The sequence below is a fragment of the Megascapheus bottae genome, chromosome 28, assembly GCF_031878675.1.
Source record: "Megascapheus bottae isolate mThoBot1 chromosome 28, mThoBot2.hap1, whole genome shotgun sequence".
In the NCBI taxonomy this organism is placed as follows: domain Eukaryota; kingdom Metazoa; phylum Chordata; class Mammalia; order Rodentia; family Geomyidae; genus Megascapheus; species Megascapheus bottae.
The window spans coordinates 10,392,906-10,529,213 of NC_143536.1; the positions used below are offsets into that span (position 1 = coordinate 10,392,906).

Sequence of the window (136,308 nt, forward strand, 5' to 3'; positions counted from 1 at the left end):
AGGTTAGCGAGACCCCCATCTCCACCGATAACCTGTAATCCCGGCTACACAGGAGGCCGTACCTAGAGGAAGTACAGTCAGAGCCCGGCCTTGTCTGAGGGGCTGGAGGGTGGTGGCTCACACCTGTAATGTAACCGACTCAGGAGGCTGAGATCTGGAGAATGGACCTTCAGAAGTCTGCCAGGCTTCATCTCTAACTGACCACCAAAAATCTGGAGGTGGAGGTGTGGTTCAGATGGTAAAGCGCCGGCTAAGCAAGCCCAAGACCAGCAACGCCGGTTCCTGCCACCAAAGATAAGGCAGAGTTCATCATCAGACCTTATAGGTCAGGAAACGGCAGCCCCGAGAGGTTGGGCCACTTCCTCTCCTTTGGTTAACTCGGCTCCTGACATGCAAACCGGGCCTGCACCCGCAGGTCTCCCTCACCCGGGCTGTGTGCTGGGTGTGCAGGGCCTGCACCGCCCTCCGCTGGCCGAGCCCGGGCCTGCACCGCCCTCCGCTGGCCACAGGAAGAATTGCTCCGTGGTATGAGGAGACTATACCAGTCACTTTGTGTCACCTGTTGGAAGAGATAAACACGTGCACTGATGGGAACCCCATAAAACCCAAGCCTTTGGACAGCAGAACCCCTCTCCAGGCCCTCCTGTCGCTTCCCCGAGTCTCTAAGCCTTGTGAGAAATCGCTGGTCTAGCTGAGCCAATCCACCAGAGCAGCCCGGGAAGACATGACACGACACAACTCCACCACTCGGCATGGGGAGACATGGCGAGGGTCACGAGGGGCGGGGCTGGAAATCACGGGTTTAACCTGCGGTCCTGAGAACGCGTGGGGTGGCAGCCCTCGGGAGACCTGTGGGCCCACCCGGCAGGTGCCATCCGTGACTCTGTTCCTACTTCTCCAGGCCTGCCACAGGATTATGTCAGGCTGTGGCGAGGACCAGGGAGGTGGAGGCCCATCTGGTTCTTGTGTGGGTTTGGGCCTCTCCTGGGAGATGGAGATGACTGAGGGCCTTTAAATGCTTCCTCCATTGTCAGTCAGCAGTGCCATTACACTGGGTCTCCTGTGCTAAGGCCCTGGGGCAGGGAGGGAGGGATGGAGGGCGGGGGTGTTGGATGTAGGGGTAGTGGTTTGCTCTGCGCCCTGCTAGCTCCGGTGACCTCTCCCCCGTCTCCCCTTCCCCCAGCCTGAACCTGAGCCACAGTGACATCCTCACCGTGTATGATGGCGACAGCGTCACCCCGCACATCCTGGGTCAGTACCTGGGCAGCAGTGGCCCACAGAGGCTCTACTCCTCCACGCCCGATCTCACCATCCAGTTCCATGCCGACCCCGCGGGCCTCGTGTTCGGAAAGGGCCAGGGCTTCATCATAAACTACGTGGGTAGGTGTCACTGGAGGCCCGGCGCCCCCATTTCCTGTAGAAGCCACTGGAAGATTCAGGAGGGAACGTGAGAGCCTCCAAACGCATGGTCTTGGTCCAGGCCTGCCAGGGCCGGGCCCTTGAGTTTGGGTTCAGGTGCTGGGACGCGTGGCTGCAGGGTTGAGGGTGTGTCGAGGATCTGATCTGGGCCCCTGGCATGTCGTCTATAAAAGAGCGGGACTGCAGGGCCCTGCTCCACCAGGCGGGTGTGGGGACTGAGTGGACAATGCTGCATAATGTGTGCGCGCTGGTCCTGGGGTCCTAGGGCCTGAACTCAGGGCCTGGACGCCGTCCCTGAGCCTCTCTCTGCTCAAGGCTAGCGCCACAGAGCCGCTTCCACTTGCTTGTTTTGTGTTGGCACTTCTGGTGGCTCACTGGAGATAAGAGGCTCCCCTCCTCTGGGGCCCCAGCTGGCTTCAAGCCACAGGCCCCAGGGCACAGCCTCCTGGGTAGCTAGGATGACAGGCGCCTCCTGACTAAGAGATGTGGGTCTGGTGGTCAGCTGGATGGCTGTCCTACCCCGCTCCTCACCGCAGTGGGAGCCTGGACCAGCGCCTGCAGCTGTGTCCTCAATCCAGAGCATCAGGGATTTGGGGGTCTTTTTTTTCCAAAGTCCTAAAAACAGAGGCCTGTGTCTCCTGCTCCACATAAACCACGGGGCGGTGGCAGGGAAGCCAGGCCAGGCTGGACCCAGAGGCCGGCCACCCGGGCCCCTACCCCGGCTCCCAGCTCCTGCATCCCTGCCCCGGCCAGCGCCTCGCCAGGTCACGGTCTCAGGCGCCGCTCCCCCCCCCCCAGAGGTGTCCCGGAACGACTCGTGCTCCGACCTGCCCGAGATCCAGAACGGCTGGAAGACCACATCCCACACCGAGCTGGTGCGAGGCGCCCGTGTCACCTACCAGTGCGACCCGGGCTATGACATCGTGGGCAGCGACACCCTGGCCTGCCAGTGGGACCTCAGCTGGAGTGGGGACCCCCCATTCTGCGAGAAGAGTGAGCGCGCTGGGACCAAGGTCGGCCCGGGGGGGGGGGGCCTCTCAGGGTCCAGGCCTTCAGGAGCAGCCAAGAACAAGAGAAATGGGGGAGAGGACAGAGTGAGGACTGGAAGGGAGAGCCAGGGGCCTGCGTGGAAACCGCCTTCATTTTGTGTGGCCCGCAGGTACTGGAAACCCTGCCAAGGGTGACCACAAGGCCCTGGGTTCAAGCCCCAGGACCAGCACAAACATAAAAGCAAACAAAGCCATAGAAGTCCATCCACAGTTACACACAGTGAGATGTGAAGAAACCCATGAGTCCAAACTGGCCAGGCCAGCTTTTCTTTTTCTTTTGGTGCTGAGAATCGAACCCAGGATGACCTTGCTCTTTCTGGGCAAGCACTTTGCCACTAAGCTACATCCCTCCCAGCCCAAATGCCAGGTTTCAAACTCAGGGCCTCCCTCTCCCCTACTCCCCTCCCCTCCCCTGCAATCCAGCTGATTTGCCTGGCACTCTGCCAACTGAGCTTCACCTCCCATTCCAGCTTTTCATTGGTTAGTGGGCGGGCTTCAAACGTTGATCCTCAGACCTCGGCCTCCTGAGCTGCTTGGGCTACAGGCCTGAGCCACAGGAATCTTCCTTATGGGTTTGTTTTCCTTCTTTTAGGGAGATGGCTATCTCTAGGAATCACAGTGTTGTTTACTTAATTGCTTTTTGACTGGCTTGTTTCTGGCCCCTCTCTGTGGGTGTCCTCCCAGAAGCAGTAACTGAGGCCTTCAGGCCTGAGCCTGCGTGGGACCTGTCTGCCCCTCACCCCACACTATGGGTGGCAGTTGGGAGGATTCTCCCCTAGCCAAGCTCTCCACAGTTTCCTTCTCATTCCAAACACGGGGACGATTCACCCACTTTGGTCCTTGATGTGAAGTCTTTGGGAAAATCCCTTTAAAAGAATAATAAAATGGGGCCTGGAGTTTGGCCTAGTGGTAGAGTGCTTGCCAGCACGGACAAAGATCCGAGTTTGATTCCTCGGTGCCACATACATAGAGAAAGCCTGAAGTGGTGCTGTGACTCAAGTGGTAGAGCTCTAGCCTTGAGAAAGTCCAAGGACAGTGCTCAGGCCCTGAGCTCAAGCCCAGGACTGGCAAAACAATAACAATATTATTAATCATAAAATCAACTAGATCTGGGTCCCTTTCCTCCTGCTCCCGGGCGACGCCCTGACGCCCCGCGGCCTGGTTCTGTCTCCCCCAGTCATGTACTGCACGGACCCAGGGGACGTAGAACACTCCACCCGCCTGATCTCCGACCCGGTGCTGCTGGTGGGAGCCACCATCCAGTACGCCTGCAATCCGGGCTTCGTGCTGGAGGGCAGCTCCCTGCTCACCTGCTACAGCCGCGAAACCGGGACCCCCATCTGGACGTCTCGGCTGCCCCGCTGTGTCTGTGAGTCCCTATTCACGGGGTCTGGCTTTGAGGCAGATCTTACCACCCTCCGCCAATGGCTGACCAGGGCTGAGGCTCTCGTACTACAGGATTGAAGGTAAAGGCAATCAGCCTGGTATGACGTCCTCTACTGGATTTCCCAGAAGCTCTGGGAGCCTGGGGTTACTGCCCCAGTAAGAAGAAAGTGATGGGCCAGGAGTTTGGCCTAGTGGTAGAGTGCTTGCCTGGCACGCACGAAGACCCAGGCTCAATTCCTCGGTACCACATACATAGGAAAAGCCAGAAGCGGTGCTGTGGCTCAAGTGACAGAACTTCTAGCTTTGAGAAAGCACAGGACAGTGCTCAGGCACTGAGTTCAAGGCCCAGGACTGGCACAGAGAGAGAGAGCGAGAGAAAGAAAGAGAGGAGAAAGAAAGAAAGGAAAAAGAAGAAGAAGAAGAAGAAGAAGAAGAAGAAGAAGAAGAAGAAGAAGAAGAAGAAGAAGAAGAAAAAGAAGAAGAAAGAGGAGGCTAGTGGCTAGAGAATTCTAGGCCAGCCTGCATGACACAAGGAGACTCTGTCTAAAAGAGAGAAGGAAAGAAAGAAAGAGAGAGAGAGAGAGACAGAGAGAGAGAGAGAGAGAGAGAGAGAGAGGGAGGGAGGGAGGGAGGGAGGGAGGGAGGAAGAAAGGAAGGAAGGAAGGAAGGAAGGAAGGAAGGAAGGAAGGAAGGAAGGAAGGAAGGAAGAAAGATTACAATTAGAGCTGTTAAGATTAAAGCTGCCCAGAGTGGAGGGCAGCTCTGGACCCAGAGCTTTGTATGGGGTCCAGGGGTCTTGACGGGCAGTCAGCACTCACATGGTGGCCTAAAGAACCTGTGGGGCCACAGAGAGGGACAGAGCCTTATGGGAAAGGAAAGCAGTGCAGTGGCTGGCACACGAGGCCCCCACTAGTAAAGGGCTTGAAGTCGGAGGATCTCAGTCCCGGGAGTTCAAGATCAGCTCAGGCAACATAGCAAGACCCCATCTGGAAAGAGGGAGAGAGAGGAATCTGAACAGGAATCCCTGGTCCTGGAACAAACCACGAGCTGACAGCAGAGATAGGCGGGCACAGGCTCAGCAGGTAGAAGTCCGCAGGGACCAGGCCTAGCCAGCCTCCACTAGAACCAGGAGGAACCAAAACTCCCCTCTGTCATGGGATCACCGTGTGGGTGAACCTCCCCCCCAAAGGCACAATGGGGTCTGCAGTCCCACACCTATTCGCAGGGAGACCTGCCTTCTGGCCAGGATATTCCACCAGAGACCAAACCCAACTGCAGCCATTCTGTCCCCTCTGAGGCCACGCCCCCTGCAATCCCCTGAGGCCACGCCACCCACCTTTTAGCTTTAGTGATTTTTCAGATAGGGTCTTATTCTTTTTCTGTTCTACCTATGACTCTCATGGAGCTGGGATTACAAGTGTGCATCACAGGCCCAGCCCCCTCTTTAACTCTCCTCCATTTCTGTATACTGCAACACCACAATTTCACAGACCAGCGTCTCTCCACAGAGGGACTTTTATTTCGGTTTTAAAGAACAAAAAGGAAGTTTGAAATCATGAAGCCGGCTGGCTCCAGTGTCAAACAATGACAATCACAGCTATTCAAGAGGCCTAGATCCAGAGACCAAGAGACTTTATCTCCAAAATAAGCAATGTCATCCTTTCCACCCATGTCTTTTTACCTGTCTGCTTACTTTCCATCACCAGGCCTCCTGGGCCAGCACTGGCAGAGACTGGACAGTTGGCCTAGGAGTGAGCTGTGTCTAGGTTATGTGACCGAGACCAACAAGGTCCCCAGAAGGGAGAATGGTCCTTGCTTGGTTGCAGGAAGGAAAGGCTGATGGCAGCTGGCAGCAAGGAAGGCTTCCTAGAAGAGGAAGAAGGAGATGATGGGGAGGAAGAGGAGGAGGAGGAGGAGGAGGAGGAGGAGGAGGAGGAGGGAGGCCTGGGTATTGAAAGACATTACCTGGCTGCAATCTGAGAAGTGAGATTTCCCTTTCTTCATTTCACATGGAGCACCTGGAACGCGCAATCCTCTGGATTCCTATGAATTCCTGCTAGTATTCCCAAACGGTGATCCCAGAAGTTCCCACCCTTGCCAGCCAATAGACGGGGGAACCTAGGTTTGCAAAGATGCCCAGGCCCCTTCACTCCACCTCAGCTGTGTGTGTTGCGGTGACCTGGGCTGGTGGATGTCAGTGGGGCTGGAGGACGGCGTGCAGTTGGTGAGGGGATGGGGGAAGGCTGGGTCCCATGGTCCCTGGTTGTTCACCAGAGCTCCTGTGGCTTGTGTTGTTCTAGCGGAGGAGTCACTAGCATGCGACAACCCTGGGCTGCCTGAGAACGGGTACCAGATCCTGTACAAGCGGCTCTACCTGCCCGGCGAGTTTCTCACCTTCATGTGCTATGAGGGCTTCGAACTCATGGGCGAGGTGACCATTCGCTGCGTCCTGGGGCAGCCGTCTCACTGGAACGGGCCCCTGCCCGTCTGCAAAGGTAAAGAGCCCACAGGAGTGATGGGTGGGACAGAGACTGCCACCCCAACCTGCTCGCTCCCCATGCTGCATGAGACTGGAGGCCTTGCTCTGTGGCCAGCTAGTGTCCAGAGCTTCGAGTTCACAGTTTTCACAGGCCTGGAGCTGGGAAGCTGAGGGGCCACGCTGGGTTGACCTCTCAGGTCTCTCTTCCCCCCTGGTATAAAGCCACTAATGGCATGCTGAGGGCCTCCTCCAGCCTCTCACCCAAACACCCCCAAAGACTCAACCTCCAGATGCCTGCCACCACATATGAATGTGGGCTGGGACTAATTGGATCAAGGCCCCGATTCCTCACACCCAGGTGGGGAAGCCTCTAAAGGCCCAGCGTTTCCGGTCCAGCTCTCTCGAGCACTTTGAGGCCCAGACAGGAGGAACCCACAGCCATGCTCTTCAATTGTCCAGATCAGGAAAAACAATCTAACAGTCGGCGCACACTCCAAACCGTCAATCTGGAGTGAAAATGAAGTGAAGCCAGCCACAATGGTTCACACTGGTAACCCCAGCTATTTGGGAGCCTCCGATCAAGGGGCTTGCAGTTCAAGGTCAGCCCAGGGCAAAAAGTTTTCTTGACACCCCCCTCCCCATCATCTCAATAAGTAAGCCAAGTGTGGTGACACATTCATGTCATCCCAGGTACAGCAGGAAGCGTAAATAGGTCTCTGGCCCCAGCCAACTCAGGCAAAAAAAGCTTCAGTATCTATCCCCAAAATGACCAGAGCAAAAACAGGCTAGGTGCAGGCTTGGCTCAGCAGTAGAAGCAGGACTCTGGTAAGACCAGGCTCAGGATGGTGGGTGTGGTTTGTACGTGGGGGTGTGGCTTTTTTCGTGGGCGTGGTTTTAAAGGGGCGTGGCTTTGCATTGCCATGCGGCTTTGTTGGTGGACAGGGCTTTGTGGTGGGGCGTGGCTCTGCTGGTGGGCGTGGCTCTGCTGGTGGGCGTGGTTCCGCGCGAGGGGCGTGGTTTGTGTGGGGCGTGGCTCCGTGGTGGAGCACTTGCCTAGCAAACCTGAGGCCCTGACTTCAAGCCCCAAGACCTCAAAAACTGAAACTAGGTTTATGTAAATGTGGATTCAAAACAGGAAAACACTTTCCCTTGGGCTTGGTTCGGGGTGAGGGTCTTGTGCCTGCTCAGCGGTCAATGCTTGGACCTGCACGAAGCCATGGAAAGCCCTAAAGACAAGGTCCACAGCCCCCCAACACACACACACAGCCCCATTCTCGTAGAGCAAGGCCTTAGACGTTCTGATCAGCGTGGCTTTGTGCGAATGGTGAACCCCCTCCACGCTGACCAGTCCTTCTGCTTCCATTTCAGTGAACCAAGACAGCTTTGAACACGCTTTAGAAGGTGAGTCCCAATCCATAATGATAATAATAACTTTTAAAGCAATACATTGAACTAGAAAAACAAAACAAAACCAAATGCTTCCATGTCTTTATCCAGTGAAAAGCACAATAATTTCCCCCTTCACACTGACCAAAAATAACTGCGAAGCTCCTTCCCCTCCCCCTACTCTTCCCTTTCCCCTCCTCCCTCTCCTCCCCCTCCCTCCCAGCATGAGCGCCCCTGTGCCCGCCCCTCCTCCCCAGGCTCGCACCCCGCGGGCCGTTCTCTCCAGTGGGATGCTGTGTGTTAGCTGTGGAGCGGGACCGGCTCTGGGCGGGGAAGCGGGCGCGCGCGGGACGGGCGCTGGGCCCCGGGAGCCGCGTGGGCCTCCTGGGGAGGGCAGGCCGGCCCCGCGTCGCGGGTGGGCGAGTGGCGCGGCCTTGCTGGGGTTTCCCCAGCAGAGCGCCCTAGATCCGGGGTGCGCCCGGAAGAGGGGCCGGCGCCGGGCTCTGCGGGGTCCAGCCAGGCGCCCGCAGGGTCAGCACCGCGGACAGCGCGCGCCGGCCGCGGAGGGCCGCGGGGGCGGGGCAGCGGGGACTCCGGGGCGGAGTGAGCGGCCTGGCGGGACCGGGGCAGCGGGGCCCTGGACGGGGCCGGCGCCCCTGGTCGGCCTTCGCCCGTCCTGGAGCTGGAGTTGGCGGATTTCAGCCGCGCCCGAAGGGCTGGGGTGACCCCGGTCTGGGTCCCGCGGACCTGAGCGGAGGCGGCCGGGCTGGCTGGGGTCGCCGGGTCTCGCGCAGAGCAGGGGTCATGGTCCTGCTCCCGCTCGGGGACTCAGGGGTCGCTGTGTTCAGTAGCAGAAGCCGCGGCCGAGTCGTCGCTGGAAGGCGGGAACATGGCCCTGGCCATCTTCATCCCAGTCCTGGTCATCTCCTTGCTGCTGGGCGGGGCCTACATTTACGTCACGCGGTAAGTCCGCCCCTGGTTACGTCGCACCGTAGGACCGCCCCCTGCATTCCATCACACGGTAGGACCGCCCCCTGCATACCGTCACACGGTAGGACCACCCTGCATTCCGTCACACCGTAGGACCGCCCCTGCATTCCGTCACACGGTAGGACCACCCTGCATTCCGTCACACGGTAGGACCGCCCCCTGCATTCTGTCACATGGTAGGACCGCCCCCTGCATACTGTCACACCGTAGGACCACCCTGCATTCCGTAGGACGTCCCTGCATGCCATCATAGGGTAGATCCGCCCCTGCATTCTGTCACACAGCAGGCCTGCCCACCATCAGCAGCTCAGGTACAGGGAAGCAGTACTCTTGGGGGTGGAGGAGACAGATGCACCTTGGCTCTGGAGAACCAGTGCCACAGGCAGCACTGAGGCCTCTGGCAGGAGTTAGGCTCCTGGGACTTGTGGACGTTAGACACCACCAGCTGGGCAGCCACATTCACTGACCCAACCCGTTATTGCTGGGCGAAGCCGGATGCCAGCCTGAGGCCCAGGCTCAGAGACCTGACGCTGTGAAGCTGTGTGTGGACCGTCTCCAGCACTGCTAGGCTAGGCCACAGCCTCCCACGTGTCCCAGGGTCTTCTGGACTCTCAAAACCATCACAGGGAATGAGAAGAGAGGGATGTGTTCCCGCGTGGGGGCCAGCATGGCCAATCTCAAAGTATCTAAGGGGGGCCTGCAGTTGAGCAGAAGGGGATCATGTCATGCAGGGACGGAAAGGAAAATGGGAAAGAAGAAAACCCTGGAATGGCGGTGGTCGCCACTGTGGCTGAGTAGAGTAAGAAGAGAAGGCCCAGTAGGAGATGGCGGCTGAACAGTCTTGGAAATGATCTGAGTGACCATACAAAAGGGTGGGAGAGACAGGCATCAGGCAGAGAAAGGTGTATACAAAGGGCCTGAGGCAGGTCAGGGTCCCCTAAACATCGCCCCAGAGCTGGAGGGAAGTGAGAGTGGGCAGACAATTGGGAAAAACTGTAGGACACTGAACACGCCATGACAGATGGGGGGGGCGGGTGATGAGCACCCGAAGAGCCAGCGCTGACCAGATTGCCAGAAAGTGTTCTCGAACACTGTCATGCAGCCTGTCATGCAATAGATGCTCAGTACCCAGTAAAGAGAGCCTCGAGTCACCTGACGGTAGAAACCAATCAAATTCCACGTGCCCTCCCCCCCTGCCCCCACCAGGTGCCGCTACTACTCCAGCCTCCGCCTGCCGCTCATGTACGCGCACCCGTACAGCCAGATCACCGTGGAGACCGAGTTCGACAACCCCATCTATGAGACCGGGGTGAGTGACACCTGTGTCCTCATAGGACACGGGGAGGGAGGGCAGGGAACCCCACCACCTAACCACGCTGGCTGCTAGGAGAAGCCGAGAGCTGGTGGTGACCTGGTCAGGGCCAGCCCAGCACCATGGTGGCCGTGGGCAGCTGAGCCCACACCCCTGCCTGCCACCCCCCACCCTCCCCCAGCACCCCTGCCCACCCCTGCGGCAGGGGCCAAGCTGCAGGCCCATACGTCTGCTCAGTTTACCCCCTTCCACTGACTATGTCCCTTTATTTGTTTTCCATCTCAGCCAGCCTCAGGCCCTCCTTAGAGCCCGGCTGGCGGCTTTGCATAGGACCCTCTGCCTAGAGTGGCCGGCACACGATGCCAGACACTGGGGCTACGCCTGCAGTCCTAGCAACTCAGCTCCAGTTCACTGCAGGGAGAGAGCTGCAAGTGGTAGAGCTCCAGCCTTGAGCAAATAAGCTGAGCAAGAGGGGAAGGCCCTGAGGGCCGGGGGTGTGGTCTAGTGGTGGAGTGCTTGCCTAGCATGCACGAAGACCTGGGTTCAATTCCTCCACACCACATGCATAGAAAAAGCCAGAAATGGTGCTGTGGCTCAAGTGGTAGAGCTCTAGCCTTGAGAAAGCCCAAGGACAGTGCTCAGGCCCTGAGTTCAAGCCCAGGACTGTGCCCAGGCCCTGAGTTTATCAAGCCTCAGGACTGGCACAGGAAAAAAAAAAAGTCAAAGGCCCTGGGTTCAAGCCCAGAACACACACACACACACACACACACACACACACACACACACACACCCCACAGCTCTGCATCACATAAAAGCAGCGAGCGTGTGGGCACACTCGTTCTCTTGCCTAGAATGGAGTCTTGGAGCCAGGTGAGGTGGCTCACACCTGTAATCCTAGCTACTCAGGAGGCTGAGATCTCCGGGCACTAAAGAACGTGAGACTCTTATCTCCAATTAACCACCAGAAAACCGGAAGTGGCACTGTGGCTCCAGGGATAGGACGGTAGCCTTGAGCTGAAGAGCTCAGGGACAGTGCCCAGGCCCAGAGTTCAAGCCCCACAACTGACCAAAAAAAAAAAGAAGAAGAAGAAGAATGGAGTGTCAGGTCTCTAAAAGGAGAAATGGAGGCCACAGAGGAGGTGGCCACCTTAGAACCAGCCATCACAGACCCCACCTCCCAGGAGGCACTGGGGTGGCCCCCTATCTGTGCTGGCCACGCAGGACTAGACTCCCACAGAACATGGGTCAAGGCTGAGTCTGCGTCTCCCCCACACTGGGCCTGGGAGACAAGCCCCACTACCCACAGGGCCACCCAGCCACTGCCCACTGGCTGCCACAGGCAGAGCTGGCAGAGCAATGTCACATGCTCTCTACCCCATAGACATGCACCCACATACCCTGATGAACCCCAGCTCGGGCCTGGCTCCATCTCACAAGTGGGCTGGGGACCCACTCGGGACGGCTGTGCAGGTGTGCCCATCTCTCCCCTGCAGGAAACCAGGGAGTACGAGGTTTCTATCTAACGAGCCGCGCCTCAGCGGGAGGGAGGGAGCCGCCGTCATCGCAGCCTCCTGGCACGGCCACACCAGACCGTGCCCTCCGACCGAAACCCAGAGTGTCTGCCGTCTTCGCTTGAGACTCTTGCTGAAGAGCCACCATTTTCTTCACTGTATTTATTCTATTTCACACTGAACCAGGACTGTCCTCCAGAGACAGTCAGGAGACGGACAACAGACTTACAGGAAACCATAAAACAGCAGCCAAGATATACCAACCACTGACCAGCACAGAAGCCACCTGGCAGGCCGGGCCAGGGAGCCCGAGCCGCTTCAGCCTCTGCACCCATCGCCAACTTCCGTGCCAACCTCTGCTCGTGCCAGGATTCTGGCAGAGGCTTCTTGGGTTGGAATGCAGCCTGGGTTTGGTTTTGCTCCAGAATAAATCGCGTGCCCTCCTGTCCTACTCTACCAACTTGTAGCGGGGCCTCACCATTGCCCAGGCACCCATGGGCTTTGGGACGCAGGGCCTGGGCACTGTCCCTTAGCTTGTTGTGCTCAAGGCTAGAACTCTACCATGTGAGCCATAGCGCCACTTGGGGCTTCTTTTGAGTAGTTTACTGGAGCTAAGAATCTCACCACAGACTTTCCTGCCCCAGCTGGCTTCGAACTGCAACCCTCAGATCGCAGCCTCCTGAGAAGCTAGAGTGACGTGTGAGCCACCAGTGCTGAGTGAAGATGGGAAATTTGAGAGTGGCAGTGGAGGAGGACCTGTGAGGGGGCTGGGTTGAAAATGAAGTTTGTCACCCTCCAAAGATGAGATCGAAGAGGAGGCAGGCAGGCCGGGCCAGGCAGGGTCGATGGATCTGCACGCGTGGGGGTGCCTGGGGCTGGGAGGGAGGGGACGGCAGGCTCTCTTTCCTTGCTGGTATTCTGGGGTGTATGACCTCTGAACCCCAGGGTCTTCCTGTTCTCTGAGGCTGGGGAGAAGGGGTTCCAGGTGGACCTGGAGGGTACAGTCTCCCACTGAACCCCACCATGCCTGAGCATCCTGCCATCTTATAGGGACCCCGCAAATGGCTCTTTGGAGACTCTTCTCTAAGCTCGAGCATACCAAGAAATGGCACCAGGAGATGGGGCCAGGAAGGCGTGTGGGGGTGCTGGGCGGGTGGCTCGCTGGCCCTCAGGGGAGTCCCCTGCGGAGGACACATGCCACAGGACCAGTGGCACCAGACACCCTCTGCACGCCCTCTGTGCTTCAGACAGCACACGACCTCACTGCCCACCGGGGTGGGGGGGGGAGGGGGGGGCAGGTGGGAGTTTTTGTTTTGACACTGACTGTGGAAACTTCTAGAAGAAGATGGCTTGCCTCAGGTCAGAGGAACTCCGGGGAATCGGACCTGAACTTGCGTGTGGCCTAGAAGATCAGAGCCAGGATGCAGGCATGAGAGAGGCGACCCTTCCTGAGCACCGGGAAAGCCCCTCCCACCTGCCCCCCCACCCCGGGACACCCCAGCTTGTGCAAAAACATCTGTCCCCCAGCCCCGCCCGCTGGCCAGCGCCTGGCCCAGCTCTTCTTGGCTTTCGGTGGATCGGAAGGGCGTTGCTTTGCGGTTGGTTTTGCCGTGTGTGGGGTGGGGGGGCAGCAGTTTCTCTTGGCCCTCCGGAAGTGTTCAGGGTGATTGAGGAGACACGTTGCTGTGTTAATTCTTTTGTGTTTTTCTTTTCTCTTTCGAGATGTCTGATCGTGGAAGTATAATGTGTCAAGGTTCAAGGAACACACTCACAGTGCCCAAAACAAAAAATGTCCGCGCTCTCTCACCTCGGAGATCGAGGTCAAAAGCCAGCAAGCATCACTATTTTTGAACCAGAACCACTGGAGGCTTTCCTAGGCCTTCCTGGGGCCTTGGCTGGCGTAGACCACAGCACGACACACGTCCCCAGAATGTGGGATACCTGACTCACTGGGCCATGCCTACAGAGGCCGTCCACTGCTCACACTCTGCCCGCCACAGCTTGGAGTACAGATGGCCTTTTGCATTCTCTCCCCCCCCTCTCTCTCCATATATATATATATATATATATATATATATATATATATTTCTTTAGCTGACCTAACAGCTCCCCAGTGGCCCCGGCTGCTAAATTCTGAGCACGGCCTCTCCCCCTGGGGCCCAGCTCCTGGGACAGTGGACAGGAGCTCAGGCTAGGCTCTGTGAACTCAACGCTGCCTGAAGGACTTAGGCTGCAGGGTTTGGATGGTGAGGTGGAGGGAGGCAGATGACTGGGAAGCTTCAGGTGGAGCCCAGATCGGATGCCAGGGGGTGGTTCAGGACCCCAAAAGTGCGATTTCTCCCAGGACATTTCATTTTTCAATCACTGAACAGAATTTAGAAGAAAAACAACCCAACTTTCTAAGCTAGAGGAAGTCATTTCCACTTTGTGTACATTGATGCTAATAAAAGACATGAAAACCAGACCCGTGGACAGACTCCTTTCCCGTCCCCTGTGACACGGGGGTCCTGTCCCTAGGGGGGCGGAGACCCCACCGTCCCTGTCGCTGTCAGAATGGGGACATCAAGGGCCACAGGGTGCAGGTGGTAGCTCAAGGCACCAGTCCACCCTCCATCAGCTCTGAGCTGACACCCTCACGGCTGTGCCTTGGGCCTGCTGTCCCCTGGGCCTGCTGTCCCCGCCCAGGAATCACCCCCCACCAAGAAGTACAGCTAGATAATCTGGAGGGGGGATAAATAAATCCCCACAATGAGAAAACCTGAAGTCAATGTGTCCAAGTCCCGTGGGCCCCTCAGTAACAAACAGGGTAAAGAAGTAGACACCCGCCCCTTGGGACTGGGTCCTTCCTGGTGTGGCTGTGCTGTGGGGGTGAGGGCCACAGCTCTGCCAGCTTCTTCACCGATGGGGTGGGGGGGGGCTCAGCTGCAGGTCCACAGGTTTCACAGCTAAGTGCTTCCCAGAGCTGGGGGCATCTGGGGGGCTCTGGGGGAGACCCTCGAGTGGGGGGAGGCCCAATCTGGCCCCTGAGGACACATCAATGTGCAGACCAAGCAAGGCAAAAGCAGAGAGGAAAGGGCAAACACGGTGCATGCTAGGCTGGGGGTAGGAGCCGCTGACCGCTGGCACAGTGCACAAGCATCCTGGGCTGAAAGGACGCTGTGCCTGGCTCCAGCTCACCTTGACCTGACACCAGGTCCAATATGCCATTCTTTCTGTTACATTGGGGTTTCTTTAGGGGGGAGAGACTGGTTGGCAGTACTGGAGTTTGAACTCAGGACCTTGCCCTTGCTAGGCTGTGCCTCTGCCATGTGAGCCACACCCCCAGCCCTTTTTGCTTGAGGTAATTTCTTTTTGCCTGGGTCTACCTAGGGCCCTGATCCTCCAACCTACACCTCCCTGGTAGCTAAGATTATAGATTGCATCACGATGCCTGGTTTATTTGCTGAGATGGGGTCTTGCTGAGGTTTTACCTGGTTGGGCCTGAAGCTGCAGTCCTCAGGGTCTGGGGCTCCTGAGTAACTGGGTTGGCCAGCGTGAGCCCCTGTGGGGGGCTCTGTGACCCTGCTTTGACTTGATCAGTTGGGCCCCAGAGAAACGGATTGTGGTCTGGCTGCTAAATGTGGGGTTTGGTGACACAGATGTGTCCTTTTGCACCCCCATAAACAAAGGATGGGTCATTCCAGGAAAGCAAAGAATGACGCTAATACAGGATTTGCCCCCTGACTCCGTGGAGTCCCTGAGCCCCTGCCTCAGGTCCCCCATCCCTCCTCACCTCACAGTTCCAACACATACGTTTAAGCACCCTGAGCTAACACACCACCACCCTGGCGGTGAGCCTATCACAGTGCAGTGGCACAATCCTGGCTTAGCTTGGAAGAGGAGGCCCTAGGTCAGTTCCCAGTGTCCTCCCTCCAGAAAAAAAATGGTAATGAGGGTCTCACACTTGGCCATTGATGCTGTTGTGTAGGGGGCTGCTGGGGGACGTGGGGGGCTCTCTCAGCAGGCTTTTAAAATATGGATGGAAGAAATGAATGGCAGGAAGCAGATGGCCAGAGGAGGGAGACGCCACCAGCAGTGCTGCTTCTGGCCAGCAGGGGGCACTCCAAGTACCACAGGGCCTGCAAACCTGCAGGGCCTGGCCAAAGCCACCAAAGCCTCAGGCCTCCTCTCTTTTCCTGGGTTCTGGTCACCTCCCATCCCTGGCATCTGCTGCTGAACCTGGACAGTCCCTGCCAGAGCTGCCCACTGCACACTCAGGGCCCCTGTTTCCAGAACTCCCTTACCCCAGCCGTGCTGATGGAAATAAAGGTAGAAAGACAAGCCTGGCATCAACAGCGCACACCTACAATCCTAGCTACTCAGGAAGCTGACAGCTGAGGATCGGGGTGTGAGGCCAGCCTGGGAATAAATGCTTCAAGAGACTCGTATCTCCAGTGAGCTAGCAAAAGCCTGCACTGGAGTTATAGCTCAAATGCTACAACGTCAGCCATGAGCAAATAATAAAATAAAAGCAGAACAGGTATAAAACTCTGAGTTTAGAGCCCAGGGGAGGTGGGGGAGGGAGAGAAATACACAACAATCTATCCCAGAGTGCACCCACAGGGAAATGAGGCAGGAAGGGGTGCAGGGATGGGCAGTGGGCCTCTGCAGAGCCAATGCTCCAGGCAGGAGCTGCAAGAGACCTCAGCTTCCAGATCCTCCACCCTCCCTGATCACTGGGTCACTACACCCGCTCCTCCAGTGGCTTCTGCATTGTGTGTATGTGGGCGGGGAGGAAGGTGGTGATGATGATGTCTTGGGGAATTATTTTCAATGTGGCCCCAAATCCCAGAGCAGGGCTGGGGTGGGAGAGAAGAGATGGAGGAGAGCCAGGCTACCTCTTCTTCTTGAGGTCAAGTTGACCCCTGTCGGAGAAAGGTGCAGAAGGAGGTGATGTTACCATCTGCTGACATGTGGGAGGGAGGGGCAGGACGGGGGAAGGGCCACCCCCCTCCCCATCCTCCAGACACTGAAGCTGTCACCGCCTCTTCAAAACCGCAGGCTGGTTTCCATGGAAACCCCAAAGCCCTGGGCTGGAGGAGCTGCAGGAGACTGCAAACCCAGAAGTCCAGCCTCCCCACAGAGTCCACGGGACCCGATCTGACAGAGCACAGGCCAGCATCTGGAAGTGGGACCCCAGGTTCCATCCCCCCTCCCCATCCCCTGGGGGGATCTGGGGAACAGACCTTGAGGGGCTGCAGGGTCTTCTTGGCTTCTGAATGATTGGGGTTCAGATACAAGGCCAGCTGCTGCTCTTAAACCCCCACACCGTGCTGAAGCCCTCACCCCACGAACCCCAAGGCACTTGCCTGTCAATCTGCCTCCTACTCTCTGGACTAAAAAAAAATCTCTGCACATGTGATTTTATATCTATTTTTTTGATCTGCTCTGCAAGGCAGGAATGCGACAGGGAGAATAATCGCCTCATAGCTGCCAGAAACAAGAGCGTCGGGAGAGGAATTTTAAATGACGGTAAAGAGGACACTTGGGGGTAAAGGAAAAGAAAAGATTCAAAAAGTAGATGATCTGCCAGGTGCCATGGCTTACGCCTGCCATCCACACTACGTCAGGAAGCAGAGATCTGGAAATCAGAATCGCAGGCCAACCCCACAGGACAGGAACGTTTGCAAGACTCCATCCTACTGCATGATCCACGTGCCGTGGTGCACGCCTGCCACCCAGCCACTCCAGGAAACACCAGGAAGAGGATCAGAGTCCAGGCTAGCCCAGGCACCCACTGAGATCCCATGTACCCCAGAAATAGCCAAGGCAAAGGTGACGGGTGGTGTGGCTCGCGTGGGTAGAGCCCAACTCTGACATGCCAGCTTCTCTAACCCAAGGCAGACGCCCTCCCGGTGGGGTGCTGCCAGCTGCGGAAACCAAGCAGCTTCGGCTTCACTGCACTGTGTGGGATGAACCGGGATGAAGTGCAAGCTGAAGAAGCTACAGAGCTGAGCGTGGTGGTACATGTCTGTAATCCCAGCTTATGCCATCTCCCAAGCCACCGCCATCACCATCATCGTCACACGTATGGCTGGGCTTTACCCACGGATGCTTCTCACGTGTCTGTGCTGACACGGCAAACCACATCACCCCGAGTAAGCCCTCCCCTCGAGTTGAGGAGGGCCTGCACACGTATCTCCCAGAAATTTGGACCCAAGCTTACCTGGGTCTCTCAAACTTGAAGATTTTGAGGTGGGCCGTGCTAGGGTTTGAACTCAAGGCCTCACGAGTGCAAGGCAGGGGCACTCGGCCCTTTTTCTTTGGTTATTTTTGAGAGAAGGATTTCATTATTTCTGTTCCAGACTGGCAGGACTGCCACCCCCCTGTTGACATTCCCCACGTGGCTGGGGTGACAGGCTTGCACCTCACACTCAGGGCTTTTCTCATTGTTGAGATGGAGTCTCACTAATTATGATTCTCCTGACGCTCTGGGATTGCAGGTATGAGCTACTGCCCGGCTGAGCTAGCCGCGTCTAGGTGGGCTAGCCCAGGACAGTGAGCTCATGGCTGATTTTTAGCCCCTCATCCCAATTCAGAAAGTGAATGAACTCTAGCAGAGGAGCGTGAGTTACTTGTGGGGAAAGAGCTGGAACCCCTGCTCATGCTTGTCTCCCCACTTTCTCCGCCTGACTTGTACCCCCGCCATTCAGGGCTACCTGCAGCCCCAAAGCTGAAACGCTGACATCCTTGTGTCCCTCAAGCAGCTCAATGGTGTGGAAGACTCACCACGAGAGCTTTACAAGATGACAGTGATTTTACCCATTCCTGCTTCTGTCTCATTACTCCTGCTTGCTTACCGCTTCCATCACTGAGGGAGAAACTGGGGTGAATACTGATGTACCTGTGCCCCACTTTATCACAGCTTAACATTTAGCTTTATTGCCTTTGTGATGTATTGTCAGAACTGGAGTTTTGAACTTGGGCCGGACTGCAGCTTGAACTTGCTAGGCAGGCACTCTGTCACTTGAGCCATGGCCCCAGCCTTTTCTGTGTGTGTGTGTGTGTGTGTGTGTGTGTGTGTGTGTGTGTGTGCATGCCATGGCTCTGTCCCTGAGCTCCTTTGGCTCAAGGCTGGCGCTCTACCACCTGAGCCACAGTGCCACCTCTGATGTTTGGAGTAGCTCATTGGAATTAAGAGTCTCAATCCTAGGGCTGGCTTCAATCCGTGATCCTCAGATCTCAGCCTCCCTTAATGGCTAGGCTTACAGGTGTGAACCACTGGTGCCCTGTGAGTACGTTCTTCTTGCTGGGTGGAATATTCCTGAACTGGTATTCCAATCAGTTTCCAGACTTGCCTGACAACACCTACGGCCACCAGAAAGCGCTCCATCTTCCTACAATGACTTAAAAGACATTTTCTTTTAATTAATGGGAAAAAGCACTTCTCGATTGACCTAAGGAGAGGCAACACACTCAACACACTTAAATCACAAACCTGCAAGCGTGACACAGAAAGTGCATGTGTGTGCATGCATTTGACTGCACCCAGAAACACCCTGGTACACACCGTAGCACAAACACATTCACACACCTGCACATATGTCCACCGTCATGCACACTCACACGCACTCACACCTTTGCACACACAGTTTCACACACTTATGCACATGCTATCGGAAGCACTCTTGTGTTTCTATCCTAATTCTCTGCAGCAGGCTGGCATATTTCCTACATTCCCGAGAATTCTTAATCAGGAGGGAAGCCAAATTAGCTTTTTTTTTTCCTTGCATATTTAAGACGGCCTGTTAAAAATGCTACCAATAAGCTGAATTACAACTGATTTTCCTTCCCCCCCCACCCGTTGTCCCTCGTGGGGTTTGAACTCTGGGCCTGGGCGCCCTCCCTGAGCTCCTCAGCGCAGGGCTAGTGCCTTACCACTGCTTGCAGTTTTCTAGCGGGTGGTTGGAGGTGAACGTCTCAAGGGGACTTTCCTGCCCGGGCTGGCTGTGAACCACGATCCCCAGATCTCAGCCTCCTGAGAAGCTGGGATGGCAGCTCGGAGAATCTGGCTTTGACCCTGTGCTCCGGCTGCCTCCACTGTCATCCTGCAGGGGTGACAGGCGAGCGCCACCATGCCCAGCCCGATCCTCGGTCCCGGAGCAGGCCTGCATCTCCGCGGCTGTTTTCACCGTTATTCCCCGACGCTTGGCGGGCCCGCCCGGCTGGTCCTGGGCTGCGCAGTCCCTGTGGAGGCCCGTGACCTTGGGAGAGGCTGTGACCTTGGGAGAGGCCTGCTGTCCAGCAGGCTCGGGGCCGCATGTGCGGGAGGAGGAGCTGGGTGGCCCGTGGCGCCCAGGCGGTGGGCGGGCAGCGCAGCCCCCAGTGGGGCGGGATGACAGCGGGGGAGCAGATGGGGAGAGACGGGGAAGGCGGGCGGCCAGCCGGCCGGGACCCCTCACCCCCGGATCCCCGGGCACGGCCCGGGCCGGGCCTGCGCGGGGATCCGTGGCCCCCTGCACGACGGGCGGCTCCCGAGTGCCGGCCCCAGGTCCCCAGTCCCCACGGCGCGGGACGACCAACTGATTCCTGCCGAGCGGTCAGCGGGGGCCCCCCCCGGCCTGGGCTGACTCAACCCCGCGGAGGGAGAAAGGGAGGACCCGCCCGGAGGGAGAGATTCCCAGCGCCCAGGTGGGGAGATGGAAACCAGGCGCGCGCGCGGGGCCGTCTGCAGACCGGCCCTGCGCCCTCGGGGCCCGGAGGAGCAGGTGTCCGCTCGGGGGTCCCGCCCCGCCCTTCCCGGGCCCCGCCCTTCCCGGGCCCCGCCCTCCCAGACCCCGCCCCTCACACCGGAGGCCCCGCCCCCGCATGCCCCGCCCTCCTCCCGGCGCGCGCCGCACTGTGGGACTTGTAGTCCTCGCGGCCCCGCGGAGCGCGGCGCGGCGTCGGCACCGGGCGCGGGCACCGGCTCGGCAGGGCTCCGGCAACGCAGGCCTGGCAGTGGCGTGGGCAGGAGGCGTCCGCGTATCCGGGCCCCCGAGGCCGGCGCCGCCTGGTTTCCCCTCGGCCTCCCCGCCGCCCGCGTGCCCCTGCGCAGGTAAGGCAGCGGCTTCGCCGGGACGGGAGGGCGGCGCGGCCCCGGCCGGGGCGAGGCGCGCGCGGGCGAGGCCTGCGGGGCTCCGACGGCCGTTCGGGTCCCCGCGCCTGCGCTCCGCGGCCCGGCTTGGCCCGGGGTCCCCGCCGCAGCCAGCGCGGGCTGCGGGCTGAGCACGGCCGCGGGGCGGGCTGCGGCCTCGGCACGGCCGCCGCCGCCACCACCACCGCCATCAGCATCACCACGCTCCCCCCTCTCCTCCCCCTCCTCCTCCTCCTCCTCCTCTCCTCCCCCCCACCATCACCCACTTCCCACACGTCCCGTGCGTTATCCTCTGCCATGCACTCCCCCCCCCCCCACATCTTTACGTGCCCGCCCACTTCCCCGGGAACCCTCACCTGCCCAGGCCCCATCCTAATGCACCCCAACCTTTCCCCCTCCAGGGACCCCATCAGGGGCCACCATCTGCGCCCAGCTTCCCACTTCCCCGGGGAGGAGAGGAGGGCCGGCTCCCCAGTACAGAGGGTGGCCTGTATTACGCTGGGCTGGTCCTTGGGGTGTTGCCCCGGGACCTGGCATCTCAGCTTTGGAGGTGAGCAGGCTCCCTGGCCCTGGGCAGCTCTGAGCTGTTCATGGGAGCTGAGTGAAGTGGACCGCTGAGACACCTCCCCCCCAATCCCGTGGGGAAGTGACACTGGATTGGCCTTGAATTGAACCCTCTTTCCCAGGGCCAGCCTCCCTTTAAAATTTGAGGTTGCATGCTCTTAAAAGTGTAGCCTCCTTTAAAGGAAAAATAGTGTGTGTCCTTCAGAGTTGGGGGCAAGAATAAAAGCTGCAAATGAGCCAGGTGATGAAGGAAGCCAGAAGTTGCTGTGTCCCTCTCCCCCAGAACAGAGCTGGGGTCCAGTGGTCTCCCTGTTTTCTTCTCCTCTTCCCCCCTTTCTGGGCTGGGTGCTGGGGACCGTGCAGGAGGGGCTGGGAGAGTTACATGTTTGAAATTGCCCTGATGCTGTAACTGCTCCATCAGTGTAAATTTTTGTAAATCCACCCCCCTGGGTGGAGAGCTTGCAACAAGGGACTGCACTGGAAAGTGCGCTTGGAATAACCAAAGTATAGCTTACACTAAAGTGTCTCACTTAACTCACAAGATTTCAAATGGGCAGGCAGAGATCCTGGCGTAGCCCTGGGTGATGTTTCTGACCTTCTGGTTGTGTTTGTTTCTGGCTGGGTCTTGGAGGAGGCAGCTGGTAATGGGGTTGGGGGACAGATAGGCCCCTCCTCCTCCTTCTCCTCACCCCTCCCACTGCTTTCTGTGCCTGTGTTTTCTTAAACTTAAACTTGCATGGTAAGGGAGGCTGGCGGGAACTCCATTCCTCTCCCTGTGAAGCTGGAAGCTGGAGCCACACTGCAGCAGGAAAAACCCTTTTCCTAAAAGTGCCTGTGATCACGGCTGGGTTTCACACCGAGTTCCAGGAATCCTGGAGCTCTGTGCAAAGAAGGCACCTGGCGAGAGGAATCTCTTCCCTTTCCTAAAGAGGAAAGAGCCTGGTTGATGTGGCCGGGAGAGGCCAAGGGGCAGAGCCTTGGTAGCCCTGGCTCCCTCTACTCCCGCCTCTGAGAGAGTTGAAACCATAGGAGGAAAAATGGGGTCACACTCCCCAATCTTGTGTGTTTTTTCCTAGAAGCAGGAGAACCCCATGAATATTCAGTGCGTGTGGTGTTGACTTAGTAAATGTTGTAGTCAAGCGATTGTTCCTCTGACACAGGGAAGGATGCAGAGGCAGTGGGTGAACAGGACAGGTTCTCTTTCCTTGGGAGCTTAGCAAGTCTGTGCAATCAATTGCTTGGGGTTCATGCCATGGGATTTGCCTCATGTGCGGTCACCAGCACCCACCACCCACCTGCTCCCTGCTTATTGTTGTGTCACTGGTGGCAGCAGCCGAGCCCCCCAGGGCATGGAGACCAGGAGTGCCCTTCTCAAGGCTGGCGTCATGCATGGCCCAGCCCTTCTCCACTTTGTCCCTAACTTGCCTGCCATGCTGTGGAAGTCCTCACGGTCCCTGGGAAGAAGAGAGGGGGAGGATTTGCCAGCACTCATGCTCAAGGCAGAAAGGGAGGGCTCTAGGGTGGCACTGCCCCAGCCAAGGGGGTGCACAGACTGACGGGAAGGGAGAGCTGTGTGCCGGCACGGGCCCGAGAAGAGGAAGATGCCAGAGCTGGGGGATGCTGGGCTTGGGGCTGGCCTGGGATTGCTGAGCGTCTGGGTAACTGGAGTGCCCGAGCCAGGAAGGCAACTGGCAAAGCACTCCTGGTGGTTTGGGAGGGCAGGGTCATGGTCACACATGGGAAACTGAGGCGGGGCCTGGGAAGGCTTCTGTTTTCCCTTCACCCTCATAATTTCACCTCACTCCATGGCACCCAGGCTCCAACTGTCCTGGCAAAAGCAAGTTGAATAAGAACCAGTAGGGACCTGAGGAGAGAAAGGAGAAGTCAAAAACAGGATGTTTGGAGCTGGGAGTTTGGCCTAGTGGTAGAGGGCTTGCCTACCATGCACGAAGACTCTGGTTCAATTTCTCTGTACCAAATACATAGAAAAGCCGGAAGTGGTGCTGTGGCTCAGGCCCAAGGACCGTGCTTAGGCCCTGAGTTCAAGCCCCAGGCCAGGACTGGCAAAAAAATAAAAATAAAAAAGAACATGTGTTTGAAGCCCTTTGCCATTTGGGGTGTGTGTTTGTGCTGGTGCTGAGTCGTGAGCTCAGGACCTGGGTACTGTCTCTAAGCCTTTTTTGTTAAGGCTGGAGCTCTGCCACTGGAGCCACAGCCCCACTTCCAGCTCTTAGGTAGTTGTAGATGAGAGTCTCATGGACTTTCCTGCCCAGGCTGGCTTTGAGTCGCTATCCTCAGATCTCAGCCTCGTGAGCTGCTAGGATGACAGGTGCCTCTGGCTCCATTCTTCATACTGTGTAGAACTCAGGTCCCAGCACTTGCTGAGCAGGCCTCCATGGTCTCACCTGTGACACGAGCCACGGTGGGTAGGCCACTGCCCACCCTCATGGGTGGGGTGTCATCTGAGCATTGGAGTGTTGGGGGAGGGTGCTAGAGAGAGAAAAAGAGGGGGGAGGGCCTGAGACTACAAGAGGACAGTGTATCCCCTGATGCCTTGGCCTCACAAGACAGCCAGCCGGAGGCTTTTCCAGGTTACACACTGACCCCGTTCTCCTCCTCCTCCTTTCCATGCCAGCTCTTCACTTCCTGCGTGTCTGCCCTCGACTGAGCCCCACGTGCATGGGCCTCCCCTCCACGGTGACCCCACCACAGTGACCCCTCCACAGTACCCAGCTGGACGTGGAGCAGCGGCGCGGGTCTGCCTTGTCCCGGGTGGGGCTGCCGGCAGGCACCAGGGCCCGTGGCCGCCATGCCCCCCGCCGTCGCCCACGGTGCCCAGTGCCCTCCACACTAACCCGCGTGCAGCCGGCCTGCGTGGAGCTCGCCCGGGGACCCCCCACCCGCGTGCGCCCCCCCCCCCCCCCCCGCGCCGCCATGTCCCCCGAGTGGCTGGTGGCGTGGACCTGGTCCCTGGACGGCCTGCGAGACTGCGTGGCCACCGGCATCCAGGCGGTGCGGGACTGGGACGCCACGGCCGTGGGCGCCGTGGCCGGCCTGCTGGTGCTGTTCGTGTGGTACTGCTACCAGGTGGGCCGCGAGCAGCCCCGGGCCTACGCGTCGGTGAGCGCGCTGCTGCCGGGCGCGGGCGCGGGCGCGGGGCTGCGGAGCGGGCCGGGGGCCTGCCGGTCCCCCGAGTGCGCCCGCTGCGCGCACGGCGGCGGTGGTGGCGTTGGAGGCGGCGGCGGCGGCGAGGGCCTCGACCAGAAGCTCTACCACAACCTGCAGGAGTACGCCAAGCGCTACTCGTGGGCCGGCATGGGCCGCATCTACAAGGGCGTCCGCGAGCAGGGCCGCTACCGCGCCGGCCGGCCCTCCATCCAGAGGCCCGAGGTCTTCTTCCTGCCCGACCTCCCCACCGCGCCCTATTTCGCGCGGGACGCGCAGAAGCACGACGTGGAGCTGCTGGAGCGCAACTTCCAGACGATCCTGTGCGAGTTCGAGGCCCTGTACAAGGCCTTCTCCAACTGCAGCCTGCCGCAGGGCTGGAAGGTGAACGGCGCGGCGGGCGGCGGCGAGTGGCTCACCTTCTACCTGGTCAACCAGGGCGTGTGCGTCCCCAGGAACTGCAGGCGGTGCCCACGGACGTCGCGCTTGCTCGGCAGCCTGCGCACCTGCATTGGGAACAATGTGTTTGGGAACGCGTGCATCTCCGTGCTGAGCCCCGGGACCGTCATCGCGGAGCATTATGGGCCCACCAACATCCGGGTCCGGTGCCACCTAGGTATGTCGCTCCTCGGGGCGGGGATAGAGAGCCGGGCCAAGGCCCAAGGGCTTCCAGGTGACCTGGGCAAAACTGGGTGGGTGTGAGTGAGTCCCTATAATCCTGGCAGCTTCTCAGGAGGCTGAGATCCGAGGATCCCGGTTCAAAGCTACCCTAGGCGGGAAGGTCCCAGTAAGACTCTTATCCCCGATTGGTGCTGTGGCTCAACGTGGTAGAACACTAGCCTTGAGCAAAAGAGCTCACAGGGACAGCGCCCCAGGCCCTAAGGTTCCTCAGTACAGGAGGGAGAGAGAGAGAGAACTGGGGGGCAGGGGGAGGGTAGGGAGGAAAAGAAGGAAGGAAGGAAGGGAGGAAGGAAGGAAGGGAGGAAGGAAGGAAGGAAGGAAGGAAGGAAGGAAGGACGGACGGACGGACGGACAGTGGGTATGTAAGCAGTGGTGACTCAGGCATTGGGCCTCAAAGGGAACTGCTCCCCATGAACCTAAACCTTTCCACCCTCACTGCCAGAAATCCAGCCTGGGGCCTCTGGTATGCTCAGCCTTTGCTGTCCACGGAGCCACACCCTAGCCCCAAACCTGATTTTTGATAATGGTTAAGGGCCAGGTGCTGTAACTCACATCTGTAATCCTAACTGCTGGGCAGACAGAGATGGGAGAGAATCATGGTTTGAAACCAGCCTGGGCAAAACAAAGTTAGCGAGACTCCATCTCAGCAAATAAACCAGGTTTCTGAGCACATGCCTGTGATCCCAGCCAGGATTGCAGTCCACGCCAGGCTCCTGTCAAAACCACAACACCCTGTCTGAAAAATGTCCTAACACCAACCCACAAACAATTAGAGTACCTGCCTAGCAAGCACCGGATTGCCAAAAATCCCCACGAAACCCTCACAGGGATGGAAGCTGAGAACATTTTCCATCATCTGTGACGGTAGCCGCCTTGCACAATGCGGTGAGCGCTTGCTGGCTTGTAATGCGCCCAAGGAACTCAGGCCCCACCGCTGCCTCTGGCTGCTGGCTACAGTGTGGCCAGTGGCATGCAGGTTCAAGGCCTGCCACCTTCCAGCTCCACCCATGGAAGCTGGGCGCTGCATTGTGCACCTGTAACCCCAGCCACTACGTGAAACCTAACAGGGATAAATGGTGGCTGGGCCTGGGCTGGAGATGAGATCTTATCTCAGAAAAATAACCAGCAGAAAACAGGACTAGAGGCATGGCCCAGCGGGTAGAGCTCCAGCCTAGTAAGTGTGAAGCCTTGAAATCAGATTCCAGGACTGCCAAAAGACAAGGAAAAACTCAGCACTATGAGACAGTCCCATCAGATAGTGCACACACATAATGGCCGAGGGCCAGGACCTCACAGTTTGGTGACAGCCCCAGGGCACCGTCACCCAGTGACAGAGCAGTGTCACTGGTGCACACCTGGCCACACTTGGTCAGAGCCAGCACTGTCTGGCTGTAGGAAGAGAAGAGGAGAGGTAGGGCCTCCAGCCTGGATTCCCCTCGGGCTGCCTGGGGGATCTGGAGCTTTCCCCGTTCCACAAGGGATTGGACAGGGCTGGGCTACCAGGTGTCCTCACAGCAGAGTGGAGGGGTCGGTGATAGGCCCAGTGCCTGGCCAGGGTCAGCATGGGCAAGCAGCGTGGGATCCGCCACCCTGGTGGACGGGGTGAGAGAAGGTCCAGGCATATATGGTCTCTGCACCCGGAGATGGTGGGGCACTGGACTCACACCACGTCCACCCCACGCGGAGCCTTCCCCGTAACTAGAGAAGCAACAGATGTGGCAGGCAGGGCAGAAGTTGGCATCCTCTCTCAGTCAGTGAGCCCCAGGGAAGCCCCAAGGGCCAGGACACACCTGAGGAGGGTGGTGGGGAGCAGCAGGACGGGGCCCCCTGGGGGCTGTGGTTTTCGGGAGACTTCAGGGGAAGTGGTTTCCTTTGCCGATGCTTTGGCTTGGGACCCTGGCCTCGTGCACGCTGGACTACTGTCTCCAGAAACTTCCTGATGGCAGACAGGGAGGGCTTGGGGTTGCACATGAAGAACGATTCTTGCTGGCAGCGAGACGGGTCAGTCTTCCCCCACCCGGCATGGTGGTCTCGTGTGGCCTGCTCCCTGCGTATGTGCGCATGCATGTTTGGCGTACCTGCAGGTTCTCATCTCAGCCCGTCACTCCCCTTCTTGACCCAGTCAGTTATTGTCAAAACAGCGGGCCCTCTGAGTCCCTGGGAACCTTCTGGAAGAGGCCCAGCTGGGTGTGGCCAGTGCTGCTAGCCTGTGACTGGGGAGTCTTAGCAGTTACGTGCTCACATGCGCACATGCACGGGGGATTGAATTTACGGCCAGGTGCTTGCTAGGCCCCCTCCCCCCCCCCCGGTCCCTTTTGCTGGGTCTTGCTCTGTGCCTGGATGGTGACCCTCCCAGCAACACAGCCACTGCACCCAGCTCCTGGTTTACTTGGAGGCCTGGGAACTTTTACATCTAAGCCGGCCTCGAACCACCATCCTCTTACAGGTGTGAGCCCCTGTGCCCAGCTGGCACTCGCTTATCTACATTGGCAAGTCCCCAGGAAGGAAGCAGTCCTGTCCAGCTCCCTGCCCTTGTCTCTTCTCAGAGGCATCTGCTGGTATGCTGAGTGTTTGGGTTGGCTTGCACCTGGCTGGCTGAGGCAAAGGAGATGCCCCGAGGTGCCCCCCTGTAGTCTGCACCTGCCTCTGGCAGGCAGCCCCAGCTATGGCCGCCCAGCCATGCCCTCTGCCTGAGCTCAGCGCCAGTGCCTGGAGACCCCAGGACTGTCTGCTGCCCAGCAGGGTGCACTCACACAGACTCCCAGAAAACCACCACAGCCCCCAAACTTGCTGACCAAAGGTTCGCGCGTACGTGCGGCAGCTTCCACTCCAGCTAAGTAAGTGTAGTGTGCCGGTGGGTACCTCTGACACGGAGTCCTAATCCCTCCCACCGCTCAAGGGGCCAGCGGGGGGTGGGGAGGACACAGCTTTCTCCTGCTTCCTGAAGGGGTCACAGGCAACGGGACCCATCCAAGGCCATGTGTAGGGTCTGTTTCTAGTCCCAGGAGCCCCCAAGTGCTATGTTTAGGGAGCAGCAATCCTGTGTGCCCCCTATGCTGTTGGTGGTCATAGCAGGCCCAGGGCAGGTATGGGGTGCCATGGTGAGGCCGGCAAGACAGGAAGCGGGGCCAAGCTCTTCCCCGTGGTGCAGGGCAGGGCACCGGCCTAAAGGAAGGGGGCATGCCCTGCCTCATAGGGGGCACCCTGGCCCCCACGGCCCTCTCCCTCACACAGAGCCCAGCCAGGCCCACACAGGAGCAGCTGCCTGGCCAGCGTGGCTGCTCCAGAGGCCGTGGATGGACACACAGACTCAGGTTACTTCAGGAAGAGCCTGTGCCCAGACCCGCGGGGTGAGCCGAGTGTGGCCCCTGTGAGGGACCCCGAGTCCAGCCTGCTCATTGCTCTGTCAGTCTGCAAAGTGCGTTTTGTTGGTCTGTGATTGTTCTGGAAGTCCTGGGCTTTGAACCCAGGACCTCTGTGGTCATTTTGTTAGGGTCTCGTGCTTTTGCCCAGGCCTCTAATCCTAAGTAGCTGGGGCCACAGACACGTACCACGATACACCTCCCTTGAACAATGTTCATGTAGCATGAGAGGCTCATCCTTGGCAGGTGGGCGTGATTGTCCCCCTTCACCGCTGGGTAGGGCCCAGAGAGGCCGAGTGATGTCCCCAAAGGCACACAGCATATAAGGTCAGAGCCATCAGCCGCGTCCTCTGTCCTCCACGTCCCAGTCCCTGGAGCCACTGGAGGCTCGCAGAGTACACTGCAGTACTGTGGCTGCTGGTCAGGACTGTACGGTTCTTGTAAGGGTCTTCAGGTCAGAATGGGGGCCGCGGGTTACTCAGGGTCACTGAGGAGCTGAGGACGGACGAGGCCAGCGCCTGCGCACCTCCCGGCAGGGCTCCCCCGGGCTTGCGTGGAGGTGGGTGGGCTGGGTTGCTGTGGGCTGTTGGGGTGGAGGTGGGACTGCAGGGTGCACACAGGGCCTCAGCACTTGCATTTTGAGCGCGTGGATTTCTACACAGGTGCCAGGCTGTTCTGCAGGTTCCCGTCATGAGGCCGGGGAGGCCTGGCCCCAGTGCTCCATGCTCAGCCTTCAAGGATGGAGGATGAAGGGTCACCAGCCTCTGACTTCAGAGACAGCCGGGCTGCAGGGAGCACCACCTAGGTCTGACCCTGGCCTCCCCAAGTCCAAGGCTCCGCCATGCACCAGGCTGAGACTGGAACAGTGGGAGCCCAAGGGTCTCCACTGCCTACTCTGCTGAGGCCCACTCTGGGCCTCCTCTCAGCGCCCTGGGCCCAGGCTTTGAAGCCACGAAGTGCATTTCTCACACCCCGAGACAAGGCATCGCAGGTCAGGGCTGCGGGGGATTCCGGCCTCTCTCCACGGCCTCCACTCCCGAAGGCCCTGTCCTCTAGCTCCATCATCTTCCAATCTGCGAATCCTAGGGGACACGGGCAGAGGCCCACCCGAGGGCCCCAGTGGGGAGCCGAGGCCAGGGGCTCTGAGTGGTACCCCACAAAGCAGCTGCCCCTTGTCCTCCAGCCTCCGTCCTCTAACCTCCAGCCTCCTTCCCTCTCCCTCTTTTCTGCGCAAGGTCTGAAGACACCAAGCGGCTGTGAGCTGGTGGTGGGGGGTGAGCCGCAGTGCTGGGCACAAGGCCGCTGCCTCCTCTTCGATGACTCCTTCCTGCACACTGCCTTCCACCAAGGTGGGCGATGCTGGCCCCTCCCCTCTTCCCTCCCTCCCCACCCTGCCACGGCTTTATATAAGAAAAGTTCCAGGATTACCAAGCCCTAAGCGATAAGTACCAAGGGTGTCCCCGCTTCCTACCACCTCCCGTGTGCACCCGTGTGCGCATGCACATGTGCTCCATGTCCCATGAGCCAGTCTGAACTCAGCAGCGGCCATTAGCGGTCACTGAGTGTCCTGGGCCTGACCCCTGCGCTCCTCTGCCTCCCCACAGGCTCGGCAGAGGATGGTCCACGTGTGGTTTTCATGGTCGACTTGTGGCACCCTAACGTGGCAGCCGCCGAGAGGCAGGCCCTGGACTTCATCTTCGCCCCCGGACGATGAGAACATTGCCCTTGCCAGATCCAGTGAGATGGGCTGGCTGAGCCCAGCCAGGAGCGCGGGACAGCCACGCCACGCGGTGCCAGGTGCCACACGTGCAGGAACTGCCTCCGCCTCCTTGGAGCCTTCCTGGGACGTCCCCACGCCTCGGGCCATGCCCTGAGGCCACCATCACACCACGTCTCCGCTTGTACCTCCTCAGATTTGTTTCTCCTCCCGGTCATCTGCTCTGAGATCCCTTCCTGGATGACCTTTGGCCACCAGCGGCTCGGACCCCATCCGTCAGCGCGCCCCAGCCACTCAGCTTCCTCCGTGTCCTGAAATAGAGTCGCCACATGGTTGTTTGTCCGAACGTGATCCTGTGCAACTTCCTGTGGTCATCTGTAACACAAAACCAAAACAAACCGGCTGACCGCCGGGGAGCCCAACCCGGTGCTGGCCCGCGGGGTCCACCGCCATCTCCAGTCCATGCGCCCCTGGCTTCTCGTGCAGGGTGAGAGCTGTCACCACTGTACCCACACCTCAGAGCCTGCCAGGGATGCCCTGGTGGCAGGAATATTCCTCACCCATGAGGCTGAGACCCACAAGGGGGCCGTGGTTGAGCCTACCAGGCCCCGGCCCCACTGCACTGGCCCCAGGTGTGTGATGGCGAGTGCCTAGACAGCCAGGTTGGTGGGCAGAGCCGCTGTGGGCCCTGCCTGTGTGCAGCCTTGCTCCAGGAAGCCTTTCCCCACCCAGAGAGCCCTGGATCTGCCCTCAGTCTCTTCCTTTAGAGCTCTGTTGCTAATAACTTTCCACCTTCAAGTGCGAGGTTCAGACAAGGCTCAGCCCACGAGTCACCACACATTGGTGTGTGCTTAGTGGCAGGCAAGTGTGTGCACATGCGTGTATGAGCAGGGAGGCTGACCGTCCCCAAGGACCCAGGTGGACTCTAGTGAAGGTCACATGGTTCTCTTCCCAAAGGGAAGGCTGTGGATGGCCACTGGGGGGGCCCCGCTCCTGGGAGCGGCATCAGCGGGCCCCACTGCACACGGATGCTGTTTTGGGTCGTGTGCAGAGCTCAGGAACAGGAACAGGTGCAGCTGCCCTGGGTCACACGCCAGCCATCATGAGCTGGGCCTCCATGGCTAGCAGGCAGGAGACAGCCACGTCCACCACCCGCCGTCTCGCACTCAGTGCTGTGTCAGAGCCCCGACGTGCATGGTCCACGCACACTGCCCTACGTTTACAACCTGCAGCCCATGGGGCCCCTGCCTGCCCTCGGGGGACGTGCCAGGGCACAGAGTAAATAAAGATCTGAAACCAGACCGACTGCTCAGTGGTGTTGGTGGGAAGGGGTGGGCCAGAGCTGTGAGGGAGGAACATGGCTCTCTGGGGCCCATGTTGGGCCATGGGCTGAGGCTGCACGCATGCATGGGGCCCCTGCCACTACATCCACATAGCAAGAGAGAAAGCAACGGGGGCCGGGAGTTTGGCCTAGTGGTGGAGTGCTTGCCTAGCAGGCACGAAGACCTGGCTTCAATTCTTCGGTACCATATACATAGAAAAGCTGGAAGTAGTGCTGTGGCTTAAGTGGCCGAGCGCTAGCCTTGAGGAAAGCCCAAGGACAGTGCTCAGGCCCTGAGTTCAAGCCCCAGGACTGGCAAAGAAAAGAAAAAAGAAAGAAACGGGGTGGGGCAGCGAACAGCCCGTGGAACACCAATGGCATAAAACCCAGGCTTCAGGTGTCAGGAAAGCTTTGGTCAGCACAGCTCAGCTCCAGCCCTGTCCCTGGGACACAGCCCTCAACTTGTTACCCAGCTGCAAATGGAAGACCCGTCTCCTGCCCAGGCTGCCTGTGTCACATGCCTCTTGCTATGTGCGGCAGGCCCTGGCCCCGCCTGCTGCAGCACAGCCACCCCCATCTCCTGCCCACGGGCCCCTGGCCAGCTTATTTTGTACACATTGATCTCTGCACTGCTGGGAGCCTCACACCAGCTGCTGCACCCCTCAGCGCCGCCGGACCCTGGTTCTGAGCTCCTGCTCAGTACTTGAGTTTGGGGATGGGATTGGTCAGCCCCTCCTCGGCTCCTGGCTGCCTGACTGGGCCAGAGGTGGACATAACACCTATCCAGGCTCTTGAGTGGGGACCACTTCGGAAAAAGTGGGGGTCCACGCTGCAGGAGTGGGAATCTAGAAGAATAAGGTTTAGGGGTACAGGTGTGTTCTCTGGAGTGCTCTTGGTCCCTTTATTCTTAGCCCTTGGCAACTTGTTTCAGGAAAGCCACCAGCCATGAGAGACCATCACTACAGATGCATCATGGGCCGGAGGCCTGGCTACACGCCATACAGAGGCTGGGGATCTCCCCCCCAGGCTCCAAAACATGAGGCATGACAAATGGGCTGTCCGTCCACTGAGGGCCACCCATGCAAGCAGGGCCTGGGGTCCCCCACAGGCAGGGTGCCGGCTGTGGGGCAGGAGCTGCCCAGCACAGCCCTTATCCAAAGCAGCACATCCTCCACTCAGGCCCTGCCCCCACCTCCCGGGCACTGGGAGCCCAAACCAGGGAGGCAGGGGTGCGATCAGAGATTGTGCTGCCCGTGGTGTGGTCGGAACAAACACAGACAAGTAGGCTCCAGGGCAGTGGCACCCCGTGGGCTCGCAGGATCGGCCGCACCTGCAGGGGTGCAGGTGTCCTCATGTGCTGTCAGAGTAGGAAACGCTGCAAGGACACCGACAGCAGTGCAAAGGCGGTGCCTCTGGACCAGGCCATCCAGTGGGGAGCAGGGCGTGGTCACAGCAGGTTCACCCCATGCTTCAGCAGCTTCTGCCTGGCTTTGCCTGCGAGGCCAAAGGCGCCGTCCTGTGGACTGGGGAAGCCGGAGCTGCGGGTCGGTGGTGCCAGCTGTTGGAAGTAGGTCTCCTGGGCAGGGCTGCAGCAGGCGTACACAGCCGTGGTGGAGCTCCTGCGGGGTGGGCAGCAGAGCCAGTACACATACCGTGTGCTGCACTGGCAGGGCTCTGGCTCTGCCGCTGTACTGGGGGTTTCAGGACAACTGTCTTCCTTCAATGCCTGGGTAGCTTGTGGTGGGACCTGAAGCTGTCAGGGCTGGGCGGGCAAGGGGTGAACCACCACAGTCCTGCCCCGCCTCGCCACACCCTGGCTCCATGGGGTCAGGCACAGGCACCCCTACTTCTGGAGGGCACTTCCGGTCTGCATCTGTACTAAAGTAGGAATCCTGGAGCTGCTCAGCAGCTGGGCCTGCGCAGAGGAGGCGCCCACTTGTGGAGCCACAAGGCCCCGTGTGTCACAAAAAGGTCACAGCCCGGCTTCAGGGTGGTCTATAGCAGGGGACGGGGCTCACCTGGTGGTCACCTCGTACAGTGTGGGCAGCCGAGCGAAGTCAGAGTGCATCAGGCTGGCAGCCTGCAGGAAGCGGCGGTCCACAGGGCCAGGCCACAGTGGCAGGTTTGCTGACAGGAGGGAACACAGGTGATGAGAGGTGGGGCCCTGCGCCCCTCCCTCCATTCCTAAGCCCAAAGACTAGTATGGTCGGAGCTCAGCCCAGGAGCCCATGGTGCTCTGCAGACATCTCAGAGCTCTGGGTTAGACCTTGCAGACATCTGAGCATGCGTGAAAGCCTCTCAACACCGAGGAGACAGCAACAAGTACAGGCTGGTCTGCCTGACCTGGAGGCCAGAACCCTGGGCTCCCTCCATCTGTTTCTAGGTGTCCACTCCTCACCCATCAGCACGCTCTGCACGCGGTCGTAGTACACAAAGCTGTGTGTGCGGCCAGCAGGGCCGGTGTCCTCTCTGGGCAGCGTCTCCTGCAGATGGACTTCCAGCCCGTTCAGGGATGCCAGGCTGCCATGGTACTGTGGAGAGCACAGGATCAAGTCAGCAGCTCCAGCTGCCTTCTGCTTGCCCAAGGCTAGTTCATACGTGGGCACCCAGAAAACACTTTAGCACAACTGGGCTTGGTGACAGGCTCTGCACAGTTCCGCCTGTGTGGACAGCACTAGCTCATGCCCTAAACACCACGTGGCAGAAAAGCAAAAGGAAGTGGAGACCTCCATTCAAGACCAAGAAGCCAGGGGCCAGAGTTTGGCCTAGTGGTAGAGTGCTTGCCTAGCATGCACGAAGACCTGGGTTTGATTCCTTGGTACCACATACACAGAAAAAAGCCAAAAGTGGTGCTGTAGCTCAAGTGGTAGAGCTCTAGCCTTGAGAAAAACCCAAGGACAGTGCTCAGGCTCTGAGTCTAAGCCCACGACTGGCAAAACAAAAACAAAACCCAAAAAAGACCAAGAAGCCGCCCATGGCGAGTGCACAGATATAGGACAGCCAGCTCCCACCACGCAAATCAGGGAAGCAGCTCTGGGGAAGGCAGGCCAATAAGGGGGCATACCTAGGCTTCCAGAACCTTCTCAGAGACCAGCACTGTGCAGACACAGCTGAAAGCACAGCACCATCCTGCTTGTGTAACTCCGGGGCGCCAGAGGTAGGAGGCAAGCCACCAGCAGCAGACTGAGCTGCTCAGCAGTCTCTGGGATGAATGTGCATATGAGCTCGTGTGTGCTTGCACAGCACAGCCTCAAGGGAAGTCTGCAGGCAGCCCGTCCCGTCCCATGGGGCTGCCCTGAGGGACAGTGGGTGCAGAGTGGGTCAGGATGAACCCGTGCTCCCTGGGGACTCTGAGCTCCACCTCCAGAATCTCCTGCCTAACTTGTACTCAAGACAAAACTGCTGAGCCACGAACCTGGACAACCAGTGGGGCACTCAGTACGGACAAGCAGGCGCTTTCAGGCGCGGGCCTGGCCAGGCAGGGCCAGTGCCAGCCTGCATCAGCTACCAGGCAGCCAAGAAAGGCGAATGAATAACGCTGTGCCTCAGAGAGCCTGTGAGGCTCTCCTGTACTTGTGGATGCTCTGGGCCCCAGCCACAGCTTGCCCAGCATAGTGGGCCTGCTGGTCCACACCTACCCAGCGTCCACCACAGCAAGGCTGGGTTTATACTGGGCACAGGTGTGGAGCTCCTCCCACAGCTACCCTGGGTGGGGCCCAGGTAGCAGGTGCACAGCTGGACTTACTTAATGCAGATAGATATCAGCTTCAGTGCATTCTATGCACAACATGCCAAGGAAACTGAGGCCACGGGCAGAACCCCAGAACCCTGCTGTCACCAGGTGGACACCATCCCTTCTGACAGTGGGTGAGTTCATGGGGAGCTTGGGGCCTGAGGGAAGGGGACAGAGACCAGCCCCATCTCCCCTCCCCTCCACTCCAAGGTGACTTGCTCAATGATGGAGGGCCACAGCCCTGCATGCCAATACGATCAGCTTCAAATAACATGGATTAAGGAGAAAAACAAGCCAGCCTCAGGACAGTCTCTGCCCTGCAGCAATTGCAACCCACGGTTCGGCCTCTCCTGCCAGCAAAGGCAGGCCTGTCACCATAGCAACTCCATCTTCAGCAGTGCCGCCTGGCCTGGAGAAGGTCAGGAAGGGCTAGAAAGGCTTAAGAGTCATCCAGAGCCCACGAGGATGGCAGATGGTGACGGGCCACAGCCCTGCAAGGCTGGTCACAGAGAGGACAGGCACTGCTGCAGGGCTGTGGCACTCTGCCACAGAGCACGCTCCAGCAGGGACAGCACCCAGCACGTCCCTGGTGGGGAATGAGGCCGATTCCAGGTGGCCATGGGGCATCTGGAATGGGAGCCCAGCCCCACCCCACACTACTGACAGGTAAGCTGAGGCTCAGGCATGCTGTGGGCCAGGCCACTCAGATGGGGAATGCAGCAAAACTGTCCCAGCTCTGCTCTCCTGCCAGTCCACACCCGCACCTGCAGAGGCAAGAGAGTGGAGCCGGCACCGCCCTGCACCGAGCATGGCTGACTCTACAATCAGCACATGCCCACACAAAAAGGAGGCTCTAGCCAGGGCCACATATGGAGGGATGAGCCAGGCTGTCCCCACACCTAGAGGCCAGGTGAGGCCTGGACACTCACCACCTCCTCAATGGCCGCACCATCTCTGAGCAGTGGCTCCTCGGCCAGCAGGGCCAGCGCCAGCCCCTTAACACTGTGAGTGTACAGGGTCATGGGCACAAGCCCCACGGGGGACTCCGCCGAGGCCAGGCTAAAGTCACTTGTGTCTGCAGAGTCTGAGCTGCCTGGGGGACCAGGGGCTGCATGGACCCCCGAAAGTCCAAATTCCATCTGCTTTCCCCTGGGGAGAGGGTCTTGGCCATGAGTCCCAGGAGGGTATTGCTCCAGGGCTCCATTCTGGGTGGGATGCAGGCAGGAGCTGCCAGCGGTGTCCTGGAGGGGTGTGGGGCTGCCACAGGGCCGGACACAGTCCTCGCTGCACGGCCCTCTGCCTGGGCTGCCCTCAGGCTGGGGGGCACTGGGGCACGAGGAGCCCACGGCCCCCTGCAGGGGGCCACCCCCAGGGCCCCGGAGGCAGGTAGTGCTGTGCGGCCCACGGTCCTCCGCCTCCCTGCCTTCTGGCCACGCTCCATCGGGGGATGCAGGCCCGGGGGCTGTGGACACCATGGGCCGGCTGGCCAGTTCTCCGGAGGCAGAGGTGCTCCAGGGCGGATGTGGCTCGAAGCCATCCTGGAGTCCGGCTGGAGAAGCAGGAGAGCTGGCAAACGGACGAGGGAGGAAGGTCAGTGCAGGGAGGGCACAGTGTGAGTGTGGGGGTGGGGGAGCAGGGAGGGCAGCTCGGGGAGGAGAGGGCAGCGCAACCGCCCTGCTGGAGTGAAGGCCCAGGGCTTTGCCTCGAGTGGCAGCACCACTCCCAGCACGTGCACACTACTGCCAATTAGCACGGGAACCCATGTGCTGTGAGAACCAAGGCCTGTGGCTCGAGGGCCTGCTGGCAGCCTCTCTTCAGATCGGGAGGCCTGCCCACTCTCAGCCCCAATCCAGACCCTGAGCGCTGATAACCCCACGAGCTGTAGTACTGCCTCATGGACAGCACACGAGGAGGGACTGAGGTCCAGTACTGAGGATCCTGTGGGCACAGCACTCGCGTGCTCACCCACCCACCTACCTGGCTACTCGCTGCACTGCGAACTCACGGAGGCTGGCGGCCTCCTCGTCAGTCAGGAATACAGGGGTGATCCGGACGCCAGGGGGCAATGCCACTCCTGAATTGCAAAGCAACACAGGCAGGGTTTGCCACTAGGCCCCAGATACCAGAGGGGTGCTCTGGGGTGAGGCTGGGCAGGCCAGGCTCAGCCAGCGCTGGGGAGGACAAGGGAGACATAGTGCCAGAACCTTAAATGGCACCCAGTACAAAAGCAAGACCTGAGCCAGGAAAGATGGGTCTTGCCCACTCAGCCCCACCTGCAGACCCGCCACACCCTGAGCACGTGGCTTTCACAGATCCTTCCCAGCCCAGCCGGGCCCCTGGGACTGCCCTGCACAACACAGCCCTGCATCAGGGATCTGAACGCAGGGGGTCAGGGGCTGACAATTAGGACTCCAATAGGCAATGTTCTCCTAAGCAGGGGGAACACACACGAGCCCTGCCAGCTTTTGCCCGGACAGTCCTCACCAGGCAGTGTGCCATTCCCAAGGCCATCCACATCACACACTCACCGGCCTCCTGCAGGGCAGCTCCTGCTGCTGGTGGGCTCTGCAAACAAGCACACACACAGAGCAGCACTGAACACTGTGCCTGCTCTCAATTTGACCAACAAGACGCATGGCTCTGCTCATGGGACAGACCACAACCAGGGAGCTTGAACCCACTCTAGGGCTCCTTGTGGCATGAGAGGCAGCACCCACCCATCTCCTGGCCTGCCCAGGGCTTGGGTCAATACCCAGTACCTTGCTCTGGGGGTAAAGTGTAGATCTGTGCTACCCTCCTCCCTGTGGGAGGCTCCAGTGCTCACAGAGCCACACCTGCCCCAGGACCCCGGGCTGGGGCACCGCGTGGACTCCCACAGGACCAGGCCCCATTTCCCACTCGCTCTGCTTCAGAGCCAAGGGAATGAAACTGTCTGTAGGCTCCCAAGGGACCCACTAAAACCAACCAAAACCCACAAAACCCTTCTCCCACTCCCAAGCCTTTCCACCATCCAAGAAGCCACTTTTTACTACTATACATATACACCATGCAAAAGTTTCGTTTTGTGTGTGTGTACACACTGGTCTTACACCTTGAATTCTGGGCCTGGGTGCTGTTCCTGTGCTTCTTCTGTGCTCAAGGCTAACTCCACAACTGGAGACGCAGCTCCACTCGCAGCTCTCTGGTGATTCATTGCAGATTGGAGCTCATGGACTCTGCAGCGTGGGCTGGACCTGAGCCAGTATCCTCAGATCTCAGCCTGAGTAGCTACGATGCTAGGTGTGAGCGGCCAGCACTTAACCCTTGCCTTTTTCCCTAGGCTATCCTGCAATTTACACTTTCTGCCCTAGCTGGGAAGAAGTGTGAGCATCACCTTGCCCAGCCTTTTTGTTGAGAAGGGGCCTTGCACACTTGCTTCCTAGGCTGGGTGTGAACGCATCCTCCACATCCCTGCCTCCCCAGTAGGTAAGATGGTAGTGTGTAGTCTCAGTCTTCCTAGCCCCCGCCCTTGGCCCCACATACTCCGTGGCTGTGTCGTGGCTCAACAGCAGGTCCGTGAAGTTTTCCCTGTAGGCTGCTGGCAATCAGCCAGCGATTGCCAAATGAGCACGGCACGGCCGTTCATCTGACTTAGCAGGTTGGAAGCTACATCTTTTCCAGCAGCCAGTCTTGTCTTAGAGATTTCCAATGACAGGAAAGGGGACCAGGGAAGGCTGTCCTGCCAGACCCCACCAGCAGGGGGCAAAGAGCCTGCACTGTGCTAAAGCAGGCGCCTGACTTCACCTGCAGGAGACGCATCTGTGCACTGTGCAGCACAGGAATAGAACTGCACTTCACCACCACGACGCACAGATGTAGGAGACCTGCAGGCAGCAGGGGCAGGCTCATCCCTCTGCTCACTGCCCACGCAGGACTTTCACTCAGTAAACACGGCAAAGCAGGGCTCTTTCCTACATCTTCCTTACCAGCACCTCTGCGACCGGCGCACTGGGTACCTGCTTCCCAGGTGGGGGCTGGTAGAGCAGGACCTTGGCAGTGATGGAGGGCGGAAGCTGGGTGCTCACAGTCCTAGGGATCAGAAACAAGAATGACAATGCCGTGAGCAGCAGCACAGGGGACCTCCCATTCCCACTGCCTGAGCCTCGGAGCCCGGGCTGCTTCCAGTTCCCATTGGCACAGGCCTAGGCGGCCCTCAGCAGTCCCTGTGGGCAGCTCCTAGGGCCAAACCCCTTAGCCAGGCTAAACCAAAACAGGGCCTGTGAATATCTTTCCAGGGACAATGCTGAGAGCCTGCATACACACGACAGGATTCTCAGCAAGCCCACAGGCTTCCCAGGCCTCCAGAGACACTCACTCTCACAGGGCACAGGGAGGCTGCTTCAGGCACTCCATGCAGGCTTGCTCACCCTCTGCTCACAAGCTGCTGCTGGCATTCATATATGGCTGCTCTGGGAATGACAAGGTCCTGCCTCTACCCTGGCCCTCTCTACATGACAACTTTCAGCACTAACATAGGGACATGCACTCGCTAAGTCCTGACTGCCCAAGCCGACGGCAACACAAGTAGCTCGACACGGAGCCCCAGCTTCACCCCGCCCCTCCCCCTCAGTTACTCACAGCCCCTTGTAAAGGACACAGCCTGCCAGAATGTGAGGTGCACGTTGGCAGGTCTGTAGAATGAGTGCGGCCTTCAGCAACAGCAGGGGCTCCACCTGTTCAGGGAAAGCGCAAAGCCCTATGGGCTCACTCAGAAAAGGGGAGCTCACCACCCCAAACCTGGAGTGAGGAGACGGCTTCCCACAGCAAGACCCATCAAGTGCCAGATTCTTGGCACAAAGCCCTGTAAACGTAGCACCCAGCTACTCTTAGGGGGCAAAGCAGATGGCCTGGAGCACTGGCTGTCAGTGCTGACAGGCGTGGGGAGCAGAGGGAGGAGAGCACCCTCAACCACAGCTCTGGGGTAGGGAACCACCCGGGTCTGCAGCCCCGTCCTCAGGGGCACAGCTGGCAGCACCAGCGTCTACGCAGGCCCCCTCACCCAGTAATGCCAGCCTGCTCAGCCTTCTACCGGATCTGCTTGGCCCAGCTCTCATCTGTGTAAGGAATCACATGCCCAGAAGTCCCTAAAGCTGAACACAAGCACCTGGACCAATGGAGCTCAGTGACACCCCAGCGAGGCCCAACCGCCAGCACTCAGCATTTTAGAACAGAGCTCAGGAGCGCCTGCCTGGGCAAAGCTGAGTTTACTCTCTTCTGGCCTCGACAGGGCCCAGCAGCCACCCTGCAAGGCCTCAGCCACCATCACCAAATCCTCTTGACAAGAAAGGAATGGAGACTCCTTGGCCAGGTCGGACACACCTGTTACACACACTGCTTGCGATGGAGTAAGACACGAGGAGGACATGCATAGGACACACATCAAGGGCCGGTGGGGGCCCTTCCCGGCCTCTCAGAAGCTGCCAACCTGAGAGCCAGCTAGTCAGATGGCAACCAGAAGGGAGGAGGACAGGACTATCGGCGTTCAACCCTGCAGAGGTTCAGCCAGGAGACCCCTTTGCTGCCACTTTGCTGGGCGGCGGGGCTGTGCCTCTGGAGGCCAAGCCTGCCTCATCCCCACTCCCCTAGCTGCTTGGGAAGCTGTGCTTGTGTGCAGCTCTGGCCAGGAGGTGGGAGTCACCTTGGTCTGGTCGAGGTTCCAGAGTGAATCAAATATCTTATGCAGCTCCGTGGTGTTTCTCAGGACTCGCTCGATGCAGGTGTCCCACTGCGCACCCAGCTCCTCCCTCGATCGCTTCTGCAACACCAACAGCCCAGGGTGGACACCTGACATCTGCAGGCACAGACTCTGGCAAAGGGGCTCCTGACAGGTGCTCCTCACTGGTCATGCCAGGGCTCCCCCAGTGTCCCGCCTTTGCTGGGGAAGGCCTGCTCTTCTAACAGGCCCCGGTGGGTGGCGCTGCATCCTGGCCGTGCTGGTTGCTAACCAGGCCCACAGGACCCTGCCACAGGGCACACACACCTTATAAGCCAGGGCCACCGGGCCAGCATAGAAATGAAAGAAGCCAATGAGCTGATCCAGAAACCGCCTGCAGCTGCTGTCAGGGAGCTCCACGGCACAGCCCAGAGCCTGTGATGAGGGAAAACAGGAAGACAGGGTTCTCTCTCTGAGGCCAGGCCGGGAGCCCCAGCCTCCCACAGACCCATCAAAACCCACCTTGTACACAGTAACCCGGGCTTCCTGCAGTCACACTGCTGTCCCCAGAGAACAGGCTCTGTCCATCCCTCTACCCATCCAAACCTGTTTATTCCCCAGGTCACCCTCACCCGCAGGGCCCCCTCCATGATGCCTGGGCCATTGACCACAGCCAACGCTGGCCTCTGCATACCATGTGGGCTGGACACCATTTGTGTACATGAGGCTTCATCAAATACTCCACAGCTGGAGAAAGCACTGTGGCCAGATGTAACTGCCCAGGGTGGACTGCAGGGCCCACACTGAGCTACACATGGCAAATACTCACAGAGACAGAAAGTGAGCTTGCCACGTGCGAAGACTCTGCCAAACCCTCAGAGCTGCTCACCTAGGAACCTGCCCTAAGGGAACCAGCAGACGGCACAAGCACACAACCCTGCTGCGTGAGGACGGGGCAGAAGCTCCCACCCTGCCCACTGAAGCCAGCCACACAGGAAGTGACCCTCCCTCCAGCCGGCCTGTGGCCAGAGGCACCTCCAATCATGAAGCCACCAGCTTGCAGGGGTGGGAAGCCTTTTCTCTGCCATTTGGATATTTATAACATCATCAGCGACCATACAAAATTATCAGTACAGGCAGATGGCTGTGGGCAGAGAAGCAAACGGTCTGTCCTTGTCCCATTCTGTACAAATGATTTCCAAAGCAGCCTCACCCCTGGCAGAAACTCACAGCCTCCTAAAGGTTAAGATTACAAGCGTGAGCCACCGAGGCCTGGCCCTAGGACCTAAAACAAAACCTACACAAATGATGAAAGGGATGACACTGCTTTGCTCCATAGCAACTCCTTAAAGATAATAAAAATGGTTTTGTTTTGTTTTTTAATTTTTAAAACTCTTACTGAAACAACCAGAAAAAAAGGAGAGTCAAGTGGTAGGCATGGTTCCCGAGGCGATGGGGAACACTGACACAAAGCACCAACTACGGGACACCTCAATTAAAAAGCAATAGGGATGCTCCAGACAGAGCGCAGCCTGCTGACATGCCTGCTGACACGCTCAAGGCCCCAGCACCACATAGAGAGATGCACACAGGTTGGGGTAGGGGGTACTCCACAACACCCACACCCCGACAGTGTCAGCAGTGTCACAGCATGTGGACAACAGGGCCTACTGTGGTTCCCCAGGCTGCCTCAGTACCTGGCACCTGCCCTGCCCTGCCTGCTCACTCACCCACAGGTGATCTCCGTGAACCCGGATAGCGAACTTGAGCTTGCGTAGACGGATGAGGGTCGGGGGGGAGCCGGAAATGTGGGAGACACAGCGCACCACGCCAGCGATCTGACCGCACAGCAGCTCCTGTTGTTCCAGCAGTGTCTGTGGGGAGCAGGGCAGGTTCCAGACACAGGTCATGAGCAAGCAGGAGCCACAGGCCAACTCCAGCCTGCTGCTTGCTCTTCTAAGGCCCCGAGAGCTAGGATAAAAAGTAAATAATCCCAAGAACCTGTGGTGGAGCCCACGGGTGGCAGGTTAACACCTCAACTGCCTACCTCAGGCCTTCTGCACGCTTGCCAACCTTTCGGGGACCCCACAATGAGCACCCGAGATGACAGCACGTGGCTCTGTGTAGCTAGGGTCAGAGGCACACACCTGGGCATCACAGGAGCCCTGCACAGAGGGACCAAAGCTAATCCCAGCCATCCACATGGGCGGTACCCAGAATCCTAACCAATCCTAGCCTTCGTACAGCCACTGGACTGCCAGCTGCGATGTGATGTGATGCCACGGCAAGGCCACAGGCCACCTTCCTGAGAGACTGCAGCTGCAACCCCCACCACAGCACAGGCCCATAGCTAACTGCAAGGACATAGGGACAGAAGACAGGAAATGACGCCACCGTGAGGACACAACCAGCCACATCGGAGGATGCCTCCCTACCTCTTCCCCAGGAACTCCATGGAACTCGGGACAGGGGGTGAGGGGAGATGGTAGGGACTGTTATAAAGGACACATACATATGAAATAACCAAACAGAAAACTTGGATACTATTTAGACTCAGATTAGAAAAGACGAAAAGCAAGTCGGGGAAAGAAGTGAGGGAGGGACACCACGATGGAAGGAAGGCCGGCCAACAGACCCGATGCATCTAAGAGAACAGCAAAATCACAACAGTCTGAAGATCAAATGCTATTAATGTTACTGTTACTAACCACTGTAACTTTCGTTAGGTGTGGTGATATTTAGGTTCTTTTCTGTGACTGGACACTAATTAGATACCCCAAAGTCCTGAGTTTGCTCCAAAAGACAGCACAGGTGGGGGTGTGTGTGGGGGGGTCCTGTCAAGTTGGTGACGTGCTGATGCTAGGTACTGCTTAGCGATACTCTCCTCACTACTTTAGTGCATGTTTCAAACAAAGCTTTTTAAAATGAGCTGATCAGGGCCGGGAGTTTGGCCTAGTGGTTAAAGTGCTTCCCTAGCATGCACGAAGACCCGGGTTCGATTCCTTGTTACTACATACATAGAAAAAAGCTGGAAGTGGTGCTGAGGCTCAGGTGGTAGAGCTCTAGCCTTGAGAAAGCCCAAGGACAGTGCTCAGGCCCTGAGCCAAGCCCAGGACTGGCATAAAAATAAAAATAAAAATATAAAATGAGCTGATCAAAACCTCATGAGACAGAAGAGCTGGAGAAGTGGGGGGGGGGGGTTAAGAGGAAGCCAAGAAGCAACGCTGGCCTCAGCACCCCAAAGCAGGGTGGAACCCTGGTGCAGCCAAGCCCAGCTGCCCAGTGTAAACCCCAGCCTGCTGCGGCTTACCTGTGATGGATAAAAATAGCAAATGCCAGCTCTGGTTGGGTCACCTTCCTCCTTTACCTTGGAGCCATCGTAAAGAAGAAAATAATTCCACCTGGCAAGAGAGCAGAATGGAGCCATGATCCCTTAGCTGGGACAGCAGCTCAGCCCAGGAGGGCTCAGGGTCAGCTAGGAGAGAATCTAGGAGCCACCCCTAGACAACAGGGCTCCTCCAGAGTGCAAGAGAAGCAGACCGAAAGCCGGCCTCCCTGCAGCTGCAGGAGAAATGTCGGAAATGTCAACCTTCACCTGAAACCACAGGGCCTGGCATATACCCCTCAGCTCCGACAAGGAAGGCAGTTACCAGAGCCAGCTGTGCTCTGCACAGCTGCCTGGCACCATGAGTGTTGCACTTGGCAAACCCAGCAGGAACTGCCTCTGTCACGTAGCCCTTCATGGAGGGTGATGGGCTCTGTGCCGTCTGCCCAGATGTACTGGGGTTCAAACACAGGGCCCCCAAACAGGCTCTACCACTGGAGCCCCACCACCGGCCACACATGCAATATCTATGCAGGGTACTGAGTCTTTAAGGGGAGGGGGAGTTTCTTGGAGTTTACAGGAAAACACCAAACTTTTCTCTGAACATCTAAACCTTTCCAGGCTCTAAGCATCACTCACACATGCTTCCTAAACAAGCTCTCGCTTCCCTCAGAGCTCTAGATCCTAGAGGGATCTTCCAATACTCTGGTTTCTCTTCAAATCATATAAATCTTTCACCTTTTATCACAGGGATCTTCCTGCTACTTCCCCTCTTTGTTTCTCAAGATCCTTTTCATTTTATTGTTTGATGCCGGGCCTCATTATATATCCCTGCTGCCTCAGACTCTCCACCCTGCCACCTCCACCTCCTGGGAGCTGGGACTACAGGCACCCACTACCTCTACCTACCTTCCTAGACTCTTAAGGGCCACTCTCTGGTACAATGGTAATCACTAATACTCCATTTCCAATTACAGTTTCTGAAAGCACACGGGTCAGGCAGCAGTACACAGCGGGGGCAATGGGGGCGGGGGCAGCGCTGGAACCGCTCTGTCGCTGGCTCTATGTCCACGTGGATCTGTGCCCTGCCCATGACTCCCACCTCAGCTTCCTAATGACAAGCTCTATCTCTGCCTCCAGCAGGATCCACTTCCTCAATATCTAAGGCTAGAGGCACGCCTCACTGCAGGGCCTGGCAGATGCAAAGGGCTCCCCTCCCTTCCCAGTTCACAGGGGAAGCCTTGGTGCCCTTCTAGACAGGCTAAAGAAGCTTGGCTGACTTACACCTATAAAATGATATCCTGCCAAGTCTAGTCTAGGCTCCTCCCACGGAGATGCTGAAGTTAACCAGGAGGAAGGACTGGCCCACATGAGACTGCCCAGGGAGCAGTCTCAGGAAGCTCAGGCAAATATTGCACAATCTCTCCCCCACCAAAGCCAGACTGGTCTCCCTTCTTCCTGCAGTGTAATGGTCCCCTGAAAGGAGTCTGGGCGAAGGGGACCAGGCCAAGGCTTGCAACACTGCCATACTGGCTTTGGAGCAGTGTGGTTCCCATACTCCCTGGACTGCTCCAAGAAAATGGCCTCCTTCCTTCCTTCCTTTCTTTTCTCTCTGTCCTTCCCACCCTCTATTTACTTTTTTGCCAGTCTTGGGGCTTGAACTCAAGGCCTGAGCACTGTCCTTGGGCTTTCTCAAGGTTAGAGCTCCACTACTTGAGCCACAGCATCATTTCCGGCTTTTTTCTATATATGTGGTACTGAGGAATCGAACCCTGGTCTTTGTGCATGCTAAGCAAGCACTCTTACCACTAGGCCAAACTCCAAGCCCCCTCTCTATCACTTTTTTTTTTCCCCCTTTTTAACTGAGTTATTTTATTCTCCCATTTCTTTTTTTTTAAATATTTTTATTGTGATTAATAGAAGGGTTACATTATATTCACCAGATAGAAGGTGCATAACTTCACAAACATTGATACCCTTTCTCATGATATGGTCCCCATTTCCCTCCCCCCACCCCTCTATCATTCTTATTTAGTACCAGTACTGGGGCTTGAACTCAGGGCCTATGCATGGCCCCTGAGCTTCAGTACTCTATTTGAGCCACAGGTACATTTCTAACTATTTAGTAGTTAGAGGCATTCTCAGGTTGGCTTTGCACTGAGATCTTTAAATCTAAGCCTCCTGAGTAGCTAGGATTACTGGCGTGAACCACCAGCACCTGGCACTTTGTTTTCTTCATAAAATCAAGACAACTTGCCTGAAGTTTACTCTTATTTCCCAGTTAAGTTTTGTTCTGAAACAAACTGGCCTCAAACTTGAGACCCTCCCGCCTCAGCCTCAGTGCAGAGATGCGACTGATCCACCAGCCACCCAGAGAAAGCTGTCCCACAGGGGCCCTAATACTCACCAAGAGGCCGACTGCGTCTCTGCAGAGGTGGAGGTGGCCATCTACTCTCAGGCCAGCTTCATCCTCTTCACCTCTTCTGCTTTCTCTTCCACCCAGCTGGATCCCGAAACCAGAGAATGTGGGCGTGGTAGCTTGGTTGTTTTCTGTTAACTACTGACACTGGCAGGCTTTCCATTCAGCATGAAAGTGCCATTTCCCTTCTGTGCGAGCATAAGACATCAAGGAGGGAATGGACTAGAACCACTGGAGAAGTCAAGTGCACCAGTCAAGACTCAGGAGTTTCAGCATGGCTGCCCACACACTGATCTTAAGCTCCTCTCCAGGAAAACCCCACAGGAGAAAGGCAGACTGGGCGGAAGCAGCTTTCTGATAGGAGTCTGAATTGGTCTAGTTCAAAGCCATCTCAAAGGTTCTTTCAAAGGTTCTGACGTTTCCAGTTCAAATATCAGTGCCTTGGCTCTGAAGTAAACACAAGGAACAGATTATTTCAGAAACCCACAAAACATCATGTGATCCTGGCAGGATTAAGTAAATGCTATGTCTCAAAAGAGCTTTCCATAACGGTGAACACTGTACTAAAAATTTTTTTTAAAGGGCAGCAAAACTTCACATTATGTACTTTTGTTCCTTCAACAGTCACGGTAAGTGAGCAAAAAATAAAATTATGTGTGAAAAAGCACAGGTGAAAAGGGCAGCTATACAGTAAAGTGGCCATTCTAGTAAAAAGGGGACCAAATTAAACTGTCACCTTGATGGCTCCAAAATAATCTGAACATCCAGAATTTTCAAAAAGTGAAAACTTGGGTGCTAGTAGATCACATTTGTAATCTTAACTACTGAATTGGCTGAGACCCGGGGGGGATCACAATTCAAGGCCAACCAGTTGGCAAATCTCCATGTCCAATTAATCAGCAACAAAATCCAGGCTAGCGATGTAGCTCTAGAGTGCCAGCAGAATGAGTACAACATGTAAAGGATTCTAGTAATTTTTTACTACTACTACTACTACTATTTTGCCAGGCCTGGGCTCGGGCTCAGGGCCTGAGCACTGCCCTTGGACTTTCTCAAGGCTAGAGCTTTACCACCTGAACCACAACACCACTTCTGGCTTTTTTCTACATATGTGGTACTGAGGAATCCCCAGTCTTTGTGCCTGTTAGGCAAGCACTCTACCACTAGGCCAAACTCCCAGCCCTAATTTATTATTTTTATTTATTTTGTTCTGGGACTGAGGCTTGAACCCAGGGCCTGGGCACTGTCCCTGAACTTTTTTTGCTCATGACTGGCGCTCTACCATTTAAGCCTCAGCTCTACTTCTGGCTTTTTTTTTTAGTGATTAATTGAAAATAAGACTCTCATGAACTTTCCTGCCCAACATGGCTCTGTGAACCTCGATCCTCTTGAGTAGCTAGAATCGCAGGCAGAAAGAAGGAGCCACAGGTGCCCGCCCTCAAGCAGCTTTCAAACACCTCAAGAGGACAACTCAAGTGTTAGCATTAAATTCTGTGTCCATAGGGACTCTACTCCTCCTCTGGAATTTTCCAGAAAACAAAGACAGCTACCTAGACAGTTCTGGAAGGAAACTGCTGAGACAGAATGGCAGTTCCTGGCAGTAATGCCATCCAACCCACCTAAAACCTGCCTCCCCGGGGCTTCCACTCATTGATCTGGATAAATCTGCAGGGGAAACGAGGCTTAATCCTCTCATGTGACAGCCCTTCCGGCTCTTCAGACCTGCCACTCACTCCACATCATTCTGGAACACAGCGTCCTGCTGTCCGAGGGACAGCACAATAGTCTGAAGCCTGTTAGGGATGGGGGTCTGGGTGCCTTCTCAACTCCCGCTCCCCGGCCACACTCACTGCCTGCACGCCAGGGAACTCGTCTGGGCACCTGTGGGGGAGGGAGGTGTTCCGGTTCCTGGAAGCCAGGCCTGCGGCCGCCTGCAGCCATCGGCCCTCACTTCTAGCCTGAGAGGATCGGGAGCCCGGCGGAGGCTCCGGGGATGGGATCCGGGCGCGACCAGGGAAGGCTCTGAGAGGCACGAACCCGAGCGGCCAAGACGAAGGGGACCGCGAAGGCCGGGGGGTACCGGGGCGGCGGCGGCGGTGCGGGAAGTGGGGCTGGGGTCGGGGGAGGCGGGAAAGTGGTGGGCGCTGCTCCCGGGGCCTCCGTGACTAGCTAGGCCTGGGTCAGGCGGCTCCCGCCCGCGGCCAGCTCAAGCCCCTCCCCGAGCTCCACCCGCCTCTGGAACCACCGGGCAGCGACCACCGCGGGGCTCTGGACCTGGAACTCGGGCAGCAACGCAGCACCCGGGACTCCCGCGCGGTCCCCTGAGCGATCTGCCGAAGCCGGGGGTCGGAGGTCAGGCGCCGCCACGCCCCCGGGGCCGCGGTGCGTCGGCGCGCGGAGATGATGTCACCAGCGCGCCGCCCCCCGCCCCCGTGCGTGGACCGCGGCCGCGCGGGCTGGTGACGTCAGAGGCCGATGGCGGCGGCCGAGGCTGAGGCCTGGCTGACGGTGGCCCCGCGGAGGAGGCCTCGCTCGGCGGCGCGGCGGCGGAGCACCTCGGAAGCTCGAGGCGGGCCGGCGGAGGTCGAGGCGGACTGCGGAGGCGTGCTTCTTCGCCTCCGGGAGGCCGAGTGAGTGCTGACGGCGTGGGGGGCCGCCGTCGCGGGCTGGGATTCGCGCCCGGCCGAGGTGGCAGTGGCGGCGGCTGCGTGGGAGCTGGGCGGCCCCGAGAGACTCGTAGTGTCTCTTTGGAGGGGACGGGTGGAAATGTGACCTCGAGGACCCCGCGGCTTATGGTCGTACAGCGAGCCCCTTGCACGAGCCGCGATCCGGGCCGGTGTGAGCAGCATCTGATGCCCGAGGGCCGTTCATTGGCATTGCCCACCCGGAAGAGCCCGGTGAGGACGCGATCACCGGCATCCGCCGGTGCCTAACGCTGCTTAACGTAGCCCTCGGGTGCCACCAGTGTAATGTGTGGAACCAGATCTCAGACCCAGGCTTTAGTGGCTTCACAACTCGCCTTTCCATTAGTCTGGACTCTTCTGCCCCCTCCCTCTTTACCTCCAATAGCTTTCCCTGCACGATCCATTCTCAGCACAGGAAGCCCTCATTAATGTTCTCCACTGTTGTTATTATGTATTCTCACCTTTATTTACTTGTAGTTCTAGTCAGGTTCGTTAAATAACAGCTTTAGCTGGGCACCGGTAGGTCACGCTTGTGATCCGAGCTATGGAGAAGGCTCAGATCTGAGGATCGTGATCGGAAGCCAGCTGCGACCAGAAAGTATGTGAGACTGTTACCGTCACTAAATTACCAAATAAACCGGAAGTGAAGCTGTGGCCCAAGTGGTTGAGTGCTAGCCTTGAGCAAAAACAGCCCAGAGACCACATTCAGACCCTGAAAATTCCAGGATCGACACTAGGTAAACAACAGCCTTAGCACTGCTCCACATCAGATCAGTGTATGAAGGGCCATCACAAGGGGGAAGGAATTAGGCTAGATTTGTTGGTTCCTCACCTCTGGAGTCAGGGTTACCCAAAGGTCACCTGTGACTAGAAATTCCTGGCTGATCCAGAAAAAGCAATTTTCTACATCCCTTGACATTATTTCCCACTTGACTCCAAATCTCCAGGAGCTCCTGTGGGCTGTGATCACCACTGGATGGGCAAGTGCCTGGCACTTTGCTTGCAGACTCCAGTTTCCAAAGCCCTCTCATAGACATTGGACTCCTTTACCCCCTTAAGAATGTGGGCAGTCTCTGGACTGTCTCTCCCTTCCTCTCTGAGCCTCCTGAAAGCTGTCTCAAACTTATGGCTTATTGATTCCAATTCACTGTTGAGTTTGTTTTGCTCTGGACTTGTGGAGATCAATTGACTTGAATAAAGAAAGTCCAAACCCTTCGTTTTGTCTCGTTTTGCTTTTCTCTAGAATTATTATTTTGTCCCAGGCCAGGATTCAAACTCTTGATCTGATTCTTTCACTCATTGGCTGACGCTCTACCACCTGAGCCATGCCTCCAGCCCCTCAGGGGAAGCCATTTTCGAGTACCTGTTAAGTGTGCGTGTTAATCTACTTACTCTGCCCTGTCACTGCATGGTAGGTACAGTTCTTCCCTCATTCTGATGAGGAAGCTGAGGCTAGAAAGACTGGATCAAAGTCCTAAGCCACCCTTCAGTCTGCAGGTTTTGTGTACCTGTGAGGCCATGTTAAATCAGATCCCTCCCTGGGAACCTGGGGGTGCCCACGGGAAGCCCTTTTTGACCTCCACAAGTGTACCCATCCTCATCCATTCCCTCCCATCCCTCAAGGAGGGCGGGCCCTGTGTCAGGTGGCACATCATGTCATTCTCAGGCTCTCAGCTGTAAATTTATTGGGAGATCTTACTATGTTTTTCTCCACAGGAATGACCTGCTTATCTCTGATTTCTGGAGTTCAGCACTAGGTGGGTGCCCCCTGGCTGAGGGCATGGGAGGGAGGAGGGCCTGAATATGGACTGAGAAGGGAATGCTGTTTTCATCTGAGGACATGGTGCTTCATACCGCTTGCTTTGTGCTGGGTTCTGAGGCTGACTTACTCCTGATACTGAACTAAAGCTGACCCTGTAGCTCCATCGCAGGCATCATGGCACGCATCACTGTGGTGTAATTTTATCAGTGACAGGTAGTTAAGTGCTTATAGCAGTATTTGCCTACTGCAGAGGCAAGAAATGCCCCATTCCTGCTGAAACTTTGCCCCAGCTGTTTTTCCCTGAGTGAACTTCCATATGTTTGTATTTAGCACACAGAGAACACACCTTCATCAACCTTTTTATTGCATAGGCATTTCCCTTTGTGTTTTAGTTATGCATAATTGCAGTGAATCACTTTTTGCACAAAGCTTTTGCCAAGCTTAGTATGATCTATCCGAATGTATTGCCAGTGGTGAAAGGGTTAAGTGAACCATGTTGGTGATTGGTGACTTAAGTTTTCATCCATCCAATGGCTGTCTTCCAAAAAGATTCTCTGATCAGCAAGGAGCTGTTTTTTGTTTTGCTGCTTTTGTGAACGTGTCAGTCATTCTAGGAGGAAACTTTCCTAACCTAGGTTCTTATGAGAAAATAGACTGGCTACTTAGACAAAGTCCAAACCTTACCATTGAAGTGTATGGTTTTTGGCTTCTTTTATACAGGTTTGTCCACCTACAGTCAGTATCAGTACAGTGAAAAGAGGGACAAATAAACCTACATGTGCATGAGATGATTTGTTTTCATTGCACACATTTCCTGTGTGTTTTTAGTTCTCTATTAAAGACATTTCAGAGCCTAGCCTGCATGTACTAGGAGTGTTGCTAAACTACTTAACATCTAAAAGGTTGGCTTTAAATAACTTTTGTCTGGGGCCCACTTTGCTGGGTGATTGGCTCCTGGGGTTGGAGTGTACCTTCTGAATGCATCTGGGGGCCTGCTCTTTCAGAACCCATCAGCCAGTGCCTTGCAAAGCAGCTGCAACAACTGAAGGCCCCAATAGAGAACCTCTCAGAAGCCCTTGGAAACCTGTGTCTTCGCTCACCACCAGCCGAGTCAGCCAGGGCTGCTGGCGGTGGTTCCAGAGGGAGCCTGGCCTCAGGTGCCTGCGGGGTGCGGTGTGTTTGCTATGGGCTGGGGAACTTCGCCTCCTGCATCACAGCCCGCACTCAGCTGGCGTTTCTGCTCCTCCTGCTGAAACAGTGCCAGGTAAACCTGGTGTCCCCTTTCCCCTTCCTCCCCTGGACTTGCACACCATGTGCTTCAGTGGAAGTAACTCTTTCTCGCCCCCCTCCCTCCAGATCCCCAGAAACCACTGCTGGGTCTATGATCCTCTGTTTAGCCAGCTTGAAACTGCGGTTCTGAGCGCTCTGGGACTGGCTGTTCTCAGTGAGAACGAGGTGTGTGGTTCTAGAAAGGAAGGGAGGGGGCTGTGGAAGAGCAGATTGATCCTAGGTCTACAGTCACAGGCTGGCCTTGAGCTGGGGCCGCTCCTCTGTCCTGGGCAGACCTGTCCCAATCACCTGTGACTGCACATGCTAGGAAGACATGCACACAGCTTGAAGTTGAGTGTGTGGAATGTGCAATCCATGGCTGCTGCTGGGGCAGCCTGGAGACCCCAAGCCAGGTCTTTGGTGCTGGAATGGAGCCTGGCCCAGGGCCCAGGCATAGCCAGTCTGAGCAGACACCTGGGAGCAGGGACTCTAATCCTGGTCTCCTGAAGCAAAGGTCTCTAACTTGTTTTTTGATGTGACAATGACCACTCCTCACCAGTCTCTTAGCTTGTCCTCTAATCCACTAAGCTGCCACTCCTCACCAGTGGCCAGCTTCTGGGTGTTTTGAGATAGTGTTTAGCTCAAACTTGTGGCCATCCCAGCCTCAGCCTCCCCAGTGCTGGGATTACAGGCAGGACCTCCACGCCCAGCCACCATTAGATTCCTGTCGCCTGTGCACTGAGCCCTCCGAGAAGAAATGAATCGAGCACTGACATTAGGGAACAGTCACCACAGGATGCAGGGCCAGCCAGTGAGCCACACGAAGCGTGACAGTGCCCCTCAGGGATCCCAGAGGTGACCAGGCTATGCTAGGATTCAGCAGGATGTGACTGACTGCAAAGGACCGAAACCATTGCCCCCTGCCCAAAAATCCCCTTGGTTAGTGGGGAACATGGTGCCCAGGGACACACACACACACACAGTCTTGTGTAATTGCACAGATGTATAGGCATCTTTTAGCTTTCTGTCCCACCTGACATCCCCTGGTATCAGCCCCGCCGCTGCTTCCTACAACTGTGAGGAGTCAGGGGTGGGGCTCACAGTTGTGCCTGCCGCACACAGGAAGGGAAGCGGAGTGTGTGTGACCAGCCCACCATCTTCTACATGCCACACTGCGGGACAGCCCTGTACAACAACCTTTTATGGAGCAACTGGTCAGTGGCCGCCCTTTCCAAGATGGTGGTCATTGGGAACAGCTTCACGGGCCTCAGGGACAGGTGAGCTGAGTGGGTCCCCCAGAGGCTGAGCTGCTGCACACCAGAAATGTGAAGGGCTCACAGATGTGGGTCCCAGTCAGGCTGGCACAGGTTGTGCAATCTGTTCACCAGTCCTTTCTCCCTGCTCTTTGGACAGGCAGAAGTTTGCACAGCTGTGGCATTTCTAGACACAGGGCTTCGGTGCCTGTGTCACATCATCTACCTTTTAGCCACCCCACGTCCCTGTCTCCCCAAGCCCTTGCTAGGTCAGGTCATGTGGCTTTCACGTTGACTCCTCCTGATGGTATTTATTTCTAGGACGCTGACAAGGGTTCTGCACAAGAATTACCCGTATGTCGCAAAGGTAGGCACTGAGGGAAGGCTGGGAGGCATGGTGGCGGGAAGAACTCTCCCACAGCTGGGCAGTCCCTGTGTTCCCGAAGCCAGGACCTCTCCGTGCCTTCTCAGTTGGTGTGCGCCATGCCCACAGTCCTTAGGGCCTCCATGTCACGTCGGGAGACCCTTGTCCTCACTGCTGCAAAGGCCAGCAGGCTGACGAGTGGGCCAGGACCACCAGCTCAAGGGTGCGCTGGGGACTCACAAGTGCTTCACTTGGACTTGTGCACGCAGATCCTGGGGGGCCTGGAGGAGCTGCAGCTTCCACACACCCCGCGGTATGCAGACACCTTCAATGACACCTCCGTGCACTGGTTCCCAGTGCTGAGGCTGGAGCAACTCCCCGGGGACCTGTGGGACTTTCTGGAGGAGCCAGATTACCAGGACTGTGAAGACCTCGAGATCATTAGGAAGAAGCCCGCCCAGCTGGCCACTGCCAGCCCAAGCCCCGGTGCCACAGCACAGGGGCCATGCTGAGAAAGGCTGCTCACACAGGGCCACACATGTGGCCTGTGGGTAGCTGTCTTGTTTGGGGACAGTGAGGTCTTCCAATGCCATCTTGCTGCTGAAACTCATCCCATGTCCGTCTCGAGAGTGTGTGTCCTGAACAGAGAAGAGCTACCTCCAAAGACGAGTTTGGACAGTTTATTCACAAGTTATCCTCTCTTGGCACTGGCCCGGTGCCTTGGCAGCCTACTTGGCCATGTCAATGAGGCTCTGCAGGGAGGTGGGCACCCAGGTCTTCTCTCCCTGCACGAACACCACACCCCGGTCGATGTAGATGACGATCCGGCCAAAAGTGTACAGCTGTTTGCCCTCGTGCCGCTTGCCGATGACTGGCATGAAGACGATGTTGTGCTCCTCCGCCTTGGTCTCAATGAGGTCCTTGAAGTTCATGGGCACAGAGCTGGCGGCTACGCCGATGCCCCTCTGGGCCATGTTCTCGGCTTCCCTCCGCTCCTGCATGGCCTCGTACTGGAAGTCCTTCCTGCGCTCTGTGTGCGTGAGGTATGCAATGTTCTCCCGAGCTCCTGGCTGCATGTAGGCCCCTGCATCACGGGAGATGGGACAAGGCAGTGGGTGAGGAAAGGCCTCGGGGGAGGGACCTGGCCCAAGGCTGGATAGGCTTGTACAGCTCAGCCTCAAGGCTGTCAGGTGCTAACACAGATCTACAAGGATGGGTGTGGGCCTCTGGCTAAAGTAGAGGAATCAGAACTGCAGCCCTTGGCCTTCAGTTACTCCCCCACCCCACCCTCCTAGGGTCACAGGCAGCTCTGAGTACTTGTTTTTCTGCCCAGGTAGAAAGAGGACCTACTGCTTAAAGGAGCAAGAGGGAAGGCACAGCTGGGGACCCAACTGGGTGGCTGAGGAAGTCTGGTAGGGAGCAGCACAGATGTTCTCCTGCCTCATTAAACAGTCTGTCACGGACCAGGAGCATGGCCTAGAGGTAGAGTGCTTGCCTAGCATGCACAAAGCCCTGTTTTCCATTCCTTGGTACCACATACACACAAAAAAGCTGGAAGTGGTTGCTATGGCTCAAGGGTAGAATGATAGCCTTGAGAAAGCTCAAGTACAGTACCCAGGAATTGAGTTCAAGCTCCAGGACCGGCAAAATAAAAATTAAAATTAAAAACAGAGGTCTGCGGTGATGGTGCCCTCAGGTTGTGTTCATAGGGTAAGGGGGGGAAGGGAAGCTGTCCCTGAGCTTGGACATGGTTAGTAGTGTCAACGTTGTGACTTGGCAGTGAGAGCCTAAGGGTTAGCACCCTAGCATGGGGCCAGGGACACATCACATGTCACTCAGAACCTAGGTGGGATGACTTAACAGTGGGTGATTGAGTAGAGGGAAGGGTGAACTGTCTGCTGGCGGCCACCTAGAGCCAGAGTCCATCCTATCGCCAGGGCCAGGCACTGCGCTGTGCACACGCAGGTGAAGCTGTTCTGTGAGTAGTTGGCCACTCTGAGCCACATGGCATGGTGTGTGAAAAGGGAACGCAGAGCTAGAGGGTCATCAGAACCCAGCTCCCATTGGGAACAAAGCCCCCCAGTCACACTGGATCTGGGAGCAGGGTGAGCTGACAAGCTGCCACAGGTAAGAGAGGAGACATCAGACAGCCTACAGGGACCAGCGTCTACTCACCGACATTGGAGGACACGGCCCTGTTCATGATGTCCAGGGCTTCGTTGAACTTGTCCTTGACTGCGGGGTGAGCCAGAACCTGGTCTGAGAACACGGACTTCCAGCCCAGGTACCACTTGGTAATCTCTTCGTAATTGGGGCTGTTACTGAGCCAGGAGCACAGCACCTGGCAGACAGCAAAGGGGAGGCAACAGTTAACCCTGGTCGATGGCGATGCCTCTGCGAGCTCACAGGAGCACAGTGCCTGGCTCTGAAGAGAGGGAGGTGGAGGCAGCTCGGCAATGGCGACCTTGCTCCCTTCCAAACTCACCAAAGCTAGCCTCAGCACTGGGCTGGGAGGACTGGACGGCCCGGCCATTGGCACATGACACATGTCTAGCACACAGCCATTGTCAGGCCTGAGCAAGACCACTGAACATTATCAGGCCCACTCTGTCACCCCACACAGCAATGTGGACCATGAGGCTTACCTGAAGCCACTTGGGGAAGAAGTGCTTCTCCAGGAGCCCCACCAGGCTGGAGACGGAGATGACCCCTTCCCAGTCCATAACCCAGTAGAAGGCGTCCATGTGCTGTTGGTGGGGGTTGATGACCAGCTCCCCGAGACACATTCCTGCAACACAGTGCCTGGGCTCAGCCACACAGGCAGAGCAATCGCCAGAACCCTGCAGGCTCTGACCTTTCTTAAAAGTCAAGAGACGCAGGTTCTCTCCTACCCAGAAATGACTTGTTAGTCATTTAGAATCAAATACCACTGCCATTTCAAGATACAAATGGCCATCCTGGCACCAGAAGGCCCAAAGGGCCCCATCAGGAAACCATGGGCAGTGAGTAAGCCCTCACTGGAGATTCTAGTGGCTGCTATAGAGCACAGCACTAAGTGCAGAGCACCTCGGGAAATCCTGCTTTGTGAGCCGCAGCTTCCATCCACTGGCGTACTGGCGGGCGGGCGTGCGTGCATGCATGCGTGCGTGCTCCTCCTTCCTTACCCAGCTTGGGCACGATGTTCTTCACCATGAAGGCCTCCCAGGAGCCCGGGGTGAAAACGTCCTTCCAGGGCTGCAGGATGAGCTTGGCGGAGGCATCACTGGGGTGCCACTTCTGCAGGGCACTGGACAGCTTGCTGCGGATGGGCGCGTAGAGCGGTTCCAGCCGCGCCTGCATGAGAGGCAGCCACGGATGGATCCACGAGTGGATGGGTACTGTGTCTGTCAGTGGGTTCCAACTGTCCACCTGCGGGAAGAGGGGACAATGACAGTGTAGTTACCGGCTACCCCTGTTCCTGAAGGAGAACCACCAGACACAATGGCAGCTGAGCTGCCAGGCAGGCATCTTGCATGCACGCTACTTCACCTGAACAGCCACTGGCCAAACAAGTCTACCCATCCATGTGTGAGATCACACATGAACATATCTGGTTTCACTGATGAAACATCAAGAAACTATAAACTGGAGGCTAGGCGCAGTGGCTCACGCCTATAATCCTAGCTACTCAGGAGGCTGAGATTTGAGGATCAAGGTTCAAAAGAACATGAGACTCTTATCCCCAATTAACCTCTAGAAAATGGGAAGTAGGGGGCTTGGCTCAAGCATAGGGTGGTAGCGTTGAGCTGAAGGGCTCAGGGACAACGCCCAGGCCCAGGGGTAGGGTGGTAGCTCAGGGACAGTGCCCAGGCAGAATGCCCTATGACCCACACAAAAAAAATGAGCTATAGATGGGAGGGATGGGGAGACCTATCCATCAAGATGCCCCTAAATTCATCTGTACCACTAAAGACAGTAACAGTAGGGTTTAAAATTAACACACACACACACACACACACACACAAACCCTGCTAACTCAAAAATAAAGTGAAAAGATCTGGGCACTGGCGGCTCAAGCCTGTAATCCTACTCAGGAGGCTGAGATCTGAGAACTGCAATTCAAAGCCAGCCCAAGCAAGGAAGTCCAAGAAACCCTTATCTCCAATTAACTATGAGAAAACTAGAAGTGGTGCTGTAGTTCTTGCACACAAAGAGCCCAAGGCCAGCACCCTGTCCAAAAAGAAAAGTAGAAGGATGAGGAAAAAGGTTCGCCCTGGGGCAGGTTTGGGAGCAGTGGGACAGCAAGGTGATGTGGTGACAGCCGAGTTGACAGGCCACACAGCAGAGGTAAGGAAGAGGAGAGGACTGAGAGTGGCCCCGAGCCCACCTCCTTCTGCAGCTTGGGGAAGATGAGCTGGTCCAGTATGTTTTCCAGGATCCACACGGGGACGATGTGCGCCCAGCTGTCCAGGAAGTCCACCATTGGCTCACAGTTCCTTGGCTGCCACTGGTTGACGATATTTCGAACAAAAGGCATCCAGACTTCCCATATGAGCCTGTGGAGCGAGCAGAGGGACGCAGGGTGGTGGGTGAGCCCATCGCCACCTCTAGACTGAGGAACTAACTGGCCACAGAAGGTGACCTAAAAACCCCAGGGCAGGCAGGGAGCAGTGGAGCCTCTCGCACGCACCTGTGGAAGGCGTCAGCTGAGAGGTCCTGGCCGCCGTGGGACAGGAGCTGGTCATTCTCCAGCAGGCTCTTCCACTTGGAGATGATCTCAGTGCCATAGGTACAGTCCTGTGGAGACGAGCAGGTCAGCGGCCCTCCAAGCCTCCACTCCACCTTGTCCCCTGAGGTGGCACCCCTGCCCCGCTCACCTTGAGGGGGTCCCACTCCTTGAAATAGTCCTTCATGAGCGGGTAGACGATGGCCACGGCAAGGTCCACGCGGTCCGACATGCGGTACTCCTCGTAGTACTTGTCCTGCAGGGTCTGGAAGATGCGGGCGCACTCGTCGAGCGTGAGGGGGTCGGGGCAGTGCGGCTGCAGGCGCCGCTCGCACTCCTCCACCATCTCCAGCACCTTGCTGAGGTTGGAGATGGCCCGCTCCTCGTGCTCCAGCACCTCAGACATCTTCTCCAGCTCATGAGAGAGGTTGACCACCATGTCCCGCTCATACTGCAGCTGCCGGTCGCTCTGGATGATCTCTTGCTCCGTGAGCTCGATGAGCAGCTGCAGGTTGTGCTCCAGCTCGGGCAGCGCGAAGCCGGGTGCCTTGGTCTCCTTGCCCGGCAGCGGAGGCAGCTGGGTGGCCGGGGGCGGCCCGTCATCGGGCACACCGTGCTTGTGGCTGATCTGGCTGTAGCTGTAGTAGACCTTCTGCTCCCGGCCCGTCATGTCGATGACCTGGAGGAGGTGGGGGTGGTTGAGCATGGCTGCCGCCCAGGGAAGCTTCTAGAGAGGCCAGTGTTCTTAGCATGGGATTGCACTGGGCTGGTACAGTTCAGCCAGCCAAGGTAACTGGTGAAATGTCGACAAAGTATTGGGGACGCAGAGGTAGGGGCGATGCTGAGCACAGGTGCCACAACCATGTGACCAAAATATGGCATGGGGAATACAGGGCGTATGCACATGCGCAGAGGCAGGGAAGAGCCAAACAGCAGCAGACTGTGGCCTTGAAACTGGGTAACTGTTTCCTATTTCAGCTTCCATGTCTTGATTTTTTTTTTTCCTTTTTGTCTGGAAGGGGAGATTTCTTGGAGTTGAATTCTGAGCCTTCTGTCTACTAGGCAGTCTACACTTGAGCCAAGTCTCCAGCTCTTTGTGCTTTAGGTCCTACATTTTTGCCTGGGTGGGCCTGGACCGATATTCTATTTATGCCATCAGCTAGGAAGGCAGGCAGGCAGGCAAGCACAGGCCTTGAGTCCATCTCCTGAGTTGTTGGGATGACAGGTATGAGCAAACTATGACACCCAGCACACAGTTCCTGTTTATTTTGTAAATGCCCTATGCACTGCTCTGTTTTGTTTTGTTTTTTTCTTTTTCTTTTTGCTGTCCTGGGGGCCTGAACTCAGGGCCTGAGCCCTGTCCTTGGACTTTTTTCCTCAAGGTTAGCACTCTGCCTCTTGAGCTACAGCACCAATTCTGGCTTTTTTTTGCTATGTATGTGGTACCAAGGAATCAAATCTGGGTCTTCATGCATGCTAGGTAAGCACTCTACCACCAGGCCAAACTCCTGGCCCTGAATTGCTCTTTTTAAGTAAGAAAGACACTGGCTGTTCATTTCTGTTAACTCAGCTACTCAAGAGATTAAGACCAGGAGCAATGTAATTTGAATCCAGCCCAGGTGAGATTTCCAAAGTATGCAGAGCAAAATATGCCATATTGGGTCCAAGAGTGTGGCCTAGTGGTAGAGTGTTTGCCTAGCATGCACAAAGCCCCATGTTCAATTCCTTGGCACTATATACTAGAAGTGGTGCTGTGGCATAAGTGGTAGAGTGCTAGCCTTGAGAAAGCCCAAGGACAGTGCCAAGACCCTGAGTTCAAGCACCAGGACAGGCAAAAAAAAAAAAGGCACGCTGAAGATGTGACTTAGTGGTAGAGCATTCATTGTGAGCAAGGAAGCCAACTGAGAATACAAGGTCCAAAGTTCAAGCCCTGGTACTGGCCCATGCATACACTACTCACTCATGCACACACAGACAAGCATCAGGCCCATACCTTGACCTGAGAAAGCTCCTTCTGGGGGGCGGAAAGCTTCTTGCTGACCCTGCCCTTGGCCTTCAGTTCCTCTACCGTCTTGTAAGAGTACTTGGGTTTCTTCTTGCTCCCGCCGGGGTCTTTCCTCCACTGGCTCAGCTCCTTCTGGAACTCCTGGGCACAGGCATTTCATCAGTCTCCACATGCCATGCCGCTGCATAATCCCCCAACCCTATTATAAATGCTGTATCCAGGCATTTTCTAGCTACCAGTGCCACTTCTCAGCACACCATAGCGGCCCGGGTTCCATGAGTCCATACCTGGGGCCTATGCCCACCCACTGGGCCACAACCCTATGCATCCCAGAACCTGATCTATAAGCTGGGGGGTACACAAGTGGTCAGAGGACAGCACCCACCCCTTCCCCCAGGCCCAGTCACCTCCTCGGCCTCCTCCTCGGAATCCACCACTGGGAAGTCTTGCAGGGACTGTGTGGCCCGCTCTGAGCCGTACGCCCCCACTGCACCTTTCCCCTTCCTCTGCTTGGCCTCAATTGGGTTGATGATGCCTGACAGAAACACAAAGAAGAGGGGCTTCAGGCTCAGTGGCGTGGGGGTGTGGATCACATTCGGGAAATTCAGAGCCTGACTCTCCACTGCCACAGCGCCTTGGCACATTCAGCTCATTTGTGTGTGTGTGCAAGTGTCCATTCTCCCCCCCGGCTCACTGCTTTTGTGGGTGGGAAGAGTACAAGTCGTCCACAAAGGAAAATCACAGAACAGAACCTTACACTCCAGCACGAGCAGGTGTCTCACAGCAAGTGGGAAAACCCAGAGGAAATAACTATCCTGACTGGAGAAAGCTTGCCAGTGGCTGGCCTGCCTAGGAGGGGCTTTTATACCGTCGGAGCACTGCTAGAAACTTAAGCTTTCTCCTGATAGCAGTTACAGGCAGGACCGCAGAGTTGAATGACTTCTACTCCGCTCCTCACACTCAGTGCTACAGAAATTCCAGTTACAGGATCCACCTCCACGTTCTTTCCAGCTGCTGGTCTAGAACACTTCCCATACCGTCACGAGGTGCTGGCTCGTGAGAAACAACTGGATCCTAAAGACGGGTGCTAAGTTGGGCTGGGGTGGTGTGAGGATGGGAGAAGGCTGAGAGGGAAGCAAGACAGGATTGGCTCGGCTTGACCAATGCTGGCTACTTATCTTGGCCAGTGATAAAGCTATGTACAGTGACTCACTGATATTTCCACAAGATGGAAACCCTGTGAGTAGGGAATGCAAGCTTGGGTCCCTTTGGGCCCAGGAAAGTTCATGAAGATGAACAGAGCGGTGGGGTGGCAAGTAACAGTAAGTGGTAGAGAATGCTTCCAGGTGAAAGCCTTGGGCACTCCAGGGACTGCTTCCAGGTGAAGGCTATAGACAATGCCAGAGACAACTACACACAGCTAACCCACTACAAGGAGCCGGCCGGCCGGATGGATGGCTTCCCGGGGGGCTCACGCCTGTAATCCTAGCTACTCAGGAGGCTGAGATCTGAGGATCAAGGTTCAAAGCCAGCCCGGGCACAAAAGGACCTGAGACTCTTATCTCCAATTAACCTCTAGAAAATGGGAATTGGGGCTTGGCTCAAGGGTAGGGTGGTAGACTTGAGCTAAAGAGCTCAGGGACAGCGCCCAGATTGAGTTCAAGCCCCATGGATCCTCCCACTGCCGCTCCCCCCCCCCCCAAAAAAAAAGCACTACAAAGGAGAACCTAGAGTTTTAGGTGATGATGTCTGATTTTTAAATGTTGGTATCAAGTTCAGTTTTTAACAAACACTGGCTAGGTCATAAAAGCAGCCTTTGTGTCAGAGACAGACAGGTTCCTCCTCCTCCTCCTCAGGTAAGTGTCTCATGAAACCTGCTTGTGAGACAGCAAGGTGGTGAAGGAGCACGATTCTGGCTGACAAAGCACTCGAGTGGCCACAGTGCTTTATAGAGGGGAGGAGCCCCCACCAGGCCTGAACATGGAGGACTCTGGCCTGGACTTACCTTGCGCATTCTTCCCCAGGCCCCGGCCAGGGACATAGCCCATCTTCTGCAGAAGCTTCTGCCCGATCCCTTTCGTATGTCTCTCCCAACTGCCGAAGTCCATGAAAGACTTGCTCCCTCCCGCGAAGCCTTTCTGGCTGGGCTTAAAGTTGCCTCCCTGCAAAGAAGAAAAGCCAAGACTGAATTGATAGAAAAAGAGAAAGAAGAAAAATCTAGCCTGGCAGTCAGTGACACGGGTCAGGAAAGGGACTGACGTAGAAATTGGCTGCGTACCCAGTGCCCACTAGCCTTTCCATATACACCCAGGATATGCCTGGACCAAACAGCCAACGAGGAGCATCATCCAGGAAAGCATTGCACACAGGACTCTACCGTTTTCAGTTTTTTTGGTCCAAAATCCTTAGGGAAGTCTTCCTGCCTGACAGGCTTCTCTTCCTCGTCAGAATCTTCCAGCTCTGCCTCCTCGGCTGCCCCTTTCTTGAGCCCAGCGCTGATGAAGTTCACAGGTGCAGAGTAGTCGCGGGCCCTGCAGGCAGACACCCAGCCCCCAGATCCATAAGGAACACTCACAGCAACCCCTCCTGCAAATAGCTCACTAGAAAACTCTTAAGATTTGGAGTACCTCACAGGATGTCTTTAAAAGAGCAGCACATTTATTGATATGTCAGAAAATCAAAAGGGCCCAAAGCTGGCTCCCTGTGATCAATATTTGATGACAAATATGATGAGATCAATTCAGATCTTTAGCTGCAGACTTTTACCCCAATCAGTGCAGTGTATTATAAACTCAAAATGTGATGTGAAAATCTCACTTTTCCATGTACACTTGCCAAAACTCATTTACCTTTACATGTATTTGTTTTAGACATGATTCCAACTATATAAAATACTAAACAGGAGTAGACAGAAATTCTGATGCACAAAAACCATACAAGTGCTGGGTGCAGTGGCTCAAGCCTGTAATCCCAGCTACTCAGGAGATTGGAGGACCTCGGTTCAGAGTCAGCCTAGGTACTACAAAGCAATGAGACTCTTATCTCCAACTAATCTCTAGAAATTGGGAAATGGGCCTATGGCTCAAGGGTAGGGGGGAGCCTTGAGCTGAAGAGCTCATGGACAGTACCCAGGCCCCCAGAATTCAAGCCCCATGACACCCCCACACAAGAAAAAAAATACAAGTAAAATTCATTAAGATTATATGAAGCTAGAATAATAATTACAAATATTCCAAGAGCCAGGTGCTCACGGTCCTGCAAGCCTAACTACTCAAGAGGCTGAGCTCTGAGGATCATGATTCAAAGCCAGAAAGTCTGTGACTCTTTTTTTGTGTGTGTGGGTCATGGGGCTTGAACCAGGCCTGGATGCTGTCCCTGAGCTCTTCAGCTCAAGGCTACTGCCCTACCCTTGAGCCAAGCTGCACTTCCCTGTTTTCTAGAGGTTAATTGGAGACAAGAAGTTCAGGTCCTTTTGTGCTGAGGCTGGCTTTGAACCTTGATCCTCAGATCTCAGCCTCCCGAGTAGCTAGGATTACAGGTGAGAGCCACCAAGCCCAGCAGTCTGTGACTCTTATCTCTAATAAATCACTCAGAAAAAGCCAGAGGTGGCGCTGTGGCTCAAGTGGTAGAGGACTAGCCTTAAGCACAGCGGCTCAGAGTCAGCACCCAGGTCCTGAGTTCAAGCCCTAGGACATGAAAACATAGAAAAATCAAATCTAATGTTGAAATAAAGTGATAATTTATAAAAACGAGCAGAATATCAAAAGTGATTCAATATTCCCATAGCACTGCCTGATTAACACTTGTGTCATCCTCCAGAGTCAGGGCTCCAAGAAGGCAAAGCCAAGTAAGAGCATGAGACCTAGGAGCCAGGCCCAGATATTGCCCAATAAACAGCTGCTGCTGAACTTGGTAAAGAATGGCATGCTCACCTGCATAAGAAGACTAGACAGGACCTACACACAGATGGCATAGACACTCACACCTTCCCTGACAGCTGACGGGATAGCTGGGACTCAACCCCACAGAAGAGCCTACAGGGACCGTTCCCTCAATTCTACCTCCCTGCTTCCCTGGAGAGAGGGCAAACAGCCTAGGACAAGCAGTAGTACCGTTTGCCTCCAAAGCTGGGCCTTTCCTCATCGGAGTCCCGCTCGGCCCACACCCCGTAGGTGGCCTCTTCCTTGGTCTGCCAGTGGCGCTGCCGGTTGGGGTTGAACTCATTTTGGAGATCCCAGTCAGTGATCTCGAAGTTCTCCCGCTCGTCATCATCGTCGTCGTCCATTCGGCCTTCTCCGTCCCGGTACAAGTGGGACAGTGACATGGCCAGTCACTAAACAAAGGGACAAAAGGGGCACCGACTAGAGCAATTCCCAGGGCACCACAGGAGGATCCCCTGGGAGACTCCAGAACTTCCTCCAAATGCAAAGCCCACTATTACACTACTGCTACCATTCAAGAGCAGACATTAAAATCCTAGTCCAGAAAATCATCAGTACTTGGGCAGAAGGTGGAAATAATCATGAACACTCCTTTAACGTTTACACCACTGTGGCTTGGAATACACACCCCCTGATGTGTTTTCTTCTGCCCTGAACCTTTTCTTCTGCTATTTATGTGCCCTCTCAGCCCCTGGCTTGAAAGGTTTCTTTCAGATCTTATCAAAGGATACATACGCGCGCTCAGTACCAAGGAACAATTCCATTTGCTGCCTTCTCCCAGGCGGGACAACTCCGCCTTCTACCCCTAATGTCAACGCCCCTGGCTGGCAGGAAGTAGCCGAAGAGAACCTACACTGCTATCAAAAGCCTGGAATGACAGGTTTGCGCGGGAAAGGTATTCCCGCTGCCCGGCGCTCTCGCGCTTCGCGTGCTATGTACGCTCCGACACCGAGCGTCCGCAGGGCTGGGATTCGAACTCGGGGCTGTGAGCTCGGCGCGCCTCACCCGTCGCTACGATCGCTAACGCTCACTCCCTTCACCACAAAGGCGGCCCCAGCCAGCGGAGAGAGGCTCTGCTCCCCGCACGCACTTCCTGCGGCCACGAACCCGAGATCAGAAGCGCGCGGCCGGGAAAGCAAGCCCACCGACCCACGGGCCCGGCTGGGAGCCCGGAGCGCCCCGCCCGGGCCGCGGCTCCGCCCAGCCCGGCGGTCCGGGTGGAAGGCCGGGGCCCGGCAGAACGGCCTGCGAAGCCCCGCCGCCGGCCTCTCCGCGCGCTCGGCCCACGCTCACCTCTCTCTGGGTGCAGGTCGTCCTCCGCGCTCCACAACGCTGCGCGTCCCCAGCCTTCAGACTTCCACCACCCCGGCGGCAGAGGACCCGGATGTGCCGGGCCGGCGCGCCGGAAGTGACGTCTACGACCGCCGCGGCGGCGCGCCTGTTGCCATGGCAGCGGCAGAACGCGAGGCCCGGAGGCTTCCTGGTGGCTGCGGCCTGAGTTGACGAGGCTTTGGCGACGTTTTGACCTTGCCCCGCCTCGCCTGCGCTGCCAGCGGCCACGCGCAGTCCGGGAAGACGGTCTTGAGCCGCCTGGGCCCGGGAACTGTCGGTCTGTAAATGGGGAGGGTAGAACCTGGCTGGCCGGGGAAGACGGGGGGACGCCTGTGGGAGTGGGGGCTCAGGCCGTCCACGAAGGACCACAGAGGAGACGCCCAGCCTAGGCTGCAGGGCCCGGAGCCGCGGGCAGATCTGGACTTCCGAGCGCCCTCCTGCAACTCCCATCAGCTTCCTTCCACCCGTCTAGATAAAGAGCCCTCACTGGTCTGCATGAAGTGGACGGAGTGCCGGCTTGCTGGACTCCAGATCGTGGGTCTTGAACTCGGCCTGGGCGCTGTCCCTGAGCTCTTCAGCTCAAGGTTACCGCCCTACCCCTGAGCCTGCCTGAGCTCTTCAGCTTAAGGCTTCCGCCCTACCCTTGAGCCAAGCCCCACTACCAATTTTCTAAAGGTTAGTTGGAGACAAGAGGCTCAGGTCCTTCTGTGCCCAGGCTGGCTTTGAACCCTGATCCTCAGATCTCAGCCTCCTGAGTAGCTAGGATCACAGGTGTGAGCCACCACGCCCGACTCAAAGACACCATCTTTGAAACTAGAGACCTGACATCTCAGGGGAACAAGACCCTGGGATTGTGTGTGTGTGGGTGTGAGTGTGGGTGTGGCTGTAGATGGGTGTGCATTCCCTGGGCCTTTTGATACTCTAGCACTTCAGCCTCACTTCTGGGTTTTGGTAGTTAATTGGAGATCAAAGTCTCACAGACTTCCCTTACTGGGCTGGCATCCTCAGATCCTCTGATCTCAGCTTTCTGAGTAGCTGGGATTACAGGTGTGAGGAACTCTGCCCAGCTCAGGATTTTTCTGTTTTTGTTTTTTAATGAAGCCTCTGGAGTGAAGATTTCATGAAACGCAAATCACCACATTTCAGCTTTGTAGCTACAGGGTCTGGGGCAGGTTACTTCATCTTTCTGTACCTGTTTCCCCAAAGTATTGGGGGGAACTTTACAGTGATTATCTGAGAGGTGGTTTCCAAAACAACCAGAAAGAAAAAAAAGTGTCATGTAATGAACAAAAAGCTGCTGCAGGGCCAGGAATTTGGCCTAGTGGTAGAGTGCTTGCCTAGCATGCACAAAGACCTGGGTTTGATTCCTCAGTACCACATACATAGAAAAAAGTTGGAAGTGGTGCTATGGCTCAAGTGGTAGAGCTCTAGCCTTGAGAAAGCCAAAGGACAGTGCTCAGGCCCTGAGTTCAAGCCCCAGGACCGGCAAAAAAAGCTGCTACATAGTAAGAGCTTAGTAAATGACCAATGACTATTCTTATTTTAAAGCTCAGGGTTGTACTGAGTCCTTGAGTCCTCACAGCACCAATGATCAGTGACCCCCTCCCTCATCTCCTTCCAGGAGTTCTGAGGTCCAATGCTCTGCCTTTTTGCAAAGCAAGAAGGGAAAACAACCAGAGGTTTCATTTCAGGACCCTGTATCCATTCATTTTGTCTGCTTCTCAGAAAACAAACAAACAAAAAAACACCATGCTTGGGGCTTGGAAACATGTGGACCCAGGTCTAGAATCTCAATGAGGTCCTCAGATGTGTGGCCTTCCCACAGGGGTTGCCAGGCAATGAGGCCTCTTGGTAGGCAGGAGTGTGGTGGAGTCCTCCAACACTCACTGGTCCCCACCTCTCCTTCAAGAGATGATGGAGGCCAGGGCTAAGGGGGCAATGCCAGCACCACAGAACAGAGCCAGGCCTGGAACCCAGAGCAGACCTGCAGTTCCATGCTTCTGTAACCATGTGCCTGGGTGGTATATGATGGCTGTTCTCTTCTTAGAGGTAACAGCAATTTGTATGGCTTCAAGACTACAATCACACCACTCTGCTTATGATGCTCCTCCTGCAACCTTTGAAGATGGACTCCATCACCCTCTCATTGTTCACCCTCCTGCTTTTTTCTTTGGTGGATCATGGGACTTGAACTGTCCTGGAGCTCTTCAGCTCAAGGCTACTGTCCTACTCTGGAGCCAAGCCCCAGTTCCCATTTTCTGGAGCTTAATTGAAGAGTCCCAGGTCCTTTTGTGCCCGGGCTCACTTTGAGCCTTGACCCTCAGATCTCAGCCTCCTGGAGAGAAGCTAGGATTACAGGCATGACTAACTACTTCTTGATAAATAAATCTACACCATACAGCAGTTTCTACATGGCTCCAAAGAGCTGGGACCCGCTCACTCAGTTCCCACTTTAAATAGGATGGTACCATAGAAACAAACCTTAAGTGGCATTTCCATGTGGTTATATTTAAAGTCTAGCACATGTAGTTTTTCTAGGACAGTGACATGCTGCAGTGGCACATGGCTTGTTCTCATTCCGAAGCTGGTTACAAAAATATAGACGGGTATCCTGAACTTGGCAGAAGTGAAAACCCAGATCAGTGGAGATGAGCGGGTTTGATTTCCCTCTCTGTTTCTGACAGAAGGCTCCTACTTTTGTGAGGAACTTGGGAAGGCTGTCCCATATTTAGAAAGCTGGGACGGGAGGTTCTGCAGGCCTCTGGCATGGTCCTTAAGGTAGGCACTCTCAAAAATACTGAGGCATGCTGGGTGCTAGTGGCTCATGCCTGTAATACTAGGCACTTGGGAGGTTGAAAAGGGGAGGATTGAGGTCAGATCAGGCATCAGGCAGATGTTAGTAAGATCCCTTCCCCACTTTCAATCCAGAGTTGGGTGCAGTGTTGTGTGACTGTCACCCCAAGGTTTATGACAGGCTGAGATAAGCAGGATCATATTAACAAGCCAGCCTGAGCATAACAGCCCTCAGACTCCATCTCCGCAGGTAGGAGCTAGACGTGGTGATGTGTTCCAATGATCTCAGTAACTAGAAGCCTAAAACTGGGTGAATCAAGACTTGGGCATCCTCCTGGACAGGAGTCCTGTGTGTGTGTGTGTGTGTGTGTGTGTGTGTGTGTGTGTGTGTGTCTGTGTCTGTGTCTGTGTGTCTGTGTGCGCACATGTGCATGCATGTGTATGTGCATGTTAAGATTTTTGTCAGTTGTAGGGCTTGAACTCAGGGCCTGGAAGCTGTCCTTGAGCTTCTTTGCACTCAAGGCTAGTGCTCTTACCACTTAGGCCACAGTGCCTCTTTGGCTTCTGAGTAAATTGGAGATAAGAGTCTCACAGGGACTTTTCTGCCTAGGCTGGCAGTAAACCGTGATCCTCAGATCTCAGACTCCTGAGTAGTGAGGATTACAGGTGTGAGCCACTGGCAACTGTCCCTAAGCTTTTGTGCTCAATTGTTAGCACTCTACCAATTAAAATACAGCTCTACTTCTGGCCTTTTAGTGGTCAATTAGAGGTAAGAATTTTAGGGACTTTCCTGCCCAGCTGGCTTTGAACTGTGATCCTCAGACCTCAGCCTCTGGAGTAGTTAGGATGACGGGCATGAGCCACCAGAGTCCAGCTATTCCTGTGAAGTTTTAATGCCCAAATGGAAAGGTGAAGTCTCAGATCTCCTGTCACAAGCAGGTCAGCCTGACTCCAAAGCTCATGCCCAGGCTACTGGCAGTCACCGTTCCCCAAACCCCATGTCTTAGCTCCAGGCAAGAGGGTGTGGCCAACCTCAGCCCTTCCAGATCCAAAAGTGTCCCAGTGGCAACCCTGCATGGACCCATTTCCTAGCTTCTGCCTGTCACCAATCCATGTGACAAGATTTAACAAGGAACAAAACAAAACAAAACCCTGTGTAAAATAAGACACAGACAAGTCAGCCTCGCTCTACTTTATTCAAATAAGTTCTCTCCGTAGAACAGAACAGAATTGGGCAGGAACTGAAGAAACGGAGAAAGCTCTTATATTAAATTCTTAAATAGGCTCTTAAGTTCCAAGGCAGGATTGGCAGGGCAGGCCCAGGCTGCAGGCCTAGCCCTCTCACGCAAAGCCAACGAGGCGGTCTTTAAATTAAGGAGGAAGGCAAATTCCTTTTCTTTTAAAAACAAGTTCCTGAAGGGGAAAAAAATAGAAAACTCCTAAGTTTCAAAAGTCAGATGTCCTCCACACCCTTGGCTGTGAACCACAGAGGGGCGAAGAGAAAGGTGGCCAGGAAAGTTTTCAATGGTTCCACTTTTGCAAACATATGCAAATACATTCCTCATTAGCCATCCTGTTTTGGCAATTAGTAGCAAGCAATATGCTTGGATTAGAGGTCCGAGTCGTGCTCGAAGTGGGCTGGGGGCTGCTTCTCTTCCAGGCCACAAAGCCGTCTGTGGAGATCTGAAAGGAGGAAGACTGCGTTAGGCCCAGAGCAGCGATTCAGAAATAGAGCTCTTCTTTTTCCATGTGTGGTAGCAGTCTTGATGTCTTTATCCACGCTTAGAAACATGCCTCTGTGCCCTCATGTGCATCCCAGATGGCTGCAGAGGCTTTTAGCTTAAAAATATTCCTCAAGTTCATAACACTTATCTCAACCTGCATCAACCCTACCTCCAAAATCCACTTCTCTGACTTCAGATACACAGGCAGTGCGGCTGAGATGAGTGTGCTGCCAGAACCTTGGTTCTAGGCCAGTTTTGTGCAGGGCTCAGTAGATGCACCCCCAGTGGGGTGCGTTTAAACAGTTCCACCAGGAAACAGGCAGGCACTGCAGATGACAAGGCCCGTGACGGATCTCAGGGATTGGCAAGGGAAGGAGAGGACGGGGACAGGAAAAACACAGAGAAGGGATGTCTCCAAGTCCATGGCTCATTGTGTTGTTTTATGCAGTCCTGACACTTGAACTCAGGGCCTGGATGCTGTCCTTGAACCTTTTTTTTTCCCTCAAAGCTAGCATTCTATTACTTTACCATAGCTCCACTTCAGGGCTTTGGATATCTTTAATTGGAGATAGGTGTCTCATGGACTTTTCTGCCCAGGATGGCCTTGAACCACAATCCTCAGATCTCAGTCTCCTCAGTAACTAAGGTATGAACCACCAGCATCTGGCTAAACCTAGAGTTCTTTTTTTTTTTTTTGCCTGTCTTGGAGCTTGAACTTGGGGCCTGAGCACTGGCCCTGGGCATTCCTCAAGGCTAGAGCTCTACCACTTGAGCCACAGTACCAGTTCCAGCTTTTTCTATGTATGTGGTATGAAGGAATCAAACCTGGATTTTTGTGCATGCTAGGCAAACACTCTACCACTAGGCCAAACTCCAGCCCAATCTGGAGTTCTTCTTAGAATCTGCAGGCTGAACATTTCCCCCTACCCCTTAGCCAATCATGGAAGGGGGTGAATGGACTTGAAATCATTGCTAGAACAGACATCTGGGAGGTGCGATGAGGGGGCATGTGGTCTTGGGCATGCAAGACCCTCCCTGAGCTTTGCCTTTCCCCTCTGGAAGTGGCAGGACAGGGTCCCCTGCCTCTCAGGTTAAATGAGGGACACAGGGTGCCTGGCTCGAGGCCTTGGCTGCTACTCTTGGGACACAAGAACTGTTAGTAGTCTTAGAACAGGAACTGATTTGAGCCAAAACTGCTGCTGTCTGTGGAATGGACCGGCAGCAGGCAGTGCTCTTGTAGAAATGACTCCAGAACCCCTGGGATCCCCAGGCCCTCACCGTCCCTGGGGCCCTGCCTTGTCAAATCCCATGGCTGCATAATGTTCCTGGCAGACTCAGCCTCTGCTTCTGCAGCTGCCCTTGGCCATCCCTGACTTGGAGCTAGGAGGCAGAGCCTCCAGTTCCCTAAGCACCATCCCCAGCCAGTTATCATGGAAACAGACCCAAGGACAGGGCAGCTCCCTAATGGAAGCCTCTCCCCAGGGCAGGTTAAGGACAAGCCACTGGGAAGGGAGATCTCAGTCCCTGGCTCAGGACCAGAGGGAACCCCCAACGCAGGGGTGCTTACCTGGAAATCATGAGTTTCCAAGGGAGGATGAGGTGCTGTTGTGGTTCACCTGAATGGGGACACAGACAGAGGAAGGGTCAAGGCCAGGTGACAGATACCAGGGTCTCAGCAGTCAGGTCACCCTTATCACAGCAGGGCTGGCAGGTGGCGGGGGGTGGGGGAGCACAAGTGTTCCTCACTGTGCTCACAGGTCCACCTCACCTTGCTGATAAGGACACACAAGGCTGAGCAGGGCCACCTGGTCCCTGGCCCACAGAACTGATAACCCCCAGATCTCTGGAGTCTTTAAGAATGTCTTCTGTGGGGGGGGGGCTGGGGGTGGAGAGGAGAGAGAAAGCCCAGGCTCAGCTGTGGGCTGAGGTGGACGTCAGAAGAACAAGGCAGGGAAGGGGTGGAGAGAGAGGGTGATGTGGTTGAGTAGGGTCCAACAACTTCACAGGCATATTCAAAAATGGACTAATGAGACAATTAGAAACTGTTCAATAAAGGAGAGGGGTTGGGAGTAACAGAGGGTGAATTTGGTCCAAGTACTTCCTATGCATGAGCCCCCTTTGTATACACCAAGAAATGGAAAGAAAGGGAGAGAGAAGAAGAGAAAGAGAGGGAGACAGACACACACACACAGACAGACATACAAAGGCAGGCAGAACTCGGGGGTAGAGAGGCTTAATGGCGCTCAAAGCCAGAACACGGAAGAAGGGCTCGGGCGCAAGGGGGGGCTGCACCCTGGCCTCAGCTGGATGACCCCCTATGAGTCGCTTTGACCTCCAGCCTCCCCCCATTCTGTCAACCCCATCTGACAGCACCGACAATGAGCTAGTAGCCCAGCCAGGAAAACCACAATGTGATGGCCCCTGGGCTTCTAACCTGAAAAGTTCCTTTCAGATTGGCTGGTGTTTTATAATCTCCTTTCAAGACCTAGGAAAGAGAAAGAAATATCACCACCTTGGAAATACCCGAAAACTAAACTTCAATTCCATCACCGGTGACACATCTACTCATCCAGCCACCATCTACCCATCCACCCACCCATGCCATGCACTAGTCCTTCCTCCCCTCCCCCACTGTCTCCCTCCCTTCCTGTATTTATAAGCTCTTCTTATTCTACTGAGTTGCCACATTAACTAGAGCAGTGAAACTTCTTTCTTTCTTTTCTTTTTTTTTTTTTTTTGCCAGTCCTGGGCTTGAGCTCAGGGCCTGAGTACTGTCCTTGGACTTTCTCAAGGCTAGAGCTCTACCACTTGAGCCTCAGCACCACTTCCGGGTTTTTTTTCTATATATGTGGTACTGAGGAATCGAACCCGGGTCTTCATGCATGCTAGGCAAGCACTTTAACCACTAGGCCAAACTCCCAGCCCTAGATCAGTGAATTCTTGCTCTCAAGTTACAACTAATACAAAGGGTATAACTGGGCTGACCCAGAGTGGATGACAAGGGAAACCAGCCAGGCTAAGGAAACAGGAAGAACAAAGGCCCTGAGGCCCTGAGGACACTTTTAAAAAGTATTGTGAAAGAGGTGAGACCAATGCCCAAGATGCCAAAAATATGGACAAGTTGAAATGACAATGACAAATTTCACTTTTTTTTTGTCCTAAAATGTCCAGATCCAGTGTGCAATTCCATGTGCAGAGGATGGGACCACCAAAAACATGGAAGCTGAGCTGTGGCACAAATGGTAAAGCACTAACATTTTGTGTGTGTGTGTGTGTGTGTGTGTGTGTGTGTGTGTGTGTGTGTGTGTGCCAGTCTTAGGGCTTGAACTCTGGGCTAGGGTCCCTGAACTCTTATAAAACTCGGTTAGTGCTCTACCACTCGAGCTACAGCTCCACTTCCACATTTTTAGTGGTTCATTGGAGATACAGAGTTTCACAGACTTACCTGCCTGAGCTGGCTTTGAACGATGATCCTTACATCCCAACCTCCTGAGTAGCTAGGATTACAGGTGCAAGCCACCAGCGCCCACTTGTTAAGGATTATCTTACCAGCTCCAGGCACGTATTTGAGAAGAGACTGTTAAACCTTATATGGAGTATTAAGAGGACCCAACCTGCATTTATCTATGTCCACCATCATCAAAGAATTCCTGGGCTCTGGAAACAGGAAAGAAGGTGTGTGCTCAACCCCAGGCTAAAGAAGAGTGAAAGGGTGGATAAGATAAACATCTGCCTTAGCCATCAGAGTGTAAGCAGCAGGTCACTATTCACTTTGAGCTTCCCTGTAGCCCCAGCAAAATACAAGCAGCTCTCCCATTCACACATCTCAGTAATGCCTGGCTTCCACCCTGCCAGCGCCGAGTCCATCTCTGCCCCCCCACATACACACACATCCACTCACCCGGTTGGTGTTGTTGACGACGATGGGGTCCGGGTTGCCATAGTTGGGTGGATTTGCATACGGATCATAACCGAGCCGGGCCAGCATGGGGGCAATCTGAGCCATGTCCCTTACCACGTCCCCGGGGATATGGCCAGTCCATTTGGATAGCGCTTCCAGATTCACAGGCTTGATGACCTGGTCTGTAGACCTCTCGATCCTAGGGAGACAGAACTGTGGTGGGCATTTGGGGAACCTAGCCCCGGCCTGCCCTGGCCAGGCAGAGGGACAACATACCGTAGGGTGTGGAGCCCGGTGCAAAGAGGAAAGCATTAGCCACACATGCCATGGTAACAAAACTTTCACCTCTAGGTCTCTGATTTTTTTTTTTTTTGCTTGTTTTTGGTTGTGGGGCTTGAACTCTGGGCCTGGGTGCTGCCCCTGAGTTCTTCAGCTCAAGGCTAGTGCTCGACTACGTAAGCCACACACCATTTCTAGTATTCTGGTGGTTAACTGAAGAGTCTCATGGACTGGCTTTGAATCGTGATCCTCCAATCTTAGCCTCCTGAGTAGCTAGGCTTATAGGTGTGAGCCACTGGAACCCGGCTAGGACTCCAGTTCTTTCGTGTGCTTATTGCTTACTGTTCAGAAGTGGTGCCTGCAGTATGGTGGAGGTGTGGCTTCCAACTGCAGGCAAGCAAACTGAAGCAGAGAGGCTGATTATTAACTAAAGGTCACCCAGCTAGGAAATGGCAGAACTCAGACAGCCTGGCCCCAGGAGTTGTGCACTGTGCTAAACCATCAGTCTCTCCTGCCCCCTCGCAAAGCACATCCCCGGTCTCCTGGTTCTGTGAGGAAACAGAGGTGCTGTTGCTATTGTTTATGGAGAATGGTTCTGCCTGCCCCCTACTCAGTGCCCAGGTCACATGGCAGGCCCCAACCCTGCAAGGCTTTGTGATTAACTTCACTCCCTTTCCCTGAGCTTCAGCACCTGAGGACACCTGAGCTCCACGCTGTATAGAAACTTACCTGAGGATATACAGCCCATCTTCTGCTGGGGGTGGGAGTGGACTCGAGTGCGTGCATGCCCACAGACGCCCACACCCGACCCAGGATGCACGTGCACATGCATCCACAGATGTCCCACAGTCGGACAGGAAAATGGGGGAGAAGGGGAAATGCACGCATCCATGCACTGACACCCGCGCGAGGCCAAGGAGATGATGGGCCTGCACTCACTTGGACAGAGCTGGAAGGGGGCGAATACGTCGGTTGCACTCACAGGGAAGTAGGAGAAGAGGCTAGGATGCATGCGCACATACACACACCAGCCAGACCTTATTGGAGGGGGCTGGGAGAGCGGGAGAATGCATGCGCCGCGCATGCGCACACTGCACCCGCGGGGAGGGGATGGGACGGGGGGGGGGAGGTTGCGGATGCGCACGCGCACACCTGCCCACACTCACTTGGACAGGGAGATGCCCCCGGGCTTGCCGATGAGCTCCTCGTGGTGTAGGACGGCGTCGCTCCAGGCGATGCCCAGAAAGTCGAGGATGCGCTGCAGGGAGCGGCGCGGGTGCAGCACCAGCTGCTCGTAGTAGACGGGCAGGCACCGGTCCCGGCCCACCTCCATGCACTGCGCGTACATCACCTCGATGGCCCGGTTCCACTTGGTGAGGCAGTCGCGGTAGCTGCTGAGGTCGAAGCCGGCGATGGTGACCTTGCGCGTGATCATGGAGTGCACGGAGGCGCGGCCGTCGCGCACCATCAGCAGGAACTTGGCGTTGGGGAAGAGGCGCGCCAGGTAGACGGAGGACTTGAGCGTGAACGGGTCCTTGTTGCACAGCACGCGCGCCGGCTCGCCGTGCTTGGCGATTACCTCCAGGAGGAAGGCCTGCATGGCGGCGTCCAGCACCTCGTCCGTCACGCCCGCCTCGTCCAGCCGCAGCTTCTCACGGCCGGACTTGGCCCAGGCCTGGCGCATGGCCAGCAGGCGCGGGATGATGCGGGTCTCCTCCCCGCAGCGCACGGCCGGGTGCGCGTCCAGCATCACGCGCATCAGCGTGGTGCCGCTGCGGGGCACGCCGCCCACGAACACCAGCGGCGTGGTCCGGCTGTAGCGGTACTCGGCGCGGTCGGCGCCCATCACCACCAGCTCCTCCTGCTCCGGCCTCATGGCCGGCCGCGGGCCGCCAGGAGCCCCGCACAGCAGCGCCCGCGGCCCCACGAGCCGCGCCGCCAGCACCAGCGCCAGCGCGCAGCCCGCCAGCAGCAGCGCCCGGCGCACCGACAGGCGCATGCCGGGCCGCGGGCAGCGCTTCAGCGGCAGGGGCTCAAGTCTGGGGAGAGAGGGGTGACACGGGTCAGGGACGACGGCTACTGCTACCCCGGGGCCGGCCACCTGGCACCTGCTGGCCTGCCTTCACCGGTGACAGGCGCCCAGCTGTCCTCCCGGGAGAACGCAGGCCTGACAGCCCTGTTAAAGGCCCATTCATCGCGTGGACAGCCCTTGGCTGCTGGACCATAGCCAGCAGTGATGCCTCTACCATCTTATATAATAAATGGTCCAATCTTTTAAATTGGGGTGGAGGGGGTTCATGGGGCTTGAACTCAGCCTGGGCACTGTCCCTGAGCTCTTCACCTCAAGGCTACGGGCCCTACCCTGGAGCCAAGCCCCACTTCCCTGTTTTCTAGAAGTTAATTGGACACAAGAATCTCAGGTCCTTTTTTACCCAGGCTGGCTCCGAACCTCGAACCTCAGATCTCAGCCTCCTTAGTAAGCTACTAGGATTACAGGCGTGAGCCACCTCGCCCAGCTATAAAGGGTCTAATCTTTACTGTAACATTTACAGTCAAAATGTGGGAAATGGAGCTGGGTGCTGGTGGCTCAGGCCTGTAATCGTAGCTATTCAGTAGGCTGAGATCTGAGGATGGAGGTTCCAAGCCAGCCGGGGAAAGTTAAGTGGATGAGACTCTTGTCTCTAATAAACTACTCAGAAAAAGCTGTAAGTGCCTTGAGCACAAACAGGCTCAGGGAAAGTTACTGCAGATGCCCCCCCCCCCCCAGCATGAACAAGCAGGGTGTGGCCCCACAGGGCTGTGAACTCATTCCTGAAGAGAGGAGACAGACACAGGTGGGAGCCCATGGCTGCCTACCTGGTAAGAAGCCAAGACAGAGCCAAGAGGCAAGCCTAGGCCAGTGTCCTGCAGCCTGAGGGTTTTGGAAGGGGCCAGAAGCTGGGCTGTATCTCACCCTGGGGTCAGTGGCCAGTCCGAGCGTTAGAGCAAGCCAGGGGTCTCTGGAAATTGTGCCTGGGCAGTTGTGTTGTCAGTATTTGGGGCTCATAGGCACCCCTACCCCCAGGTCTGTGACACAGAAAGCCCACTCCTGGGCACTTTTAGAAGGAAGGCAGGCCAGGACACAAAGCCACACAGCCTGGGCTTCTTTAAATGCTGCCTGGAATTCTCCCCTTGGACTCAAGATTGAAATTGTGCCAATTACTATGAGCTGAAGCCCCCTGTGGAGCTGCCAGTCACACTTTAGCTAGAATTAGAATAATTACCCTTTTGGGTGAACAGATGGAGATGAGGAATAATTTGGAAATGAAGAGTTGCTTCCAGAAAGTGTGTGTGTTCAGGGGAAAGGGGGGGTAATAGTGGGCATGTAGGGGGTGTATGGAGGGCAACGTGCATGTGCATGTGTGTACTCTTGAGTCTGCAGCTGGTGATTTAAATGTGAAGGCTTGGCAGGGGGGCTGGGCAGAAGAGGTTGGAGAGGTCAGTCACCAGGCTTTGGTGGGTCCTGAGTTCTGTGTTTTTAACACTTACAGAGCCCTCACTCTGCCAAAGCGTTTCCATACATTATCCATGCTCAGAAATGAAGCAACATGCCCAAAGCTGCACAGCCTGAAGGACGGGCCTTGAGGGGCCAAGGCCATCTTCCTTCCTCCATTGTCAAGGCCCAAGAGAGGAGCAGAGGCCTAAGTGCCCCATGGTGGGGACAGCCACTGCTTCCTAACCAGTCAGGGCCAAGGGGTTGCCTTACCTTCCCTGGGCACTCTCATGTCGGGCCTCCACTGCCAGGCTTGATCAGAGAGGGCTGCTGCTAGCACTGCCCTGCAGGAGGAAGGAGGCCCTGCCTGAGGAGGGGCGCCGGGGAGGGCGGCTGCCCTCACAGGCAGAAGGGCTTCAGCGGCCATTACCACCACCACCTGGGCCTGCTGGGCTCAGCCGACTAGGCTGGGCTGTGGGTACCAGGTGCTGGGATGACAGTGATCTTGGCATTCTATGGGACTGGACCGGGTCCTGTGAGGTGGAGGTATACCAGCCATGGAAGGAGCAAGGGTCCGGACCCCACCTCCCCACCTCCCCACTCTAGGAGAGGCAATGTCTACTTTCCCCCCAACTTTCCCCCCAGGTTACACGACCAGCGCTGACTTGTACCTAAGACCTGGCCAAGATGGCTGCACAAGGTCCAGGTGGCTGGAAGCCTGGGGCAGACTCATCTCAGTGGCGTGTCTTCCCATGCCCGGACACCCAAGTGAAACCATAGCAACCCCTGCCCCCCAAACTCCAGAATCCTCACACATGGCTGTGGCCCAGCTCAGGCCTACCGCTGGGAACCACAGGGCCAGTTGGAGCCAGGGCACTGGCAGCGGTCCTCAGGACAGGCTGGCTCAGGCCCAGGCGCCCTCAGGCAGCCCTTGAAATGCCAGTGAACCCAGAATCTGCCAGCTGGGCAGCTCCCATGGCCAGAGCGAGGGGTTGAGCCTCTCCAGGGAACAGTAGCCCCTGGTGAGGCGTGGGAAGAGGCCGGGAGGGCCCGGGGCTCTCAGCGCTTAGGGAAATGTGAAGCTCAAACAGAACAAAAAGGAAGATTCTTCCATCCATAGCCTCCAGTGCTCCATTAGGCCCAGTGATGGCAGGAAAGAAAGGGGCTGGAGATAATAACGGCACCCGGCCCTGTCCTGCTCATGTAGGGGCCTCTCCTCCTCCTGCCTGCCTTCCCTGGACACCAATGACAGTTCTTTCCCACTGTGATCCTAGACTTGGGGCTGTCAGTCACCTAGAGGTTGTTCAGAGTTCAAGGGCTGGGCGCAGGTTTGGGGCCTCTGCGTGTGAGGCCTGGCAGGGGCGGGGCGTCCTGGAGCCCCTCCCACACAGTCCCAGGACAGCTGTCCACGTAGTCATCATAGAGGGAAGGGGACATGGGAGAAAGGAGGGGGACAGTGCAACAGGGACAACAGAGGGCAAGGCCTGCCCACAGGCCTGGGACAGTGGTCATGGAGATAGGCTCTACGTCCTACATCCCATCATGTCCCATCCCTGCCTAACTGGGAGGATCGACAGAGCAGCAACAGTGGCAATTACCAAGCACCACTGTGTGCCCCGCATGGTGTACAGGGCTCTCAGTGCCCTGCCTTGCTGTGTCCACACGCTAGCTATGTGGAACGTGGCACTTCTCCAAGCTTCTGCTCCTCAGCTGTGAAATGGTGGTGGGAGGGAGACGGAGGAGAAGAAAGGGAGGGAAGAATGGAGGACGCTGCTCTAATCAAGAAATCTGCTTACGTCCAGACCATGTAGCCTGTGGTTTACTGCACAGCTATTATGTGCCAGGACTATGACAGCTGGCAGATCAAGGGGTTCCCAAGAAAACAGTGGCCAGGTGATGGAGGCCAGTGGCCTGCTAGGCCAGCTAAGCAGGTACCCCTGTGCTTACAAAGTGGCCCTGGATGTGGGCCCAGTGGTTTGTGTCCAAGGTCAGTGCAGCCCTGGGACTCCTCACACCATGCCGGGGTACACAGATGCCATCCCCTCCCCCCGCCCCCAATGTCACCAGTATGACAGACATGTGCCACTGCAGACACCAACTGGCTGAGACAGGGACCCACTAACTTCCTTTTGTCCTGGCTGGGCCCTTGTATGAAAGACCTCAACTATGGGTCCCTGTGAGGAACACAAAGGTCCACCCTGAGAATGCACAGGTGAGCTCCCTCCATTGAGGGGGACCTCTCTAAGCGCAGTGTCCCCTCAGGAGGACAGTCACTTGCTCCAGAGCATTCCATGGCTCAGGGTGGTGTCTCAGCTTCTGGTACCCCAAACACCCCAAAGGCACAGGAGCCATGGAATTCAGAAAACTCCAAATGCCCAGCAAGGGGGCAGGGCTGTCCACATTCAAGAATCAGAAAGCACCCAGCCCAGCTGGTCCCAGCCACCCAGACGGCTCTGCCAGTGCCCAGAGTTGGGCACAGTCTGAACCAGGCAGGATGCCCACACTTCTTTGGCCAGTGCTGCAATCTGGCCACCACAAGCCACTCTGACCTCTTCTAACCACCCTTCCTTCCTGTTGTCCAGCCCTGCTAAGTCCCTTGCTGTGGGGACTCAAGGCATGGTTACAAGAGACACCCTGGAGCAAGACTACCATGTGGTGGTCCAGGGCTAAGCACCTGAAGGAGGAGCTGAGACAGCTCTGTGGGGGCTGGTCAAGTACAGCAGCCTCAGTTTCCCCAAGTGTCCTCAGGCTGAGCCACCTGGCTTACAGCTTGGTGGTGGTGACTCAGAGTCAGATGCTGGGGAGGACTGGCAAGAGGCGGCCAGGACCTGAGGTTAAAGTTTGGGGTCTCTAATTAGGGACCAATTAAGTGCTACATAGTGCATCCATTAGGAAGTGCAGGTAAAGATTCATCACACCCTGAGCACTGGGAGATCTCCAGTGATGTAGAGATGTTATCTGATCTGACCAGGGCACAACAAAAACAAAAACAAACTAAACCCTGGGGATTGCTGCATGGACCAGGAGGAACAGGCAGTGGAGCAGAGCACAGGGCAGGCGACACGCTCTCCCTGGAGCTCACACCGAGTGGCCTCAGAGGAAAACCCATCTCTGGTGGATCTCTGGGTTTGTTGTTAGCCTGGAACCCTGAACCCTGGAGCCTGCTGTGCTTTGGTGACAGCTCCAGGGGGTGGGGGAGCAGGAGGACACCCTGCTCCAGTCCTTCCTAGGACATCTCACACTCAGATCTGAGCGTGGTGACACGTGCTCTGCCCCACTCAGTGGCCCTGGCTACACCTTCCTGAGCACGCCAGGCTGCCCAGAGCTGGGTGACAGCCACTCTGCCCAGAGGCTCGGGCACCGGGGCAGACAATGCAGCTCCCGCCAGCTGCCAGTGCCGCTGGGCAGTGTGCAGTGGATGGTGGAAGTCCGGAACTGGGAGGCAGCGGTGGCTGGCTCTGCTCTAGCCAGCTACACATGCCAGCTTCAGTTTCCTCCCTTGGAAAACGGCTCCCACCACCTGCTACTGAGGGGGGCTGTGAGGGGCAGGGAGGTCCACAGACAGCAGAACCCCCAGCCCGGCCTCCCTCAGGCCAGGGCTGCAGGACCATGGCTGGTCCTCGGCGCATGCCCCACCTTCCCTTGCAGCACTCGGGCCTCCCACATCCTCTGAGGCCAGACGCCCTGGACACTCATGTGCCACAACATCCTGCCTCCGCCCAGTCTCGGAGTCCACGTCCCCAGGCTGCGCCAGTGTGCAATGGGGGTGATGGGCCCCCCTGGAGGAGCTCTGGCTCCCCCCAGGGAAGGGGGGCCATCTCCCAGCTGCCACCTAAGCATCCTCCACTGACCCCCTCCTCTTCCTGGAAGCCTTCCGAGATCACTCAGCCTGATCAGCACCTGGGCTCCCATGGCCTCCCACACATGTCCCTGCTGTGTCCCTCCAAGGGGGGAACCACATTGCAGTTTCCCTGCCTGGCCTGAGATTGGAATTATAGCAGTTATCAGGGGTGGACAGAGCTGTCCTGAGGGAGGAAAAATGACGTTGGTCAAGAAATCCTACTGGGCCAGGTTGTCCATTTTGGTTCACAGCTTCCTCATCTAAGAAAAACAAGGACACCACTCTGTTTAATATGCCAGGTGTGGAGGGGGAAACTGAGGGCTTACCCACAAACTAACAACTTTGGGGCTCCAAACTTGTTTATTCCTTGGACTGATCAAATCAAACATCACATGAAATAAGATATTTGCAATATACTCCAAACCAGCCAGGTGTGTCCAGATTATATAAAGAGGTCTGCACGAAATCAACATGCCAAGGGCAGGCGAGGAAATAGTCGAATGGGCTACTTTAAAGATGTACTTCGTAAAAGTTCATCTCATTATCTACCCCAAATGGGAAGAAAGCCTGGGATCTGCAAACCCAGAGAGAGAAAAACAACAACAACAAAAAGGAGAGAGGAGCAAGTGCTGAGGACAGGAAGCGGCAGACTCTCCCTGCTCTGGAGGGGAAGGTAAACCTCACAGGAGGGAGGGAGGGCAGATCAGGGCTCAACCCGCTCCACCCCTGCAGGGCCCTGTCACACGGGGTATGCCTGTCAGCTCTGCCAACTGCAGAACCCACTACAAACCTGCGCTGGCACCAGCTAACAATGGAACTGATCAACGGGAACCATCGGGAGAGGATCTTGGCAGGACACACAGATGCCAGTGCCAGAAGAAGGGGTGCTTCCTGGGTGTGGGGCTCACCAGAGGAGTGGGAGAGTGCTAGACTAGACCCGGAATCAGGGTTCCAATCACACACCCACACCTGTACTCAGAAAACCCACTGGCACCCCTTCACACACTTTGAGGGGGGTTGGTGTTGCCTAAGTGGGGGCGCCATCTCCAGGCCCCCTTTCCCAGCTGCCACTGAGTCCTGGCCCCCTTTCATTGGCTGGGGCCCCACTCAATGTATAAGGTGAGGGAAGGGAGCTTGGCCTCCGATGCTGCCACCACACCCCAGCTCCTGGCATGGACGTCTCCAGACTCATCTTGTGGACCTGTGGACCTGTGGCCGTGGCTGGTGGCCGGGTCTGGCTGGCTTCCTCTCATCTTCCCACGGCAAGGGACAGGATGTCTAGCTGCCTGGCCCAAGCACTGTTGCGTGACGTGTGGGGACTCAGGTAGGTCTCTCTCCTGCTGCCCCTGCCCCCTGCCTGTGCTCCACTCTGCTAGGGCCAAAAACTTCCAGGACAGCTTTTTCTCTGCTCCCCACCCCACGCCGGTCCACCCAGCCGAGGTTGGACTTGGCCTTTAAACCAGGGCCAGATCCAGCTGCAGGGCCGCAGCCCTGCACCAGGACTTTCGTGTGCTCGGCCCACCCTGGCTCTGGTTGCAGGATGCCGAGCTGACCAGCTGAGCCAGGCCTGTGTCCATCTGCCCTCTGTGACCTCCAGATGCCAATCCTTCCCTGCTCTGAACCTTCCAAAGCCCCCACTGTCCCCTTCTACCCAGCTCCTGTCACCTGTGGCCACTCAGGCCCCACACTGTCCTCAAACGCACAGGCAAGCGCATCCTCCCAGCCGTGTCCTCCTGTGTGCCAGCTGCCAGGGCACCCCGGCCCCAGCACCCACCTGCCTCTCTTCCATCCCGGCTCCCCCCTCTCCTCTCTTCTGATCACCACTGAGCCACAAACCTGCCCACCAATGCCAGCCCTGGGGCCGTGTCTCCTAGACACTTTCTTAGAAGTGGGTTTGTTGCTTGGGGCAGTGGCGGGATTTGAATCAGGGGCTCTGCGCTTGCTAGGCTCCTATAGTCACTATGACCAGGGGCTGGGCCCAGGGCTCAGCAGGTCCCCCCTCTTTCCCCGAGGCCACTCGAGGCTGACAGCCCTCTAATACCAAATACTAACTCACCAGAGTCGCCCCTGGAGTCTCAGTCCCCAGACGGCACCCTCCCCCACCATGCTGGAGTGAGCCTAGCTCCCCAGCCAAAAGACCCCAACCCAGGGACCACCCACTTGCCACCCAGTCTGGCCTCCACCTGGCAAAGCTCCACTAAGTCACCTCCCTCCCCCCACACACACCTCTCACCAGGCTTCCGAGACTCCAGGTTCTGGGGCAACACTCACACTTGAATTCCCTGTCCTGCTTCTCTGTCCACTTTGGACTCAGTATGGACACACGGCTCAGGCCCAGCCAATCACAGCTCTCCACCTCAGGCCTCAGTGTAGACACCTGAGCCCATATAGGTCAACGAAGGCAGGCTGGAATTTTTCCAGCCTCCTCAGAGGAGGCTAAGTCAGGGCACTGGGCTAGGAACGGGAGAGCCATCCCTAGCTAACACCCGCTCAGTCTGCCTGAGAATAAAGCCAATCCAGGAAGACAGGGGCAAAATTCCAATTGTTCAACCCCTGGAACCAGCCATGCCTCCAGCCATCTCAAGGCTGGAAGTACTGGTGAATTCTACAGAAGCTGGCTGTCGGTTATCCCGGAGCCCTGAGTCTAGTAACACACTCTTCCCGTACTGGTTACAGACCCAACTCCTGCCTCAGCTTTTCAGGAAGGCCTTTCGCCCAGCCCCTGGGGGCCCCTCCAGCACTCTCAGCCACATCTGCTCCTTGACTACCCTTTCCCTCCGTTGAGAACAGAGCCTCAGGTAGTAAGAGTCGTGTGACTTGGCATTATCTTTTAAATAAGCTTTTCTTTTTAAAGCATTTCTTGACCCCAGGGAGAGTCTGCAGTGACCTGGGGGTGTTCCCTTCCCTTTTATTTCCTGAGGCCACCTTTGCAGGTTCCTAAGTTCCCTTAGATAAACAGGGGAGAGGGCAGGCCCTGTAAGAAAACAGACCAGAGCTGTGTCACTTCGGAAAAAGATTACTCAACCTCTCCGGCCAAACACCACCAAGGGAGCGGGTGTTAATTTTCTCCCTAGCTCCTCTCCCCAGGCTCCCTTCAGAAAGGAAATCTACCACAGGGCCCAGCTGTTGGCCCTACCTGAGCCTGCCCAGAACACAGATGCACTCTCTCCTCAGATCAGAGTCCTAGAATCCAGAATGCAGCCAACGGGGGGGGGGGGGGGGGGGGTGGGGGGGGTGGAGGGGGTGGGGGGTGGGAGAGGGGGGGCGCACATCTGGTGTGAAGGCTCTGAAGTTCACAAAAAGAAAAGCCCTAGACTCTGATTCTGAAAACTTTCAAGAAGCTGGGAGCCAATGCCTTTGCATTTACCTGAGTCAATAACTTGGCTTGTTTTCTACCTTGTTATTTTGAATTGAAGCAATTCTACTCTTGGCCTGACAGGCACATAGTTGATTCTTCTAGACCTCAGGTTGTTTACCTCTGTGTTTTCCCAGGCCCCTGTCTGATTGTGGTTGTGTGTGTGTATGCCAGTTCTAGGGTCTGGGCACTAACCCTGAGCTTTTGTGCTCGAGGTTAGTGAGTTCTACCACTTGAGCCACAACCCACGTGCCACCTTTTGGTGGTTCACTGGCAGTAAGAACTGGGATTCTCAGATCTCAGTCTCCTGATTAGCTAAGACTACAGGCATGAGCCACCTTCCAAGGGCTTCCTGCCTGGTTCTGACTCAGAGTCAGCTCAGCACTCTCACTTCCTGCCAGAGGCGGACAGCTGTTTCCACACCGGAAGCCACTTGGAGAGTGTGTTCACAGAAAGCCAGCTTGTTTCTTTTTCTTTTTTGCTTAGAAAGTCTTTGCTTAACTTCTCCTTCCTGCCCCCATCACTTCTTCCTTGCCAGGGCATGAAAAGAGAGGGAGGGGGAGAAGCTTGACCTACAGCAAAGCAAGCGAGGGTCCCAGCAAAGATGGCCTCCACCTTAAGTTTGGTTTGGTGATATCTGGGTGTGCATACTACTGCAGACTGGGAGTGGCTTGGGGAGAGGCCCAGTTCTGAGACCACATGTGCTGGGACCACACATCCCCCACATGGCCTGTGGCTCTGCCCCACTCTTAGAAGAGGGGTTGTTGCTCCAGGAAGCAGGAAGGGTGGGCTCTCAGGACAGGAAGTGTGAACTGGTAGGGACCTCTGCAAGCACCAGGAGGAGGCAGCCTGGGAACCTGGACCTTCTCTTCTCTTTGGGGAGGCTCCGAGCAGCCCTGTACATTTGCCCGGAGCCCAAATGCCATCAGGACAGTCCACCTGCAACAGCATTCTCATTGCTGGGAATTTATTTACGAGGCGGCTGTGTGTCCACTGCCATGGGAGGGGAGGCCCTCTGGAGGAGGCTGAGACACAGAGGGCGTGTCGGCTCAAAAGAAAGTGCATCTGACTTGAGAGTGCCAGGGGACGGTGCCAGTGATGCTAAGTCCATCCTCGAGGTAACTGTCTGCTAGGGCGATGGCTGGAGGTGGCCCGCATCCTCGAGTCCTCCCTGGCCTTCTCCTGGCCCTCCCTGTCCCCGTCCTAAGAGGATAGTCTCCTCAGGAGCTGAGAGGGCAAAGTCAGCAGCGAGAAACAGACCCCCGTGCCCACGCCCTTCACAACTAGGCCCCATAACTTCCTGCCCAGCCCCCACCCACTGGGGGCAATTTCCGCCAGTGGCTCTCCCACATGTCCCCCTAGTGTGCGAGACCACCCAGGCCGGCAAGGCCTGAGCTCTGAGCCCTCCCCGTGTGCCTGGCGGGGCTCAGGGCCCTCACTCCCTTCAGGAGCCTGACCTCAAGAAGGACGGGAGGACTGTGTTCACTGCTGGCACCCTGGCACCTCCAGAGCCAGCAGTGGGTGCTGCATAAACCAGATCCCCTGCAGGAGGTGCCCAATAGTTGCTGCACAAATGGAACCCACGCGCCATGGCAAAACCCCAAAACCGTGGTGCTGGCATCCTTTTCTGATGCAGGCACCCCAAGGCAGCACGACATTAAGTAAGATCTGCCCTGGGCCACCAGATACAGCACCCCAGCTCTCAGGGGCCCCAAAGGACCACCCCGTGCCCTGGGAGCCTTCTCTCACATCTGCCTGGCATGCATCATGGCTGGATGATGCAGTACCACCCAGGGCCCTTTTTCTTCCTTCTTTCTTCTTCTTTCTTCCTCTTCCTCTTCTTCCTCGTGTGTGTGGGGAGGGCGGGGGGGGGGGGTCATGGGCCTTGGCAGTGTCCCTGAGCTCTTCAGCTCAAGGCTACTACCCTACCCTTGAGCCAAGCCCTACCTCCAGTTTTCTGGAGGTTCATTGGAGATAAGAGTCTCAGGTCCTTTTGTGCCCGGGCTGGCTTTTGAACCTTGATCCTCAGATCTCAGCCTCCTGAGTAGCTAGGATTATAGGCGTGAGCCACCGCACCCAGCCAGGGCCCTTCGTTGTGCCAGCAAGGCCCTAAGAACACCTAGGTCACACAGGTGAGCCTTTGCAGGTGGCTGACGCCCACCTGAATGTGAAGAAGAGAGCAGGAGACGCACACTTGAGCTCTGGGATGGGGGGAGGGAGCCGGCGACATGGCAGGTGTAAGTGGAGCAGGGAGGGCAGGATCGGAGCTGGTCGAAGGTAGCAGTGGCATTAGCAGGGGCTGGAGGTCTCATAGAGGGATGGCTAGGGCTGAGGTTGGGCAGCAGGGATGCAAAGCACACCACAGAAGCAGAGCCCAGCTAAGATGCCTCCAAGCAGGGGAGATGTGGAGAGAGCGAGTCAGGACAGCAAGGCCCATGTGCTCCCCTGCCCTCAGCAAGGAGCTCCTCCAAGGCTCACGGCTCACCACTAATGCAAGCTTTCCCCAAGAGGCTCCCATTCCATTCCACAGAGGAGCCCAAGCCAAGCCCTGGCAGGGCAGGCGGAGGGTGACAGCAGGCCTGCAAGCTGCTGTGCTCATTCCCGATGCAAGCTCGCCAACCCCATTCGCTAGGTTCACTGGGGTTCCAGCTGTGGTGAGCAGCTGGCCCTGCCCTGTTGACCCAAGATCAAACACCTCCTCCCTACCCCCACCCTCACCTGGAAGGTACTAGAAGCCCTGAGGTCTCTAGGACTGCTGTCTGGGTTCCCTGCTCATGGGGGTGGGGGAGCCAGGTCTCTAGGGGAGCCTCCATTTCCTGAGGGCCTTTGCAGGACATCCTGAGGTCACCTCCCTGTCCAGCCCCTGCTCCCCAGCTGAACACCCCCGGTGCAGCTCCGGCTCCTGAGCTATCCCAGATTCCATCCTTGCATCCACCCATGGACACTGTGTACGCCATGCCAACACTCTGGGAGAGGAAAGGGCTACACTCACTGTTGAGCCTGTTTCCCCCAGAACCCTGTAGCAAGCAGGCACTGCTGGCTTACTATGTGCTCACATTGCGGTGGTGCCACTCTGTGCTAGGGTTCCAGCAGGTAGCCCACCGAGTGCCCGAGCCTACTCAGAGCCATGGCAGCTCCCCCTTCCACTGCCACCCAGCTTCCTGTTCCTCCCAGAGCCCCGGGCCCCACCAAGAAGGGGCCTGGTGCCTGACCTCCAGGGATTCCTGTGGCCTGAGAGGAGCCATTTCACCCTCAGCCATGCTACCAGGTGCCTAGCAGAGGCCTGGGCTCTGCAGTGGGATGTCAACCAGTGAGTTTCCTGTAAGGAAGGGGTTGTGCATGTGTCAGCCTGAGGCAGACATGGAGAGAACCAGTATAGGGGCAGAGATCACCAGGGCGGCAGTATGAGAGATATAAATGGGGGACAGGGGTACATAGCAGAGGAGATGGGGAGGAAAAAGAGCCCAAACATGGACAAACTGAGCCCCTTGGGGGTGGGGGACATTGAGCCTTGAGGCTGGACAGGTGTCCTCAGCTTCAAGGCTTGAGCCTTAGGAATGAGGCCTCTCCCAAGCCAAGCTCCTGGGAGTCCAGGGGGAGTCTGTCCCAGGGGCTCCCCACTGTGTACCCATGGGGACAGCTGCCCTGACCCTGGTCACACCCAGAACCCCTTTGTTCACTCGTTTTTTGTTAAGTGAGTTCAGTATGTCTGAAGTCTGTTTCCAAAGGAACCTCAGGTCTATGGTGGCAGTATAATGCACCCTTGTTAAAAAGTCCAAGTCAGGGTGATTCCTACACCACAGGACTGACTGCCAGGACACGGGGAGCAGGAGCGTGGTAAGAAGAGTGCCCAGTGGGGGGTCGGGGTAGGGAAGAAATCTGTTCATTCTGTGATCTCCAGAGAAGCCAGGTCCTCTGCCTAACACCTGCTGCGTTCATCTTGGTGGCTCAGTGCACAAACAGACCTCCCATTTTAACACCTTTCCCTGACACCCGCCCAACCAACCACAAACACAAACACCAAACCCACCAGGCCACACAGCATCTCCCAGCTCCATACCTTTAGGCCTGTGGCTCTCTTCCCCTGAGAAGCCTCCTGGGCTCTCCCTAGCCCAGCCAACTCCTCCTGGATTCATGCTTCCTCCTCCAGGAAGCCTTGCCTGAACACTTCCAGCTCTGTGCCCCATGGCATCCTCCAAGGTGCTGGATTCCTTGGGTGGCTTCTGCATCCATGGCAACCTCAATTCCTGACAGCAGGGCACACCCCTCCCCGCTCCTGTCCCAGCACGGCCTGCCCACTTACTGGGAGAGGGGATGTCAGACAGAGGAAAACCAGAGTCCCTGTGACTCTGTCACAGGCTCTTGCCCCGTGTGAACCATAGGACCCCTTCTCTGCTAGGCCTTCCTAGACTTGGGTCCGGGGACCCTGACCAGAGCCACAGCTATAATACAACAGCAGCCAACCACAGCCAGACTGAGGCCCCAGGTCGGGCACAAGTGTTCCCTGCAAGAGTTATGGCTTTCATTAACCATGGGAAACTCATCACACCACAAAACTCTGTGCCTTTCTGCCAGGGCTGGTGGGTTTTCCGTAGAAGGCCAGACCAGAAGTATTTTCAACTTTGTGGGTTCCTGGTCTCTAGTGTGGCTAGGCACTGCTCTCCACCCCTACAATTTATCCACAGAGGAGGGGCTATGTTCCCAGACTCCGGGGAGATCCCTGAAACCCAAGACAATCTGGAATCCTTACCTACCATATTCTCTGAGCTGGCTGAAGTTCAATGGATATCCCTGGCCCTCAGTATCCAGTGACTCAACAGTTACATACTGCTCCTGTGCTCTGAACATGATTAAGGCCAGAATGCCTCCACGAGAGCACACCCGTGAGGCAGCTGCTACCTGACTGAGGGGCAGGGACCAGCTACGCAGCAGGGGCAGGAAGCCGTGGTCAGTTGGTGCTCCTGCGGTACTGAGAATGGCCGCCGCTGAGAAGGGCATGGCTGCGTTCCCATAAAGCTTGATTTGGAAGAACAAGTGGTGACCCGTGATTCCCACCAAAACAAGGCCCCTGGTGCGTAGGTACGTGATAGGCCAAGAGGCCCCAGATTATCCCAGGTCGACATCACAGTTCTTGTATCATGCCTCAACCAGCAGGCCACCCCACAACTCTGGGTCTGCTGCTCGTTAGGTCTCATCACCCTCTCTCCAGACCAGCAGAGGCTGATGTGTCTGTCACTCATGGCTCTCTGAGCACCCGTGCCACTGCCGTGCCCCTGGCTCCCGGGCAGCCTCGGCAAACCTCATTGGCTGAAGTTCAAATCTCAGTGCTACCACCTCAACAGGAATGTGACCCGATTGGCCCCAGGCTCAATTTTGGGGAAACAGGGAGGCTGGTCACAAAGGCTTGCTTCCTTGGTAGCGTATGGGACGGGGAAGAATAGAGATGCCATGATCACAGACTCCCACTTGCTGGGACACGGCCCAGGGCCTCCGCTGCTCGGAAACCTCTTGCTGAGGGTGAGGAGGGGACCTAGGCTAGGTAAGGTGGCCTCGGGGCCTGGCAGACAAGGGGGCAGGAGGCTCCAGCTGGCCTTGCATGCCCCTCCCGGGAAAGCAGGGCCAGAGGGCAGTTTAGAAAATATCAAAACCAGTAGAGGAAACAAAAACAGTCTCATAAGCAAAAGAATTGCTTGTTCAGGTGACATCATAAGGCTGGGGGTGGGGCAGAGGGTAGGGGACAGTCAGGTTCCTCAATTGACCATGGCAGTTCCAGGCACCCTGATGGCCAGGAGAAGCCACCTTTTAAGGGTAGCTCCAGGCAGCTCTGTTTGGCCCAAGCTCCTGAGTTTCCAAGAAAAGTGAGAAATTGGAATCTTTTTCTCTTACAAATCTTGGAACACTGGCTCAATGAAAGCCACGGAGAAGCCACACAGCCTGGGAGATAAACCATAACCACATTGCAGGCCAAGGCCATCCGGACCAGCAGGTAGGGAACCTGAGTTTCAGAGAGGGGAAGCACTCTGCTGAGGGTTACACAGCAATCTAGGGCGAGAGTCCGAACTTAGTTACCTCAAGGTCTTATCCACTGCTCCCACTACGGGGGAGTGGGAGGGGGTACATGGAGAGGGGAAAGCATCCTGCTTGTCTATCCATTCACCAGGGAGTGTGGGCAAACATGGACTGCATGAGCAGTCAGCTGGGTGGGTTTATGGGCTAGGCCTTAGGGTGAACAGCCAAGTTGGACTCAGCTTGAGAAATGAAGAGGGCAGGCTAGGGGTTCAAATCCAGTCCCGGACAACTGCTAGCTAGATGGTGTGGGGTCAGCCCCTCCCTCAGCACTCTGTTGGGAGAATGTGCTGTGTTCGGGTGTGGAAAACGACTAGACAGGGGCTGTGGCAGGCAGCCTGCTTTGGGTGACATAGGTGTGATTTTCCCTGACTGGCAGCTGGAGAAGCAGAGCCCCCAAGGGCTACGCTGGCCAAGCCAGAGAACTCATCTCACACCTGGGCTGAGCATTCGCCTGGGACGGAGTTCAGTACTTTACCACTACTTCTTCCTACCCACAGCCCGGGGAGGGGGGGGAGGGGGGCGTGCCTGACAACTGGTACCTCTACTCTACACCCAGAGCAGAGGAAAGCAGCAAGTGGAGAAAATGCCACCACCCAGCCTAATTCTGGCTACCTGCCTGCAGCAACGGCCTGGGTCAAAAGTGTGGTGGATGCAAGAATTCAGCTGGCAGACAGGCTGGCATCTGAGCACAGGGAACTCAACGCAGCGACTCCCAGGCCAGACGCTCCCCCGGGCCTGCGGGCACCATCTTCGGGGCCTCCCCTGCAATTTCTGGGGCTTGGCCCATCTCTCTGCAATGACTCATTCCCACATACGCTCCACAGTCCACAGCTGGGGGCTGGGAGACCTGAGAAGGGGAGGGGAGGGGCAGGTACCCCAGCTTCATCTGCTGTGGCCCCCATGGGTAAGTGTATCCGTGGGCAACATGAGGCTTTGGGCAGCAGGCACAGGTGGCAAATGGGGAGACCAAAGGCTGTGGCTACCCTGGGCGGACTCCTATAATCCTCGCTACTCAAGAGGCTGAAATCTGAGGACCACAGCCACCCCCAAGTTTCCCTTGTCTGTCCCAGGGAGTCTTCACTCTCTCCCCATCTCCCTGTCGCTTGTCCTCATGGACAAGAACACAGGATTTTCAAAGCACAAGGAAGTTCCAGTAAGTGAGGGACACGAGTAAAAGCAAACAGAGCCCAATATAGTGCCTAGAAGGCAGCAGCTCAGACAAAAGCAGCCTGGGTGAGCCCAGACAGTTCCCTGGGGGCCCAAAATGCACACACAAGATACTGGGTTAAGTTCCCACACCAGCTGACTGACTACAGGTCTGATCTCCGGAGAACTGACTGCCTTCAGGAACTTTCCTCTGTAAAAACGTAGTGCCTGACTAGAGCTCTCCTATGCAGCCTCCCCTCACTAACCAGCAGGGGAAAGGTGGGGGCTCCAAGTGTGGGGGTGATGTCCAACAGGACAGCCAGGGGAGGAGCACTTGGAACTCAGGACAGCTCGGGAGGCCACCAGGGAAAGTCACTTGAGCATGAGCAGGAGAATCCACATGAAGTACAGGGAGGCTCAGGATTGATTCTGGACCTAAGGGACAGACCTGGGGCTGTAGTCTAGGAAACGGGGGTGGGGGAGGTTCCCTTGCTTAGGATATAGGGGGTCCCACTGGCCTAGGTTTTCTACCTCCCATTTCCCTCATTGCCAGTGTGCTATGCTGCCTGGTACTAGGTACATACTGTATGCCTAAATGCCTGGACAAACCACAAGCCAGGCCCGAGCTCTGCTCCCCCTTCGTGATGTACACCAGAACAGACAGACCTCCTAACGTGGTACTCAGTGTACTGAGTCCTGAACAAGCATTCACAACTAACATAACAAAGCCACTGATGGCAGCAGGGGGCCTGGGGCTCATGCCTATCATCCTAGCAACTCAGGAAGCTAAGATCTGGAGGACCACAGTTCAGAACCAGCTCAGGCAGAAAAGTCCACAAGACTCCATCTCCAATCAACAAGTAAAAATGCTGGAACAGGAGGCATGGCCCACACGGTAGAGCTCCAGCCACGAGCAGAAGAAGCTGTGTAAGGACACAGGGCCCTGAGTTCAAGCCCCAATACCAGCATAAAAGAAACCGAAAGAACAACAACAAAACCCAGATGAAATGTAACGTGTGTGGATTTTATCCCAGCAAAGCTGATATAAAAAAGTTAAATGAGACATTTTAGATATAAGACACATACACACCCAGAATTGGGATTCAGAGGAGATAGAAGCTTAGAGAGACTGCATAATTTCTTCAGGACAATGCCATAAACCCAACTGTGTTGTCATGGGAACTAATGGGGTGAGGAAGGTTCCTCTAAGGCTGCACCCCTAATATCCCAGCACAGGACACTCGAGCCAAACCCAGAATATTAGCACCTGCCATGCAGGTAGAGAGCAAGCAGTGTAAGAAAGAAAAGTTTCGTATGCTTCCTAAGTGAAGGCAGCAGTCTACCCTGCGAAGCCCCGAGGACCGTGGCGTCTTTCAGGACCAGAGAAGGTTCTAGAAGTTTGAGTAGGAGTTTGCAGACTCTCTTCTCCAACATCCCCCCACAGGACACGCAGGCTGGAGGCCTCAAGATGAACTTTAGCTCGGCCCGCCCCTCACTTTGCAAACCCCAAGACCACGGTTAGATGACCTGACTCAGTTTCCCCAAACTCCGCAAAAGAGGAAGGAATGTAAGTGTTCTATTAGGGGGTGCACAGGAGTCCGCACTCTTCCTGGCTCCACGGGGGCCCGGCCTTCCAGAACCAAGGCCAGGGCCTGACCCCTGTCCACACGGTCCATGCTTGGGCCGGTCCCCCCTCCCGTCCCGCCCCACCCCGCCGAGGCGGGAAGTGGGGTGACCTCCCAGCTCCCCAGCCGGCCTCTGCAGCCGGCGATTTCCGCCCCTTCGCCGTCCCCACCCCCCGGCCCCCCCCAGAGCCGCCCCGGCGCCCCAAGTTAACTTCCACGCGCCCCGCGGCGGCCGGGCGGGGCAGGGGCCTCGGCGGGCGGTGACACCGGGCGTCCCGCACCAGGGCAGGCCCCGGGCGCGAGGTCCCGGGCGGGAAGCGGGGAGTGGGGGAGCCGGGGCCCGGGGATGGCCATTCCCCACGCCGGGGCCGGCGCATGCGGAGCCTCAGACCGTACCGCCCGCGCCCAGCTCCAGCCTCGGCGTCCACGGGGTAGCGCGCAGCTCCAGGGGACGCACGAGGGGCGCCGAGGGACCCGAACCCTGAAGCCGACCCGCCCGCGCCCCGCCGCCGCCGCCGCCGCCGCCACCCAGGCCCCGCGGGGCCCCGCATCACCTACCGAGCCCAGGCGCGACGCCGCGGCCCGCGCCACAGCGACTGCCCGCTCGCCAGCCGCCCGCCCGGAGGGAGGCGCCGCGCGGGGCGGGGCGCGCCGTGACGTCACGGGAAGGGCGTGGTCGTGCCACGCCACGCCCTCTTGTGGGCGGTGCCGGCCGCGGGGGAGGCCCTGGTGCTGACGTCAGAGCTTCCAGACCACGCCCATCCTCCTGTTGGCTGCTCAGCACCCAGGCTGGGCTACCGGGCACTACTGCGCTTATTCGCTGTGCCTCTAAGTGGTGAAGTGGAAGGAAAGTCCAAAAGTACACTGGTGTGCGAAGAAAATGAGCCAAGAGGGGGAGATTGATTAGAATGCATGGTAAACATGTGTGGGACAATGTCACCTGGACCCCCCCACACACACCCCTCTCCTGTGTATTTAATATAGTGTAATAAGAAGGAGGGGGACAAAAAGTAATCAGAGCACTTCATCAGGATAGGAATACTGTTTCCTTATAAAAGGTGTGGATCCCAGGTGGACGCATACAGCGGTGGTACTTGCTGGACACCATGTAGAAAATGAACCACACAACTGGTATGTGGAGATGTGAGGGGAAAACTGGGAGAGAGCAAGAGAAGGGGTGACACGCTCCAAAAACAAATGTACTTTTTGCCTGGCTTATGTCGCTGCCACCCCTCTGTGCATCACTTTTATAAAAACAAGAACCTGTTTTTAAAGATGTTTATCCGTGAATGAAAAGGCAGAGTAATCAAATGCAGCTGTCTAGCAGCTTCAGAAACAAACCAAGAGAAAATAAAGGAGAAAATTCCAGGCAGGATCAAATCATACCAACCACTCACGAATATAAGGAACTAGCTGTGAGAACATGTTGCTCTAACAATGTTTTGTTAAGGATATGTGTATGTTTATTCAACATGTTCACATAAACATTTGTCTTCATTCTGTCAACTTTTGTTATCTTATACAGTTTATTTCTTAAGGAAAAATGAGAATAAATTTGGGGATTGTTCAGCTTCTTACTAAAGATGCCTATGACTAACAGAAAAAAAAAAAGAAGAAAAGAGAGAGAGAAAAAAGAGAAGAGATGAGAAAGCCTAGAGCTGGTGGCTCAGACCTGCAATCCTAGCTACTCAAGAGGCTTGCAGTTCAAAATCGGCTCAAGCAGCAAAGTCTAGGAGACTTTTGTCTTTAGTTATCATCAAAAGGTTGGAAGTGGAGGTAAGATTCAAGTGGTAAGGCACTAACCTTGAGTACAAAAAGCTCAGGGATAGTGTCCAGACCCTAAATTCAAGCCCCAGGACCAGCAAAAGAAGAGGGAGAAAAAGAGAGAGACAGAGAAGGAGAGACAGAGACAGAGAGAGGGAGAGACAGAGAGAGAGAGAGAGAGAGAGAGAGAGAGAGAGAGAGAGAGAGAGAGAGAGAGAGAGAGAGAGAGAGAGATCAAAATTAGAGTCGACTTGTGGCCCTGTGTATAACAAAGGAAAAGAAGGAAGGGCTTCGATGTGGTTTCCTACGTCATAAGTCTTGGATGTACGTGGATGACATCACGTACAGCATGGCAAGTGTTATCACCTTCTCACATATAGTACCTTCCAGTCCCTCTGTTTCTTCCTGTGCAAAGGAGAAAATAGTAGATGGTGTCCTAACCTGAGCGCCTGAGAGAAGGCTAGGAAGGGAGAAATCAGCTTACTTCTCACTTTGAACATGTGCTCCCTTTAATCTTCTTTTATATGTATGCACACACATATAATCTGCTGAAAATAAATGTCTGTACTAATTATAATGATTGTAGCAAGTTGGCACATATATACGCCACACCCCTGCAAAACAAAGACACATAGTATTAGGTGATCTGCCCATGTCAGCCATATGCTCATAACTTTTCCCTCCCTCTCTTCCTTCCTTCTTTCCTTCCTTCCTTCCTTCCTTCCTTCCTTCCTTCCTTCCTTCCTTCCTTCCTTCCTTCCTCCCCTGTGGAAGATATTGGACTGAAAAAATAAAGTCCAAAAATAAAAATCCAAAAATAAAGTCTGTCAATCTGGTTATTAACAATAAACTGTTTTATGTAGCGTTTATCAAGTGTATATTAGAGCTTTCATGTGACTAATCAAGTGGAGAGGCAAGCTTGAGCGGATGTTTAAATGTATTTATTTATGAAGTATTTATTGAGAGAGAGAGCACAGGTATTGGGGTCTGAACACTACCCCCATTTTGCTCAAAAGCTGGTATTCTACTACTTGAACCATAGCTCCACCTCGGACTTTTGGGTCAGTAATTGGAGATAAGTCTCAGGGACTTTCTGAGCCCTCCTGGTTTCAGATCTCAGTCCTCAGATGTCAGCCTCTTGAGCAGCTAGAATTACTGGCAGAAGCCTGGTGGTTTATAATGTCAGTGTGGGTGGAGAAACAGAGATCAAAGAATGAGAGAGGCCTGGAAGGGGGCCATGTTTAAGGATGAGTGAACACGTGAATTTGCTGAGACCTCTGCCTGGCATTGGGATTCTAGCAGCCTATGGGAAGTCGAGGTGCTTGCATTCAAAAAGGGCCAAGGAGACCTGGGCCATCCAACAAGCTTTTAAGGTTGCTTGTAACTAGCCAGGCAGGAGCAAGGGGCTAGCGTAGTCCCAGGAGGGAGAAAGCTGGGTTGCTGATTCCCCAGGAGGGGTGGGGGTGACAAGAGTCAGCAAAATGGCATTAGTCACCAGAAGCAGCAGGTGCACTGGGCCAGCAGGAAGGACCTGAACATCAGAAATCCCTTGAGGCAGGGAGTGGACAGGACTTGGTGAAGAGATCAGAAGACTCTGCAGGACGGATGCTGCCAGACTCCCAGGAGGTGGAAGGAGTCAGAGCCGACTGTGTATTGCAGCAATAAAGACTCAGGGCAAGTTCACGGCAGAGGAAGGGCATGGCTAGCGTCATCTTCACAAGAGATCGCTCTGGATGCAGTTTGGAAGATCCAGACTGGGAGTGAGTTGGGTTGGAAGGTGATTGGAATAATCCATAGGAAGTTGGGACAACTGAGAGAGGGGGGATAAGGGCCTAGAAGAGGGGTTGTGGTTCCAGAGATATTTGGGAAGCTTCTGCTTCTTTGGCAGATGGCAGCCGCTTGGGCCTTCTCCCTCCCAGTCCCTGAGCTCAGCAAGCTACTGTACATCCTCTTCTCTGAGGGGAAGCCTGGAGGGCTGGGCGCTGGACTGTGTACCATCAGGAGTGTGGTGTGACTTGGAAGGCCTGTGAGTGAGCACCATTCTGTGAACTCCCAGCCCTGGGGAGCCCCAGGGCAGAGCCCCCGTGTTTTATCCCCACCCTCCCGCCCCTCCCTGGCATCTACACAGAGTCTGGCACTCAGGAGGTCTTCGATCGATGTTTGCTGAAAGCAGGAAGAAGTTAATGGAACATAAAACACATTGATCCTGAAACTTCTTCCACCTCTGACGTTTGAAAGGATCTGGAGATAAAGGAAGGGATCCAAGGTTAGAGTGCCAGCCCAGCAAGCGTATGAGCCTGAGTCCAAACCCTGGGGCCACCAACAAGAATTAGCAACAACAGCTATGACCCCAGCTACTTGGGAGGCTGGGATCTGGAGAATGAGATTTGAAGCTAGCCAGGGCAGACTCATCACCAAGTAACCAACAAAACAAAAATAGTGCCTGAAGAGGAAATATGGCTCAAATGGTAGTGCACCAGTCTTGAGCAAAAAAGCTAAGCTAAAGCATGAAAGCAGAGTTTGAGTCTCAGTACTGGTGTGTGCACACATGTATACACACACACACACAACAACAATAATAATAATAATAATAATAATAATAATAATAATAATAATATGGCTTCGTTCAGATGTTTGCTGGACTCCACGCCCCTCAGAAGTGCATGCAGGCTAATCATTGCCTCTCGATTGCAACTCTCTGGACTTTCAGCATCACTTATGTGGTACAATTGAGGGCCCAGAAGCTCCAGCAGGAAGTTTGATTTGACCGTTGGCCCTGGAACATAAACCCAGGTCCTTTGTGTTCCCAGCACCTGGCAGCAAGAGGCAGCGAGATACTGGGCAGGAACTAGGGTGAACAAACAGGTTCCTTCCTGCCATTTTCCTCGATGGGTAGCCAGGCTTGTTGGAGAGTGCTCTGTGATCCTGGAGATCTGAGTGGGTCACTGGTTACCGTGACAACGTCGCTCTCCACTACATGCCTAGGAGACTCTGGGATCAGATCTGATCCCCTAAACTCAATTGCTGTGTGTCCATCCAGGTCTGATGCTGGTATGATCACGGTCAGTGCCTCTGGTGACTTTCAGGGTGATCCCTCTGCCCCCCCATCACACACACACACACACACACGCACGCACGCACGCACACACTCTGCCAACCTTGCCTGAAAGGTCAATAGCAGGTGATATTCTATACCTAAGACACTTTGTCTGCAGGATATGAGATCTAGTGGTTGAAACACAAATCCCCAGCTAGCCCAGGATTGGAGTTATCTTATGCCAATGCCTACAGAAAAATCTTCACAGAGCCAAAACTGCCATAGAGAAAAAAGGAGGAGAAGGGTACCTTAACCAGGTCTGCTCTTTGCTTCAATATCAACCCCAACACCATTTCTTTTCTCCTTTCTGTTGGCATTGGAGTTTGAAGTCAGGAAGTTCAACTGATGCTCTACCACTTAAACTATGCCTCCAGACCTGCTTTTTGCTGGCTGTTTTGAAGAAGGAGTCATGGCTGGGCTAACTTTGAACCATGACCTACTGGATCTCAGCTTCTTGAGTAGCTAGGATGGCAGGCATGAGCAATTGGCAATTGGCTCTTAAGATTTCTTTTTGTCAGTCACGGGACTTGAAATCAGGGCCTGCACACTTGTCCCTGAGCCTCTTTGTGCTCAAGATTAGCACTCTACCACCTGAGCCATGGTGCCACTCACGGGTACTTTTCTGCCCAAGCTGGTTTTGAACTATGATCCTCAGATCTCAGTTTCCTAACTAGCTAGGATTCCAGGCATGAGCTATCAGTGCTCCACTAAGATTTTATTATTAATATTGTTGTTGTTGTTATTGAGTTTTGAGTACCTGATGAAATTGGACTTAAGAGTTATAGTTTCAAGATTAAAAAAGGAGACATTTAAGTTGTGAAGTTCTTTCTCTCTCCTTCCTTCCTTCCTTCCTTCCTTCCTTCCTTCCTTCCTTCCTTCCTTCCTTCCTTCCTTCTCTCTTCCTTCTTGCTGTACTGGGGTTTAAATTCAGAGCCTCAAGCGTGCTGAGCAGCTTCTCTACAATGTGGGCCAGGCCTGCAGCCTCACTTCATTCTTTATTTTTTAGACTTTTCCTGACTGGGGCCTCAGGCCATCTTCTCCCTAACCCAGGTTCCATGTAGCAGAGTTCTCAGGCTTCTTTCAGCACTCCTACTGGTTCTTTTCATCTTTATTGTTTATTTCTTTTTATAATTTGTATGTGTTCTGTTTTTATCACAACCTGTATGTTCATAAATTTGTTCACAGAATAACAACTTAAATAAAACACAGTGACGTTGTTATTTCAGTCTGGTTTTTGTTTGCTTGTCTTGGCAGGTAGCCATGCTCTGTTTCAACAAAGTTAATTTACTTCAGTGTGTGTGTGTGTGTGTGTGTGTGTGTGTGTGTGTGTGTGTGTGTGTGTGTGTGTTTTCATACGTTAACACCTGTGAAAAAATGTAGCTTTCTTTGAGTTGAAGGAAATCTAGAAGATCCAGAATTGTGACTATAAGAAGTTTTAGAATTCAACAAATTGCTCAATATATGGTGTGCTTTCTTTCTTCTTATTATTTTTAGTAGCACTCCTGTAGAGCTTCAGGGCCTTGTGCTTGCTAGACAGATGCTCTAACCACTTGAGCCATACCACCAGACTTATTGCTTTTAGGAGTTTTTTGTTTATTTGTTTTGTCTTTGTTTTTTTGATCAAAATTCTTGTTGTTGCTGGTTGAAGGCTTGGATGGCAATTCACCTACCTCTGCTTCCTTAGTAGCTGGGCTTGCAGGCATGGATCTGCTACATTTTCTCTTTGTGGGACTCATCAAACTGACACACAGGGAAAATGTGTTACAGCTAAGTGATTCTGAGGAGGTTCTTTCAGTAAGTATAAAATACAAATTCTAGCTGGTGGCTCATCCTAGCTGAAGGAGGCTGGAGGATCATAGTTCAATGCTAGCCTAGGCTGAAAATTCTGGGGGACTCCATCTCCGATGAACCACTTAGAAGCCAGAAGTGGAGCTTTGGCTCAAGTGGTAGAGAACCAGTACTGAGCAAAAAAAAAAGAAAAAAAAAAAAGCTCAGAGACAGTGTCCAGGCCCTGAGCTCAAGCCCTGGTACTAGTGTGCACAAGAGCGCGCGCGCGCGCGCACACACACACACACACACACACACACACCCCTCTCCCAGATCTCTTGACTCACTAGGAATCCTGGAACACAAACTACTCTGTCTTCTAGTCTTAGATGCTGGCACAGCAGAGGGTGATAGAGGGAACAACAGGCTTTGGAAAAAGAGGGGTTTGGAAGCATCCAAGAAGCTAGGCACGTCAGCTAGGAAGGCAGGAAAAAATCAGAACGGGGTGTCAGGAGACACCAGCTTGCTCTTGCCAGCTTTATCCCTTGCCACAGGTTTCCCAACCCCCACTTCTGCACACCTAACCCACCACAGAGCAGCTCCCACCTCTGTAGCCTTCTCTCCGGTCACCACAATCTCTCTGAATCTTTGTGCCAGTTATTCACAGTATCACAGCACTGCCAAGCACAGCCGTCTAAGCTGGGCACTGAACAAGGCTGTCACATGTAGGTGGTAGAGAGACATCACAGATCTGTACCTATGATATCTGACAGATGGCGGTGAGGTATCTTAGGAGAGCTGACGTCATTTTTATCATCCTCGGTGAGAGTGTGTGTTAGGTATGGTGGGTAGAGTCAGAGTGTGTGTTAGGTATGGCGTGTTAGAGTGCCTGCCGTTGCCTCTGCATGGAATACCAGCCTGCTAATTTTTCAAGCCAGTTCCAGTTCCATCTTTCGTGTGTGTGTGTGTGTGTGTGTGTGTGTGTGTGTGTGTGTGTGTGTGTGTGTGTAGAGAAAGAGAATATTTGGATTGTGGGACTATTTGAGGGAATTGGTGGGGAGAGGAAGGAAAAGATAATGTTAAAGGGAGAACAATACTGAGATATGTTATACCGATGAATGAAGATGGAAAAACAAAACGCACTAGAAGTTGTTGGCTACGAGGAATGGCAGGGTGGAGAGAGGGAGAGTAAATGAGGGGTGGATCACATCAAACAATACTGTGTATACATATATGGGAAACTCCACCTAGAAAACCCTTTGGGCAATTAACATACTCGTAATGAATGACAGGCCAGGCACAAGTAGCTCTCCTCTAACCCTAGATACTCAGGAGGCTGAGATCTGAGGATCTTGGTTAGAGGCCAGCCTGAACAGAAAAAACTAAGAGACTCATACTTCCAGTCAACCAGCAAAGAACCCAAAGTGGAGGTGTGGCTCAAAGAATAGAGCACTTGTCCTGAACAAAAATATATATATATAAAACAAAACAAAACCCAAAGAGCTTAAGGCCCTGAATTTTAGCCCCAGTACCAACACACACACACACACACACACACACACACACACACACACACACACACACAGGAAAATATTTTCTTCTCCAGTGCAGAAAGACATCCTTAGCCACACCCTTAGCCCAGGTCTCCAGGGATTAATGGTTAACATCCATCAGCATTAATTGCTGAGGATGAGTCAGTAATGCCAGGTAAAGACAGGAAGCCTGGCTGAGAGGCTACAACAAAGCAATGCTCTTTTCCATGTTCCTCCATGAAATCAGGGCCTGGAGTAGAAGCTAATCTGGAGCAGCGCCTTCCCACCTCCCTGTCTGTCACCCACACTTAACACATTCGTGGCCTTAATGCCAGCAGCAGCTGAGAATTGAGTATCTGGCTAGCTTGAAATCATGTTTAATCTATTCCTAGGATGTCTTCCTGATTGTGGCCTGTGATGCTGAATTTCTACTTCCTGGACAGTTGTGAAGTTTGATTCATAAATCAATGCACTGGAGCACAACCTACTAAATCCATGTCAATAAAATTATTAAGTCCCTACCAGACCAGGTGTTATGCGGCATAAGCAAACAAGCCCAGGATGGTGAGTGGAAACAGAGGAGTGCCATACATGGAGAAACTGCAAGGTCCTTTATTGCACCCAGTGGTGGAGAGTGGCTACGGCCCAGCAAAGCCCAAAGGGAAAGTTAAGTGGGTTTGTTAAAGGCAGAAACTGTAAAATTTTGCATATGTTTAGTTAGTGTCTGAGAGATTAGGTACTGACCAGGTAAGACTTAGGCTACTTGGGGGGAAGCGGGGGGGGGGGGGGAGTGACGGTGGCTTATATCTCCTAATCTCCTGGTATCTCTTCTAAACAAAAGTTACAGTTAAAAGGTTCAAGATCTAGGTGGGTCCTGAAACAAGATATCCCCGTTTAACAGTTTGCTCCCAGAAGAGGGAGAGGGAGGTGTATTTATTCTTTAACTCTAGATTTTTCCCTTCTCTTGAAACTTTGACTTGCTGTAGAACTGGAGTCAGGAAAATGGTAGGTAATTCATTAGGGCTAGGTTAGGTATTTCAGTGACACAGATGAGATAGGGAAAACCAGACTTGTGTGATGGTGAAGGTTTGCTTGCAGGGTCAGTCCCCTGGGTCCAGAGCTCTTCTCACCAGCTGTGTCACCTCAGATCAGTTGCAACCCCAACTCTCTTCGAGCCTCAATTTACATAAGAATCCAAAAGATATTGCTGGGCCTGTTGGCTCATGCCTGTAATCCTAGCTACTCAGGGGGCTGAGATCTGAGGACCACGGTTCAAAACCAGCCTGGGCTCTAAAGACCTTGAGACTCTTATCTCCAATTAACCTCTAGGAAAAAAAAAAACAACAGGAAGTGGGGCTATAGCTCAAAGGTAGGGCAGTAGCCTTGAGCTGAAGAGCTCAAGGACAGCACCCAGGCCCAGAGTTCAAACCCCATCACACACACACACACACACACACACACACACACACACACACACACACACACAAAGAATCCAAAAGATAGGTTAAGACAACATGGATACAGACCTTTGCTGTATTTATGTTGATACATGTATATGTCTATATACATGTGATTATATGTATCCATCTATGACACACGTGGATATATCTATGTACATAAATACCCAGATGTAAGCGGAAGCTCAAGGCTGTAATCCCACTCAGGAGGCTGAGATCTGAGGATCATGGTTTGAAGCCAGCCTGGGTATGACCCCGGACGTGGCTCTGTGACTCGAGTGGTTGAAGAGCTCAGGGACAGCGCCTGGGCGCAGAATTCAAGCCCGACAGAAACAAACAAATCCCCTTAGACATATGCCTATCCGTGTCTATGCCATGTCTGTCTGTCTGAGGGTCTGTCTGTGCGTATCTATGCTCTGTATGTCTCTGTCTGAGGGTCTGTCTGTGCCCACCCGTGTGTTACTAGGATTTTGAATTTACGACCTGGTATTGGCTAGGCAGGAGCTCTGCCATTGGAGCCCCGCCCCTACCATCTGACCACGCCCCAGAGCACTAGCCACGCCCCCGGTCTCGGTGCCCCGCCCCTGACCGCTTCACCACGCCCCCAGCACCGGTGCCTGGTCGCTCAAGCCACGCCCTCTACCACCTGCGCCAGACCCCAGGGGCCTTTCCTGCTTACCTTCCAGGTAGAGGCTTTGCACTTCCACCTGGCCTGGCTCCGACCTCGCGCCTCCCATCTGTGCCTCCCCAGCAGCACAGGTTGGTTGGCAACGGATACGTTGGGTATTTTATTTTATTTTTTGGCTTTAGGAACTTCTATTTCATTGGGTAAGACAGGGGCAAGGGGGCTGAGGAAGGCCTGGGGCGGGGGCGCAGGGCGCATGGGGGTGGGGGCTCACTTCGGGGGTTCGGCAGCCAGCACGGGGAAGCAGCCCTCGAGGTGCCACTGCCGGTCCCTCAGGCGACGCACGGCCTGCATCTGCGGCTGGAAGGCGCCCCACTCGTTGCAGTGCCGGAAGTCCCCGGGCTCCAGCAGGTACTGGTATCCACGGTAGCCAGGGTACTGGTAGCCTACCCAGCTGCAGGGAGCGGAAGGAAGGACGGTGTAGAGGCAGCCAGGCTCTCCCACAAGGGCTCGTTTGCTTAGGGACATGAACCCACATCCCCGCCAACGGGGGGACAAAGATGGAATGACGATGGAGCTGTGAGGACCCATGTAGGGACCTGGGCAGAGCTCTGTGTCCCAACCAGCTTCCTGTGTACTTAGGGGCAGCTGGGTGGCCCCTGGGGAACACCCAGTCAGTGTCAGACCTGCCAGGTTTCAAGCCCTAGCTTTGCCACTGACCAGCTATGATCATCCAGGTAGCAGAGGGTGGGAGGAGGTGAGGAGGGAGGTGTGTTATTTCCTTCATTTCTTTGAAATGATTAGCACCTTACTGTGTGTTATCATCAAAGATTCATTGGAAGATCTTTCCAGGCCCATCTCGGACTCCCTGGTTAGCTTTCAAAGCCTGGGTTACATTTTGGCTTCCTCTTGGGAGCCTCTGTTTGTACCACCACACCCAGCTCAGGAAGCAAGGCCCCAAACTTTAGAGCAAGAAAAAGATCAAGGCCCTGAGGGTTTTACAGGACCGCATTCAGAATCTACAGGTGTAAATAGGAACCTGACTCTTGTCCAGAGAGCAGAGAGGGTCTCTGGCCTGGTTGTCTGGAGGTAGGAGGTGGGTAAAGTTGTAGCACCTGTCTGGTCCCTGTGTTTTCTTTTTGTGGAACATGGGTCATGGGGCCTCTTCATGGGAAATCTGAACTCCTAGGAGTTGAGGCAGCATGGGAGCTTTTTAGGTGAGTCTCATCTGCACATTGCACCACCACTGGAGGTGGTGAGACCCCAAGAGGGCTCCATAGCACATTGTTAGCAGAGTCAGTCACAGAAGTCCTTCTACTCATTCCTATCCCCTCTGGGGACTCCATTCCCTCAGGACGTGCATTCTACCTGCATTCACATGTCTGCTCTGACCCTGGCTTATGATTTCTTCTGTCCCATTCTGGCTGAGCACTAATCTACTGGCTTTGTCTTGTTTGTTTGTTTAGAAAACAACAACAACTGCAACTGGATTTGTTGATGTGACATTTGTCAGAGTCTGACTACTGCCCAGAAGCTTGAGGCTTTCTGGAGTCAAACCCTAGGAGTTCACTGGCCCTGGTGGGCTTGAGAGCCCCCAGCATCCTATTGAGGAGTAACAGGGACCTCGTGGGGGGAAGAGGGAGGAGGAAGAGGAGGATACTTACGTTCCGCTGGACACCCTCACACTGCCCACACGGTCACAGAAGCCGTACACCCAGAGGCTGGGCACATCGTCCTCATGGACTTCCATGGTATTGCCCTTGAAGTTGTCCCTCTCGAACAGGCAGATTCTGTGCTCATGGGGGTCCTGGGGGGAGCACAGGGCTGGTCAGGCACAGGGAACGTGGGAGGAGCAGGGAGGAGGGATGCAGAGGGGCTTCTGGGAACAAAGTGGGGAGGGGCTGTGTTCTGAATCTGCACCAACCACTAGGGGACTCTTACCCAATCATGGAGTTATGCAGGTAGATGGATGCAGGCCCTACTGTCACTGAGCTCGATTTGCAGTGAGCACTAAGTGTTCAGATGCATTTTTATTACTGTTCCGATGGTGATGGTCAAGGCCACAGAGGCTCAGAGAGGGTTGCACTTGTTTGTTGACAACACACAGTGAGCAAAAGGCAGAAACTTTCACAGACATAGGTCATTCCTAGGTCTTTTCAATTTTCCTGTACTGGGGCTTAAACTCAGGGCCTTGGAGATTGAGTAGGAGAATGCAAAGTGGAGAAAGGAGTGTGTGGAGGGGGGAGGTGTGTGTGTGTGTGTGTGTGTGTGTGTGTGTGTGTGTATGTGTGTGTGTGTGTGTGTGTAGTAGGAAAGGACTGAGCAGAAGAGAAGACGCAGAGGCAAAGTCTGGAAATGGTGTGAGGTAGAGATTGAGGGTGTGGCAAACTTTGAGCCAGGTTGTATAAAATGCTCTTGATGAGGCTGGCAGCTCCTTGGTAACAGGTGATAAAAATATACTTACAGCTGGGACAGTCTTGAGGGCCTCATGTGGCTTTAGTCATGGTTCCCTGCTGCTGGTGGGGTGGAGACCAGACTCTTTACCATGTTCTAGGAGGCCCTGCATGGGTTGGCTTCTATGGGTGGATACCCCTTCCTGTTTATTCTGACCTTCCTCCCTCTGCTCAGACCCGAAGGCCTTTCTCCTGGCTCTTCTCTAGGCCTTCTGGTTTCCTAGCCTTCAGAAGCTGGGGGCCCTGCCCTTCCTCCAAGGCTGTATGGTTAGAGGTTGATTTTTGTGCTTAGGATCTGAATTCGTGCTGCGAATCTGTCTGTGGGCAGGGGCTGTATCTGGCCCAACACAGCTGCTGCTGTCCCTGAGACTTTTTTTTTTAACTCAAGGCTGGCTCTCTACCACTTGAGCCACAGCTTAACTTCCAGCTTTTGGGGCGATTCATTGGAAATAAGAGTCTCACAGACTTCCTGCCTAGTCTGGCTTCAAACCATGACCTTCCAATCTCAGCTTCCTGAATTGCTAGGATTACAGGTGTGAGCCACAGGTGCCTGACTCAGGCCAGGTTCTTTATGGAAAGATTCCCCTGCCCCCAACTTTGATACCTGGAGATGGGGCTAGAACCCAGCAAGGAGAGGGAGGGAGCTGTTAAGAAAGGACAATGGAGGTCCAGGACCAGCCAGGAACAAGGAGATGGACAGGAGGGACCAGAACACTGGACCCAGCCCTGGCTGCATGGAGACTAGCTGGAGTGGAACTTGTGTGGCAAAGACAGGGACCCCGGTCCAGTCCCAGAGGTGAATTGATCTGGGGAAAGGCCGTCCTCCTGGAATATTTCATCATATGAGCGGAGAACTGGGCACCACATGGGCTGGCATTGGCAAGTAAGATGGGGTTGGTGGTGTGACTCATCACCGCTTAGAACTGTGGGAAAACTGCAAATTAAGAGATGGAGATATCTCTACTTAATTCCACTCAAGTCTCTGCCTGCCCACTTAGTTAAATATTATGGGGCTGATTCACTTTGTCCTGCCATTAGCAGAATGTTCCATCTGCCTTGCACAATTTCAACTGGGTGATAGGTGTTTTGAAATTGAGGCTGAACGCTGGGACTTATGCCTGTAATCCTAGCCACTCAGGAGGCTGAGATCTGAGGATTGAGGTTCAAAGCCAGCGTAGGGGGAAAAAAAAGCTGGATGTGGAGCTGCAGCTCAAGTGATAGAGTGCTAACCGAGAAGGAGAAGGATAAAGAGAAGGAGAAGGAGAAGGAGAAGGAGAAGGAGAAGGAGAGGAAGAGGAAGAAGAAGAAGAAGAAGAAGAAGAAGAAGAAGAAGAAGAAGAAGAAGAAGAAGAAGAAGAAGAAGAAGAAGAAAGCTCAGGGACAGAGCCTAGACCCTGAGTTCAAGTCCCAATACGGGGAAAAAAAAAGCATTGAAATTTTGAAAAACCCCAAAAGAGTGAAAAAATTCAACATCCTTCAAAGTAATAGGAGGAACGCGCTCTTCTTGCTAGGTCTAATAATGAGAAGTTCAATTCCAACCTCCTGTCTTTGTGCTTCTGTTTGTCCTGCCTTCACAGTTCTGGGTGGATGACCAGCAGGAACTGTCTCCCTCAGCGCCCCGCCCACCGCAGGCCACGCCCCTCGGAGCCCCGCCCACTCACCATCCTGATTGGACGGAAGGACATGAGCCGGTCACTGCGGTAGCTGCTGGACCACGTGTCCCAGCGCGGGTACTCGCCCTTCTCCAGGACGAACATTTCCCCGCGGAAGTTGGACTGCTCGAAGGCCACCCAGCTGGAAGGACAAGGGCCACGGGGAAGGCTGTGAGCAGATCCCCAGCCCTTCCACTTCCTACCTGCCCTGACCCAGCGGCCCTGGCCCAGGCCCCTGAGCGGATTTGACTCTGTGCTGTGCCCTTCGCCTGCTGTGTGACCACTGGCAGTGGCTGCATGGGATCACAGGTACGAGTTTCCTAAGCAGGCTGCTTCTCCAAATGTAAGATTCACGAACGTTTTCACGTCGTATAAGCATTGTGGCAGAACTGGGGCTTGAACTCAGAGCCTCATGCTTCCTGCTCCCGTACATGCCTGGATTACTGTCTGACTACTTCATGCATCCCCACATCACTGAGGTGACAGGTGTGTGTCAGGGCATCCAGCCTCCTTTGTGAGGGCTAATTAGACATCTGAAGTTTAATGAGGGATTGGGAATGCTTTCCCAGTGCCACCTGGCTAAGGTGGGAGAGTGAATTTGTGTTTGGGGGTCCTGAGAATCTGGGGGGAGGTGATTTTCATACCATGATGAAGAAGGCCAACGAAGGGAACAAGAGAGGAGTGTCATCTCCCCCAAGGGCTGCTGGGATCATGTTCCCCTTGGAAAGATGGGCAAGGAGGGGACATTGGCATGATTGGAGGAACAGCGCATCCCAGGAGAGTCAAGTCTGGGGGAATGAGCCAGCCTCATTGGGTGATGGAATTGAAGGTGTGGATGTACCCTTCCAGAGTGGATCCAAGCCACATTTGCTTGGCCTGGCCTGGAGTAGAAGAGAAAAGAACGTGACAAACAGTAGATACATGCATGGATGGATGAGTGAGTGAATGGATGGACGGATGGATGAGTGGATGAATATATAGATGGATGAATGGATAGATAGCTAGATAGCTAGATGAATGGATAGATAGATAGGTAGGTAGATAGGTAGATAGATGCATGCATGGATAGGTAGGTGAATATAAGGGAGGGAGGGAGGAAGAAGGAAGGAAGGAGGGAAGGAAGGAAGGAAGGAAGGAAAAAAGAAAGACCAAGCACAGAAACAAGCCGACCTGAGTTCTAATTCCCTTATTCGCTGAATTTCTGGGCGCACTCAGGCTCATCAGGAGATTGGAGGTCTTGAAGCAGAGAGTGCAGATACAGGATTCAGCATAGAGGAAGCCCAGTAAATATTATGACATATGCGTAGAAAAGGCTGGAGTGCCTGCAAGTCTGAGCTTATGGGGAGACAGAGTGGAGAGACCCTGCACCAGCTCTGTCCCCTCACCAACCCCGTCATCTTCTTCACCAGTCCTAGCCAGCACCTCCACAGGGGTTAGGCCATCTGTGGTCACTGGGAGGTGTCAGATGTGTGGGTGACATCTCCAGGTTTCAGACAGGCAGCCTCTCCCTGCACCCTCTGCCTTCCTCCTCAGCATCGTTATTTATGCCCCATCCTTGTTAGTCCCCGCCTCCCCCAGCCCCTGGACTCCAGGCCATTTCTGTCCTCTAGGCTGAGGGTGGGGGGAGTCGTGGGGAGGCCTGGCCTAAGGCAGAGCCCATCTGCATGTGTGCTGGAGGACAAATATTCCCCATTTGAGTCACCCACATCTAAACCAGCCTGCAGCCCCAAGCTGCCCACATCCGGCTCTTTCTTTTCCCAGCAGGGCTTGGGGAAAGGGGTGTGCCGGGCCAGCGTGGACTGTGTCTGGTGCAGAATGGCTACAGGAGGTACAGCGGTCCCCAGGCTGACTGTGGGGCCAAACCACCACAAGAGTTGTGGGAGCTGCCTCCCCCAAGGCACCTGTCGTACTTAGACATCCAGAAAGGGCCAGGCCTGCTGTGAGTCACCTCTGGGCAGCCTCAGAGGAAGCCTGTGGGGACAGGGGCGGGAGGGGGAGGAGGCATGGTATTCTCTATTTCAGAGACTGCAGGAGGCACCTCTGGGGTCTGTCCTGATGGGGACCCGAGTTTTCTGTGTAGCAGACAGTGTTGGGATGGCTGGAATTCAGGCTGGCCAGGCTTAGGGGCTTTGGGTGAGGAATAAGGAGTCAAGGGGCCAGTGTAGGTCTTGCCCTGGGGTAGACTGGGTGCCTTGACCTCAGCCAGACAGCCTCTAGGTATGGGGGACTGCGATTCCCTCTTCCCATGAGAGCCAGAGTCTCGGGAAGAGTCAAGGTGGGGGGATGCAGGGAAGGGAGTTAGTCCATGCCAGCCCAGCAGCTGCATGGCCAGTGTTTGCAGCCTCAGTTTCCAGCCCTTTCTCTCTTTCTCTGTCATCTCTGTTTCTCTGTCAGTGCCAGTCCTTGAACTCAGGGCTTGGGCACCGTCCCTAAGCTTGTTTCGCTTTTGTTTTTGTTTCCCCAACAAGGGTGGTGCTCTACCACTTGAAGCACAGCTCCTGACTTTTTGCTGGTTCATTGGAGATCAGAGTCTCATCATGGCATTTCCATCCCCAGGTTGGCTTTGAACCTTTGGTCCTCAGATGTCAGCCTCTGGGTAGCTGGGGTGACAGGTGGGAGCTGTGGTGTCCAGTCCCTGTGTCTAACCTTCAGCAGGACAACTCTCCCCTGCCCTCACAGGGGCCCTGCATGCAGGGACCAGGCACACAGGAGGTGCTGGCATGTGGGGATGATTGCCGATGAGGATGATAATGAGCACCATTATCGGAGGTACTGAGCCTCTCTCCCCCTCCCCTCTAACCCCTTTCCCATACTCACGGTCCTGAGAGGACGATGAGACTCCGAACTCGGTCAAAGCCCCGATCCCCCAGATTCAGGCACTCCCCAGAGAATTCCACCCGGCGACCCTGGAAGTTCTCTTGCTCAAAGACCAGCAGCTGCAGGAGAGAAGCCCCCATATCCGGGGTGGGGGGACAGACTGTACGACCTGGCCTCCCACCCAAAATGCCAAACCAAGCCTGTCCTGTGGCCGTGAAGCCCCTAAGAACCTGGGTGAGGTAAATGAAGATCTGCTCCCCACTCCCTCATGAGAAATGGTAGGACAGGGTGGGGGGGTGTCCCTTTCAGATTCTGCTCTGTGTCGATTCTCCCAGCTGAATGCACTCTCTCCATTGTTACTCCAGCTTGGAGCATCCATCACCAAGTTGTTCTCTAGGCTAAGTGTCAGTGGCACCTCATGTGTCACCTCCGCTTGGAAAATTTCCAGGATTGCTCCTCCTCCACCTCTGGTGTGGTGGCTTGATTAAGTCTTTCCCTACGCCAAGTCAGTCAGATGACAACACTGTGATCTCCACAGCTGGGCTTCTCTCTCTCTCTCTCTCTCTCTCTCTCTCTCTCTCTCTCTCTCTCTCTCTCTCTCTTTCCTCTCTCTCTCTTTCTCTCTCCCTCCCTCCCTCCCTCCTCTCTCTCTCTTTCTCTCTCTCTCTTTCTCTCTCTCTCTCTCCTTCTCTCTCTCCCTCCCTCCCTCCCTCCCTCTTCTCTCTCTCTCTTTCTCTCTCTCTTTCTCTCTCTCTCCCTCCCTCCCTCCTCTCTCTCTGTCTCTCTCTCTTTCTCTCTCTCCCTCCCTCCCTCCCTCCTCTCTCTCTCTTTCTCTCTCTCCCTTCTTCCCTCCCTCCTCTCTCTCTCTTTCTCTCTCTCTCTTTCTCTCTCTCTCTTTCTCTCTCTCTCTCCTCCTTCCCTCCCTCCTCTCTCTCTCTTTCTCTCTCTCTCCTCTCTCTCTCTTTCTCTCTCTCTCTTTTTCTCTCTCCCTTCCTCCCTCCCACCTCTCTCTCTCTCTCTCTCTCTCTCTCTCTCTCTCTCTCTCTCTCTCTCTGACCCCCTCCCTCCAAAGATGACTCCTGTGCAGACCCTGAGCTAATCTTCTCTGTCTGCTCCCGAGCCCCTCCACTCCAACACAGGGAGAGCTCAGAACTGGGCTTGGCATTTGGGTTCTGTATCTGCTTTTGTCCCATATGGGGGACACATTGCTGCTCAGTGAGTGGGACACCTGCCTCCCTTCTGGGGAGCTCTGATTTCAGAGCTGTGGGAGGAGGCTTCTCCTCCACCCCTCAGGCCCACTGGAGAGAAGCTCCTGCCAGAGCCCCAGCAACAGGAGGAAGACCATCCTGGCCAAGCAGGGCCCTGTGGCACACACCTGCAGTCCCAGCTGCTCAAGCAGGAAGTGCAAGCACGAGGGTCACTTGAGCCTAGAAGTTGGAGGCTAGACTGGGTGAGTTAACAAGAGTCCATCAAACAAAAACAGGCTGGGGTCTTGACTCAAAGGGTCATGCCTGGTGTCCTTTCAGACTCAAGAGATTTTCAGAAGTTTCTGGGTCTACCTGCTCCTTCCCCCACCCCACCCCTTTTTTTTTAAAGTGTGTGTGCGTGCGTGTTAGTGTTGGGGCTTGAATTCAAGCTCTAAAAGCTGTCCTGGAGCTTTATTTTACTCAAAGCTGATACTTGACCATTAAGCCACAGCTCCACTTCTGGCTTTTTGGTGGCTAATTAGAGATAAGAGTCTCACAGAGCTGGGGACTGGTGGCTGATGCCTATAATTCAAGCTCTTCAGGAGGCTGAGATCTAAGAATCATGGTTCAAAGCTAGCTTGGGCAAGTCCACAGAAGTGGTGCTGTGGATAGGGTGGTAGCCTTGAGCTGAAACGCTCAGGGACAGCACCCAGAGTTCAAGCCCTACAACCACGACCAACAAAAAAAATACAAGCTGGTGCCAATGTCTCATACCTGTAGTCCTAGATACTCAGAAGGCTGAGATCTGAGGTTTGCGGTTCAGAGCCAGCCTGGACACAAAAGTCTATAAGACTCTTATCTCCAATTAATCACCAGAAAACCAGAAGTGGTATTGTGGCTCAAATAGAGCGCTAGCATTGAGCTGAAGAGCTCAGGGACAATGCCCGGGCCCAGAGTTCAAGCCCCACTGATGAAAGAAAGGAAGGAAGGAAGGAAGGAAGGAAGGAAGGAAGGAAGAAAGAAAGAAAGAAAGAAAGAAAGAAAGAAAAGAAAGAAAGTCCACAGGACTCTCATCTCCAATTAACCACCAGGAAAAAAATTGGGAGGGGGTAGGGGGAGGGAAATGGGGACAAAAACATGAGAAGGGGGTATCAATGTGTAGAAGTAAGGCACCTACTACCTGACGAATGTAATTGTAACCCCTCTGTACATTATCCTGACCAAAAACAAAACAAAACAAAACTGGAAGAAGCACTATGGCTCAAGTAGTAGAACACTAGCTTTGAACTAAAAAGCTCAGGGACAGAGCCAAGGCCCTGAGTTCAAGCCCTACCCCCATCTTCCCCATAAAAAATGTCTCACAGGCTTTCCTGCCCAGAGCTGGCTTTGAAACTTGATCCTCAGGTCTCAGCCTCCAGAGTAGCTAGTGTTACAGGCGTGAGCGCAAGTACCCAGCTCCGCCTGCTCCTCTGCCCCTTTGCCTTGAGTGTTCTTGGGTTTGGGCACTCAGTGTGTCCACACTGGTTGGGCTACACATCTGTCTAAGAAGGACGAGGCCAAGGAGAAGAAAAAAAGGGGTGGGGGAAGGTTGGAGGATGGAGAAAGACAGGAGGAAAGAAGGTGGCTCACAGACCCATAACCCAAGCTACTCAGGAGGCAGAGGTCAAAAGGATCATGGTTTGAGGCCAGGCAGAGCTCACACACACACACACACACACACACACACACACACACACACAGTAGTGAGACCTCATTGTCAATCAACAAACCTGTGCTGATGGTCACATCTAGAGTTCCAGATAGAGAGACGTAAGCAGGAGGATCAAGATCCAGTTTTAAAAAACGGTGGGTGGTGGGTAAAGACTAAGAACTAAACTCCTTTTGCCTAGAAAGGATGAGATCCTGGGTTCAAAACTCCAATACAACCAGGAAGAGGGAGGAAAAGGAAAAAGGTACAGGAGAAGGAAGAGAAGAGGAATGGAGAAGGGGAGGAGGAGGAGGAGTAGAAGAGGAAGGGGAAGGGGAAGAGGAGGAGGAAGAGATGGTAGACAAAGGGGAAGAGGAGGGAAAGGGGGAGGAGGAGGGAAAAGGAGAGAAGGAGGAAGGGGAGGAGGAAGAGAAAGAGAAGAAGAGGAGGAGGAGAAGGAGGAGACAAGTGGGAGGAGGCAGAGGACTTACCACCCAGCCGCCCAGCTCCTTACCCTGTAGCTCCCAGGAGGCAGGTCTCCCACTTTGGCGCTGGGCATGGGCACAGATGCGGGGACGAGGGCAGGACCAGGGCCCAGGGCTGGTCCGGTGGGTGGTGCTCCCTTCCCCTTGCCCTCGGGCCCTGGGTTGACTGTTGTCGTGGTAGCCGAGGTCTTGGCAGCCTGAGACATGTCTCCTGCGGCAGCAGAAGTCAGTCACAAGCCCGTGGTTTGGGTGATTTCCTGAGTGGCCACTCCACGTGGCCTCCTCTCCTTCCTCACCAGTGTTTTCAAGTCTTTTTCCCAAACTCACATCTTGAAATGCGCTGTCCCATTCCTGACCCCTAGACAAAGGCCTCCTATGTGGTGGGAGGTCCCCCAGTTCAGATGACCTGTCTTCCTCCAGGCCTTATCTGTTCCTCCCACAGCCACAGCCTTCCCTCCCCGCTGGCTCTGACCCACCTCCCTTCACCAGGCTGTTTGTCTGTGGGGTCCTGACCCTGTGGGGGAGCAGGGGACATGACCCCCACCCCTCTGATCAATCTGAGGTCCAGAATGACTGGAGGGTGCCCTGCCTATAGCTTGACCCCAGAATCTGGGCTAGTCACACTGTGCTGGGTACTTAGATTTAGTTCCCCATGGAAAGCTGCACCATGGGGCAAGGGCTGTGCCCTTGCGAGCACTGGGTGGAGAGGACCTTGGTCAGTTCTGGTGGTTCCTGAGGCCTTGGGCAAATGGTGTGTGTGTGTGTGTGTGTGTGTGTGTGTGTGTGTGTGTGTGTGTGTGTGTGTGTAATACCTTCACCGCCTCCAACCCGGGGCAGAAAGTGCTCCTTTGACCTTTGCAGATACTGGAGGGCCCCCAATCCCCCCACAGCACCCCAGCAGCCTAACACCTCTGGCCCTACAGCTTCCCAAATCTCTGTCTAGTTGGAGAGCCTGTGCATTTCCCTGTGGAAATGCTCTTCCATCTGGGTCACACCTGAGCTTCCCGCCCCCTGCCCACCTCCACTTTGGAGCCCCTGGGCCCCACGCTTTCCTGAATCTTCTCATCCTTGCCTTTGCCATTTATTCATTTTTATTCTGTTTCCATCTCTTGATTGTGGTGGCTCCCTCACTGCTTTATGTTGTCTGTACTTTCTGCCCTCCCCGACCTGTCCCCTGTCTGTCTGTCTGTCTGTCTGTCTATCCATTCATCAGTCTGTCTGCTTTTCTCTCTCCCTTCCCTTCCCTCAGCTCTCAGCCATACAGCAGCCCCCCACCCCCACTCACACGTACCTTTGGACTTGGGGCTTCCCACTGGAGGACAGGTGAGTGCTGTGAGTCCCCAGGGACCGACCCCCCATTTTATAAGCTGGCAGGCACCAGGCCCTCTCATGGGTGGCACAAAGAGGGAGCTGGCTCAGCAGCCCACAGGGAGGCCCTGGGCCCCAGCCCTGCCCCACTACTGCACAGAGCAGCTATTTCCATTGTGAGCCCTGGACCTCACAGCAAAGCCTGGTCCATAGCCTTTCACACACTCCCCCCCCCCCCTCGCTCTGCACACTCCTCTCCATAACCTCAGCTGCTCAGGCCCAGGCCCAGGGAGAAGAGGCCCTGGGGGTAAAGAATGGCAGGGGGTCTGGGTTAGAACTCTGGCTGGGGTGCTACTGGTTGTGTGGTTCTGACTGGCCAGCACTCAGGGTACAGCTGAGCTCGGGAGAAGTTGAAGGATTGTTGGGGTCCCTGCCCCCTTGGTGGCCTCAGTGCTCTGCCTGTGGCATCTCTGCACTCTCCCCCTGCCCTGCCCTCGGCTCCAGGACAAGCTGCCTCACTTTATACCTTGATTGTACCCATTTCGGAGTTGTGCAGACAGGCAGGCGGGCTGAGGGGGCCAGCATGCTACAGTCTCACAATGTCTCACCTTGGCCTGAACCCAAGACCCAGGAAGAGGGCTGGGAGCCAGGCTGTCTCATGTGCAGGCAGCTTGGACATTCAGGGCTTGGGTGCTGGCACCCCGTCATTCCTGATCTGCCTGTCTCCTGCCCACAGTCCCGTTACCTGCATGTAGCTGGGACTCTGAGAGTCTGTCTGTCTTAGAGCTGCCCTCAGCCAAGGCCACACTCAGTGTCCCCAGCACCCCTGACCCTCACTCCTGGCCCAGGGCCCTGGCCTTAGAGGCTCTTCCTGCCTGCTCAGTGGATTATACCAGAAGGTGGAAGGAGAGGGCAGGGGGAGATGGGGGAGGAGACGAGCAAGAGAAAGAGAGGGGACAGAAGGCCCTGAAGGAGTCAGACAGAGACAGAGGTTGAGGTAGGAATGAAGATGATTGGGATGACAGAGAAATGCCTGTGGGTCCAAAATGGGGAAACTGAGGCCTAGTGAAGTGGCCTGAAGGAAGCAGAGATCTTCTTGGCAAGGTCTGTCTCTCCCTCTGTGTGTGTGTGTGTGTGTGTGTGTGTGTGTGTGTGTGTGTGTGTGTCTGTCTGTCTGTCTGTCTGTCTGTCTGTCTGTGTCTGTCTGTCTTGTGGTCACCATGGGGTCACCCTGGCCTTGGTCTCTCCATTCACCCCTCTTCCTTCTTCCTCGACCTCCCCTCTGCCTTTCATCCCCAAACAAGATCAAGTTGGGCAAAGCAGCAGCCACAGGACGGAGGCACCCACTGGAATCCTGGGCCCAGAGCTGCGGTGTGGCCACCCACAGATCTCAGCCTCCAGGTGGCCAGGGGTCTGGGGGCAGCCCCCCCCCCCATGGGCAGAAGCTGGGAAAGGAGACAGCCCACCGGCTGGACAGGTCCTCTCCTTTTTCCCTCTGAGGATCCAGCCCACTCCCCCACTTCTGTTGCCATCGCCCCATCCCCAGGTGAGAGGCTGAGCTTGCTCCGCTTGGTTCCTTCCACCTTCCTTAACCACTCAGGGCACTGTACTGCCTGCATCCAGGCTCTCAGAAGCCACATTCTCCCGTTCTCCATGTGTACTTATTTCATTTGCTGGTAACTAGGATTTGAATTCAGGCTCTCAAGCTCACTGAGCTTTCTTGCGCATAGCTGCTAGTGCTCAACTACTGGGACTAGGCTACCGACCTGAATTTTTTTGCAGACTGTTTTGGAGATAAGTGTCATGGAGAACCCTTCTTCCCCACAATGGCTTTGGACCTCGACCCTCTTGACCTCAGCCTCCTGAGTTACCAGGATTGTTGAGGCGAGCCACCTTTGCTGGGTCTCCTTTCTACCATGCGTGAGGAGGAGGATGGATGACCCAGAGCTTTCTATGTTCCACACCCCTGGCTTCTCTACATCCTGGCCTCTCAGGCTATACCCACGTGGGTTTTGTTATTCCCATTTTCTGCACGTGGACACAAAGGCTCAGAGAGGTTTGGGGATCATGCTTAAGGGAACCCCTCTCCCCAAGCAAAATGTAGGCTGCACCCCAGGCTCCTGGCTGTAGACAATTGCATGCACCCCTGCAATTTTTGGAGTCACTTTTCCCCAGTGCCACACACAGGGTTGAGCTGCATCGACTGGCCCTGGGAAGGAAGCCACACTGCCAGTGGGGCTGGGCCAGGTAGGTCAACCAGATGTCACCTCAGTGACCCCCCTCATATGTCTTGGATGTGAGGTGCATATGCTCCCCTTCTCAGACCCTCTGCTCAGCCAACAGCACCAGAGCAGCTGGGACACTTCATCAGCTTTTGTGATCCCACTTCTCTTGCAGCTCTGCCTTCTAGTTGTACCTTTGGTTCCTTGCTCCAAACTTCACTAAACACGGCCCTTCCTTCCACCCCTCTTAAAATCCTCCCCTCCTTTGGGGGTGGGGTGGGGGAGGGACTAGCTGAATGCCGCCTCCAGCAGGCAGCCTGCCCTGATTGCTTCTGTCTCTCAAAGGATGAGGGAGCATTTGAAGGGCAAAGGAACAGTTCAATGTTCAATGTTTATTCTGTACTGGGTCCAGCTCCCCTCTGATGTGGTTTGTATCTGTCCCACTTGAAGGGCAGATGCTAAGAGGGACTTCCTCTGCTGCTCGGGGAAGGAGTCTTGGGGAGCCCAGGAAGCTGATACCTTGCCAGAGCTGGTCCTGGTCAGGTGACTGGCCAGGGACTGCTGCTGACCCATCGGACCTGGGGCTGGGCCAGAGCTGGGCTCTGCGTCTGCCCTCACTTGCTGAATCGGGGCTTTATTTCTGGGGGCCCCTGTCCCCTCCGTGCCTATAAAAAGCCCAGCCTTCACTGGTTCTGGCTCTGACATATTCCCGGGGCTCGGTCCGGTAAGTCTGGCTGCTGACGGGGTAGAAGCAAACGCTCTCAGCAAGCTTCTTTGGGCAGTGGGGAGCCCAGGCCCCCCCTCACCCCCACATCCTGAGGAATCTCAACCTCATCCTAACCAAACACCCAGCATGACCCCCACCCAAACACAGATCCCCTCCTGTCACTGGGATTTTTTTTCTTTTATCCAGGGACAGCTGGGGGCTGAAAGGACCACATCTCTACCCAGTGACCCCTATACTGAACAACACCCCAAACACACACAGCAGACAGATCTGAGAACACTGAGCGGGGCCCCGACGTCATAGGAGCCAGACTAGGTAGATTCTGAGGCAGAGACTGAGCAGAAGGGGCCGGGGTCACAGGTAGAAAGGACAGGACAGGACAGGGACAGCCCCACAGCTCTTGGGCCCCCACAGGCGTCCCGAACCCTGCCCAAAGCAGCTTGGAAAGGAAGCAGGAGCAGCAGGCAGGGAAGGATAGCCAAGCTCTCATCCTGTGCAGGAAGCGGACAGCATGGCCGTGCAGTGTACCAAGTCTGCAGGACACTGGAAGGTAGGAGGGGACACGGGAAGAGGGGGACGTGGTGGGGTGTAGGTGAATCTGAGTCCTGAGAACCATCCCCCTCCATCTCTCACCTTCACCTTACCTGGGGGAGGCTACTGGACAGGAGCACCAAGGCACAGGATAGGGGAGTGGGGGAAGGAAGCCAAGGAAACACACACACACACACACACACACACACACACACACACACACGTGCACACATACTCTTTTTCTGATCCACAGCCTGGATTTGAACTTGGGTCTTCCAGTTCCCTCACTCTTCTGTTCTCAAGCAGAGAGAGTTGCACAGTCTTTTAGCCTCATTTCCGAACCCATGTCTTTATGTAAAAATAGATAGATAGATAGATAGACAGACAGACAGACAGATAAAATAGCATTAGTCAGAATCTACCAATGGCCTTCCAAAATCTAGAGGAACCATGTGAAAGTAAATGTGGGGCCAGGTGCCAGTGGCTCAAACCTGTCATCCCAGCTACTCAGGAGACTGAGAACTGAGGATCATGGTTCAAAGCCAGCCCAGCTAGCTAGGAAAGTCCATGAGACTCTTATCTCCCAGGAATCACCAGAAAACTGGAAGTGGACTCAAAGTGGTACAGTACTAGCCTTGAGCAAAAAGAGCCCAGGGACAGCACCCAGGCCCTGAGTTCAAGCCCCACGACCCCCACTACCACCACCAACGAAGTGCGGGGATATCAAGGTTGGGGAGTTGTTCCACTGGGCGAAGCCCCGCCCAGCCCCTGCCTCTGCCCTGCCCCTGGGCTTGCCATCCTCGCTCTCCCTCGCTGCACAGGCTCTGATGTGGGGTTCTGCCTTTCTCCCTGTGCAGATCGTGGTGTGGGATGAAGAAGGCTTCCAGGGGCGGCGCCATGACTTCACCACCGAGTGCCCCAGCGTGCTGGAGCTGGGCTTTGAGACTGTGCGGTCCTTGAAAGTGCTGAGCGGAGCGTGAGTCTGGGCGAGGCGGGGACTGAGTCAGGTGGGAGCTGGGAGGGACAGGATGAGACCTAGAGAGGAATGCGGGGAGGGTTACATGGCCTCCCACCCGTGGTCGCAGCCCCTAACTGCAGAGGACTGTGTACAGTTGCCCTGGAAGGTGGCTCGGGCTATCCACCACATACCCTAAGGAGGGTTCTTCCCTAGTCCTTGCCCAGTGGACCAGGCAGCCCTGGGGGAGGGGGAGGCCCTAAGGACTGTATATTGGGTCTAGAAATGTCCTCAATAGAGATGGATTGAAAGCCAGCACCACCCACCAAAAGGAGAAGGAAGTGCCAAGGAACAGTAAAAATGTGATTCCTGGGTAACTAAAGTCCATGCACGATCTCGTGTGTGTGTGTGTGTGTGTGTGTGTGTGTGTGTGTGTGTGTGTGTGTGTGTGTGTAGAGGATGGAGAAAGAGAGAGAGAGTGGGAAAGGGAAAAGGAGGAGAAGAGGAGGAAGGAGGAGACATAGTAGCTAGATAGAGAAGTAAATAGAAAGGTGGCTAGATATGGATTGATAGCTAAAGGGTGGATGGGTGGATGGTGGATGGATGGATGGATGAGTGGGTGTGTAGATGGTGGATAGATGGGTAGGGGGTAAATGGATGAGGGATTGGTTGAGAGCTATCAGGTGACAGTGGCAGGGCACAGGGACTGGGGCCCAGTGCTCACCTGCAGACTGCAGCGAAGAGGCTGGTCGGTCGTCTTTCCCTGGTGACACAATGTCACTTTCACGCCAGCCTCAGTCACTAGCCACTCTCGGCCCTGGAGGGTTTGAAGTGTGGGTAGGTTGACCAACAAGAGTGACATGCTCACGGCAGGTGATCTTAGGTCAGATGAGATCAGTAACCTCCCGCCAGCCGTTCTCCTATTGCACAGGAAGGTCTAGAGGGTTAGAAGAAAACTGCCAGAAGAGCAACGCTCACCAGATACATGCAGAGTCCATGGCGCCTCCCTCGAGGGACCCCCAAAGGGCCAAGGACTCAGGTGGGGTCTTCTCCCCCCACCCCATGCACAGGTGGGTGGGCTTTGAGCACGCCGGCTTCCAGGGGCAGCAGTACGTACTAGAGCGTGGCGAGTACCCGTGCTGGGATGCGTGGAGCGGCAACACGGCCTACCCCAGCGACAGGCTCTCCTCCTTCCGGCCTGTGGCCTGTGCTGTGAGTCCTGCCTGACCCCTCGGGGCTCACCCACAGAGAGGTTACAGTGCTCCTATCATGGAACCAAGGACCCCGCAGGACCCCCTGAGCCCCACAATGTGTGCCTTGGCCCTCTGAGTGACACTCTCCTGGTGACTCAGGGATCCTGGGGAGCTTGGGGGGGGGGGAAGATCTGGGGAGGGGCAGACATTCCTCCTTCTTCTTGATGGAGGTGGGGGTTCTCATCCCATCTTGCGCGTAGAAGGCTGAGGCCCGTAAAGCTAGATTTCTTCTCATTTCTTTCCATATTTCTCATGCAACATTCCAGGGAAAATCCTCTGATAAGACAGAGTAGAAAACAAAAGTTAATAGCCACCACGCATTGGAGATGAAACTCCTCCCCGCTGACACACACACACACACACACACACACACACACACACACGCACGCACATGCGCACGCACGCGCACGCACACACAATCCTAACGAACCCAAAAGCTTGGAACTCAGTTGCTCTTGCTGGGTGGACACCCTGATTCTTCTAGATGCTGCAATCACATTCTCATTCTTTTTCAGAGCTCCCTAACATTCCCTAACTGGCCAGGTCGCTCATCTATCTTCCTGGTGATGGGGAGTGACCATTCTCCTAGCCTATTTCTTCCACAATCATTTTCTCTCTGGTCACTGTGGAAGAGAGATAAATGCTGTGGCTGCCACAAGGTTCCAGTGCCTGCCACCTCATGTTACCTCTGCCAGGGGTTGGTCAAGACTGCTGAGGTCGGGCACCTGCCAGCCTGACGGTATCCTCTCCCATACAGAACCACCGGGACTCCAGACTGACTATCTTTGAGCAGGAGAGCTTCCTGGGCAGGAAAGGAGAGCTGAGTGACGATTATCCCTCCCTGCAGGCCATGGGCTGGGATGGCAATGAAGTGGGCTCCTTCCACGTCCACTCTGGGGCGTAAGTGGACAGGGCAGAGGGAGGGAGCGGGAGGGACAGGGTTTTGGGGGTGAAACTCATTTGCTGGATCCCAGAAAAAGATCCAGAACTACCAGGCCGAGCATGCCATTGCTGTTAATGTCGGACCACGCCAGTTTACGCCCAGAGGAACCAGTTAGTCCCTGTGATTAGCTCCAGGAATGGCTGGCTGCTTGTCTTCCCCGGCCTTGCTCCGCTGGCCTCAGCTAGGCTTTTCCTGTGTGCTGGCAAGGACGTCAGCTTCCTGCCTTCATTTTAGCTCCAGATGTTCGTGGCTCATGCCTGTAATCCCAGCTACCCCACGAGGCTGGGACCTGAGGATTGCGGTTGGAAGTCAACCTGGGCAGGAAAGTCCTCGAGACCGTTATTGATCTCCAAAGAAACACTAAAAAGCCTGAAGCAGAGCTGTGGCCCCAGGACCAGTGTGTATGTGCACCAGCCTGAGCTGGGTCACGGGTGGGGGCAATCCGAGCCAATCACCAATGCTCACAGGAAGGCAGTGCTGTGATTGGCTGGGCCTGGCCACTCCCTCATTGCCAGTCAGCTCCTTTCCTGCCTTATCTAAGAGCCCCTCACTACCTTCCAGGAAGGTAGGGGATGGAGATGGAGGTGAGGTTTTTGCTTGGTTTATCTTGAGTTCTCTGCATTTCAGAGTACCTCGAATCCCTGAAATTCCTGAGGCTAGCCTCCCTCTCTCTTTCTTTTCTTTTCTTTTTTTTTTTTGCACAAGGATGGTGCTGGACCACTTGAGCCACAACTCTATTTCCAGCTTTTTGCTGGTTAATTTGGAGATAAGAATCTCACAGACTTTCCTGCCCAGGCTGGCTTTGAACCTTGATCCCCAGCTGTTATCCAGCTAGGATTACATGCACAAGCCACCCGAGCCCCATCAGCCATTCTCTTTTAAAGAACACTAAAAGCCTAGAGGGCCTTCCATAGGGCCTCTGGGAGGGGAGCACTCCTAGTTAACACCCAGCCTGTTACCTGCTCCTTTTCTGGAATGCTGATCTGGGCTGCTGGCAGGCAGGGGAGGCAACGTGTCATAAAACGAATCTGAAAACTACAGCCACACCAGTGCCTGGCAGGCTCAGTACAGGCCTGTGGCCCCGTGTGGGGCCTGCCTGGGCTGGACCAACATGGAGCCTCGATTAGGAGATGAAGGACAGGTGCGGCTAGGCCCAGGCACACACACTGGCCCAAGGAACAGCACAAGCAAAGGCACTGTGGTGGAGAGAAGGCGAGGCCACCGCCTGGCGGCTGTGTGTGTGTGTGTGGTGCGGTATGTCTTGGTGAGCCTTCACTGTCTGTGGCTCAGGGTCACTCTGTCTGCCTGCCTGTCTGTCCGTCCTCTTCTCTTCCTTTTCCAGCTGGGTCTGCTCCCAGTTTCCGGGCTACCGGGGTTTCCAGTACGTGCTGGAGAGTGACCACCACTCGGGGGACTACAAGCACTTCCGGGAGTGGGGCTCCCACGCCCAGAGCTTCCAGGTGCAGAGCATCCGCAGGATCCAGCAGTGAGCGCGCCTGGGGCAAGGAGGGCCACACACCGAGGGGCACAGAGAGCCGGGCTGGACCCTGCGGTGGCTCCCTGATACTGCAGCCCCGGGGAACCCAGCTCCCTGCCAGCCAGCTCAGCAACCTGAAGAAATCCTCCTCCTCTTCATAGTAATAATAATAATAATAATAATAATAATAATAATAATAATAATAATAAAACAGGTCCATATTAACTGTGCTTTCTTTAAAAACAAACAAACAAGCCGAAGAACTTTATTAGTTTTTGTTTCAAATTGTGTGCCCGGGCTTCTGTAACTGGATTGCTTGTGAAGAGTGAACGTCACACAAGTGAAAAGAGTGGTGGGCGCCGCCAGTAATCCTGTCCTCCTATCCTATCAGGAAGCTGAGATGGGGAGGGTGCAGGTTTGAAATCAGCTCCCGGCAAAAACAAAACGATGGAACTCTTTAGCTCCAGTTAGGCAGCCAGCAGCTGGGAGTGGAGGCGTGGCTCAGGTGGTGCAGTGCCAGCCTTTGCGAGAAAAAGCCTGAGTGCCTAAAGGGCTCAGAAGGTAGTCCCTCACACTGGACTATGATGAAGAAGCAGTAGATTCTGATTTTCCACGGGAAAGTCTCAGATCTCTGGCAAGGCCAGGAGGATTTTGTAGTGGGTAAGAAAGGAGGGAGGGAGGGAGGGAGGGAGGGAGGGAGTGGGGGATTCCTTTCATTTGAGGAGTCAGCTCACCTCCCCCTCCCCCAGCACACATGTGAGGTTGGCAGGCTTAAGAAACCGGATCCCAGATGTGAGAGGGTGCTGGAATCACAGATGATAAAGGGACCATTTATCAGGGCCATCTTGGTGTGTGGGGGGGGAGAAAGAGAGCGTGAAATTATTTTTTCTATCTTTCTAGACTGATTTCCCCAGGTTATATGGGAAAGGTACATTTATTGATGGCATTCGGTCCACTAGTTGGCAGGCCTGGTGCTTCACCGAGGGGGCTCAGGACAGGGAGCCTAAACCAGTGTGGAGAGGGGAAGGGAGCCACCAGATAGGGCCTCCGCCCCATGGCTCCCTTTCCTCCTCCTAAAGGGAGCAGGTGGGACGCGGGAGCGCCCCCTCCCCCACATCTAACTCCATCTTCCATGTCCCTCCTCCCTAGGGTGGCTTCTGTCCCTGTGTAGTGACCATGATTTTCTCCAGGCCCCAGGACCCACTGCCACCCAGGAGCAAAGGCCTGGGACCAAGCCTAGAGGGTGGGGCCAGTGAGAAAGAGGGGAGGGAGAGTGGAGAGAAAGAAGAAGAGAAGATCTCACATGGCAGCTCTGGGGTGTGGAGACACAAGGGAAAGGAGGAGGAAGAGAAGGAGGAAGAGACAGAAAGAGAGGCGGAGGAAGAAAAATAAGGAGGACAGGAAAGGGGAGGAAAGAGAGGAAATGGACAGGAGCCAGCCTCCCCCTCCTCCCTTTCCCCGTCCCTCCCTCTCCCTCTCCTTCTCCCTCCCTCCCCACTCCCTTTGCCCTGAGCTGGTTTTTCCAGGACAGGAGCCCACACTGAGGGCTGAGCCCTGGGCACTGGGCCAGGCTCTTGGTATCCATTATCTTGAGAAGTCATCATCATGGTGTCTGTGGAGGGGGTGGTAGCCGCCCCCCCAGGACAAGTCCGGAAGGAAGGGAGGAGGGTCCCCAACTGTCCTTGAGGCTGTGGGTGGAGACTCCACCCCAACCTCCTTCCTGGGGCCTCCATTTGCCCAGCTGTGATGAGTAGATTATCCAAGGGCCCAGAGGCCTCCTTTTCCTGCTGTCTACTGGGGCCTGGGGGTGAGGGTGGGGTCTGGGTAGAGGGGCCCTGAGCTGGGTTTGTGTGTGTGTGTGTGTGTGTGTGTGTGTGTGTTAAAGCTCTATGACCTCCAGCAGCTTGGGGAGGGGAGCCATTTCCCATGGTGTGGAGCTCAGGACCCAGGTCTGCCCACAAAATCACGGTGCTTGGCCCAATGTGGGGAGAGCAGGTGGCAGTGCAGAGCCCGCAGGATTGCTGGGCTGTCGTGGCTTGGAGTGTAACCCCAGATTATTCATGGGATGTCTACACTGAGAGCGGGTCTTCCCTTTCATTTGCTCTCCCACGTGTCAATCATCTGTGACCGTTAAGAACACATCCAGAAGTGTGCTTTGCTAAGTTCCCAGGGAGTCTTTCAATCCAGTCATGTTCACCATAAAATCAACTGTCACTGGCCTGATGGCCCCAGGTCTGAGTCACCACCGTCCTTCTCCACCTGGCCTCTGTGTTTTTCCACGGTGATGAAGCCTGTCTTAGCTCTGATGGGGAGACTGAGGCTAGAAGTCAGGGGATCATAAACAGCTCTGCACAGGACCTCGGAAGCTTTGGAGACTTGCCCTGCACTGACCCCTAGTGGCCCAATGTGACCACACACCCACTACGGCCAGGTTAAAGACTTGCAGTGCTGCCTTGGCCCTGGGGTGCTAACAGAGCAGTGTAGGGCAGACTGCAGGAAGAGTTGGCATCTGGGAGATGAGGAATCTGGGGTGAGCCCAGGGTCTAAGCCTCCTGCTCTGCCTCCACATCAGCTCCATCCTGGCCTCTAGGCATCTAGCTGTTTTCTCGTAGCCCACTGGGGATACCTGAGACAAACCACATCTCCTCTGCCATGGCTGCCAGGATGCTCAGCCAACTCCCCAGTCTTCTCAGCTGTGTAGAGTGGATAGGAATTAGGAAAAGGAACTCATCGCGGGATATCTAATTCTGGTTTCCTCTCTCTGGGTCTCATTGTCACTTTTATATTTAGTTTTCTAGCTATATTAAGAAATTGTTTTTTTTTTTTTTCCCTTTTCAGTGCCGGGGATTGAACCTAGAGCGTCATTCTAGGGCTTTGAGCTGGAGTCCTACCACAGAGCCCCCTCCTCAGCCCCAGAGCACCCTTGTAGCACCTCATCTCTTTTCTTGGTGGTGGTGGGGAGGGTCTTGAACGGACTCTCCAGGAAGGAAGAGGCCATCCTGCAGAGTGTCCTGGCCTTCATTCTTTCTGGTGTCCACTTTCGTCTTGCCTCCTGGTCCCCAGGGCTCTTTGCTGTCTTCCTGGGGTGACCAATGTGCACAAGGCACTGGGGAGTCAATAACTACCCCTCACCCCTGTCCTGCAGGCCCAGTGGATGGCTGGAGCAGAGCCCGGTGTCCCCATCACTGCCCCTCTGCTCCACTCCCTGCTCCCAGCTCCCAGCAGGTTCCCCGTGTCTGCAGAGGGCCCCGATGACGCTCATCAATAAATAATACGTTCTTCTGCAGGGCTTCAGCGGAAGCAGAAGGCAGAGGAGGGGTAGGAGGCAGGAGGTTCTTACAGGAACTGCTGGCCTGTGGGGAGGGCCACGTGGGAAGGGCCAGGGGCTGTGGGAGGCCAGGATTCAGCTAGGACCCATCCAGCTGCATCTTGGCTTTAGATCCCTGCTAAGGAGAGGAGACGGGTGACAGAGAGAGGTGACCCAGATTGACAAGAGCAAGACCCACACAAAAAATAGATATCACTGTGGCACACAAGCCTGACCCATCCTTGGGAGGAGACTGCATTTCTGTGGAGGCCTGAGGTATTCATTTGGCTTCCAAGGGGGACAATGACACCCTGGGGCATGCCTGTAGTCCCATCTCCTTGGGAGGCAGAGATTGGCAGGATCAAGGTTCCAGGAGAGCCCGAGTGGGGCAGGTTAACAAGCCCTCCATCTTAATCGACTGGCTGAGCACAGTGAAACACCCTTTTAATTCCAAATACCCGGGCAGTGTAAATATGAGGCTGGCCTTGGACATATAAGCAAGTCTTTATCTGAAAAATAAATAAGTGAAGAAACAAAAGCAAAACAAGAGCTGATGGCATAGCTCCAGTGGTAGAGCGTCTGCTTAGGGAGTACAAGGTCCTGAGTTCAAATCTCAAGACTACAGAACTGAAAGAGGGAGAGGGTTCTAGCATGGTAAATATTAAAGCTGGTTGTTCTTGTGACTGGCATTGATGAGGGCCTCTCAAGTGGCAGACATGGAGGAGGACTCACAGGTGTGTGAGTGGGGGGGCGGTGAGCACATGGGTAAAGAATTATATAGACACCATCCATGACTGGCAGAGTCCACCCACTCCAGAGGACATGTGCCAAGGGGAGCCACTTCTTTCTGACCCCAGACCCCAGACCATGACCCTGGGTGAAGGACTGAGCAGAGGCCTGACAGGGAAGAATATGGCTCCATTTCTATCCTGAGCCTGTTGGGACTGGGGAAGGCGCATAGGTGTAGGAGGGAGGAAAATGCATTTCTAGAACCTTCTAGAACCTTCTGGCTCTACAAAGGAAGCACATTAAGGGAGTGGTGGGGATGCACACAGCGGGGTTGGGAGTGGCTGGGGGCACATACTAGGACGTCAAGAAGAGGTGGGAGTTGCTGACATGGGGGAAAGAAGGGCTGGTGGGGGCACACGCTGGAGGGACTGGGAGGGGGTGGCAGGATGGAGGAGGCAGGGGAGGCTGTGGCCTCTGAGGGGCTGCTCCCCTTTAATTTCTGTGGGCCTCAAGTCTGGCTCAGTCAGCATCTGCCCTACAGAAGAAAAAAGACTCAGCAAGAGTGGCCCGGTGGGGGGAAGGCAGGGGAGGGCAGGCAGCTGCTGGGGCGGGTGGGCCTCCGGTCTATCCCCACAGCAGACAGGCCTGGCGCCCTGCACCTGCCTGGCGTGTGGCTGGGAGTCGGGGAGCAGGTGCAGGGCGAGGGCTGTGTCTGCAGATGGCGAATGGGAGGCCTCTCCCCCGCCCCACACAAAGACCCAGACAAAGAAGTTGAGGCCAGATGCTGACCTGAACATGGGCTGGGGACAGAGGCCAGGGACCCCGCCCAGGGGCCGGCAGATGGGAGGCCTCTTGGGGTCCTGCAAGGCCTCCTGGCCTCTGAGCCTTGCTCTGGACATTATCAAAGGAAGAGGCTGGGAAAGCCCCATGGTCGCTGAACTTTGCTAGTCTAACTGCCCCCCCCTAAGGGACAGAGGTCCGCCAAAGGGACAGAGGTCCACCAAAGGGTGGGGACAGGGTCTGAGTCCTGGGAAACAGCCATGAGAATATGGCATAAGGTGACATGACCCTGTGTTACAGACAGACCCACAGCGTGGGCCACACACACTGTTCCCACGCTGGGCACCCTGTGGGCACTGTCTCTCCCACATGTGCTACTGGTCCTGGGATGCCTAGCTGACCACTTGCTCTGGCCAAGGACACAGCCTTGCTCTGACCCCAGGACAGCCTGCACTTAGCAAGGTGCCAGGGCCCCAAAGTGAGCCCAGTCTAGCAGGGCCACTGGGGCAGGGGCAGTCGGCTTTCAGCTGGCTGGCAGACATGAAGGAGAAGCGAGGTTTTGAGTGTAGATTTGGGGTCACACACCCTGAATCTTGCCCTCCTTGGAGGATAGGGAGGCTGGCTTTGGGTTGAGCCATAGCCCTGGTCTGTTGGGAAGGTTTAGGGATCAGCGTGGAGGACTGAGTAGTAGTAGATTAAGGGGTCAAGTCCATTGCTGCTAGAGGTGATGGATCAGTGGTGCTGGAACCTGGGGCCAGGCTGGACTGGCAGGGTGAGACATAGCTTGTGGGGGCAGAGGAGGGGATGGGTCCAGACAGCAGCCTTGAACTTGACCCAGAGCTCCATCATCTGTGGGTCTGATGCTGCAGCCATCCGTTGCCTTGGCAACCAGCCCTTCTCTGGGGAGAGGCTCAGATCCTCTTTGAGAACAGCAGAAAGGGGGAAATGTTTGTTTGGGAGAACTGCTCCTTCATTGGCTCCTTCATAGATGGCAGCTACGCTGGACCGACCCTTGATGAGCAGTGGCGAGGGTGGCACTTGTTATCTGGGGGACGGTGGTCTTCCAGGCCCGGCTGACCCACACTGTAAGGCCAGGGTCCAATTGACATCAATGAGGAGACAAGAGGGGTCTCCGCTGTCACTCTCAAACCACATGTGAATCCCAAGGGGTGCTGTGACAGCACCCCAAGTCTAAAGCAGCCATTAGGGTGTCTCTGACGCTGCTCAGGAGAGAGAAGCACACCAGAGATGGCTCTGCTCCCCACACAAGCAGAGGCCAAAGGGCCAACGGGTGCCCATCTGTCCCCCACCTGGGGCAGGGGGGACCCTGGTGTACTGTGCACCACGATGAAGAAATGCCCACTGGGGTCAGAGGAGAGCCAGATGGGCCCTTACTGGAATCCTTATTGGCTCACGCCTGTAATCCTGGCTACTTAGGAGGCTGAGATCTAGAGGATGGGAGCTGGAAGCCAGCCCAGGAAGAACCACGCAGAGGACCCTTCACTGGCCCTTACGTGGGGGTCAGCCTCGCCTTGAAGTGTTCAGTCCCCGCCTACCTCAAAGCCAGGTCCACAAGAATCACCATAGCTACGGCTGGACTCTGAGAAGCTCTGGCACAGGACAGTGGACAGACAGCCTCAGTTCACCTGGGCTGAGCAGGGAACAGCAGAGGAGGTAGGGAGCAGGGGGGGGGTCAGGGGAGTGGTTTGGGTTTATTCCCTTCTCTGAAATGATATAGGAAATAACTGACGGATTAGAGAAATGGATGACAGGTTCTCAACACACCTTCTGTGTCTGTGGAGACTGGGTCACCCCTAGTTCCTCCGGGCTTGCTTGCCAACCAAATTGGCAGGGGGGGGGGGGAGGAGCTGCAGGTGTGGGCTGGACTCAAGGGAAGGTGCAGCCTCTGAGATCTCACCTTCCTGGCAGGTTGACTGTGCCAGGAACAGGGCTGTGTCTGAGCTTCCCCAGGGCGCTCTGGCTTTCTGCACTAGCCCTGGGCCTGGCGAGATGGAAATGTGCTGCCAGCTTGTTGAATTGGGTTTGGACGTAATGAAGGCCAGGATGGAGGAAGAGGTTCAAATCCCACCTGTGTCCCTTACAGAGGCTGTCACTGGATCTTGCAGCTCCCCTTTCATCTTTTCGTCCTCTCTCTCTCTCTTTTTCTTCTCTCCCTCCCTTCCTTCTTGCTTTCTTCCATCACTGGGTTTGAACTTATTGCTTATTAGGCAGGTACTCTACCACTTAGGCCACACTACCTTTTCTCTCTCATATGGATTATTTTTCCAGGTAGGCTCTTGATAAAGGCCCAGGCCATTCTGAGCTGCTCCTCCCTCTGGCTGGGACAACAGGTACACACCACTGCAGGCCTGGCTCTCGGTTGAGATGGGGAGGCCTCAAGATGGAATGTTCTGGCAAAGTCATTCTACAGCTTTGAAGGAGCCTGGGAGTTCTCTGGTTAAAGCACACAACTCTCTCTAGTTTCTGTCATGGAGGTTTTGACTCAGTGGTGTTGGGTTGAGGCCTGGAGCTTGGAGGCAATGCTCTCAGCCTGTCATGGTAGCACCCTAGTTCTAGAAATACACCAGGAGCCAATGGAGGCTGAAATCTGGAGGACTGAAGTTGGAGGCCAGCCCAGGAAGAAACACCCAAGAGTGGCTCATCACCAATTCACCAGTTAAATGCAGAACCAGAGGCATGGCTCAAGTGGTAGAGTCCCAGCAGAGTTCAAAGCTCTGAATTCGAGCCCCCATTTTCCTGCCCATCCCCCTCCCCCCCAAAAGTACTAAGCAGAGAGCAATTAGGAAAAAGACCAAACCCATCCATGCTGGGGAGGGGAGGGGGAATGTATGAATGCATGCCGTTATGCTGGGCACTAAGTCTCAGGCGTGGGTTCGAGTCCTGGCATCACTGCAGAGTGCTTGGCAGAGCCCAGTTTCTCCTGATCTCTCTCTCTCTGGGGCTCAGGAGTCTGCTCCCCACTTGTCTGGTCCCGGCAGCGGCGACCCAGGCTGCCCAGCTCCCCCGCTGGCACGGCCGCGGGGTCCACCGGCCAGCGTTGCCAAGGAAACGCCGCGGGCGGGGATGCCGGAGGCTGAGCGCGCAGCCTGGCGAGGCCCTTTGTGCGATGGGGCGGCCATGTGCTCGGCCCCCCCACCCCGCCCAGGTCCAGCTGCCTCTCGCTTCCCAGGCTGGGGGTCTGGGGCAGGTGTCGGGGGTCCAGGAGGGGCGCAGCAAGGCGGGGGCGGAGAGGCAGATCCAAGGCTCTGGGTGGGGCGCGGCGGCCGCCGCCGCCGCCCGCCGCTCCCGCATTAAAATTTCATGCGCTCTGCAGAGCTACAAAGACGCGGGCCACGCGCTGCTGGGGGGCCGGAGGGGGGCGGCGGAGGGAGGGGGGCTGCGGACGAGGGCGGGGCGGAGCTTGCAAGGGGAGGCGCTGCCACCGGCTCCCCCAGATCGGCACCGAGCGCCCGGGCACAAAGAGCCCTCGGCACTCCCCGCCGCAGGAAGCAGAGCAGGTAAGCCATCGCTCCCTCTCCAAGCATCCTCTCTCCGCCCGGGGACCCCTCCCCCAAACTCTCCGAGGATGGGACTTACGGTGGGGCCCAGAGCTCAGGACACGGCGTTCAGGGGGTGATAAACGCCCCGCAGTTTGGGGGGGGGGCCCAGTGATACCCCAACCCAGCAGACCCTCGGCTTATGAAACCGTGGGAGAAGGAAAAGAAGAGTGCGCCCGGGTTTCATTGTTGGGGTGCCTGGTGGTCCCCATCGACGGAGGGGGCGAATGCCCTCCCCTTCCCCCACGCCTAGGTACGGGGTGGGCTGGGGAGATCTTCCAGACTCGCCAGGGCTGGCAGCTGAGGGGCCCAGCTGTGCGCCAGGTTGAGCTGGTCTTGGAAGTGGGGGTGGCGAGGGCAGGGTGGGGTCTTCGAGCTCCCCCAATCCCCATTCCTCTCCCCAACACACCTGCCAAGCCTTCACTTGTGGGACTGGGAAGGGACGGGGGAGGGGGGACGAGGATCAAGACAGTGTTAGGGAGCCACCCTCCCCACGCCCGCGGGGAAGAACCCATTCCGAAGATGAGGAAAACGGAGGTCCAGCGGTGACTGGGGACCCGGCCAAGGTCACCCACCCAAGCGGGACGCGGGAACCTGGGCCCAACTCCACCAGGGCCTGGGGGGGGGGCGGACCCTGGAACCCAGCCCCTCGGTGCTCCCCTCCCCCTGGGCTCCCCCAGACTCTCCATGGAGGAGCTGGGGTGACAGGGGGAGGGGACCCCTGCAGCTCCGGCAGTACCCCCCCCCCACCCGCCGCCGCCTGCCCTGGGCCGCCCTGGCCCGGCGGGAGGACAGACGCCCCAGGCCCGGCCTCCTCCCGTCTCCACGGCCGCACCGAGGCTGCGGTGCGCCCCGGATGGTTGGTACGCTCCCCACTGCAGTGCCACGGCTGGGAAAACGCCCCACCTGCTTGGGGGGGGGGATGAGGAGGGAGGAGGGAGGAGGGGGGACGGAGAGAACTTGCAAGAAGCGGCCCCCCCCCCCACCCCAGCCTGGGACAGAAGGCGCGCAGCCTCTACGCATCCATCCCCTCCTTCCCGCGAGTCCCCAGAGCGCCTGGGAGGAGGGGCTGGGAGGACGCCGAGCAGGGATGAGTAATTTCACTAGGCAGACGGAAGGGGGGAGGGAGGGGAAGCCGAGCCCCGCCCCTCCCCTCCCCCGTGGGTCCCAGACCTGAGGGGCGGGGCTTCAAACACACAGATGTCCCGGCCACGTGGCCAGGGCGCTGCGTCAGCGGACTTGGGGCGGGGCCAAGAACCTCTCCCTCCTCAGGCAGGTGGTCAGCCAGCAGCCATCCTCCCCCCTCTCCTCCCACAGGGCCAGCTGAAGTCTGGGCAGCGGGGCTCACCTTCCCTTGGCCCCCCTCTCTCTTTCCCTGTTAGAATTCCACCTGAGTTGGGTTGACTTTGGGGGTTCACCTCCATGCCCATCTGCTGGCTGGTTTAGTGGCCTCTGGTAGTGAACACGGGCCTGAAGTCTACCCTCTTGCCTTTCTTGCTTCAATTTTAGCCTGTCCCCTCACTCCTTCACAGGGACAAAGCAGAAAGTCTGCAGGGTCTCAAAGATGGACCCCCCCCCCCCCCCGCAGCTTGACCGTCAGCTTCTGCCACCTTCTGTGCGCCTGCGTTAAAAATGGGACTTAAAAAAATGGGGGCTGGGGGCTGGAGGTGTGATTCAGGAGGTAGGGCACCTGCCAACCAGCCGAAAGCCAGTCCCGTCTTGTACCTCCGAGAGAACATTTTTGGGGGCGTAGGCCGTCAAGCACCAGCCAATGAGTGACAGTGAGTTTGAGTCCTGCTTCTCTGCCAAAATAATAGTTTTTGGAGCATCCATTTTTCCCTACCAATGTAATAAATGCCACAAGATAGATAATCAGTGTGGAAAACGCAGAGAGGAGAAAAAAAATCACAAAAGAAAAATTCCATTTTTATGTCTCCAGCTCTTTTATTTATTTATTTTTTTTTTGGCCAGTCCTGGGGCTTGAACTCAGGGCCTGGGTGCTGTTCCTGAGCTTTTCAGCTCAAGGCTACCACCCTACACCTTGTCCTTGTCCTTGTCCCTGACCTCTTCAGCTCAAGGCTATCACCCTACCCCTTGAGCCACACCACCACTTCTGGTTTTCTAGTGGTTAATTGGAGATAAGAGTCTCACGTACTTTAGTACCTGGGCTGGCTTTGAACTGAGATCCTCAGATCTCAGCTTCCTGAGTAGCTAGTATTACAGGCATGAGCCACCCACATCCAGCTCTTTTTTCTCCTTCCTTCTTTCCTCCCTTCCTCCCTCCCCCCCCTTTCTTTTCTTTGGCCTTTGGGCTCAAGGCCCATACTTCCTTGGCAGGCCTTCTACCATTTTGATTAGATCTATTCTGCTTTGAAAATGTACCTGTAGTCCCAGCTCTGCAGGAGGCAGAGGGAGGAGGATCATGGCAAGAGGCCAACCCTAGGCAAAGACAATAGAATCTATTAAAAAAACAAAACCTGAAACAAAAAGAGGCTGGAGGCACTTAGCAAATATGAGGCCCTGAGTTCAAATCCTGGTACTGACCAGAGCAAAAAAGAAGAGAGTAGGAATTGTGGTGCTAGAGAGAAAGGTGGTGGAGTCTGGGAAGTGCCCACACCGGATGCCATGGCACAGCTGTCCCTAGCCGGCCATGCTCCCTGCCACCCCCTGCCCTGATGCGTGGCTGGTTTTGTTTCTGTTGAGCAGTCAGCGCCTTCCGGGCATGCTAGCTGTTCAATTCCATCCCTCCTTCCATCCCTCCCATCTCTCCCTTCCTTTCTCTCCCTACTTCCCTCCTGCCCTTCTTTTTCTTCCTTCCTCCCTCCCTTCTCTTACTCCTCTCTCTCCCTCTCTCTCTCCTTCCCTTCCCTTCCTTCTCCTCCTCCTCCTCCTCCTTTGTGCCAGTACTGGAGCTTGAACTCAGGGCCTGGGTGCTGTCCCTGAGCTTTTGCACTCAGGGTTAGCATTAGTGCTCTACCACTTTGAGCCACAGCACTACTTCCAGTTTTTCTGGTGGTTCACTGGAGTCTGGTGGACTTTCTTGCCCAGGCTGGCTTTGAACCTCCATTCTCAGATTTCAGCCTCCTGAGGGGCTAGGATGACAGGTGTGAGCCCCTGACACCTGGCTCTGTTTGTTTATTGTTTTGGTGGGGGGCTTAGGGGCCCTGTGCAAGTTCCTGAGGGCCTTGAATCACTGCAGGCCCATCCTTTGCTCCAAGGGCCCCCTCCTCTGGTCACTGGTCACAATAGTCAAAGCCACTGGAGGCGGAGGCGGAGTCTGGCCAAAGGTGACATCTGTTTTCCTGGGGCAAGGGGTGCCAGCTGGCTGAGCTGGAAATGATTATGCGACCCTTGGAAAGTGGGGAGGGGGGGCTGGATAGTGGAGATCTCAGGGTTTGGAGAAGAAGAGAGGAGAGGGAGCTGACCTCAGGCCTTAGCCAGGGAGCAAAGCTCTTGCTGGAAAGGTGGCACTTAATCAGACATTACAAGGGAGAAGCAGAGGCTCAGAGAGGTTGAGTGACTGGCTCAGGGACACAGCATCTAGTGGTAGAATCTGGGTTCGCCTCTGAGCCAGTCTGACTCAGCATGTGCTGCCATGTGTTTCCTAACGTGTGTGTGTGTGTGTGTGTGTGTGTGTGTGTGTGTGTGTGTGTGTGCGCGTGTGTGATAGCAATAGTAACTGGACCCCAATGAGTGATGATGGTATTTTCTGGGGTCCACCAGTCCTGCTCAGAGTCCTCATTGTGCTGGTTTCAAGCTGGCTAATGGCAGGGCACAGCACCTCCATTTTCATGTCTTAGGGCCTGGGCACTGTCCTTGGACCCATTTTGCTCAAGGCTAGCGCTCTGCT

At 55.6% G+C, this 136,308-nt stretch overlaps 8 protein-coding genes and 1 long non-coding RNA gene across 12 annotated transcripts in view; 5 read left to right on the top strand and 4 right to left on the bottom strand.

Moving 5' to 3' along the window:
* Positions 1-13,048, top strand: part of Sez6l (seizure related 6 homolog like) — an 89,697-nt gene extending 76,649 nt beyond the window's left edge. The window contains exons 10-17 of the mRNA XM_090320355.1: positions 1,184-1,380; positions 2,218-2,412; positions 3,646-3,837; positions 6,155-6,349; positions 7,702-7,734; positions 8,571-8,682; positions 9,916-10,018; positions 11,515-13,048. Coding sequence (XP_090176481.1) covers positions 1,184-1,380; positions 2,218-2,412; positions 3,646-3,837; positions 6,155-6,349; positions 7,702-7,734; positions 8,571-8,682; positions 9,916-10,018; positions 11,515-11,544 — 1,057 coding nt within the window. The 3' untranslated portion in view covers positions 11,545-13,048. The remainder of the gene's footprint in view (positions 1-1,183; positions 1,381-2,217; positions 2,413-3,645; positions 3,838-6,154; positions 6,350-7,701; positions 7,735-8,570; positions 8,683-9,915; positions 10,019-11,514) is intronic.
* An 11,097-nt stretch (positions 13,049-24,145) lies between these two features.
* Asphd2 (aspartate beta-hydroxylase domain containing 2) lies at positions 24,146-31,409 on the top strand. The gene is made up of 3 exons (XM_090320012.1): positions 24,146-24,992; positions 29,655-29,768; positions 30,024-31,409. The coding sequence occupies exons 1-3, from the start codon at positions 24,146-24,148 to the stop codon at positions 30,131-30,133; spliced, it is 1,071 nt and encodes a 356-aa protein (XP_090176138.1). The 3' UTR covers positions 30,134-31,409.
* Positions 31,410-32,817: 1,408 nt separating this feature from the next.
* Hps4 (HPS4 biogenesis of lysosomal organelles complex 3 subunit 2) lies at positions 32,818-48,982 on the bottom strand. 3 transcript variants are annotated; one of them, XM_090320357.1, is made up of 15 exons: positions 48,901-48,982; positions 48,246-48,507; positions 46,615-47,073; positions 44,193-44,283; positions 42,613-42,756; positions 41,210-41,317; positions 40,868-40,984; positions 39,808-39,902; positions 39,156-39,258; positions 37,719-37,755; positions 37,168-37,264; positions 36,120-36,756; positions 33,856-33,988; positions 33,476-33,584; positions 32,818-33,076 (listed from the first exon to the last, which is right to left on the bottom strand). In XM_090320357.1, the coding sequence occupies exons 3-15, from the start codon at positions 46,653-46,655 to the stop codon at positions 32,905-32,907; spliced, it is 1,884 nt and encodes a 627-aa protein (XP_090176483.1). In that variant the 5' UTR covers positions 46,656-47,073; positions 48,246-48,507; positions 48,901-48,982; the 3' UTR covers positions 32,818-32,904. The 3 variants fall into 3 exon arrangements, with proteins under 3 accessions (XP_090176483.1, XP_090176484.1, XP_090176485.1); XM_090320358.1 differs by lacking the exon at positions 48,246-48,507; XM_090320359.1 differs by lacking the exons at positions 48,246-48,507; positions 48,901-48,982 and adding an exon at positions 48,508-48,826.
* A 49-nt stretch (positions 48,983-49,031) lies between these two features.
* On the top strand, positions 49,032-54,473 carry Srrd (SRR1 domain containing). The gene is made up of 7 exons (XM_090320360.1): positions 49,032-49,256; positions 51,027-51,067; positions 52,077-52,336; positions 52,429-52,527; positions 53,464-53,618; positions 53,916-53,961; positions 54,228-54,473. Exons 1-7 carry the CDS (start codon positions 49,102-49,104, stop codon positions 54,468-54,470), a joined length of 999 nt encoding a protein of 332 aa, XP_090176486.1. The 5' UTR covers positions 49,032-49,101; the 3' UTR covers positions 54,471-54,473.
* Tfip11 (tuftelin interacting protein 11) lies at positions 53,891-65,987 on the bottom strand. Its single transcript, XM_090320356.1, has 13 exons — positions 65,903-65,987; positions 64,781-65,001; positions 63,046-63,199; positions 62,674-62,830; positions 61,076-61,203; positions 60,657-60,809; positions 58,815-59,342; positions 58,628-58,734; positions 58,325-58,493; positions 57,123-57,366; positions 56,604-56,746; positions 56,134-56,299; positions 53,891-55,042 (listed from the first exon to the last, which is right to left on the bottom strand). The coding sequence occupies exons 2-13, from the start codon at positions 64,990-64,992 to the stop codon at positions 54,687-54,689; spliced, it is 2,517 nt and encodes an 838-aa protein (XP_090176482.1). The 5' UTR covers positions 64,993-65,001; positions 65,903-65,987; the 3' UTR covers positions 53,891-54,686.
* Positions 65,988-69,911: 3,924 nt separating this feature from the next.
* On the bottom strand, positions 69,912-94,766 carry Tpst2 (tyrosylprotein sulfotransferase 2). Its single transcript, XM_090320362.1, has 7 exons — positions 94,705-94,766; positions 78,384-78,454; positions 75,805-76,677; positions 74,360-74,558; positions 72,893-72,943; positions 72,026-72,074; positions 69,912-70,417 (listed from the first exon to the last, which is right to left on the bottom strand). Exons 3-6 carry the CDS (start codon positions 76,635-76,637, stop codon positions 72,033-72,035), a joined length of 1,125 nt encoding a protein of 374 aa, XP_090176488.1. The 5' UTR covers positions 76,638-76,677; positions 78,384-78,454; positions 94,705-94,766; the 3' UTR covers positions 69,912-70,417; positions 72,026-72,032.
* Positions 94,767-104,594: 9,828 nt separating this feature from the next.
* Crybb1 (crystallin beta B1) lies at positions 104,595-114,875 on the bottom strand. Its single transcript, XM_090320022.1, has 5 exons — positions 114,699-114,875; positions 111,311-111,429; positions 108,503-108,635; positions 106,053-106,195; positions 104,595-104,842 (listed from the first exon to the last, which is right to left on the bottom strand). The coding sequence occupies exons 1-5, from the start codon at positions 114,873-114,875 to the stop codon at positions 104,659-104,661; spliced, it is 756 nt and encodes a 251-aa protein (XP_090176148.1). The 3' UTR covers positions 104,595-104,658.
* A 4,562-nt stretch (positions 114,876-119,437) lies between these two features.
* On the top strand, positions 119,438-124,138 carry Cryba4 (crystallin beta A4). The gene is made up of 5 exons (XM_090320071.1): positions 119,438-119,476; positions 120,279-120,433; positions 121,483-121,624; positions 122,423-122,565; positions 123,951-124,138. Exons 1-5 carry the CDS (start codon positions 119,438-119,440, stop codon positions 124,096-124,098), a joined length of 627 nt encoding a protein of 208 aa, XP_090176197.1. The 3' UTR covers positions 124,099-124,138.
* An 8,213-nt stretch (positions 124,139-132,351) lies between these two features.
* The window catches only part of LOC150045169 (uncharacterized), an 11,518-nt gene continuing 7,561 nt past the window's right edge, over positions 132,352-136,308 (top strand). Inside the window, exon 1 of one of the 2 annotated variants that reach the window (XR_016532970.1) lies at positions 132,352-132,419. This is a non-coding gene — a long non-coding RNA (uncharacterized LOC150045169). The remainder of the gene's footprint in view (positions 132,420-136,308) is intronic. The other variant, XR_016532969.1, reaches the window with a different exon arrangement.

What these genes read in the sequence shown, in the direction of transcription:
- Asphd2 (XM_090320012.1), top strand. Translation starts at nt 24,146, where the DNA reads ATGTCCCCCGAGTGGCTGGTGGCGTGGACCTGGTCCCTGGACGGCCTG. An exon ending in CCGGGTCCGGTGCCACCTAG is followed by an intron (nt 24,993 to 29,654) that starts GTATGTCGCTCC and finishes TTTCTGCGCAAG; the next exon opens with GTCTGAAGACACCAAGCGGC. An exon ending in GCACACTGCCTTCCACCAAG is followed by an intron (nt 29,769 to 30,023) that starts GTGGGCGATGCT and finishes GCCTCCCCACAG; the next exon opens with GCTCGGCAGAGGATGGTCCA.
- Hps4 (XM_090320358.1), bottom strand. Translation starts at nt 46,655, where the DNA reads ATGGCCACCTCCACCTCTGCAGAGACGCAGTCGGCCTCTTG. An exon ending in GCTATTTTTATCCATCACAG is followed by an intron (nt 42,757 to 44,192) that starts GTAAGCCGCAGC and finishes TGCTCCCCACAG; the next exon opens with ACACTGCTGGAACAACAGGA. An exon ending in GTGCGGCCATTGAGGAGGTG is followed by an intron (nt 33,989 to 36,119) that starts GTGAGTGTCCAG and finishes TGCTCTCCACAG; the next exon opens with TACCATGGCAGCCTGGCATC.
- Srrd (XM_090320360.1), top strand. Translation starts at nt 49,102, where the DNA reads ATGGCGGCGGCCGAGGCTGAGGCCTGGCTGACGGTGGCCCCGCGGAGG. An exon ending in TCCTGCTGAAACAGTGCCAG is followed by an intron (nt 52,337 to 52,428) that starts GTAAACCTGGTG and finishes CCCTCCCTCCAG; the next exon opens with ATCCCCAGAAACCACTGCTG. An exon ending in CTGTTCTCAGTGAGAACGAG is followed by an intron (nt 52,528 to 53,463) that starts GTGTGTGGTTCT and finishes TGCCGCACACAG; the next exon opens with GAAGGGAAGCGGAGTGTGTG.
- Tfip11 (XM_090320356.1), bottom strand. Translation starts at nt 64,992, where the DNA reads ATGTCACTGTCCCACTTGTACCGGGACGGAGAAGGCCGAATGGACGAC. An exon ending in CCTGGGGAAGAATGCGCAAG is followed by an intron (nt 61,204 to 62,673) that starts GTAAGTCCAGGC and finishes TGTTTCTGTCAG; the next exon opens with GCATCATCAACCCAATTGAG. An exon ending in GAACATCGTGCCCAAGCTGG is followed by an intron (nt 56,747 to 57,122) that starts GTAAGGAAGGAG and finishes ACTGTGTTGCAG; the next exon opens with GAATGTGTCTCGGGGAGCTG.
- Tpst2 (XM_090320362.1), bottom strand. Translation starts at nt 76,637, where the DNA reads ATGCGCCTGTCGGTGCGCCGGGCGCTGCTGCTGGCGGGCTGCGCGCTG. An exon ending in TCGTCAACAACACCAACCGG is followed by an intron (nt 72,944 to 74,359) that starts GTGAGTGGATGT and finishes TCTCTTTCCTAG; the next exon opens with GTCTTGAAAGGAGATTATAA. An exon ending in ATCTGAAAGGAACTTTTCAG is followed by an intron (nt 72,075 to 72,892) that starts GTTAGAAGCCCA and finishes GTCCCCATTCAG; the next exon opens with GTGAACCACAACAGCACCTC.
- Crybb1 (XM_090320022.1), bottom strand. Translation starts at nt 114,875, where the DNA reads ATGTCTCAGGCTGCCAAGACCTCGGCTACCACGACAACAGTCAACCCA. An exon ending in TGCCTCCTGGGAGCTACAGG is followed by an intron (nt 111,430 to 114,698) that starts GTAAGGAGCTGG and finishes TCTCTCCTGCAG; the next exon opens with CTGCTGGTCTTTGAGCAAGA. An exon ending in CCTTCCGTCCAATCAGGATG is followed by an intron (nt 106,196 to 108,502) that starts GTGAGTGGGCGG and finishes TGCTCCCCCCAG; the next exon opens with GACCCCCATGAGCACAGAAT.
- Cryba4 (XM_090320071.1), top strand. Translation starts at nt 119,438, where the DNA reads ATGGCCGTGCAGTGTACCAAGTCTGCAGGACACTGGAAG. An exon ending in TTGAAAGTGCTGAGCGGAGC is followed by an intron (nt 120,434 to 121,482) that starts GTGAGTCTGGGC and finishes CCCCATGCACAG; the next exon opens with GTGGGTGGGCTTTGAGCACG. An exon ending in TCCGGCCTGTGGCCTGTGCT is followed by an intron (nt 121,625 to 122,422) that starts GTGAGTCCTGCC and finishes TCTCCCATACAG; the next exon opens with AACCACCGGGACTCCAGACT.